The sequence below is a fragment of the Brachyistius frenatus genome, unplaced genomic scaffold (genome assembly GCF_029030835.1).
Source record: "Brachyistius frenatus isolate BFR_SWC_R1_liver_20210118 unplaced genomic scaffold, ASM2903083v1 Contig_50, whole genome shotgun sequence".
NCBI classification, from domain to species: domain Eukaryota; kingdom Metazoa; phylum Chordata; class Actinopteri; family Embiotocidae; genus Brachyistius; species Brachyistius frenatus.
In genome coordinates, this window is record NW_027210649.1 from 1,394,020 (window position 1) to 1,507,782 (window position 113,763).

Sequence of the window (113,763 nt, forward strand, 5' to 3'; positions counted from 1 at the left end):
AATTTAAATTAATTTCTCACACTTTATTTGTGGTGATTTAACCTACTTGTTACGAGAGTATGTTTACGTTTTGGTCGCTGACATAACTTTACATAAAGGCTTCAAATAAAGGCATATACCTCCTCCACAGCTGGTCCCGTTGTAATTTGCGGGGCACTACTTTCAGGGAGTAAACGTGACAGACGTGGTGTGAAGATCCGAGGTTGTACTTCGGTCGTGAAGAAGGAAAAAAAAAAAGGAAAAAAAAAAAAAAAGGAAAAAAAAAAAAAAAAAAAAAAAACTAAGATGGCGTCTCGTCAAGAAAGATAGGGATGGCCTGAGGAGAGCGATGGTGTCGATCGGGAAATGATTGATAACGACGTAATTGATCAAGTTTGAGAGTCTCGCTTTTGGCATCGAACTTACGACCGAGCCGTCCACGTTTTCGAGCCCGCGTGTTGGACAAGGACGGGGACGTTTTCATGGAGAAGTGAAGCTGAAAACGGGTCAACTTTGCTAGCGGCGGTGGCTAAGCTAAGCTAAGCTAAGCTAACTGGATCCGAGCACAGCTGGCCGACGTTTAGCTTCACCGACCCAGTCCGTCAACAACAACAAGAGGAGGGGGTGGGGAGAGGAAGGCGAGCGGCCACAAAGCCCTTATCATACCCCCCTGGACATCGAGGAGGAGGAGGGGGTTGTCTACGGGTCAGTTAACTGGCATGCGACGGGACATTTTTTTTTTTTGCAACGAACAACTGCATTTCTGTGTTAACTAGCCGCTCGTTAGCGTCGACCTGAGTAACGTTTGTGTTGGTCGGCCGGGCTGTATAGTTGATTTTAAAGTTTCCTCAGTCACCCAGTTAACGTTTTAGCAAAAAAAAACAACCAAAAAAAACTAATAGTGGTGATCTGAAACCGTGGGTGGAGACAAGAGAGACAGACAAGAGACAAGAGAGGAGGCCTCGATGCTAACGTTAGCCGCAAGCGGCGTTATCAGCCTCTCCATAACCGGGACAATAGACACAAACAGAATTCATGATTTCTAGAAGAATAAATGAATGACACGCAGCTAACCAGCAATTAATATATACAAAAAAAGGGCGAAACTTGGAGGAACTGTCTGTTTTTTATTGATTTAATATCGTTTCCGCTGTCGCCGAAAGGTATGTTTAGTTTTAACGCCAGTTTGACCCAAGTTTAGTAGCCAGTCGCTAACAGCTGCCAGCTAATTATTATTATTATTATTATTATTATTATACAGTGTTGATACCGAGATGATATTCAACATCGACTCCTAGACGCGACCGTTCAGCTCCAGCTGTCCCGAAGTGATCGCGTTTTTTTTTTTTGACGCCGTTTTGTCTCGGTAAGAAATCGCATTTTAATCAACGCGGTCCAGCCCACTTCGTGAGGAGCGATGCCTCCCTTTGGCCTCCTATACCTTAAAGGGTTCATGGCCTCCACGGCCGTTGTTTTTGTCTGAAGAACCGGACGGACACCGGACGCGCGCAGACCCGCAGAAAAGTCCAAACGACACCGAGTCGTGTTTTTATTACAGCGTGCCTTCTTTTGAAGATCGGACCCGGGTCAAAATTGGATCAGTTACATCCAAAACGTTAAACGTTTGCTCATATTCACGCAGGGAAATGTTACATCACGTATGAGCTTTACTCGTTTTGTTGTTGTTGTTGTTGTTGTTGTGTGCTACAGTTCGTACAGCGTTACTTTTAAACTTTTAACTCATTTCCGGTCTGGGCCTTGATTTACTAGAGTGTGGCATTTGTTTTGTTGTGTCTGGTGTTGGGGGATGGGTTTTTTTTTTAAGCAAGGATCCTCATCCTGGGGTTTCTGTTGTGCATTGTTATCTATTATTATTCAAACTGCTGTGAAAACAGTCAGCTATGAAACATGTACAGGAACTGGCTGTCACGTATGCATTTAAAGCTGACAGCAGAACAAGGAAGTAAGGATCCAGCATGAGCAAACAAGTGCAGTAATCCTTTGAAGTAACGGTCTGATTTGCTTTTTATATTCATATTAGGGAGTACATTTTGTTTATTGGAGAATTAAGTTGAAACTTTAAATTGCTGAATACCTTTGAAATGTCATCTCTCCACCATTTGTTTAATTTTATGTGAATGTACTTGCTAAACAATTGCGATATCGGTGTCCGTACATGACTCTGAACTCGGGTCATTAATACATAAAGAAAATGTACATTAATTTAGAAAAGAAAAAAAAAAGACGCTTTATATTGTTCCTTGAAAGTATGAAAGCTTTTGGGGCTTTTGAAATTGTTCTCTTCAAATCCAGAGTAGGATTTGTATCCAAAAGATGCTTTCGTGCTTGCTGCATTGATGCTGTATAATGGCTATCGGTGAGTATGCCAGAGTTCAATAACTGGTTTTAAATGTCCATCTTTCTGTTGTCAGGGCGATGGAAGGGGAAGAGTTTGTACCTCCTCCGGAGTGTCCAGTATTTGAGCCGTCATGGGAGGAATTTCAGGATCCTCTGGGCTACATCGCCAAGATTCGTCCAATTGCAGAGAAGTCTGGAATCTGTAAAATTCGGCCTCCACCAGTAAATATTTGCATATACTTTGATTGTGTTGTACAAATGGCATGTTCTGTATTACGCCTTATTTTGCTTTGTCAACTTTGAGAAAGGCTTCACAAAACGTAACCCTTAAAACGTAGTCTTGGTTTCAACATAAATAATGTGTCAATTTTATAAGTTTGGTTATGTGCAATATCAACAAAACGAGGGCAGCATATTTATAGAAATGACTTGATTGCCATGGATGTTTGTGTTGTGTAAATAATGATTCAGTCGGATTCAATATTTATGTGTAATGATAATTTTAATATATACACAAAAGTCTAATTAAAACAACAATTACAGCGGCATTAAGAAGTAATGAAGAAGACATTTTCTTTACATGTGGACCCCTGAAAAAGATTTGCACATGGTGATTTGCATTTAACTTTCACTTGTGCAATGTGCTTCTTCAAAATGACTTGGTCAGTAGAGCTAGTCCTGCTTAATACTAGAGACATTACTGACATTTTTTTTAATGATAAGACAGGAATAGTATGAATAGGATAATAGTAGGAATAATCTTTTCTTCAGAACTGACAGGCTGACTACTGTGTGACCGTGATTATCCTTCCTGGTCAAAGCAGAGCCAAATTCCTCAGCTTGAAAGTCACAGTTAAACTAAGGTTAAGCTTAAATTAAGATTGCTCTCTCGTGAATCCTGCGTAAACAAACCATGGCATAGCCTTGATGTAGTGGTCAGCCCTGTAAGATGTTGCCTTCGCCAATAGGCTTCCAATGTAAATTTCATGTCTGTGTTTCCAAACAGGACTGGCAGCCACCGTTTTCAGTGGAGCTGGATAGCTTCCACTTCACACCCCGCATCCAGAGGCTCAATGAGTTGGAGGCAAGTTCCTCTTTTTTTCCCCATTACATCTTTGTACATTGATGCGAGACAAGTTGAAGCTGTCGATGGAGCAGTCTATAGTAATCACGGTGGTTCCTCCTGCATCTCATTTTAGGCTGAGACCAGAGTGAAGCTCAATTATCTGGACCGCATCGCCAGATTTTGGGAGATCCAGGCATCGTCATTAAAAATCCCACATATTGAAAGGCGCATCCTTGATCTTTTCAGCCTGTCAAAGGTGAGAATGAATCAAGTTTTGTTTTTTACCCCAAATACATTTTCAAATGTGATTCTCTAAAATTTCCGATAAATGTAATTTCATTTGCAGGTCGTGACAGACGAAGGAGGTTTTGAGATGGTCTGTAAGGAGCGGCGCTGGGCTCGTGTGGCCCAGAGGCTTGGCTACCCTCCAGGCAAGAACATCGGTTCTCTGCTGCGGTCGCACTACGAGAGGATCGTCTACCCCTTTGAAATGTTCCAGTCTGGTACCAGCCTGCCGGTATTACTCTAAACACTCTTTTTGTCTCCGTTTTGTGTTGCCAGCAGTGATCAGTTAATTAAATAGCATTCAAAATATGTTTATTATTGAAGAAAAGTCATCTGTTCTATGCTTGGACATGTTTTCATGTACACTTTCTTCACTACATCGAATTGTAGCATTGCAAGCCGAAGCATTATGACGGTGAAGATGTGGATAAAGAGTACAAGCCTCACTCCATTCCCCTGCGACAGTCCGTGCAACCGTCCAAAATGAGCAGCTACGGACGCCGAGCGAACCGCTGCCAGCCTGATGTGAGTGAGCGTATCTATCCTTACTTGTCATTCAGTGAAATTTGCATACCTGTGACCAGTAACCCCGTTCTCTGGTCACTTCTTACATCACATTTCAATTTCAGAATATATCCTAGAAAATTAATAATCAGATAAAATTGAAAACCTGTTTGTTTCTTTTGGTTTTTTTATGAACTCCCATGGGTTTGATGCATCTGTCAGGAGGATTTTGTTTCAAGGTGTGAATTTCAACCTCGGTGTGATTTTAACTACCTGGCATTCAGGCTGCTCTCACTGCTTTATCAGAGATGGTTTCCCACAGGACTTAAATCACACATCCCTGCCTCTGATCATATTATCTGTATTTCTTGTTCTGGTTTCATCTTTTTTTTTTTTTTTTTTAAACATTAAAGTGTGGCTGATTTTCATGTAAACTATGTTTTTATGTTGCAATAGAAAACAAAAATCTGCATCTCCTCTTACAACACTTCAAACCTCAGTGTACAACCAATATCTACTGCTGTTTGATGATCTGGATTGAAAAGTAAATTTAAAAAGCTGTCACACTCTCACAATGTTTTTAACACTGAAGTCCTTGTACAGTTTAACAGTTTTCTATCTCCTGCTTGGTCATCAGCCGAGTAAATAATGAGCTTTCATCATTACAGGCTGACAAAAATTCAAGCCAACGATCTTCACAAGTGTTTGTTTGATGTGAGAGTATTCTTGCGTGGACCACGCTCTCATGTTTATTCACGGTTTTTGTGTCCTTATCCATCTGCCCTCGGTTACAGTGTCGTATAGAAGATGTGTCAGTGCACTTAAAGCGCATCCCAGCTTGCTTACTCTCCATTCTGTCATGCTGCTCTGCTTAACTCTGCTGTTATCGCTCGCTGCTCCATGAATTATTTTGTTCTCTGCTTTATTTCTTGCACCTTCTTCCACCACCCAACTAGACCCATACCTCTTTGTTTCATAAGTCATATTTTATAAAAAAAAAAAAACTTTGGTTTTCACATCATCAATTACACAGCTTCACTTTCTGGACCAGCCTACAGTCTGTTATCTCATTCTTGTGACATGCACACTATTGTCTGCCCGTGTTTTTTCTTTTCTTCATGTAATATGCTGGACGGCATTTTTGTTTTTCTGATTTTGGTAAATACTGAATTAATGAGGACAAAATTAAGGCTAATGCAGATTTTTTTTTTATAAACAAGTCTGTGAAGATGTCTTAAGATGACTTTGGTTAGGCGTCATTCAAAAACTTTTCATACCGATAAATTGATTTTGATACTGGTACTCGAACTATAATTTTTTTTTTTTTTTACACCAATTTTATAAAATCCATTTTGACAAAAATAAATTAGCATTTCAGTACAATTTTTAAAAATGTCATGCAGCGTAGAAGGGGAGAGTTTAACCCAAGCTATTTTCTGTAGCTACAATTTACAGATGTCCCCTAAACACCTCACATAAGCAGCTACTTGATGCTAACTGGCATCTGCCGATAAGCTGCCACATTTACAACAAATTATGCCACGGTTGGAATACTTGTTAGGAGTTGGCAGCAACTTGTTAGGTCAGTGCTGAGATAACGTACATTTGGTTGCCTCAAATGTTCAACTTGCATAAAAAATAAAAACTTTATTCACAAAGGTCTGGCAACATTCAAATTACAAACTGAAAAACACAGACCTCGAGTGATGCGACTCTTTCCAACACATTTTATCTTGAATTTTAAAAGAGAATTTCAGATATTTCTGTGGGATTGGTAAAATGCATCCGACATGAGATGTGACCCTTGTCAACTACTGGCTGTTCTTTCCAGGCTCTCTCTTCCTTCCTCTCGCATCTCCTTTTTTTCCCCTCTTGTCTTAGTTTATTGTTGCTGTTATTGTCTCCCCTTGCAGGGTCCAGAGGATCTGGCCCCCCATCCTCTCACCACTGGCTCTCAACTCATCTCTGCGGTACTGCCTCTTGAGCATATGAGCCCCCCTCCTCCCCACTCTCTTCCTGCCTCTTTTCCTCGACCACCATAACCCCCCTTTTGAAGTTGTCTAAATGTTTCATTTTTGTTTTCTTAACCACTATAACATTTCCATTAACATGCAATCATACTCCTTGCGTTTCTGAGTGTAGGGGTGCCAGCCCATAATATGGTCACAGGACCGTTGCAGACATGTTGCCATAAAAAGCCTTTATTGGCATGACAATAATGATTGAAGCAATTTTTTAAATCATTATGATTTTTTTTTTTTAGATCCGACCATAAACACAGGTAGATGTTTCTTCTGTTCTTATTTAAGCTGTTCGTTCATAAGGAAATCATTTGGTCTCATGCTGGACTAAGGTGTTTTGTGACTGTTTTTACAGATTGGGAAAAAAATAAAATATTGGGTCTGGGTCTGGGATGTATCGACTTCACTTAACTGTAGACCTTGAAACATTGACTTTAAATGCAATTGACAACCTCACTTTTCCAGTCTAGTTGTTGGGCTGCTGTGCTCTCCAGCTTTTTCTCTTTCCCTCATGCTCTCAGTAGTATTTGGCTTGCAGTACTTTTGTTGCTGAGCTGTCTGTGTGCCTTTGCACTTTTGCTACTTTGCTTTGCTCCCTACTCACTACAGCAGCTAACAGCGTGGCCGCATGCGTTTTCTTTTGAGTGCACTCGCACAGGAGAACCAGCTAGGTTTGATTTAACAGGGCTTCACTTGCAGAGCACCACAGTTTGATGACAGACGGTGACATATTGGAGTCTTAAATCACTTAAGCTTCTAAAAAAAAAAAACAACCCTCTTTCAACTGGTAACGGTTGTTAGCCTCCAGGTCTCTCAAGTTTGCTCGTTTTCCTCTGCTTTGATGTCTACTGTTTTCACTCCCCAGAGTTTGGCTCACAGGAAAGGTGCTGGTTTTGTGTACACAAGGATTTTTGAGCAATGAATGTTTGAGCAGCAAGAGTTATATGTGCCTGATAGAAGGGAGTGCAACTGTGTACAGGTGGAAAAGTAAAAAAAAAAAACTCTTCGGTAAGAAAAGTCTTGAAAGCCTCTTTTATGGGATTTGTATGTCCAGTTTTTGTGCCGTGATGGGCACTAATGATGTCATGATTTCCATATATGAATTTTCCTGTTGTGGGAATACAGGTTGTGGTTTGACTGCGACTGAGTTCTGGTTTCTTGGTGCACACCTGAGTGTGCCGAGCTCAGAAGGGGAAGGTGAGGCGAGGGGTGTCCAGTCGGGCGCAATCTGCAACCTCACCACTAGATGCCACTAAATCCTACGCACTGCTTCTTTAAATGGGTGTTCAGAGAACAAGTTCAGATTCGGAACCTGTTCTATGCAAGAACTGTGAATTTGTGTGCTTTTGTTTTTGTTTTCCTGACTACTTAAAGGGACATTTGGACCTGATATGTTTTTGTCTCCATTGCTGGTTACACATTCTTCGTGTGGGCTTTTTGCCGACTCGGACTAACGCTGAAAACTGTCGCCATTGCAAATGTGTTCACTTTCCAAAAAAATGTACATCATAAATGTCAAAAGTAAAGTAATTTAACATTATCAAATTTTGCCTTAAATTCATTCAGTGGTTTTTAGAATAACCGATTTCTCTGCCCAACCTAAATTGCAGTTTACTGTAAACATATAGCTCAGAATATGGCTCCACTAATTATTCCTCCCCCTCTGTTGCTTTACTGTTTTTCATAGTAAGCGTCAGCTATAATGTAACATACCTACCACAGTAAAGAAAGGATGCATAGAAAGGGCGGCACGGTGGTGCAGTGGTTAGCATTGTCGCCTCACAGCAAAAAGGTTCCCGGTTCAAATCCGGTCCTGGGCCTGTCTGTGCGGAGTTTGCATGTTCTCCCTGTGCTTGCATGGGTTCTCTCCGGGTTCTCCGGCTTCCTCCCATCATCCAAAAACATGCACCTCAGGTCAGGTTACCTGGCGCCGCACTAGTGGCAGCCTGTTGCAGCAGCTCCCCCCTGAGAGCCCCCCTGCTGTAGCGAAGAAATTTCCCCTCGGGGATTAATAAAGTGAAATAAATAAATAAATAATACAGAAAAGTTAAACATGTGATTAGAACAGGAAACACCTGACCAAAAAAAAAAAAATCCAATGTTATCAAAATATTCTAGGATGGCGTCAGAAGCCAAGCTGACTTATTCTGTATTACATAATTTCCTATATTTGTGCATAAAACCACATGTATTTTCCATTGTGTCTTTGCAAAGCAACAAAAAAAGTCCTCATTTTAGACATGACCTACCTCCTGAGGATATTTATACTTTCTTTCTTTCTTTTTTTTGTTTGTTTGGCTTTTTTGTTTTGTTTGTTTTTTTACCAAAACAAGGCCCAAAATTTAGACATTTCTGACATGTCTGTGCACGACAGCCTAAATCTACTGAAAACAATGTTGCTTTTCTTTTGCCTCAGTTTTGTGATCTTATTCAAGCTAGACACTAAAAACCTTAACCAGGATGTGACGCAGTAAAATCCTAACAATATCCTTCTCTAACTGTATGATTGCATCTGCTGGTAATTGTGTGTGATGTTGGTGGGTCTTCAACCTTTTAAGCGTTCCCTGTGGTGCAGGTTAACATTTCCTTACTTTCTAATCCAGCATAATCCCTTCTTGTGACGCACTGCTATGCTCTCGTGTTTTTAGCCGTTTGTTCTGCACTCGACCCTCGCTTTGTCTTGTGTGTGCTTTGGAGAGTAGCTGTTTTCTTTCTATGTCTTCGTGACCAAGATGTTCTTCTACCTGCAGCCTGAACCAACAGAGGAAGACATAGAGAAGAACCCAGAACTGAAGAAGCTTCAGATCTACGGTGCAGGACCGAAGATGATGGGACTTGGACTGGTGGCGAGGGACAAAGGCATCAGGAAGAAAGGTGAGGGCCATTTTAACTGCACTCTCGGGCACATACATTTAAGCTTAAAGGGTTTGGCAACAGTAATGTTTAAGAATTTCGGGTTCACAAGAATTATTTTGATGCAACTAAAACAATAAGCTGAGAAAGAGGCAAGTCTTCAAATTTTGGTTGAGTCAAATAAACTGTGGGCGTCGGAGATGTTGTTTTTGATTTAGATACAATCTTCCTGCCATCTTGGAAATCTGCACGGTATAAATTGTACAGTCAGTGATAACTGACCACCGCTGTTTTCTTTCTCCTCTTTTTAGATGAGCTGCCTCAAACTGTTACCGTCAAGGAAGACGTGTCTCCTGCTCCAGCTCCTGCTGATCCCCCAGTCAAGTCAGAGCCAGCGGAACCTCAAGAGAGGCAGAGCGATGGGAGCACATCCAGCCCCCAACCGCCTCGCCAGAGCATCACAGTTAAGACTGCGGTGAAGAAAGAGGAACCAGAAGGACAGAATGGGAAAGAGGTCGAGGTGGCGGAAGGTGGTACAGATGGACCTTGCACCAAAATGACCATGAGGCTTCGACGCAACCTCAACAACCCACAGTGTGTAAGTGAAGCAATTCATACACCCCGGTGGGAGTCTAATATGAGATCAACATAATAGAACAGAGTGTGAAATTATCATTAGAGTGCACTCTATTAATTGTCACTCTATTGTGAGTGCACCGAGTTTGATTTTGACAGAAGAGTGACTCCTTTGTTTCACCACTAATCTGTTATTTGGTCAGATTTTGCCCGTTGTGTGCTTCATAGCTGTGGTTTCCTGCATCGGTTCAAATTTAGCAACGTCCATGTGGCTCCAAACCCTTTAATCAACGTTTTTCTACATTTCTCTCACCCACTTTCCAAAGGTGGACTCCTTTGTGTGTCGGATGTGTGGTCGGGGAGACGACGACGAGAAGCTCCTGCTGTGCGATGGCTGTGATGACAACTATCACACTTTCTGTCTGCTGCCCCCCCTCTCTGATCCTCCCAAAGGCAACTGGCGGTGCCCTAAGTGTGTGGCAGAGGTAAGAGCAAATGTTAAAAAGCACTTGCTTGTGTCTCATCAAAGACTCCTCTTGGTTTTGAATTTCTCACTTTCTACCTTTTTTTTTTTTTTTTTCCAGGAGTGCAAGAAACCCTCAGAAGCATTTGGCTTTGAACAAGCCACACGAGAGTACACTCTGCAGAGTTTTGGGGAGATGGCAGATGCCTTCAAGGCAGATTACTTCAACATGCCGGTCCATGTGAGTGCATAAACACAAGACATCATATATTCATTATAGAGCTTCAATCTGCCTCGAGCGATGATATTGTAGAAAGACTAACCTCTAGCCTGTATGTTGTTGTCTGTACAGATGGTTCCCACCGAGCTTGTGGAGAGAGAGTTCTGGAGATTAGTGAGCAGTATTGAGGAAGACGTGACTGTTGAGTATGGAGCAGACATACACTCCAAAGAGTTCGGCAGTGGCTTTCCGATGAACACCGGCAAGAGGACGCTCACAAAGGAAGAGGACGTACGTATGGGATTGTTTTCTGCTGGAAGCTCAACAATGAATGCAGTATGGATGCAATTTAGCAAAGTATTATACCAACTAACCTCTGCATAATACAGCGATAACAGGATATTTACATTAATGGAAAGCTCACCGCATAGTTTTTATTACAGTGCTAAAAGTAGACGAGTCTGTTATTTCCGAAACCTGTTCCTAATCACGGTTCCCAGTCCAGTGCCTGTTTTCACAGCATGCCGTTTTGTTTGTTTGTTTGTCAGGAGTACGCTCGCAGTGGCTGGAACCTGAATGTGATGCCCGTGCTGGAGCAGTCACTCCTGTGCCATATTAACGGAGACATCTCTGGGATGAAGGTGCCATGGCTGTATGTGGGCATGGTGTTCTCGGCCTTCTGCTGGCACATCGAGGATCACTGGAGCTACTCCATCAACTACCTGCACTGGTACAGCGTGCTTGTTGTGTGGCGGTCTAAAATATTTTGAGAGGGTTTAGTATAGAGGCTGTGACGATGCCATGTGGAAATATATTGTTCTTCACCTCCCTTGTGTCCGTCATCTGCAGGGGTGAACCCAAGACTTGGTATGGGGTTCCCTCTGTGGCAGCTGAGCGACTCGAGGAGGTAATGAAGAAGCTGACGCCAGAGCTGTTTGAGTACCAGCCGGACCTTCTGCATCAGCTGGTCACCATCATGAACCCCAATATCCTCATGGCTCATGGCGTGCCGGTGAGTCTCACGTCAGTGCACATGTACACGATAAGAAATCCGGTTTCTTGCGTGGTTTCCTTACCGTGTTTCCGATCGGCAGGTTGTGCGCACCAACCAGTGCGCCGGTGAGTTTGTCATCACCTTCCCCAGAGCTTACCACAGCGGCTTCAATCAGGGATATAACTTTGCTGAAGCTGTCAACTTCTGCACTGCAGACTGGGTATGTCTGTTTACGCTATCTCTGGTTGTCAGTTTGCATCATTTTCCAGACTGCACGATCAATATCACTCTTCTCTCTCAGCTGCCAGCCGGTCGTTCCTGTATTGAGCACTACCGGCGTCTGAGGAGGTACTGCGTCTTCTCCCACGAGGAGCTCACCTGCAAAATGGCCGCCACCCCAGAGAAATTGGACCTTAACCTGGCCGCAGCTACACACCGGGAAATGTTCATTATTGTCCAGGAGGAGAGGAAGCTGCGGAAGGGTCTGATGGAAAGGGTGAGACACAGACGTAGATCTTAAAAGATTGTTTGTGTCTGTATTTCATTTGCGTACAAGTAAATATTAGTTGAGTTTGGTACCACGATGAATCTGTCTTGTATTGTAATGTTCAGATTGTTTTATTTAATGTCCGTGTGTTGCACCTGCAGGGAATTACAGAAGCGGAGCGGGAGGCATTTGAGCTGCTGCCTGATGATGAGAGACAGTGTGATAAATGTAAGACCACATGCTTCCTTTCTGCTCTGGCCTGCTCAAACTGTCCCGAGCAGCTGGTGTGTCTCTATCACACTCAGGATCTGTGCAACTGCCCCACCGACAAGCTCTACCTCAGGTATTCATCTATTTCATGTGTTTTGGAGGGAATTCATTCAGCCATAAATAGTACTGCAGTGTTAGTGTTCTTGTTATGAAGCCATAATATTCCTTTCTGCCATCTCTCCACCCTGCAGGTACAGATACACTCTGGATGAGTTGTTATCCATGTTGCATCGATTAAAGGTTCGGTCTGAGTCCTTTGATTCCTGGGCCAACAGAGTAAAAGAGGCCCTTGAGCAGGAAGAGGGAAACAAGATAGGTAGGAAATCGGAATAAAACACTCCCATATATCATTTACCATTTCAACAAAAATATTATGTTTTTAAAAGAACATGCCGAGATCAAACGGTTCTTGAATTGCAGAAATTACTGACCTGGAAATGCTGAAGGCTGAAGCGGCAGAAAAGAAGTTTCCTGACAATGAACTTCTGCGGAAACTGAACACTGTACTAAAAGACATTGGACGCTGCCAACAGACAAGTACTGAACTCCTCAGTGATTCGAAGACGAGGTAAGATCGAACACAAACCTAACTTTTACACCAGCTGTTCAGGTCAATGCACTAACATGTTGCTGTTTTTAGTGAAAGCAGGATGACTTTGGCTGAGCTGAAATCGTTGGTTGAGACGATGCAGAACCTGCCGTGTGTAATGAACCAGCTGGAGGATGTGCAGGTGAGAACTACATGTTGTGTCACTCTGAACAAACGAGCTATTTTGTCATATTTTCTTTGTTCCTAATTCATTTATCTTACAATTGTCTCTGCTTCAGAGTCGTATTTATTTAGTGAGGTTGACCGATGTCCTCTCTGATTTTCCAGTCGGTTTTGCGGACAGTGGAGGATTACCAGAACCGGGCTCAAGAGCTGGTCAATGACAAAGATTGGAAGAAAGACTCTCCACCACCTGAGCAGCTCGAGACTTTGTTGGAGCAGGGAGCTAAGCTGCCTGTCGTGGTGCCAGAGTGTGATACACTCCAGGGCCTGAAGGAGCAGGGCCATTGGCTGACAGACGTGAGGCACACCCTCGGGACAGAAGGAGGGGAGAGGCAGGAAGTGACATTGGATGTGCTGAGGAACCTGATGGAAGCCGGCTGCAACGTTCCCCAGAGTGTGTCAGTGGAGACGGCCATGGCAGAGCTGCAGGAGCTGCTCACTATTGCAGAGCGTTGGGAGGAGAAAGCACAGATCTGCCTGGAGCAAAGGTAAGATGAACTTCATCTGCCACAGCGGCTGTCGTCATGTGACAACCAGTTTATCCTGATTCAAAAACGCGAACGTTTTTCTCTGGTTTTCCTCTTCCAGGCAAAAGCACCCTCTCTCCACCCTGGAGGCGATAGTCAACGAGGCCCAACTTATTCCAGTCACGCTGCCCAACATTCTGGCTCTACAGGGCTGTCTAACCCGAGCTCGGGCCTGGGTGACGGATCTGGAGGAAATCCAGGTACATCAATAAAAATAACGAAATTCTTAAATTTGTTTAGATTGGATCTGCTGAAGTAGTGTGAAAATACAAACTAAAATACCTGAAATGAATAAAAAATTTAAAAAAAAACCTGCTGTTTGCTGTAGAATGGGGAGCATTACCCGTGTCTGGATGACCTGGAGGGCCTGGTAGCCATTGGAAGGGACTTGCCAGTCTTCATGGAGGAATTAAGGCAGCTGGAACTGCAGGTGGCCAGCGCTCATTCCTGGAGGGACAAGGCCTGCAAGACCTTCCTGAAGAAGAGCAGTCAGCACAGTCTGCTTGAGGTAATTGGAAGGAATCAGCAATTGTATCAAAACGCACCTTAAAAGTAAACCGGAACTCATTTTCTGTCACCGCCGAACAGGAGAAGACATCCGTGTGTTTATGTCAGTGTTTCAATGTAAAAGTCGAAACCTTTCTGCAACGAGGCCTTCGTGAAAGCATCCGTCATGTCCCTCTGCAGGTATTATGTCCATGTGCTAAAAGGAGAGAGAGGCGAGATGAGACGGAGCCGTTGGATGATCCTCTGGATGACTCTGACACCAACACTCTGGGGCTCTCTGCTCAGGACCTGAGGGACCCCGCAGCTATTGTGAGTGTGCAACGCATGTTAACCTTTCACACATGAAGTTCTGTCTTCGCGGATGCACGTGTTTTATGACTCAACACCTGCGTGTCTGTAGGTGGTCGCGTTCAAAGAAGGCGAGCACCAGGAGAAGGAGGCACTACTGAGGCTACAGAAAGCGAACATTTGTAAATCTGGATTTAACACTGCAAGTCCCACGGAGGACAAGGAGAACGGGAGGTGGGACGACGCCATGGACACGTCCGGCCACCCCGAGAACTCTGTAAAAGAGAACGGTAACGGCAACCACGCCTGCGGCACCTCCCCTCAGTCGGTGTGCGTGTGCGCCGGGCAGCCCCGCGCCCCCCAGCTCCGCTGCCATCTGTGCAAGGACTGGTTCCACGGCGGCTGCGTTCCTTTCCCCTCCCTGCTGCCCTCCTCCGGACCCCCGATCAACCCGCTTTGCTGGTGGGACTGGGACTCGCGCTTCTTGTGTCCGCGGTGCCAGCGGTCACGGCGCCCCCGCCTGGAGACTATCCTGGCGTTACTCGTAGCCCTGCAGAGGCTGCCCGTGCGTCTGCCTGAGGGGGAAGCACTGCAGTGTCTCACGGAGAGGGCCATCACCTGGCAGGGTCGAGCCAAGGAGGCGCTGGAGACGCCCGAGCTGCAGCAGGCGCTTCGGAGGCTGCAAGAACTCAAAGAGACGCTCCATCACGACGCAGAAAAGGAGAAAGACACGGGAAAGGCGACAGTGGGGAGTTCAGTTATTGTTTTATCAGACTCCGAGGGAGGCGAAGGAGAGGATGGAGTCATCGATTTAACGGAGGAGAATTCACCGAAAAAGTCCACAAAGGAAAGCAACGGCACTCAGGTTAAAAGCCCTTTTCTGACTTTCTCTTTATTGTTATACTACACCAAGGCCGTTAATCGTAAACCGCGCAACAGACCAAGATCGTTTAAGACGTGACGTTGAATCTTCTGCCGGTTGAATGACAATTGACGTAACTGTATCTTTTGTCCCTCTTTGTCAGGCTGGGTGTGAAAATGGCATCAGCAAGAAGTCAAGCGTCACAGGTAAAGACGGTCGCCGTCAACGGTCGAGTTGGTCGCCGTGTCCCCGAGGCATCAGCGCTGACTCTGTCTCTGCCGTCCTCTCAGGTGTGGGGTCTCTGCAGCCCCTGCTGCCTCTGCTGGACGGCCAGGTGGTGGAGCTGTCGGCGGCCACCGGCGTCCGGCTGGAGGAGCTGCAGCTGGAAGGAGACCTGCTGGAGGTGTCTTTGGACCAGACACACACCATCCACCGAGTCCTGCTCGCTGCCTCCGCTCCGCCCACAGACACACTGCACACGCTCATCCAGGTCGGGGAAATACACTCTCACCTTCGTATTTTTAATGTGCGTATGGATCTACAGAACACGTGGTCCCAAAATATTCAGACATAAAACAGGAATTTGAAGAAGAAAAAAACAAAACAATCTTTTATCAGGACAAAGTGACCCCAAAACATCCGCTATATTCCGGTTAATGTAATAAATGTACGAATGCAATGTTATTATTGCATGATAACTATCTTTATCAAATCTGTTGTAGGAGCTTAACTCCAAATTATGGACTTTATTTTTATGATCTGATTGAACCGTCAGCAGGTTTTTAAAGATTCTTTTATTTATTTAAAAAAAAAAATATATATATATTTTTAGTTACTGCTGCTGCATTTCTAAAGTTTGTTTCCTCTCTCTCTCTCAGATTGAGCTGGAAGAACAGCGACGAACGAACCGCGGCCGAGTCAGGGAATCCAAAAGGAAGAGGAAGAGCCACCGAGGGGGCAGCGGGGACGGGGCAGGCGAAAGGTCACTGGAGGCCTCCGAGTCAAAGAAAACCTGTCCACTCCGGCACGGCCCCTCCCCTCACCTACCCGTCAAGACCCAGCCCGAGGTAGCAGCCCCCTCGTCCCCTTTCTTATTTCAAGCTTCCTTTTTTTTTTTTTTTTTTGCGTGTAATCGCAAGTGTTTACTAATTCACTCCTTCGTTCTTTGGGCAGATTTTGTGATGCGGTCGACGGCGATTGAACAGATCTGTCGGAGGAATTCAAGAGACGGAGCTTTCTGTGCCAGAAGACGGTGTCAAGTTATAGAAAGATGCAGGACATGCTCCCCACGTCTCCCCTCCCACACACACACACACACACACACACACACACACACACACACACACACACACACACACACACACACACACTCCCCCGACTTCCCTCGTCATCCCTCGTTTCATGCATCAGACACTAACAGAGCGACGACTCTTCTGCTACACTCCACAACTGTCTCATGTCAGTCGTGTCTCACCCGTCATTTGTTTTTCAGACTCCCCGTCTCACCTAAACTTTAGTCTCCCACCTTCCCTGGATCCATCCTCTCCCCCCCCACCCCCAATGAACATGATAAGACTGTGTTGGACCGAGGTGAGATTCGCCCGTCATAGGAGCGTCTTTGGTCACGAGTTTGTCTCTGAGGTCAGTCAGTAATGCTATGTTATCCTAACTGTGTTAAATGATAGTTAAACCGAGGCCCGTCTCCGGACGGGCAGTTGCAGTTTCACTTCACTTGAGCTCCCTCGTTGAAGTTCGATAAGCTATGGGTTTATGTAGACAGTTTTTGTTTGGGTTTGGATCCCGAGGCTGAGGTACAGCCGGGGATTCCGACTGCTGATCTGAGACATGGTTACACTTGTATTATTATTATTATTATTTTTTTTTTTTTTTTTTTTTTTTAGTTGTATTGAATCTTGTGTTTGATGCTCTTTTGAGGGGACACGCGTTTTGAATAAACTGAGTACATTTTGGGAAGTGTTAAAAACAGGCATTGGTGTTTTTGGTGCTACTTTCCCAAAATGGTTATCTGTACCTCTTTGCTTTGTCCTTTTCCTCCTCTTCTTCCCCATTAAGTTTTTTTTTTTTAGCTCCCGTCCTTTTATCTCCAGTTTATTCCTTTAAATTTGACCTCTTTTCTTCCTTCATTCTCTATCTCTCTTTGCAAAATAAGGTAACTTCACTGTAACTCACTTTGTCTCTATTTTATTTACTGGGTTCAAATTATTATATTATTATTATTATTGATATGGCAGACACACAGTTGTCGTGAGTTTGTGTATAAACTTTTCATTTTACTGTTGCCTTTGTTTCTTTTCACTCTTGTTAGAAAAATAAAGGTTTAGAATTGTTTAGGACACGAGGGCTCGTTATTTCTCACCCAATAACGATTGGAGGACCAATAACGGATTTTTATCACTTTAAATTAAAGTACGGCGCAGCGACATCATTTCAATGATCACGGCATTTATTTAGAAAAGCGGTCACTGTAAAATGGCAGACACTGGACCTCACAATATTGAACAAACAAGTACACCATGTAATTTTTTTTTTTTCTATGCTAGGAGTTTGAGCAAAGTCATAGAAAGACACATCCACAAATACAGTATGTTAAAGGCCTTCAATCTTAAAAGTACATGGAAAAAAAAAAACCAAAAAACATTTCAGTCTCAATATCAAACATGCATGTTAAGCCAAATGAAAAATCAGCTTTTGTTTACAGGGTTTTATAAATTGAGTCACCTCATTCATGGCTATAATTGTCATTCTAAGGAGCACTGGATTAAAAAGAAAAAAGAGATGTAGCTGGAAACCCAATTAACAGAGAATAATCTTCAATTGCAATGAAATAGCTTTGATCACAGTCAACGTTAAACTGAATTGCATTGCTTACTAGCTAAAAACCTAATTCTGAAATGGTAAATGAAGGGAGAACGATTTGACATTTTGTCCCTTTTTAAACGGCAAATGTGCCTTCTTGAACGATATCAAATGTTCTCTGTGCTTGTAAACAAAAAGTCAGCGCTTCGGCGTTTCTTCTCCCGGCTACAATATTTCTGCCTTTTTGTGCCACTTTAAAAATTGTGCTCTACAGTCAAGTCTGCCTGAAAAGAAGGCACCGCTCAGCTTCTCGTGATATAAAATGAAATAAAAAAAAAAGGCGTTTGTGGTCGGACGATGATGTCGCGTTTTCCTACGTCGAGAACAAAAGGAGCATTTGTACATGAACACCGCAAGAATGAACAAGGAAGAATGTAAGCTACGTTAACTGGCACACAAATGCGCTTTGTGAAGATGTTTCATCCAAAGTCCCTCGTGGACACTAAATATACAGTTTTATGGCACAGAAGTGACTTTTAACGCTTCGTGTTTTCACAGCTGCTTTGTTCCTGGCCTCGCTTTAAATTCCTCTCTTAACCTGTCAATCATAAAAATCCAACAGAGGCCCGCGAGCGCTGTGGGTGGGGTTTCTCTCTGAACAACCTCCTGACTTAAACTCCCTCCTGAAAATTTTCAAAAATGCTGATCTGTGCTTTATTTCCTGTCGTGCTACAGTATATTTAAAATACACCAGAACGCACATTGTTATAAATCTTGTGTTTTCTCGCAGTTTGGGAAGATGCTTGCTGTTCTCGGTCGCGAGTTAAACTGGGACCTCGGGTATGCTGATGCACGTTGCCATCGTGGACTTTTGTGTTTCTGCCTCCCTGCAGGCTAGATGTCGTGCCGAGGTTCACTGAAGCAGCTTGTGTTCAATCCTACCGGCCCTATCGAGACACTTGTGGGGGGGGGGGGCGTCTTATCTCAGACTGTGGTGACGGACAGCAGGGGGTTGTAGACTTTCTTCCCGTCAGCAGACCTGCTCCCGTGAGCCAGCAGCTCCTGTATGGTGATCCAGTTGTCCAGGATCCTGCGACTGCGCTTCTTCATGCTCCTGCGGTGACACAGCTCCAGGATGGAGGTGGGCTCCTGCTGCTGTGTCGCTCCCTGCTGTCCTGCTCCTCCTCCTCCTCCTCCTCCACCGCCTTCTCCTCCTCCTCCTCCTCCCTGCTCCCTCTCCCGCTCTCTCAGACAGTCGAGGCGGCTCTGCATCATGAACTCCCTGCGCCGCCGCTGCTCCCGGGCCTTCAGCAGCTGCTGCTTGCGCTCCTCTTTGCTCCAGTAACGGCCCATCTTCATTTCGCTCACGGCGTCGTCGTCCGTCGTCATGCCGCTGCGCTCCTCCCTGATCTTCATGGCCCGCGCCTTCAGGAGGCGATCCCTCACGGGCCGCTTGGCCACGTAGCGCGAGCCGTCGCTGCGGATCTTCACCTTCCACTCCATGCGGGGGGAGGCGGGCAGCAGCGGAGAAGACAGGGGTAAGGGCGCGGCGCCCGGGGCCCGAGCGACGTCTTTGCACGTGCTGCCGAGGCTCATCGGGCTGGCGTCGCCCCCGGTTTCTGCCGAGCCCTCCCCGGGAAGATTTCGGAGTCCGCCCAGCCGCTCGGAGGCGGAGGGGGACCTCAGCTGCATGCAGCTCAGGTAGCGCTGAGGCGGCTTCGTCTCAGTCTGACGGCGGGACAGGTACGGGCTGTTCTCTGCGCTGCGTCCACCTGCCCTCTCGGCCGTCCCGTTGGCTTTGGGGTTGCGTCTCACCCCTCCGTCTGAGCCCCTCCTGGTTCCTCCGTCCCGGGACAGGGACCTCACCTTCGCCCCGGGGCTGGATGTCCTCGCCTCAGCTCTCCTGTGACTGTGCGGCGAGTAGGGTTGGTTTAAGTTGACCTGCGTCCCGTCGCCTCTCTCCGCCACGGCTCCCCTCTCTCTCGGCCTGCTGCAGGTGGGAAGCTGCAGCCCTGCGTGCAGAAGAGACTCCCCTCTCTCCAGACTCTGCGTGGAGTGCGACGGGTACTGTTCATTTACCAGAGGGGTGCTCCTGCAGCTTTCCCCTCCGGTGTTGTAGGCGCTCGTGCTGTCCTTATCCGAGCGCTCCCTCTCCGGAAGCTCGTTGATGTCCGACAGAGCGTGGTGGCAGGACTCCTCGCTGCCCAGCGTGCCGTTGATGTCCGAGCGTCCGGCCCCGGCCCCCGCACTCGCCCCGTTCTTTTCTTCCATCGGCCAGGCCTTCATGCAGCGCTCCCTCAGCTGCTGCATCTTCTGCGCCCTCAGGATGTTGCGACACTTGAACTCCAGGTGGCGCAGCTCCTCTTCCAGCAGCGCCATCTCGTGCTGCGTCAGGCTCTCGTTCCTGTTCACGTCCAGCGAGACGCCGTCTTCCTCCGGTGCCAGCCCCTGATCTCCCAGCAGCATCAGACCGTTGCTGTTCTTCTCGTAGTAGCACTTGATCTCCAGGAGCTCTTTGTACCGCTCGCACTCTTCCTCGGTCAGCCCGGGCATCATCATCCTCACCGGGTCCACCACGTAGGCCCTCTCCGGTCGCTCCGCCGGCTCCAGCCCTCCTCCGTTCACGCAGTCCAGTCCGAGGAGGGAGTCGGCGCTGAACTGGAGGTCCTGGGAGTGCAGCAGGGGGGGCGTGTCGCCGCGGCCGGACAAGAACTTGCGCATGCTGCCGGGTGTGTTGGTGGCGTTGGTGTTGGAGGCGCTGGTGTGGTCGTCTCCCAGGAGGTCGTGCTCCGAGGACTCCTCGTAGCGCGTGCTTTCGTCCGTGCGGCCGACCCCGCTGTCCAGCTCCTGGCTGTTGCTCAGCACCGTCTGGAGCAGATCGGGTGAATCCCTGTTCAGCGAGTGGCTGCGTAGTCCGCCTCCGCCCGCGGCGCCGCCCAGTCCGGCACCCAGGACGGACGGGCTGTTCCTCGCTCTGTGGCTGCTGGCCAGATGTGCGGCGTTGTCCAGCGGCTCCAGGTCCAGCTCGTCTGGATCCAGCTGGTTGTCATTCTAACAGGTGATGGTGTGTGTCGGGTACACAAGGGGATGAATTCACACCATGGAATTGCAGTGGAGGAGTTAAATGTTGGAGAGACAGAAAAGACAAAGGACATCTTGGCATTAGGATGTTGCTATACATCTGAAGGATTAACAGTGTAACAATATTTTTTTAAGCGTTTAGGTCGTGTATAAAAAAAAGCATTTGAACTTCCTGAACAGAGTAATATACTTTTGTTACAGCTAAAACGTGTAATTAAATGACAGTTACTCTTCAAAGTGTTGGTGTTTACAAAGAGGTTACATCTAAAAATATTATTTTTGGTAAAAAAAAAACAACTAAATATGTAGAATATAATGTTCATTCTGTTGCTTTGCATCTTTTCAGTAATGCCTCCCGTCTACGTCCAGACACGCTCCATTCATTCAGCACTACGTGCTGAAATATATGTTGTATTTAGATATAGTTCAGGACTTTTCAACATTATTGCCCAGTTACAAACATTTGTTAGAAACGTTTGTCCAAAAGCGATCAAATGTAATTGAGTTAATGAGTTACATTACTTTGACGAAGTATTTGGAATAGCAACATTACATATTACATTTTTTTTTTTTTAGAATATGGTAACTTGTAATATATAACCTATTACATGTCTAAAGTAACCTTCCTAACACTGATAGATACGGTTTTGTCTCAGAACAATGCTGATGAGAACCAATGCAGTAAACTATGACTGTTCTCTGAAAAGGTTTAAAACGCTGAGAGGAGCTCCAGAATTGGGTGATGACTCAGTGACTCATCTGACATAAAATCTAAGATTTAGATCAATAATTAGTGTTAAAATATTCATTATAGCGGTCTTAATTTAGAGTGTAGTGCTCCTTTCTGGCGCTAGGTGGAGCCAGTGGGCTGTGTTGCTATTATTATTTTTTTAAACACCCTTTTCAGTACTCTGAATTCCAGTTTCCATTGAGTAATTTGTCTTTAGAATAAAACAATCTAAAAGGACTAGATCCAAATATGAACTGCCTAATTGTAAAGAAACTCATTTTGTCATTCATCAATTATTAAAGGACGAAATGTCAATGAAGAGCGATTCAGTCTTCAGAGATTAATACTTCATATTTCCTAAGAAGTGTTGCTTTAATCAGTTTACTTTGCAGATTTGATCGGCACACCCTCAAAAGCTAATCAAACACAACAAACAGTTGGGCTTAAATTAGTAAACAATTCACTCCTCCTCTCTGCAGATTTTGCCTAATTGGTTGATTTGTCTCTGAACTGCATGCAGACGGCGTGTATTGATTATCTTCATCTTCATTCTTATTCTTTGACAAGCCCTTCGCTCTTCTCTCTTTCTCCCCCAGGACAACAGATCAGGCTTTAATCTTCGCTCGTGCATTTCCCTCTGATGATTCTGCGTCCTCACCTCTTGAATCTTAATGCGGGACAATGCCTTGGCAACATAAATCCTTTCACAGGTAGTATTCGTGCTCGTTTATTCAAACGCAAGGACACGTTCAGACCGCGGCGAGGTTATTTGTGCGTGCGCGTCTTTGACTTCGACCGTTTCTAATGAGCGCCTTTTTAAATCTGCCCCGTGGCTCAGGCAGCATACCAAATTTTGTGGTGTTCTCGCATATACGTCCGTCTCCAATCTACGGCACATCTGGCACGCAGTGAAGAATTCATTTGAGCCGGGTCGACGCGTGTCAAGTTTGCAAGTGGTTTGGCAAAAGGTGTGTTATTGAGGGGCGTCCGATGTGTATTCCAGCGCCCTCGTATCTGCAAGAGGAGTGACCTTGAAGGGGAACAAAGTGGTGCCACGTGAGCACTGTGAGTGCGAGCGCTATTCGTCTTTGTCTCTGTTTGTGCTATCTCTGTTCTCATCACGTTTTTGCTTTCCTGCTTCCTGAAACGGCACCAAACTCTTTCTCATGTCCCCCGGTTTATTTTTCTATCTCCTCTTTTATTTTTTTTTTTTTTTTTTTTGCCTTCGAATCTCACTAAATGTTAACGTAAAGTAAATCCTAGCAAGTAAACTATTTTCTTGCTACGTTAAAAAGGCAGATAAAGGAAGAAGAATGCCTTTTTGGGTCAGTATTCAGGCCGAGCCTCGCAGCGAGCTCCCCCTAAAGACTGCATATCCAATTTCCTCACCTCTATCTCGGGTCGTGCGAGAAGCAGGGAGACATTAGTGCTGTCCTCTCTGGTGAGAATAGCAACCGCCTCCTCTCTGTTCTGGATGTCCACTCCATTTATCTGCCGGAGAATAGAAAAGAATGAACTCGCGCTAATGTCAGATAATGTAAGAGCCTTTGCACAAATGCTCGATTCAATTAAATGGTACACTTCAGGAAATGGGTTTCCTTTAAACAGCCAACACTGGCTTAGCTTAATAGCATGGATAATAATATCCATGAAGAATTCATAATAACTGAGACACTGTTAGCAGTTTCCTTTAAAATGTGAATCAGGCTGGAATGAAACTTTAACTCTTCCGACTTCAGATGTATGCATTACCAGCAGAGATAGTAATACATAAATCCTACATCCAGATTGGCACTAAGAGCTGACGCGGCTTTCTCAGTCGCAGCTCCAAAACTTTGGAGCAGCTTCCCTCTTCAGGTCAGGTCATCAGCTACACTACCGGTATTCAAATCTCGATTTAAAACACATTTATTTTCTTTGGCAGTAACAGATTAGACCCAATTTAGATTTGATTTCTTGAGCATTATTGTTCTGGCTTTATAAGGCTTTAATTTCTTTTTATATTGATTTTAATGACTCCTATTGTGCAGAACTTTGTGCAACTTTTGTTGTGTTTAAATGCGCTGTGTAAATAAAATGACTTGTAATATGCAAAAGCAGTATAGGGAAGGAATATGAGCTCCAGTACAGCACTTCTACAAACGTCTACCTGTAGTATTCTGTCTCCCTTGCGAATGCGTCCGTCTACTGCAGCAATACTGTTCGGGTTCACCTAAAAAAGAAAAAAAAACATTGTTTTAAAGTCTGAGAAGATGAGAAGGGTCTGCTAAAGAATTGCTAGATATTTGTCTTTCATGACACCATCCTCACCTCTCCTACGTAGATCCCGAGGTCCTCCTCGTCGTCGGTTCTGTAACACACCGTCAGGCCCAGTTTATCCTGCTGACGGGACTTGTACAACTCCACCTCCTGGTGCAGGGGGAGAAAAGTTCAAGGCTGTCAGACAGAGGACGGACGGGCAGCTTTCAGTGGCGGAGGTCTCGGGTACCTTAACAGTCTCTCACCTCATATTCGAGCTCATCCTGCCGGTCCACTTCATGCTGGGTGATGTCGAAGTAGTCAGTGGGGTCGTAGTAAACCGGCTCCACGAAGCTGAGAAGGAGAACGTTCAGGAAATATTTAGTAATTGGGGCAGCTACTGACTTCTCGTGTGTGAACAGAACGGCACGGACGAAACGTAGCAGACGACCTCTGACAGTTGGACATGCTGCAGAGGCCTATTAGACTACTCCCACTCACAGTTCGTTGAATAGATATGGCTCCAGCAGTGGCGGCAGTGGAGGAGAAGGCGGAGGGTCGGGTGGGGGTGGAGCTCCGCAGGGATGCTGGCTGCTCTTGCCCAGAGTCAACATATGCTGGAAGCTGATGTCCGTTTGGGTGCAGCTGTCCACGCAGTCGGCCATGCCCATGGTCAGCGGCACTTGCCCTACAGGAGCTCCGGCCAGGCCCGCCCGTCTGCGCGCCCCCCGCCTTAGTATGTTGGACAGCACGGGGTCCCGTATGTCCAGGGTGGGATCCCCAGACAGGCGGGACAGCTCCTTCCCATTCACCTGAACGACAACAACAACAAAAACAAGATAGTAAAAAATAGAAAAGAGTGGAAAAGCATAATGAAACGAACAAGAGGGAAAAAAGGAAGCGGTTTCAGTAGGAAGATTTAAACTGGCTATAAATTCAGTGATGTGCGTGATTTTCAAGTGAATATGACGTGTAAATGAAAAACAAACTATGTGAAAAGATGAAGTAAAAAAAGAAGGTGAACAGAAGAAGACAGACACCTGCATTTCTATCAAACAGGCAAGGTTAGTTCACAGAAGAAAACGGACACGTGGGAAACTACAGCTACACACACCTACACAAAAGAGAAGCTGAGAACATGTTAGTCAACAGAAAGCTAGAAACATACACCCAACCCGACTTATAAAGTGTTATTTGATGTGTTGCATGGCTGGTAGGGTTGCTCCAGGCACAAAGAAAGTATAAAAAAAAAAATTTTTATATATATATATATATATATATATATATATATATATATATATATATATAAAAAAAAGGTTTTGACACCACATCACAAGAGGCAGCAGAGCAGAAAGCTGTATACTGAGACCTTTAATCGACCGTCAGCATCAAAAGAGCACAGCATGTTGCTTACGTGACCCTTCTGTGGAGAGAAAGACAGAAAAGCAGGAAAATGTCAGTGTCACAGAATAAATAACGACTGCTAACAGCTGGAAAATGGAAAGAGGTTGCCGAGAAGTCAAGTTTCATTTCCCTCCTGTTCGGAGGTGAGCTTCTACGAAAACGACCGTAAAGATATTTGTGCTCGAACGTCGGACACGTTCGATTGGAAAAATAAAAACATCTGTGAGAATTATGTTTCATAAATCCTATTTAATTTCTCTGTTCTGGCATTGGAGGTTTGTTTAAATGGTCTTGAAATGCGCAGTGTGATGGTCACGTGTGTGTCCTGACTCACTGGTACTGTTTTAAACTCTTTGTCCACCCGCTGCTGCTACAAACAGCACGAAGGAGAGAAAGGCGGCGTTAAAAATTTAAGTTTGTTGAAAATGAATCTGGAGAAGGAATCGAAACAGTGCGAGGATTTTTGACTTTAAAAGGTGACTGAACCAAAACAATCCTTCTCAAACCAAACAGGACCTCCAACAAACCTGAAGGAGGAAGATTCATTCAGAATTTATAAGTGTTTTTAATGATTCAAGCAGCTGTTGGTCAGTCCACCGCTTTAGTATAGAACTACACTTTGTACAGCCATGTATTTTTTTTTTTTAGCCAACCTGAGTGGCCCTGAGAGGTAACGCGGTTTAAGGCCCTACATCCATGTTCATATACAGTCTACACATTTAACACTGACACGCTATCCTCAAGTGGACTGGCGGGTGCATTACACGTTGTGGCGTGATACCATGTCGCAACATTATATTTGCTGACTATTTCAGTGTTGGCGTTACCATTAGGTCAAACCACTGCTGTGTTTAAGAGCGGCCTCACCGGAGGTGCCAACGTGGCCGTAGCTTCCTGTTTGAAATTGAGTGGATTAGCGCTCATTGAGAAGCGATACATTTTTCTACAGTTTCAACACATAAAGACGGGTTCAATACCTCTTCGTTTCACTCCATGTCAGACGGACACTAACGGAAGTGTGATGGCAGCAGTTACTGAGCCAGACAACCTTCGTATAGTTTCAGTCATATTGCACACAGGCACTGACCTTGGCTGTCTGGGACTCTCCATATCTTTTACCACTCTGCTTCATTCTCCCACTCCCTCTCTCATCTCTTGTCCCCTTCCAGTAATTGCATGTCAAATCAATGTTCCCACTGTGCAGCCAAGCACAAAAACTTTCTTGCCACATCGAGCTCCTCTGGTACTCTCTCATACCGCTGCAGCAACCGCCACCATCCTTTTGGCCTATCTTTACTCCTTTTCCACGCCTGCATTCATTTCCCCCTCTCCGTTCTCTTTCTGCCTCTCTAACCACATCCTCTCTCCTGTTTCTTCTCGCCCCTGTTTTCGCCTTAGCCTGGATTTCTTTTTGCCGTGCTGCCTCAGCAGTTCTGTCTGCCCTGTCCCTTCCCTGGAGATAACAACTCACCGCTCTTCCCATCTATTTCAGCCGGTCCATCTCTTGTGTGTGTGTGTGTGTGTGTGTGTGTGTGTGTGTGTGTGTGTGTGTGTGTGTGTGTGTGTCTGTGTTTGTCCTTCCTCACTACTAATGTTCCTTCATAAATCTTGCCGTCTCTGTTAATGAAACCCGTGCAGAACAAGGAAGACGTCTCCTCCCGACATGGCATGCTGGTGAATTAACATGTTCTGGCGTGAGCATTTGTTTCAGCTCTCCACTCATGATCTTTTTTTTTTTCTCCCCAAACTGCAGGAGGTCTCTATTGTTTCAGTGATGTGTGCTCTCCAGGATCAGAGAGGCTATTAGGAGACAGCTCCTTGGTCATGACTGACAGGTATGAATACGAAGAGAACGGGTAAGAGGGGGTTTCTCATTCATTATCAATGAGAGCTGCTGAGATTGCTTTGAAGATGACTTCATGCAGGGGAATGGTTGCTGTGTGTCACACAGTTTTTTTGGACCCGACTTGATGGAGAATCCATTAGTCTCTTACCATGTGCTGTTCCCTATTATCTCTGGGTTAGTAGGTCATTACATACATCTACTCCTTATGAGCTACACAAGCTACGCAAATTATAAAGACATGGTTCTCACCCATCTGCAGACTGCATCCGTACGCAATATATTTGTGTTTTAAAATGAAATTAAAATTCAGAAAAATAGTCAAGTCGAGAAAAGTCTCAGCAGGGGGGGTGGGTGGTGGTGGTATCAGCGGCGGCGGCTGCGGAGCCGAGGGTGGGGATGGGCCGAGATGAAAGAGATGCAAAGAGTTCAAAGTGTAGAGAGAGAACGCGAAAGCAGGAGAGACACCGAAGGAGTGCACGGGGGAGCGAGGAGGAACGGAGGTGAAGCGAGGGGTAATGATGCAGGAGAAACGTAGAAAGAAAAAAAAAAGAAAAAGCTTTCAAGGAACTGCCGGGTGAATGTAAATAGTGAGCGCGCTCTGGGTTAAGGGTTTACATGTAAACACACACACACACACACACACACGCACACGCACACACACACACACACACACACACACACACACACACACACAATGGGAGCTCGTGGGGAATCACTAAGTGGTTGATGCATAATTAGTTTTTATCTGAAAGCCCTTTAAAGAGCAAATTAATCTGGTGTGCTGTACAACAGCCTGAGATAAAAAATAAAAAAAAAAGAGTGGGGGGAAGGTGATGTCTCACTCGAGTCTTATCCGACACATGGTCTTCAGTGGAGGTAAAAACACATAAACAATCACAGTCTCAATCTGAAGTGTGCCGTTGTGGTAAATCTCTCCCTCTCAGCATCACAGACTTCTTCCCAAGTTCAAGATTTACCTGCGTCTTTCACAGTGTTCATGCAAAAAGCTCCGATCCCGAAGGCCGATACCCGCAACCCCAACAATATTGAATTCCACTTGTTTGGTAATTGATTTTTCTCATCTCACATGCTTGTGAAGCTGCAGCAGTCACCTCCTCAGAAGATCAAATGAATCTGGAGGCAGAGCTGACCTACTCCGGCTGTAACCCCGGTTGTTTGATATCACTGAGCTAATTTAAATAGACAAGCCGGGAGTGGTCGGCCTATTGTAAACTGATAACAGTGAGAAGATATTGATTGAAAAGGCGATCCGAGCATTCCTTGAAATGATGTTGATGCTGCTGACGAACCTCAGTGGGAGTGTGGGGGATAGAAATGTACGTAATTTGTCCAATACGTGAAATCAGTTGAAACGACAGACAGATTATAGGTACAAGGTTTTTGGAGAGAGAGAGAGAGATGAGATAAAACTGATACTTAAAGGGAAATTGCAACATGTCACCGACTGATCGGCTCTTTTTTTTTTCTTCCCTCCGTCACTCCGGAGTTATTAAACGAGCGACGAGAGCGACATCGTCCCCGTCTGCAGCCTTTTCGTCCCACCTTCTCCATGTCAGTCACATGCCTGACAAGTCTGACACACACACACACACACACACACACACACACACACACACACACACGCGCACACACACACACACACTTCATTCACCTGAGAAAACACACAGTCTCGACATTAAAAGAAGCTGACACTCCAAGAGGTAGTAATGAGCAGTCTGTCGGCTGATCTAATTAACCAGTGTTAATTGTTTGTTTTCTGCTCCACTTGATGCAATTGACATTTTGCATTTATAAGCTTTATATGGCTACAAAAATTGCATAAATGATTTCCAACACACTGTAAAGCAGTTGTAGGAACATCGTGTCTTTCTAAGTGTTTATCGATATAATTGTCAACAACTTTAACCCCTCCTGTGAAGCCTCCACGATACAACAGTCTATTATATGATATAGATCTTTATTAAATAGTAGATTCATTGAAGATAAAATCGTTGAACTGAACATCGTGACTTGTCATTATGTCCGAATATCGCTACATCACAACGTGTTATAAACCATTTATTAAACGTTTATCCATTGTTCAGAGATGTTAGATGGAGGGTTCAATTAAAGTGTTACCTTTGATATATATGTAACGGAGGACAAAAAGAGAAAATGAGCGATCAATGGGAAAAAATTATGTCATAAGTGATATACAGCAGAGTGGAAAAATAACAGGAATACCTCATATTCTTTTACAGAAGCCCTACAATACATAATGCCCTTGAGATTCTTTATGTTATGGTGCACCGTCAGGTTGTCGTCCCCCCCCACCCCACCCTCCACACCTTTAGTGTGTATGTTCACATGCTGGCACCATTCACACGCATGAGCGTGCACCGGGTTTGCACTTATCTGTCTGCGTCCACCGGTCATCGGCATGCATCGATTCCTGCGTGTGAACGTCAGCATGTTTCTTCGTGTCATTGTGAATGAAGGCACATTAGGTTTGTTTAATGATGCCGGTTGCCATGGAAACAGCCTCCCTGCTTTACTTTAGAGTGACGGAGGAGGGGGAGAGAAAAAAAAAAAAAAAAAGAGAAGGGAGCGGCTGCAGGGCTCAGGGGGCCACAGGTTTACTGCGTGTGTGCGCGTGTGTGTGTGCGTGTGTGTGTGTGCGTGTGCGCGCGTGTGTGCGTGTGTCAGGTAAAATGTATGTAAAATGCAATCTCCGGCTCACAATGGTTTATGATGAGCCAGGTCTGTGATTCATCAACTGAATGCCAATATGCAGTCTTACTTGCGGCTATAGGAGGCAGTATTGATTAGAAACATGCCATTGGGTGTGTTCCTACCACCAGTGAGCAGCGTACTGTGTAGCAGAGGTCCGATGTATAATGCATGAGCTTTATTCCTTTGGCTACAGAAGCAAGTGTTTTGATATAGTCAGTTTTAACAGGCTGTTTTTAACAGTGTGCTGTAGCTGTAAGCTGTTTAATGCTGTATTTATTGTCTGAAGACAGACTCGGTAGACTGCGTTTAATTTGAAGGTGTAATTATAGACGTTAGTTAAGGAAAACAGCTCAAAGCTGCAAAGCTCTAAAGGTAAAATGCATAGCGTGGAGAGCCATGAAATGTGAAGGGAATGTAATTATGTTTATCTTTTTTGATGATTCTTTTAATGATTACATACTACATACACCGCATTTTCTTTTTGCTCAGCATGATCTTTGGATTAATGAGCCATCTGCACAGCTAGAATTTCTGCATTTGTAATCATAACATGTAATAACAGATTTTTTTTTTTTTTTTTTTAATGGAAAAAAAAACAATCTGCATGTTGGCGCTGATTTTTTATATTTTCGTTTTTTTTTTTGCTTAGTACATTTTCACTTGTTCTGCTGTATAACACACATCAGCTCATGCTTCTTACATGAGACTTGGCAGTTTTCATTGTATTCTAATTGCACTTGAAAACGTCAGCCTGTCAACGCCAACGTGCTCTGGCTCCGCTTCCATTCCCCATCTGTGTTTGCTCTCTTGTCTCATGCTCCAGCAGTGTTGTTTCAGGTTTAACAGACCGCATTATGTGTAGTCTCACTGCCCCGCCCCCCACCCCCCCAAAAAAAACAAAAAACAAAAACAAAATAACAACAGGTATCTACACAACCACCACTCACGCAACTGCTTTGTATACAACATGACAACTCCCCTCCATGCTCCACATCATACCAGACATTTCCTGTCGCTGTTCGGTCCACTCATCGCCACACCCGTCTGGACACCACGCACAAGTGTCTGACTGCGATCAAAGTGCTCTGGGATGACAGACTTCTGGGTTGACCTCACATCGCCGGATCAGTCAAATTATTTGATTTCCACTTTCGAGGACGCTGACCTGCATGTGGTCACTGTCATTACTCCTGACCCCTGTTAGATAGGGTCACTGATTGTGGAACGAAGCGGCCCCGCTCTGGATTTTTATGATCACATACCAGACTGGGCGCACCAGCTCGCTCCCCCTACCCTCCACCCTGGGGATTAGTGAAGTCACTCAAGCCGTTATATTCACCCCTGGGCCATGAAGCGCTCAAATCAATTACTTTGGACATCTAAGGGGCAAGCAGCATGGAGAAAAGGAAAAAAAAAAAAAAAAAGGCAGAAAGAGAGAAAAACTGTCTGGCTTTCTCTCCCTTTTTCATTTGCTTATTTTGACTCCCTCTTCGGCTCATTACCGCACTACTATTTGGACTCGGCCTCTCTTCCTGTTTTCCTCTCTCTTGGCATCGCCTCTGGCACCAGATGCAGCCCAGTTAACTGGCCCAGACTCCGTCTCCAACATGCAACACAGACCCAGCTGAGGCTCCCGGTGCCACAGATACTAAAAGTGTTGCACTTGCATACCCACGAGTGGCGGGGCATTTTTCATGCTTAGTAAGCATGGGACTTATTTTGGTCAGTGCATGCATCGCCGACTTGCCAAGCATGGAGCTTCCTTAGGCACTGCACAGCCAGATGAGCTTACTCACATACAGTCTGTGGTCCCAGTTGGCAGGTGGTGCTGAGGCTGTAACCGTGGCAACCCCTCTCTCCCATAACACTTTAGCCCAGTTTAACAATCCATCCTTCTGCCTCTGTGGCTCTGCAAAACAAGTCTACTCTCTCAACGCCAGAGTATCTTTGCATCTGAGGCGGTGTGGCTGTATCATATCATCATAATCACTGTGACGTATCATTAACATAATTATCTGTATCACTGTCACCGAATGACTTTTGCAATACAGCAATTAATAGCCGTGGTCAAGAGGCACTGGGTTCATTGCACAAAAAGGGCACGTCCACGAGAAAGGTGGTTTTACACGGGTTAGATGATCCGCAACTGGTATCAAATCCATCATGTTAAATGCATTCACTGGTTTAATTCACTTAATTTGCCTCAGCAAAATGTTATCATGTCTCTCTAATGACATAATGTGGCGCTTGTGTTTTACTTTGATGTATTAATTAATTACTTCGTGATGTTATTTATCCTTGACATTTACATCAATGCATTTAACTGTTATGTTTATAATTACATAATGGGGTGCTAATGTTTTGTTCATTCCTAAATTACCCGATGATGCGGTTTGTTTCATAACTAGTTATTAGGAATTAAATATGGGAATATTTTTGGTTAAATGAGTGTGTTAACATCATGAGGTTCTGATGATTCCTGCAACAGAAATGTGTTTGTCACTCATGAAACAGCGTCGCTGTAAGAAAGGGACCAAGTTAAGTGGGAAAACAAAGAATGTGAGAGTAAACAAACAAACAAACATGAAGACTTAAAAAGGAAGAGATATGAGCAAGTGATAGAGACAGAAAGAGGAGAGGAGACCCGAGCGCTCACCTGGAACATGACCCTGTATTGTTCCTCGGGCTTTTGAACCACACACATGTTGCACCCCATCGTGACTTTTGACACGGTGCCGGACTGTGCAGGTCGAACAGCTGCCCCAGATGACCAGATCTCACACCAGGAATTCTTTGTGCAGTCTTTGTCTGTGGCAGTGGGAGAGCCCCACCCTCATTCGCGGGGTTGTGGAATAAAACAGTAGTCCCTCCTCAGAGCAACACACGGCACATCCCTGCCGGGAAAGAACACAGTTTAATTTGCTGTTCTCTCGTCTTGGGTTGTGCTCACAATTCAAGTGTTAATATCCAGGGAAAATGTAAATGCGGAGATAGTTTCAGCGTAGCAAGTCCACATGTTTGTTTCCGTCTCCATTGCAGGCAGAAATGTTGCTTGTTTAAGTTGCTGTGCTTGTAGATCCTCCAGCGTTGGGTTGATTTGATCTTTTTGCACAGTTAGAACAGGAAGGATTGTTGACTGCATCCAGGGAAAAGATGTGTTGTCCTGCCGGGTTGTGCTTCATTAAACTGATCACACAGTTGTTTCATGCAATTCAGAGTTTATGCAGTAACTTGTCAAATATGATCACGCAGAATAGCCGTGCCCTGCTACATTGGCTCTTTGTCAAAAACTGCTGCACAGAGCAGGTTTTATTCCCAGCAGAACTCTGAACTCTCCCACGCTGTTGCTGAGTGTTTTCACTCGCAGCAGCAAACCTCTAAACAACACACTTTCTGCAAAGCTCTTTGTACAAGTTAGATACAAACAATGCAACTATCACAGAATCCGCCTCGGTCTTGTTTTTCCTACTGCTTTCCTCACTCGCACACTGAGCTTCCAAACCAACTATTCTCTTTGCTTTCCAGGTTTTGCAGAGTGTGGCTGCTGAGATAACACCTGAAAGCCCCGTCAGAATCCTCTTCACCTGCTCTGTTCCTCCACTTAAGGATCAATGCATTGTTACGGGGTATTTCCTAATTTACCTCTGCTTAAACCCTCCCGAGTGGAGACGTGGGACAGGCCGGGGGGTGTAAAGTGGTGCCCATTACATTATTCGCCTGGATGTGAAAGCCCTGGCTGTGCGGCTGAGATAAACTGTAAGCCAGGGAGATGTGCCCAAAACACATGCACACCTGCAGATGTATCAAGACAGGCTACAACACCGGATTCTTTCAAGTACAAGCTTCACTACACACACGCTGCCAAATTTCCTGTAACTGTCAGAAGCCCTGCCATCAGTGGAGAAGTTCTTTTTCACAGAGCCTCTCCAAACAAGACGCTGCACGTAGATAAAACACATCAAAACTGTAATTTCACAGATCATTACAGTACATTGTGGGGTTTTATCTGATCTGTCGTCACATCATGACAAATATTAGACCATTGATTCTCAGCTACAGCACACTCGGCACTCTGGGGCGAGACAAATGACGACTTATAATCAAATAGTGACCTCATAAAACCGAGACTTTACAAGACTCCATCAACAGAACATCAACTCATGGATCAATTGGGAGTTTGTGCTTGCGGGGTTATTGGGGAGCTGAAGATTGTTTATGACAAGTACCCTCAATGTTTGTCCAATTATTTCCTTCACTAAAGCAGGTTCTAAACATATTTACTGACTCCACAATACTTTTTGTTGTTGTTGTTGTTGTTGTTTTTAATGTAGCCACATATCAAAGCTATCATAAACAGCCTCTGTCTATTCCCATTACTTTAAAAAAAAAAAAAAAAAAAAAGTGCCTCCGCCTGCACCCTTCGGCGATAACCTGAATTAGGGAACAGAATCCGAACTTTCTCTGCTGTGCTCGTGTCCCCTTCCTCGCCCTCGGAGTCTCATCGTGTCACTTAAACCTCTATCTTTAATCCGTCGGCGAGCGCTCGTGGCACGAGAGTCTTGTCTAAAAGGTCCATCGCCCCGCGCGCCGCCTGCGACAAGGTGTTAGCGCCGCTTAATCCTCATTCAAAGGCTCCGCTACACCTGTATCCTTTCCAGAGGCGGCGTAATCCCAAACTCTGGCTCCCTACACGAACACCGCGCGCGCGCACACTCGGTCACATCCTCACGCGCGCAGGAAAGCTATCCGCTACTCGATGAGAGGCACGATAACTTGGGAGGGTGGTGATGGAGCGAGTGGGGTGGAGGGGTGGAGGGGGTGGGGGGGGGGGGTGTTGCAAACAACCTGATAGTCAAAACTCTCGAGAGCAGACAGCCAGTCAAGCTCCAGTGAAGTGCCAGACATGCTCAGCAGGCAGGTGTGCTCCAACTGTCGTCCCCCTCTCTCCGTCGCCTGTTCGCCATCATCTTACCCGAGTGTCAGCCCTACATGGTCGTTGCGGTGGAGGGTCGCGGATAAGCCCCTACTTCCCATCCTTTCAGAATAAAATATCATGACATAACAAATAATGCCTTTCTATTAAACTACTGAGTATTAAAAAAAAAAAAAAAAAAAAAAAAAGATGTCCCGATGTGCCGAAAATGCACGTGTAAAAGTTAGTCCGTCTTCGGTCTGCAGGAGGGGAGAAAAAGAAGGGCACGCAGTGCAAAGTCCATTTTAATCCTCCTTTTGTCCTCTGGTCATTCTGTTCAAAAAAAATATCCACAGAAGGATGTGGAAGGAAAGAAATAGAAAACCCTGGTGAGTACTCCTGGTGGTTGCAGCGCTGAGCAGAGTGCAGCGCCTGTCTCAGGTCAGTGATAAATCACCATCAGCAGCCTCACAAGATGAGAGAAATCACTATCGGCTGATTGGAGGATACTTCTTGGCTTCCCCCCTCGGGCACGACGGCAAAAGCACTCCCCCCCACTGCAGCGAAGATGAGGAGGAGGGTTGGGGAGGAGGGTGGGGGGGCACAAAAGGCGGTTGTTCCCCAGCAGAGAAGGAGCTTTCAGATCTGCACGCCGCACTACTACTAAATCTGAATCTCCTAGATTTTTTTTTTTTTTTTTTTTTTTTTACACTGTATGATCTCTCTCTTTCTCCGGCTCTCTCCCACCCTCTTTCTGTCTCCACATCCAGGGCTGGGCTACTGCTCTCCTTCCTAGTGCCCCATCATTTTTTACCCACACCTCATTTGCTACCCTCTCCCTCCCTCCTTTACTCTCCACTCCCCTGCCTCTCTCTGCTTGTCTGCAGGCAAGAGAGCAAGCACTGGAAAAGTCTATGCATTCTGTTTGAGCAGGACAGGACGAGATAACAGGCAAAGCCACATACAACTGAATGGAATATCAAGGTTTTCAGGCACTGTGAAGACACACAGAGGCAAGCAGGGAATACGTCCATTCATCCTGTGACATTTAAGCTCTTCTGTTTCACCTTGTGTCGTTATGAGATATATTTGAAAAAGCGGGGTGATTGCACTTTTCCACGCCAGTGAAGGAGCCCAAAGCAGGTAGAGAGCTCATGACTGGCTGTGCATTTAGATGAGGCTCTGCGCTGCAACAAAGAAGGAGGGAAAAGAAACTAGAGGAGGGGGAGAGAGAAAAAAAAAAAAAAGAAGAGGAAAAACAATTGAATAACAGGTGTGACAGGATGAAATTAAAGATATGGAGGAGAGCCAGGAGAGGAAAATGCAAATGACTGTGTGGGAGAGCAGTGGTGAAGTGGAGATGGGGTGGAACGACGGTTTTTCTGCAGTGATCAAAATGACCTGCTGAGGCGGGATGAGGCGGGATGAGGCAGAGGCATATGGAGGCATTTTAGTCCAAGTGTCTGCCCAGCCTGGGAGATATTTTCCGAGTAAAATTCCATCACTCTTGTTCTCCCCCTGCAACTCTACACTCAGAACATTAGCTAATTTTCTGTTTATAACAAAAGAAGAGGAGGCTTTACTGGCATATTTACCGCAGTGCCACAGTCAAATACATCAGGGCGAGACAGTCTGTAGGGCAGAAAGGATTTAAGTTCCTGATGAACATGCTGAGATTTTGGTTTTGGTTTTTGGCTCTACTCCACCACGCTCAGAGCCTCCCTTTCTATGGGGACAATGTAATTTTCTACCCGTCTACCTTTCCATCTTTATGTGCTTGAACTCTCCCTGCTACATCAAACAGAGACATTCATCAGATGCTATGAAATGAAGAGCAGCCTTTTGTAAGCATGCAGGGCCGTGTTACTTATTGTGTTTATCTGCTGCTCACACACACACACACACACACACACACACACACACACACACACACACACACACACACACACACACACACACACACACACACACACACACACACACACACACACACAACCACACACATTCAACCTCTCCTTTTGTGATATTTGCTGTAAGCCAGTCTGAAACAGGATTTCATGGTAGCTGTGTCTGGTTCAACAGGCTTACACATATTTTAGCCCGTCTCACAATGCTGCACAGCCACTAATGCTGAAGCCAACCCCACACACGTAACCGTTTCTCACACATACACGGACATCTCCTTGTTATCTGTTGCACTCGTGCATTACTCAGCCCCAATCTGTCGGCTTTAGATCTTCATCTCAACACTAAAGGTCAGATTGTTATGTTGTTATACTCTGAAATATCAACTGCCCAATTCCGGAGATAATCCCATTTAAACAGACAGATCTGCCTTGAACGGCTCACATCATGATCCTTTTCCAGCTTAAATACCAACGCTTGTCATTTCACATTATCCACCACTGCTCCTTTACTCCCAGCTGAACAAAGGGCAGGTAGCCCAAGGTCACCGCCCTTCTACTTCTCCACCCAACTCCACCTTTGTCCTGACATTGCTGTACCTCTACACATAACTCAACTCAGAAGCATCTTAGTTTTCCTGTTATATTCCACGAGACAAAGTGCGTCGCCAAATTGCACAAGAGGGAAGAGTTGTGAGCTTCTCTTGCAGAAATGTTAATGGGAAATATTATGCCTACACGAGCGAAACAAAGGCAGCGACAGAGAATCAGCTGAGAAGTTTTTCGAGGGGAGTAGAAAGGGAAAAGAAGTAAAGGAGCATGAGAGGGATGTACAGAAGGAGATAAAAGCAGAGGAATAGAAATATGTAAAAACTAAAGAGAAATAGTTTATTTCTTTCCACCGAGACCTTCCTGCCTTTTCTTTAAAGGGAGGCAGAAGGTTGACAGCAGCAGAGCAGTGGAATACTGGCAGAATTTTAACCGAGTTCTCATTATTTATTTACTGCTGCGAGCAGAAGGCTGCGAGTACATAATATGCTGCAAGTGGAATCATATTTTGTGTTGTTGTTGGTTTTTTTTGCATATGTGTGTCTATGCATTCACACGTGTACTGTATGTACTTGTGACGTGTCTGAGATATCATAGTAAGAGTTGTGCTTGACGGATAGTAGAAAATGACCCCCCGCAGTCGCCTCATTGGCATTCTGGAGGAGTCACAGAGCTATTTCACAGAGGACACGATGGGGGTCAGGTGCCACAAAGCAGCGCTGAGGTGGCATGAGATAAGGACTGAGGCTGTGGACGGACAGATACATGAAAGAAAGAGAAGGCCAACATGTGTGAACTGAGAGGAGACTATAAAGGAGCAACTGTGTCTAATCGAACTTGAGTGGTTGAAACTTTGGTCAGTAGAAACGTGGACTGGTTAACTAACTGGCTGCGGAAAATGGACTCAAGACAGGAATCAACTGTGGTTTGCATCAACAGAATACATGAGGGATGACATTGTGCCACTAAAATAAACTTTCAAAAGTAGTTATTCCTAATATGTTTTGAATTTGGTTGTTGTTTGGGTGTTGCTCGTTTGATGAAATGCAATATTGTGCTTCACTCTGCAGATTTACCAAGTGACAGCCCAGCGTGACGTCACCCATCGGTTTGTGAACTGCCCTTTTCAAAACTCAAGGTTGGCATTTTGTTTTTTGTGGAGCTAGAAGTGACCAGGAGGATGGAGCAGGGGAGGAGCGAGGCATGGATCAGACTGAGGACACTATGCCCACCGTGGCTGCACATAACGACTTGCATAAAAAACAAGTTGTTTTTGGATTTAATGAGAAGTTGACTCTCTTTGAACAGGAGTCTATTGGAGCCAGATGTTTTCTGGAGCGTAGCCACTAGTGTTGTTCCTGACAATATTTGTCAAATTCCATTTACTGTTGCCATGACATCGAAGGTTTGCAAAATCTGGAATTTACAGGTGTTTGCTCTTTGATGTCCTACTTGGTCATATTGGTTCATTCATATTTGTGATTGTTTTCATTTGTATATCTGTTTGTAATGACTAACTTGTCTTGTGATCTTGCACACGTTATTTTGTTCTCAGGTTTCTTGCCAAAGGAGGAAAAAAATAAAAAATCAAAATAACCGAGAAACAAATGTAACAACGTGGAACCCTCTCAATGAAGATTTGGACTTAAAGCATTAAATTAAAGATTTCATTTTAGCTAAAAAGGGGAGGTTTTCAAACCAAAACAACAAGGAAATGTTTTTAAAAAAAAAAAGGGGGGGGGGCAGAAGTGAGACAGCGACAAGCAGACACACTTGAGAGTTGTGAAGCAGTACAAAGAACTGAATTAACTGTCTATCACAAGGGGCTGACAGTCACGTGGGGCATGTAAGTCCTCTCCCACAAATTAATGGCTTTTCGTAGTAGTCAGGGAGATGGGGGGCTTATTCCCTAATGTCAACCCATCACTGTTCACAAATCCTCACTCGTCACAACTCCCTCTATTCCCACCTCTCACACTTTCTGCTATCTTGTCACAACAGACAGAGTAAGGATGGGGGAGAGGGGAGGGTAAAGGGGAGGGAAGGGTGAAGGAAGCAAGGGGTTTGGCTTTGAGTAACACCATCTCACCTGTAAAGCAGGAACGACTGACACCGGAGAGATTTTTTTTGCTGCTGGTCCATCCTCCTCTTCATAAGAAGGACCCTGCAAAGAGCTGCTTGCGGCATCTTCAAAATCAAAGAGAAATGTAACAGTTTAATAAATGCACACTGAGGCAGATGTGAAGAGAATGGAAAACTTGACTGACAATGAATGTTTCAACAAACAAAGGCCATGCAGGTGAACATTAAACATGAGGAGAAGCTGGGGCCAAAGCTGACAAGATAATGACAAGGAAACAGAACTGTCAGAAAACTATAAAGGAAAAAGTTATGATCCGGCAAACTCAAAGTGGTACACTGTGACTGAATGGGTTGGCTGCAGGTGAAGCAGACTGGGGACCTGGAAGCAGGTGAGGTGGGCGTGGCAGGCAGGAGATGGAGCATACAGAGGGAGAGAGAGACTGGGGACCTCTGGTGGATGGAGGGAGGGATACACGGAATATACTGAATAACTGAAAGGCCTAAAGACCAAACTGAGACAAGAAATAGATGGGGGGGGGATTTAAAAAAAATTGTGAGAGACTTTAGAAACAGAGAGTGAAGAGAGCATGAGAGAGAGCTGGGTGGAGGAGAAGAGAGTGGCTGAAGCAGCAGGTGGAGAAACAGGGATTTGAGAGGAAAACACAAAAGAGGCACAGTGGGCGTTGATTGGAATTTTCCAAAGGGAGAAGTGATTACCACGGAACCATAGGGGAGATGGCAGGCTTATTGAGAGTGGGCTAATTAATTTGAGTGCTAATACAGAAACCACAATATGGAGTCCACATCTCCTACGCCTGGATGACTGCTCACTCTAACGCGTCTCAGTCTGTAGTCAAGTATCACACATGAATTCACATGTAACAGCACGGGCAGTCACCTGATATCACATTAGCACGACAGGAACGATGGCACTGCCACAGTAGCCGAGGAAGTGTTAACAAAGTCTCAGTATGGTATCAATTAATTTTCTAAATGCATATATTATCTCAGATATACAAATTTAAACCCGCTGGTTGTGTGGCTATTCCAGCTGGGAGATTCCAAATTATTCCCAGGGCACTTTTTCCTATCATGATACTTTATGTCCATCGACTCTCATGATCAATAAAGGCCGGGTCATTCAGAGATGTAGATAATAATCAATATCAGCATCCTTCACCTATTCGCCCACAGGGACACGAGTGCACGGACACATGCAGTCGATGATGCATTTTGAAGAGAAACATACAAAATCCCGTTAATTCCAGTGCATCCCTCCATCTCCACCCTCAGTGAGCTCCCCCTTAAGGATCTCACCTAATGCGATCCCCAGTGACCGTCCACCGTCTAAATGCTTGCTTTTATAGCCAGAAGCTTTGATATTATTCTGGCCTGGCTCAACGCTCTGCTTGACAGCTGAGCCTTCGTTTTACAGGGATAAAAACCAATTAAAAATGTTCTTAAATTTCTTGCAAATGCTGCAAAACAATGTTTAAAGTAACGCTTTTGTGTCAACACACATAAGCCTGGCTGCGATGCCAGATGATGTTTACAAATTGTGCTTCTCTTCTCCTCAGTCTGAGCAGATAATGAACGAAATATACCCCACCCAGGTGTTTTAAGACATCTGCGAGCTGCGACTCTTCTCCTCCTCCCACGTACTCCCACTTATTTGCCCCAAGTCAAATCAATATATCATTAGCCAGTCTCTCCACGCACCCCCACCGCTCTTTATCCAGAACACCTCACCTCACCTCCCTCTCACTCCACTCTTACTCCCCCCTCACATTTCACACTATTTCATGCTGTTTTTCTCCCTTTACCTCGCCTTTCATCTCCACTCCTTTGGCCTCCACCTCCCCACTCTTTCTCCAGCTCTGCCTCTGTCCTTTGTGTATGTCTCTGCATCTGCTGCTGATGTGGAAAAAAGTGTGAAAGAGGGGGTCAAAAAAAATGAGAGGGTGGGGGTTAAAGGTATATAAATTTGAGTCACATCAGGTAGAGATGGTGGGCGAGGTCAGGCATATGAAAGGGTGGTGAAGAAAGAGCAGAGCGAAGCAGGGAGGAGATGGGGAGCGTGAATGGGGGGAGGGGAGCGTGGCTGTGCTGTGCTGTGCTGTGCTGTGCTGTGCTGTGCTGTGCTGTGTGGGTGAAATGAATGTGTAATTGCGTTGTAGTGGCTCAACCCTTCAACGACTGAGTGATGGCGAGAAGACAGCCGCAGTACTCCCCGGTAGAGGTGGCGGAGACTGCGGGTTGATGTGCTGCTGGGTAAACAGAGAAGGTTGTCAGCATCAGTGTAAAGGCACCAACACCACCAGGTAGCAACATGCCCATCCCTCACCGCAAGGTGTAAAACATGGCAAGGGGGATTGATGAGCATGAATGAGTTGGGAGAGGGAGAAGCAAGCATGGATAACTGGTCATCGGATTGGCGCAAGGAAAAGTTCAATGTTTATTTTTGCCTGTTAAAAATAGGGAATCAATTATTGGTCCATTTGTGGACAAAAGCAGGAAAGGATTGGCCTGCATCTCCCTCCGTCTGCATCTACTATTTCCTCTCCTCCACCTTCCCTCAAAACAGGCCGGCCATTCACTCCCAGCCCACCCCGCCCTGCTTACCATTTTATATATTCTCTCCTCAATCTCCTTTTTATTTTCCTTCCTCTTTCCTTCCACTTATAAGACAACGTGAGGAGGGGTGAAGAAGAGGGTAATTAAGATGGGGATGCTGTGCAGTGAAATGAAGCCACGCAGTACAAAGACACACCTCAACCCTTACAGCAAATACAGCCGATGAAAATGTGAATGGAATAAAAAGAATTGATGTCAGGCAACATAAACATGAAAACAATATATTGATTCAAATTTTCATCAAATGTTTCTTAAATGAAGAGGAGATATCAACTACGATGACCCATGTCGCCCGCTCTCTGTCTCGCACACACATCAGGAACAAAGCAGCATAGCTTTGATTGATGTGCTTATACAGCTCCAGGATAGCTAATGAAACAGGTGAGACAGCGAGAGCTCACATAAACAAGAAGGGAATCAGATCCCAGTTTGTGTACCATGGTTACTGCAGGGAGAGCGACTGGCAAGACCATTGAGGGTGCAGATGGAAGAGTCACCTTGAGGGAGAAGAGGGGAAGGAGGAGGGACGGGACACGGTAGCAATGCCAATTTATTTCTTTTTCAGGGCATAAGCTTGTCGATACTGAGAAACACACTTGGGGAGCAATTAATCTGAATTCATGATTGCACAGAAAGGTTATAACGTATGACAACTACATGAGAAAATCATGGAATCCTGGAAAACCCTCAGGTTTCAGCTACTGCTGCCGTTCACGTCTGTTTGTAGTGCAAAAGACTGCAAATGTGTTCAGTGGTGACTAAACACTTGGAGTCAGAGGGGCTCTGGCCTCTCTCTTTGTGGAGGTGTGAGTGGAAATAAAATAGTATTGATTTAACTCACAGGCACAGCATACAAGAGTATGAGTGCGCTCCATGAGAAGTCCGAGCAGCCTTTATCCGCAGCGGTGCTTCCCTGATTTACTGTCTGTCGCAGCTACAGATTCCAGTTTCAGATCTGTAGTGACACATTTTAGAAGACAGGAAATGTAAGTGTTTTGTTACATATCACTGATTATAAAGTCACAGAGTACAGAGTTTATTTCAAATGGCTCTTTTATAAAATGGTGTCAGGTATTGCTGCTGTTTTACTGTTATTTAAAAACCCTGAAAACTGAGCAGGACAACGTCCCCCCCACATTAAACCACAGTGACATCTATTGGTGGACTGCTGACACTGAACAAAAGGATCGGTCTGCTGAGGCCTATTCCTTTGGGACATAGAGCTCCATTGTTGTTCTAAAACAATTAAAAATCAATTAGGTACGCCGTCTCACTGACACGTTCCTTCATTAGTATGAACATGAGCACTGAGGTTTATTTTTAGCCGATCTCACATACACACCATCCTGTTGCCATCAGTATTCACTACACGCTATCAAATCTGCAGATGAAAATAGTACCCAACAAATCCCAATTTACTGTTTTGGAGTAATGCTGAAAGCACAAGCTCAAGATGTTTTAGGAAATTACTTATTCTTTACTGAAAATGAGAGAAGCCGAATCGCCACATATCTTCATTGGTAGATTTCACAACAGACGCTCTTGACTTGTCGCAGTAGCTAAAACAAAGGTGTTACCAATAATATTAATAGCGGTTTCATTCCAAACCAATTGTCCCAGTAAGCTTAATCGACTTCATTATTCACACCACTGCTTTTCTTACTTAAATGTATCCAATGAAAAAGGCCTATTTTATTGAAATTAAATAGCAAAGCATGAGAAACTGAAAAAAGATTGAACAAAGAGGAACGAGTAAGGAACCATTCTGGAACAAACTCTAATTCACGAATAGACCGGTAGTTATTAAAGCTGATATGATTTGCCCCAAAATTTCTGTTCTGACCACACACAAACTGACAACTTGTATATAATATATATATATAGATATATACTGTACTGTATATACTGTGCATTTTATATTTTATATTTTTACTGCTATTTTATTGCTTTCTATTATTCTATTATTATCTATTGCTTCCTGTATGCTGCTGTAGCGGAAAAAAAAATTCCCCTCGGGGATTAATAAAGTAACTACCTAACCTAACCTAACCTAACTTCCTCAATGCATCATTCATGATTTCATCCGAGTCATCTGCTATGTGGCATTTAACCAAAAATTATTCCAACAATGTACATATCTATTGCTATCTGCTGTTAACAGGTGCCTCATTATTTCACTGTTACCTTTCCATAAGTTCTCACTGCAATACTTTGATCCTTGATTAATTAAGGACCTAATTATTAGCTGCTCACCAATTAATCCCCCTTTATTAAGCTGTTAACTACTCAGGATGGTGTGTGCCTCAAATGTTTGCATGAGAGGAGGAGAAAGCTCAAGTGGTGCTGAAGCCAAGATCAGCGAGCAGACGTGTACCAACAATAAGAGGAAGTTCTATTTAAAAAATTCATTTCACTTTTGTGACAATGTTTTAAACTAAAACAAACTCAAGGTCGATTCGAATGCGATGTGTTTCTGGTTGATGACTGGAATGAAGGTGCTGAATATAAAGGAAGGACAATAAATAACGTGAGTGTTCGGGGGAGTATAAACAGCATATAGGCGAAAGTCTTGGGAGGTATTTGGGCAGACATAAAGCACCACCTCGGGCCTAATGGGATACACGTGACCACAGAGGAAATATTAACATGCATAGTCTAGCAAGTCATTACAAGCTGGAGTAGAAAACCATACATGCTCTCTGAGCCTCTGTCCTAATTACTGCCACCTCTGTGATCTGTTAATGGCCACAGCTGTGGGATTGTTAGGGACGGTCCATTAGAGGTAGCACTGCAGAGGAAACCTATTGTTAGAATTTTCATGTTTTAAAGTGCCTTTGACTGTATTTGGGGAGACACGCTGGGTTTGCCAGACTGATTAATTTTTTTTGTGTTGTTGTTGAAAGAACCAAGGACGCATTACCTTCTGAGTGCTGCCAAAGATGCATGTCTTTAAAGTGATATTTTAGGCTGCAAATTGTCACATACCAAGACATCTATTTGTACTTTGTTTTCCCCCATCTATGCCCCGCTTCACTTAAAAGACATCACCATGAAGTGTAGCGTTAATGTTTACAGGTTTATAGGTTATGCAGGATCTTAATCAAATCAAACTTCATTTTCATCGCCACTAATATAATTTTGACAATGTAGGTTTGAATGTATGTTTGCATGTTAAATATTATTTCAACTTTTAACTGCTGCAGAGTTGTTGCTATTAATCTGTTAATACAATATACGGGTCTACATGTTACAGGTGCTGCATCACTTCTGTAATCTCAGATTTGTGGCCTGATTGAGGCTATTGCCATTGCAATAATTTTAACATACTGGATCACATTTCATATTTAGACAGATGTTACCAAAAGTGCAGCCACCACAGTACTAAGTCACATTATTTAAACCACAAGTACAATAAATATTACTCATCATAATTTGCATCATAATTAAAATGTTGTTTTAGGATTATAAGATATTTTTTTAATTATTTTTTTAAAGCTTTTATTCAAAAGGAGATCACAGTGATCTTTGATAAATATTGATTAAAAAAAAAAAAAAAAACATTTTATGGCACGTAACCTGAAGGATCACAGAAATCACAGCGACCAGCAGGGGTCCTCAGTGCTCCGTGTGACGGCGGCGCAGAGACTCACAAGCAGGATTAAACCCTCCTCAAACCGCGGTTTTGGTCAACACTTTACCGACGACGGCGCTACACCAGAAATACAGTTTATCTACTGACAACGTTGTCTGTGGTTATTTAGCCTTTACGTAACGTTTAAAAACAAACAAAACCGTCCTTCCTGGATGACGTCGTCAACGAGGATGCGCGCGCGTCTCGGCAACGGAAGTGGAGTTTTGTGTTGCTGCGGGTAACTTCCTCTCAACACATGCTGGAACACTGAAGCCGGAACGTTTTAAAGCAAAATGTCGGCATGTTGCGTTTTTGGTTGTAAAAATCGATATTCCTCAAACCGCAGCCTTAAATTTTTCAGAATACCGTCCGGCTCTCGGCCGCTTCAGGCGCGTGTGGCTCCAGGCGATACAACAAGTGAACGGCAGCACCGAGGAGCTGAAAGAAAATACTCGTATTTGTGGCGCTCATTTCACATCAGGTAGCCTGGGAGATAACTGCGGGGCTTTCATTTCACGGCTTTCTCTTAAACAGCTGGCTTTGCGCACTGGTTAAAGTAGATGGACATGGTATAATCTGATATAATCTGAATTTGCCAAAAACGTTTTGTTTGTTTGTTTTTGTTTTTGTTTTTGTTTTGCAGGAAAGGCATCCATGGACCAGGACGGGCCTGACTTTGTGCCTTCTGTGTTTACATGCTCCAAACAAAGCAGGAGGAGATGCCCCGAGAACAAAGTAAACAGGTCAGAAATATGGAGTTCATTAAGATAACTTCTGCATCGACATATTGTAAATTGTCATCGTATGTTTCTGTTTTCTGTGTGCCAGCAACAACAAAACACGCCTAAATCTTACATAATGCTCAGATAATTTCATATTGATTATCAAAACATGTTTATTTGGCAGAAACATACAAAGTGGAGGCTTTCCTGCAGAACTGAGCAAATTAGTTGTTTCACAGAATAATAATTTAAAAAAAAAGTAGTATGATCGCAAACTGAACGTCTTCGTATTTTTGATTGTCAGTCAAACATCTCACGTTTTGCCTCGCCGAGGCTTGAAAAACCACATGGTAAAGTTTAGGGGGGAAAACATAGTTAAGTGTTTTGGCACAGAAACTACTCGGTTAGGAAAAGATCTTTTAAAGAAATCCTTTTCTCTTGCCTACGGACTCAAACCCTGGTCTTCTGGGTTAAAGTCCCGGGTTTGAGCCATCCAATCACCCCCAACCTGCCTCGCTACTCGAATTTGAGCACTTTTGTACTTCGTCAAATGACCTCCACATAATGTACCGACGGGTGTATTACACGTTAACACTTGACACCTGGTCTTCCCCACTATATTTGTTCTGTTGTAAGAATTCGGTCACTAGACGTGAACTATTAAAGGATAACCATACAGCAAATAATACACCGCTTCGTTGTTGCAGCCTTGCAGCACTAATGTCTCGTACACACTTTTGACAGGTAGATAAATGAGACTTCTTTATCATGAATTTAAATCAAATAGTTTTCATAATGTTTCCAAAGGTTGTACAGTCTTAGAAAAAGGGCTCACCGTACAGCCAATGCAGAAACAGAAGATGGATCAAGTTTGACTGAAGTTGATTCTCCTGACGCCCCTCAGTCCTCTGGTTTGGAAACTGCAAGTGAACTTCCAGAAGAGACACTGACACCTGCAAGACCATCAGTACCAAAGGTAACAGCCACAACTTGTTATCTCTTATGGTTTAACACAACATTAAATCACTATACTTTATTTTGTTGTGTTTTTTGTTTGTGTGCTTAAAATATTAGTAATTCTGTTATTGCTCAAGACTAGTATTGGTTAGATAATTTTTCTGCTCTGTCAGGTAGAGTACATTCTAGATTTTTGATTCAAGTTTTATGTCACATCTTAAATTGCTCTCTCCCACAGTAATAGTCTCTTCTGTGTGTGTTTTCCAGGAAGGAAAAGCATTTACGGGAGAGGCTGAGACAGACACTGAAACCAAAGAAATCCAAACAACCTTCAGCCTAAGCAAGACATTACTATCTTTCAAGGCAACAGCAGGCACCCCAAGACGAGACAAAATGAGCCCCATTGTGCTCCTGAAGCCTGTAGTTTCACCAGCAGGTTGCTTCCAGTGTGAACAGTGCAATCAGACCTTCACCAATGCATCGCAGCTCGTCAAACACAAACCGCAGCATGAAGAACGGAGGCCTACTATTTGTGACATTTGCGGCAAGTTCTTCACAGATCAGGCAGATTTCAACAAGCACTATGTCGCCCACCCGGTGGAGCCTTTATTTCCCTGTAACATGTGCGATCGATATTTTACTTCAACTCACAACCTCAAGCGTCATAAACTGCTCCATGTTAAAGATGGCAGGAAGTGCCCCAAGTGTGGCACACTGTTCTGTCGACGTCACAACCACCTTTTGTTTCGGCCGCAAACGGAGTTTAAAGAGGAGCCTAAGGAGGAGCCTCAGGAAGAGTCTTCCACCGTTGAGACACAAGATTTAGACAGTGATTGGCTCCCAGAAAGTGGTATGCTAAATAAGGTGAAGCTGAGCCAGATGACTAAAAAGGTTGACAATGTGCAGAGCTCACAGACCATTATACCTCTACTGACTTTGTCTGCCCCAACTGTTGCGCCTACACCTTTCAAAATCTTTAGATGTTTCCCTATTACCTGTGAGACCTTGCCTCCAACCTCAAACACGATAACTTTACCAGAAATCCCTCAACCAGTGTTTCTGAAGCCGTCTCCTGTTCAACCATGTCCACCTTCTCCAACACCCAGCGCATCCAGGAGCCCAGATGCCTCGTTTCAGATGAATGCGCCGTCTGACAATCCTGCAACTTTACCGCCACCTCATATCCCCCAACATGAAGAATTCCCACCCTCGCTGAGGATGTTCTCACCCAGGTACCTCACCTCAGCATTACTTGAGGTTAAAAGAGATTATGAATACATTTTAAGAAAGTCAAAAGGTGTTGTGGTCGAGAAAATCGCGAAGGCGGAACCAGATGAGCCACTGATGATTTCTCCGTGTGAACGAAGCATCAAGCAAGAAGAAAACGAGAGAACGGCTTATGACCTTGAGGTTGTACTGTGATCTAAGCAGTGAGGGGGGGAAAAAAATGCCCGAGTTGAAAGGTTTCACTGGTGCTTTGTATGCGGGTGGATCAGAAAGCGTTCAGACTGCTTCTGTTGCTGGCGAACGGGGCGCTGCACCGTGATGTGCACGGAGCTGGGGGAAGCAATAAGCTCTGTCAGTAAGTATTCCAAGTCGTGTCGCCTGATCAACATCAGCACACATTCATGGGACCACTGCTGCGTGGGCATTTGCACCCTAGACCTGAATATGCAGAGAGAGCGCACATAACATTTTATAGCTTCTCCCTGTTCTGTACCGTTGTTACTGTTATGTTTTGCCGTATAGCATGAAGCAGTTATGTTCAGTTTATTATGGTTACTTTATTATTCCTCTGATGCACACTTCTTTTCAACGCCTGTTTTTTTTTTTTTTTTTTTTTTTTGGCAGTTGGGCTTAACGTGGTTCAACACACTAATATATTTTGACATAAGTGCCTGAACCTGCTGTTTTGCTATCTTTTTTATTTGGTGAGAAGTTGAGATCTTTCATATCTTACTCAGCGATGAGGTAAAATTGTTCGACACTGATTTTGTATGCATGAAGGATATAACTGACCTGGATTGTAAAACTGCAGCAGGTGGCATTTAGGCTGCAGGCTGTATTCTGTACTTAGAAATTTGTGGTGTAATAATCTCTTTAGTCTGTAAACAGGAATTATACGAATAGCTCGCATCCATCTTATCTCATAAGAGTCATCACTGAATTCAGTTTTCCCATCTACCTCAGCTGACGTGAAACACAAAGACAATGTTTGTTGTTTTGTATAACAGAAATATACTGTATCTGCACAGAATGTGTGTATTGTCTCGACATATATTCACAAAGGTAAAGATTCCAATATTTGGTACATACGATTTTAGATTTAGAAGCAGGGTGAGACACAAAACTGCCAGTCAGAGACTGGATTTTCTCACTAAAAGAAGCTACGCTGCTAAACAGATAGACACCAGTTTTGTGTCTGCTGCAGAGCTGCTGTTGTGTAGGTCACACTGAGTCTCGGTGAGAACAGACAAGTCAAACATGTTACTGTACTTTAGGTGCCAACACACTTACTGACTCTGAACAAAAGTTCAGAGAAAACAAAAAATGGTTACCAAATCAAGTCGATCAGATTTTTTTTTTTAATCTAGTTTATATCAGTTTCAGTCACTACAGTCAATAGATGACAGTTTTATTCGATTAAGTGTATCCACAATGTTGTCTCCCCCCTTAATGGAGACTTAGTGTTTGGGCCAAGACAAATTAGGTTGTCCTTTTAGAAAAGTTTAATTTTCAGATGACATGCCTGTGCCTAATCTAAAAATATGAATTCACACTGGTGTTGATTAAACCTCAATCCGACTTACTACAAAGTAATTTCCTCTGAACTACATTGTGTGCATGTTGGATTCTCACTTAGACACAGGAACCAGAGATGTCAGAAAGAAGCTATGCAATCTGTCTTAACTGAGATACACTCTGTACCTACCATATGATAAAATAAAATGACTACTTTATTTGTTTGAATTTTCTTGGCTGGAGAAATGTGCAAAGGGAATAATTTTGTGGCCAAACCGTTGAAGATTTTCAGGGTAAAAAGAGTCATCAGATGTGTCCTGATGGTGGCAATAGAGGGAGTGTTAAATTGACCCAAAAATGTCTGCCCGCTTTTCTTGGACTGTCCTCTTATCAGTGTGATACTGCAGTCATACTGCATTAAAATCGCCGGTTTGTTCGGTGAGCTGGCATACAATCCGATTGCACAGAAAAGCCCACAGTACAATAAGGTGCCTTCATGCTTTGATTCCTCGGACCTTTATGTCTCCACACAGTGTGTAACTGTGGTTTCCAAAGAGTAGTTCTTACCTCAGATTCTCCCTCGTTTGAACTAAAAGAAAACAACCCTGTTACTCAATAATATAATGTGCAGATGACCAAACTAAAGGCTTTACAGGTGAATAACCAAATAAATACATTGCGGTTTTAAACCTTATTTCTAAACAGCAATGCTCAGATTGGGGGTAAATCTTTCTGGTGGTGTATTCTGCTTCAGAATCTGGGTTGAAATCAATTCACTAATAATTTATCACCATTCGCAGCTGCAGATATGATGGATTGTTGTGTAGACTGTTGTGGCTCCAGAGGTGTAGGGAGTCGTCCACTGATCACAGGATTGGTGTTTGGATTCGCGGGTCCTCCTGCCCATGTGCTGAAGTGACTGAAAGAGACTGAACTTGGTGATGGGGTGATGAATGAGAGGAAAAAATGATTTTGTTAAGGTAAAAGGTAAAAGTGCTGTATAAATGCAAACAATTTAGCATACATGATAACACTTAATGAGTGAAGACATTTGGAACTGCAAAATTGAAGGTTTATTAGTGTATCGCTATTGAAATACATGTGATTAATGACTTTCTAAAATGTATTATTGCAGACCAGCTGGCTTATTGAAAGTAGAAAACCCATGACTCCGTCTCACTGAACTTACTCAACTCAACATTTGTAACTGCATAATTAATTGATTTTTAAAAAGTCAGACACATTGACCGTCATTAAGAAGGGGGAGACAGCAGGGAAAGGGATTTTCACAACTTCCACACATGAACTCCAAATGATGGGCGCCTCGTTAGAGAGTGGGGATTAAGAAATTGCATAGCCTGTCATGTTGTCAGGGAGCAATATTTGACCTAGTAATGTTTTTTGCAGCTTTATATCCCATGCTGAAGACAGACTGCACCATTTTCCGAATTGCTGAGACTTGACAAAAACTGACTTCTGTTCTTCAATCTGATTTTGTGGATAAACAACTTTAACAAAAGGAAACGACGATTAAGAATACGTTGATTTTATTAGTCATATCCAGAAGGCATTCCTCCACAACCTCTTGTACCACATCTCTTCGGTTCCCGTCTGAGTCCATCTGCATGCTGTACACGTCCCATTGGTCCGAGTGCACCGGCAATGGTGGGCGAAGTTTCTGATTGGACGATTTGGCTGCCACTCTGCGACAACGAGAGCAGTGATTGGCGGACGTCCCCGGACCTAAAGCATGAGATTGGTTGACATCTTTTCGCATGGCTTCATAGATGACAGGCTAGTGGTGCTGATGCTGTGACAATGGGAGTCATCCAGATATGCATCATCTGGACCGAGTCTGCTTAAAAAACACACACACACACAGCGGCAGCACACGCAGGCTTGACTGGCCGTAAAGAGACGGGGAAGCCGCTGGGAAAGAGACTCGAGGAGGAACCTGCTGGTGCTGCTGTGAAAGGGTAAGTTTCACCCCGGTGAACAAACAGACATGCCCGGGGCGTCCAGTTAGCTGTTTTCGATGGGGGGGGGGGGGGGGGAGGTCGCACGTACACCGGGAAGCAAGACTGTTAATCCCGCCGGTGAAGTGAGGCAAGGTCCTTTGGCAGATTCCCCTGCATACTTTTAAGATGCATTCGCTTTGTGGCCAGTGACACAGCGCTGAGCACGGCGTGCTGGTAATGCAGCGGTTGTAGGCAGGCAGCTGTGAGTCAACTCATCCCCTTGGTCGACTGCATTGCGCAGAGAGTATGCCTCGCAGGGTGGCATGTGTCTTATTTTCTTCATGCATATCCTTCAATACAGGGGTCACAATTCACCATGTCAGTGTGTTCTTGTCTTCATGTTTTCTCATATCCTGACCCAAAAATTCAGCATTTTATGGATCCAGTTTGATGCATTTGTTACAAGATGAAAATATGATTTGGTCTATATTTAAAATATGTATATTGTATCGTTGCTGAAACTCTGACAGCTGCACCGATTTGTAGTGAGCTGCTTTGCATGCTGAGATTTGAAGTTTGAAGTGGTCTGTTGACAGTGAATGTGTGATTCCGTGAGCAGTCTATGCTCGCCTGCAAGTGTGCATAAAGCTTGTTGTATATAAGCCTTAAAGCCACCGATATATGCTAACACTAGCAGCACAGATGCTGGTTCTGTTGCTGTAAACGTGACGTGTTTGGCTTCCCTGTGCTCTCCGAGTGTAGTGATGGGAGCCTTCAGTCGACAGAAGTTTTTCCAGGAGCTTGCTCATGGCTGCCTGCTGCCCACAGCTCAGCAGGGCCTGGAGCAGGTATGGCAGCTGTTGGTTATCTGCCTGCTGTGTCGGCTTCTCTGGATGTTGGGTGAGAGTCCAGTTCTTTTGCAATTTGTCTTCACCCTTCATGTTGCCTGCATCATCATAACCACTTGTGCTATCCTTTATTTTTATTTTCTTTTTTTTTTTCTTCCAATATCAGGCCTGCCGTCTTTTGTGAAGCACCTGGGCACAGTGGCCGGAGGTTTCTACACTCTCTACCTGTTCTTTGAGCTCCACATGATCTGGGTGGTCCTTCTCAGCCTTCTCTGCTACCTCTTCCTCTTCCTGTGCCGCCATTCCACCATCCGAGGCACCTTCCTCTCCATCACTGTGCTCATTTACCTGCTCCTGGGGTAAGACAGTCCCCATCTGATATCAAAGCACAGGTTGCTCTGGTTGAATTTTGCATTGTCAAAACTGCGACTGTTCTTATCTAATTTATCAGAGAGCTGCATATGATGGATACCACCAACTGGCACAAGATGAGAGGTAAGCCCGGCATCTTCTATTACAACATTTGACACACTTCTGATTGAATCATAAATGCAAATGCTTTATATTCCGCTTGTAACGTCTTATTGTTTTTGACCGAGAAGTTATTTTCTAGTCTTATTTTGGATTGTAGTGACTATATAAATGCTGCTGCTGTCGTCCAGGTTCACAGATGGTGGTCGCCATGAAAGCCATTTCCTTGGCCTTCGATTTGGACAGAGGTGTTGTGACCAGTGTGCCCTCACCCATTGAGTTCATGGGCTATATTTACTTTGTGGGCACAGTCATCTTTGGTCCCTGGATCAGCTTCAACAGCTACAAAGAAGCTTTAGAAGGACGTAAGCTGGTAAGTTTGATACAGTATCTCTTAAGTACGGACGAAGTTGGAGGGTGGGGATTAATTTAAGAGATTTATCCTGAGACTAAGTGTTCAATTCTTTGGCTTTTTCACATCTCCTCAGAGCTTTTCGTGGCTTTTAAAAGTGTCTGTGAGCTGGGTGAAGAGCCAGGTCTGTCTTGTTATTTCCAACTGTGTGGCACCCTACCTCTTCCCTTATTTCATACCTGTGTATGGAGACAAGCTACTACGAAGGTGAGTAGAACGCAGAGATGCACGTATATAAATCAAAATCCCCGTTTACTCTCTGGCTTTGATTTTTTTGGGGGCATAATTCTCCTGTAAGTTAATACCTCTCGTACCTGCTTTTTATTCAGCAAAAAGAGGAGGAAGATCAGGTAATTAACTGTCCACCTCAATGACTGTTAACATACCCAACGATGAAACCATGCTTTTAACATTATTTGCACTGATTCTTTTATTTTTCTTTGTGCCATTTGCGCAAAACCTTTACCTGCACGCATGTACCCACATCATTCCCCCTCTCTGTGCAGTGATGTGTCCCAGGATTCCCCCCTCTCACCCTCTCCTTTCACTACAACTGTTTCACCATCTTGAAAAACTTGCTGAGGCGTAGAACATCACGAGGCAACTCAATGAATGTAACGTATCACTAACATTGCTCTCTTTTTTTTCCCCCATTGCTTCTCAGAGGTACAACAACAAAGTATGTATTTTATGTTCCCTAATAGTTACTTGTTAAAGTTGGACTTTATCTAAAATTGAATTGTAATATCCACCTGTTGCGTCCTGTTTTGCTGCCGTTGCACTAGGTGGTTGCTGGCCTACGAGAACACGATGTCTTTCCACTTCAGTAATTATTTTGTCGGCTATTTGAGCGAGACCACGACTACTCTGGCCGGTGCAGGCTTTACCGAGGAGAAGGAAAACCTCAAATGGTCAGGACTGCGTGTGCGACATTAACATAAAGTGTGTTTCCCTTCATTTACATTGATAATGAGACACCGCCTCTTTACCTTTTTGTTTTGTAGGGATATGACTGTATCCAAGCCGCTTAGTATAGAGTGTCCGCGGTCGATGGTGGAGGTGGTGACGTCATGGAACCTACCCATGTCCCGCTTTCTGCACACCTGTGAGTTATAACGCTGACAGCGATTGCTTGACAGCAGCAGCTGTTTGTTTTTTTTCTTCATAAATGGAGTGATGATTGCTCATTTAAACAGACGTTCATATAGAAGCTGATCATTTCATCTCACAGATGTCTTTCAGAGTGCGCTCAAATTCGGGACTTTTTCTGCCATCATGGTGACGTATACAGCCAGCGCCCTCTTACATGTGAGTATCATGTGGAAGTTTTACTGTAACTTTTAACGTACTTGTTTCAGCAAGTGGTGTGTTTTGAGTCTGACTCTTGTGTCCTGCAGGGTTTGAGTTTCCACCTGGGTGCGGTGCTAATATCTCTGGGGTTCATCACGTACATTGAGCACGGTAAGAGTCTGCCTAATGTTTTTCTCCTTTCCACATTAGAAACCCCTCCATTTAGAGAAGGTGCTTAGCTTTGCAGTAATGGTTAATTGCACCCTCTATGACACACTGTTTCTGTTCACTGCAGTGCCTGTAACTTTCCTCTGATTGTTGGAAAGCAACTCTTCCTCCGGTTTTATTTTAATGCTTTGGTGGGGTTTTTTTCGGGGTTTTTTCAGTGTTGCGGAAGAGGCTTGCAGCCATTTTTAATGCCTGTATACTGTCAAAGAAATGTCAGCCAAACTGCACTCACCAGAACAAAAAGGTAATGTGCACCTTTTGTCAAGCAGAGGACTTTTGTTATCTTTCAGTTATTATTAGCAGTGGGCTCTTTAGATTTGCATGAAAGTGCGAGGAATAGTTCAACAATGAGAAAATATACTAATTTGTTTCCTTAACAAGAGTAGAGAAAAGAGAAGATTGACAGCACTCTCATATCTGTAGCTGAATATGATGAAGATGTTAGCATAAATTAGAAAAGAGATGGAAAGCAACCTGACTCTGTTTTAACAGCTTTTTAAGGAGTTTTAATTAACACATTATATCTTGTTAGTTTACAACGTTTTACATCAACAAAAATCAAAGTGGGAATCAAAAAGGGATGTTTTATTTTCTGGATTGTTTCTCAGCTTGTTGTTTCGACTTCATGGAGTGTCCCTGGTAGACAGATTGGACAGAGCCAGTCCAGCTGTTTCTCCCTGCTTTCAGTCTTCATGCTAGTTAAAAGCAAATGATGTCCATCTTCTGTTCAAAGTCTCAAAAATCAAAAATATGCACTTTTCCAAAAATCAGACATCTGACAATCTGAGCTGCAAAATTATAATTCATTTTATTTTTGTTTTACCTTTGGCTATGCTGTTTATTTCATTTCGCTGTATGTTTTGTTTTTTCCAGGTTTTTTTCAGTTTTCATTGCTTCATGGTGCAAACATGCAAATCTTAATTTCAATCAAAGGCATGTGGTTTTTATTACGTGTTTAATACAGACTCTAGTTTTCTTCCAAGTATTTTATTTGTGCAAATGCCCAATGCACTGACATCACTAGCACTTCCTCCCTGAGCAGTTGCTTAAAGCTGACCTAACTCTGGCCTAGATAGCATTCAGATGTGATCTCTACTGCCATCCTCCACATGATCAGACATATGAGAATCGAATCCCTTATCATTAATTTTATATCTGCATTTAATAAGAATGATAATAACACGCTAAATGACGATCACATTCGTAAATGTTCGTCACTGATCGTCACAACTGTGAACATCAGGTTTCAATGCCAACCACATCTGCTGCAGTTAGTATACAGCAGCTGCAGCAGTCTGCTTTACACTGTCAATTGATATATTCTGGGAGTCTGCTGGCAACATGCCCGGCAAAAATCCCTTATGTTACGTTGGTTCTGCACGTCAGCGCAGCGGGGAGGGGAAAATAATTATTTATGCCAAGAAAAATCAGCCTGCATTGACCACACTACATAGTTCTTATTGTCGTTATCACAATTTATACATAGTGGTTTTAAATCTTGCGTATTTCTCCATATTATTAAAGAAATTTCATGGAAGAAGGTATAATTTATTAAGAACACTTTAAACTTACCTGCTTCATCAAGAAAATATAACTGAGTTTTCAGATAGAAAAACCCACACAGATTACAATGTTGAATAAGAATGTTCTTACATAATGCCTTCTCCCTCTGCAGGAGCTATGGGTGTATATGATTAACATAGCATTCAGCGCTTTGGCAATACTCCACTTGACATACCTGGGCTCTGTGTTCAACTCCAGTGTGGAGTACATGGAGGAGGACGAGGTGAGATAAGAGTATACTCAGTCTAAGAGGTACAAAATAGATAAAGAACATTTTAAAATAGCAAATAAAACAAAATAAGAAATCAGGTAAACGCGATTGAGAAGTTACAGATATGCAGATGTATGTGTACAGGTAGAGAGACTAGTGGTGTCTCATTAAGTAATTCAGTTGTCTGGAAGTTGGAGGCCACGGCAGGCTTTGAGGGTATTTGTACAGCCTCTCTTAAACGTGGAAGCACACTGACATATGTGCATGTGAAATGCTGCATAGGAATGTGACCTTAGCTGTTGTATTTATAGCTGAGCGATAGAGTGATTTAAAGTTTCGTGTGACAAGTGGTTTTAGATCTAAATCTCTTCAGAAAGTGAGAACCAATGAAGGATGAATCACTATTTTTGTAATTATGTTTTAATGAAAGGTATAAATATGCACTGTCCTATCAAGCTTACATAGCATGTGCTGCCCCCTACAGGACGACATCACCCATCATACCATTCAGAAGTGGTCTGAGCTGAGCTGGACGAGCCACTGGGTAACATTTGGCTGCTGGATATTGTACCGCCTCGTTCTCTAATGATAACAGACGCGACGAAGACGTGAAGGAAGCAATAATGTGAGATGTAAAGCTCGTTCTCCACTTCTGCACTGTGACTTTATCCTGCATCAGACCGACGAGAACAGAATCAACCTGTACACAACAATATAACCGACACGCTGTGTTCAGGTTGCGCCGCATGTTGGCTGGGTAATCTATTATTGGAACCTGCTGGGGACTAGTACTGATATCCATGAAATGAGAGCCCGCTCCCTTCTTCCTTTACTCCCTATCACATCCTTTTTATCTGAGCCGCAGTTGTCAGGCTCCTCGTGTTGTGACAGCAGCATGTCTCACTGAGAGACACAATCAATACCTATCACTACGGGGGAGATCGGCTGCTCCTTTCTGCGGTCACACGATAGAGCCCATTATCTAGGTTTCAGCGTCCACCGTCCAGATGTGATTTCCCCTCCACCTCAAGTGTTTTACAATCATACTTTTTAGGTTTGAAGGATAAGGCTGGTGACAGTCCGCGTACAGCCAGCAAAGCCCACAAAATGACCAAAATCAATACTGCACTAGTGGATCTCTCGATGCTTTCTGATTTCCCCTGCTGGCCTGTCTGTCTGCTGGGGACTGTAGTTCTTAGCAAATGTTACTCAAACAGGAGTAATAATAACGTTGGTTTTTTTTTGGTCTTTGCATGAGATTTGTTGGCAATAATAAATATATAGAATATCACCAGACTTTTCCTTTAACAGAGCTTGTCTCTCAAGCATGTTTAAGACAGCAAAGAGTTTACTTTTGAATGAAAAGAGCACAGATTACAGTTATGAGGCAGCAATTTTTTTATTGTCACCAGTAATGATTTCCCCTTTAGTGAATTGTAGATGAAGAAAATGAATCAGTAATTCTATATATTCATTTTTGTGGTGGAGTTTCCTAACGGTGTTTGCATTTAGTTCCGTGTTATGCTGATACTTTCCTTTAAATCCAATTTTTTTTGCCTTTGCTTCGAGAAGATCTTACTGGTATTTGAAATACTTTTCTACTCCTCAGTATTTAAAGTAAAAGTTTAGAATCAGGGTATTATACATGTATTACTGTAGAGCAAACATGTTTAAATTTATCTTTCAATTTCATATTGCAGATTCAAAATTAATATATACTGTTCACTATATTCAATATTTCTCCTTGAGTACAGATTTTTATTACGCAGCTGCTTTTAATGATGCGTTTGTGTAATTACTGATTACCCGGGAAAAGAACACGAGTGTCTATATCGGATTGCGATCACAACCTGTCTGTATCTCTCTTTAATCCAGAGCGTCAAAGGATTTGCTTGTCAAAGGAGATGTTGTGTTAGATTAGAGCCTGAATGTCCGTTCATGCCTGACAACAAGTGCTCAGTCTCTGAGAACCGACGACCACCCCATCCGACGGGACTTTTAAATACTATTCTGATGTTTTCTTTAGGTCAGTGTTTTGTCCCTGTAAATGTGAAGGCACTGATACACCTGTGATATTTTTATAAAATTTTACATCAAACCTGGAATGCTGTCTTTGTTTTAATTCGAGATTATGATAATCCAAACAGAAATCCGATACACAAGGGCTGCTGTAAGAAATAGTTCTTTATTTGAATCATTATTTACAAAAAGAATGTATTTACTGTTAAACAGTCGTGGTTAGATGGTGAGTTAGGGGAAGGATTGCGAAAGGCTTGACTGGTTAAAGCAATGATCCGGTCCAATTTGGGAGTCTGTTTCTGAGCATCCAAAGAGCCAGAGTGGCCAGCGTGGGGAAGGGGGACAGAAAACGCTTGAGACGAAGGAACAGAGGTTGAACAACAGATGGTGACGGATGGAGATCAGGTTCACTTTATGCCTCTGTGAGAGGTGAGCAGATGCTGTATTGCAAGGCCACACAACAGAACAGTGCTCTGGGGGGAATGTGCGGTGGGGAGGGGGACGTGCGCTCAGCCCTGTCTGCCCCGAGGACCCCCATGTTTACGACGGCAGGACCCCAACAGTGTCTCTAAAGCCATCTTCACAAATGCCTGGAAGTTATTGCTTCTCTCCCTTCGGCTGTCCTGCGAGGGGATGAAACACAGACAGATACCTTCACTGGGGACACAGCAATCACAGCACTTCATTTTCACACCGTGCGCCAGACGTCTGGGATTTCAGGAATCCCAAACAACTAAAGGCCAACATTTCTGCACAGATGTGATTCACTGGGTTATTATGACATGCAGAGAATCAACACATTTCAGTATATATAAATGCTTACCTCCTTGCTTCTTGTTATCATCTCCTTTCTGATCAGCTTTCTTCGGCTGCTCTTTAGGACTCTGAGGTTGCTTTGAAATTAAAACAAGAATATACAAAGTGAAGCAACAAAAAAAAATCCATTGAGAGAATAAAATTTAAATTGTTGACTATGAATAGTTTTCTTACCTTGGTAGCTGACTTCTTGTCCGACTTATTACCTAAAAATAGTGGAAATATTCAGATTTATGTCAAACGCAAGGTTACTTTTGCTGTAGTTTTTTCAATTTTAATTAGTGATCTATTTTTTTATTTATTTAACCAGATAAATCAAACAAAATTATTTTGTAGAAATTATTTTTTGTTGCATTACCTTTTGTTCCTGGCATTTTGGCGTAGGTCCAGATGCTATGCTGTTTTTTCTGAGAATGCAGTGCTTAAAGTGGTGTTCAACTCGGTCATTTATGGCCCGTGCTTGTGAATGACTCTGTAACTGGGGCCCCTTCGAGAAAGAGCACTGTGAACAAGCAAAGAGCCCCGTCAGCTGAGCAGCATGCCCCACAGCCCTGCAGGTCTTTGCTGAGCCAGGCGAAACCTCAGAGCTGACCTTGTAATACTGCCATTGTGAACCCACTGGAACTGTGCGTTCACCTATTGTGCATGACAAGAAAGCATTTTGATCATGTTACAGGCGAGGTGATTGGATAGTTCGGCTTTTTTTAAAAAAAATATTATTATTTATTTTAAAGTTTAAACTCAGTAACGCATCACACTTTTTCACATTGATCTGGATAGAAGATAACATTTTGACCTTAAAAACCCAAATGAGAAAGATTTTGTTGGTACATATGACTACACTAAAGGGATCCTCAGCATTGTCAGCACTATAGCAGTCCAGGGTTTGGCAGGGATCATTAAGTGATGCTCAATTTTGCCATCCTTTGCATTCTGCTTTGTGTGGAGTAGTAAAATATTGCTGATATTAATCAATTGATTATTTTGCCCCTTAAGCACCCATGTGGTCCCTAAAGACACCTTAGTATGCAGGTTTAAGTAGACTCGTTGTTATAAGTTGTGTTTAGGGAAGGGCAGGTAAGCATCGTAGACGTGTAAGGCTGCAACACTAGATTGCTGGGAAAAAAAAAAATAAAAAAAAAATAAAAAAGCATTTATATCCCATAAAAATCATGATTTAATCAAGTATAAATGTTCGCGGTCTGTTGTTTATTGTGATCAACGCTGTGAATCTTCATCCGCATTCACGTCGGTAAGTGGTGCCGGTGACACGAAGTCACGTGACCCGACAGAAAAGAAGAAGAAAAAAAGAAAAAAGCAGCGATGGAGAAAAGCTAAGGAAGGTGAGCCGTTTTCAAATGAAATTCACGTTGTTTCTTCGCCGCATTATCACACCGCACGCCTTGCACGTCGTGTAAAACTGATAACTGACAGACTATCTATTTGCATTGGAGAATGAGCGGGGAAAACTGCTTTTTATGGGAGGAAAACGCGTATGGTGTTGTGACTAGCCTGCTAATTGCTAGGTAACGTTAGCTTTGCTTTTTTTTTTTTTGGGGAGGGGGGGTGGGGGTGGGTGGTGGTGGTGGTGGTGCTGGCAAAGAAATGGGCCCGACTTTTCATTCTTAAGCTGCAAGTCGACTATTTCAACCCCACCTCTGGCATTATTTTTGCGGTGTCAAACTCGCATTGCGTGACATATCTCTTCAACGAGGTCCCATTTCCTGTGTGGTGCCATTAGATTCTGCACCATCACTTGATTCTGTGGATGGGTGGAGGAGGTGGTGGTGGTGGTGGTGGTGGGGGTTTATCTCAGTTATATCCATGTTAGATAAGATGTATTGGCAGAAAGTGCATAAATATAAAGTTGTGTAAGGTGTCCAGACCTCAACACACCAAATTGTGGGGGTGGGGTGGGTGGGGGTCAATGTTAGTCTGAAATGTTGATGTCTGCTCCAACTTCAAATTAAAACACACACACACACACACACAGTAGACTATGCAGGCTTTAAGTATCTGAAAGAGTGAAACTCGTTTATTTCAGTGGAATGCAACTTCCTGAGCTCTCGCACCAAGTATAAGATGAAGGCATTAAAGGGAGCTGAAGTAAATCGTCTTAAAAGGCGCCCGCTTACGTCGCTGCAGTGTGGCAAACACAAGGTATTTTAACTCCTGTTTTACGTATCTGTTCGGCAATCATCTTTGGGTTTTTTTTTTGTGGTAAGAATGCATTCTCAGATCTGAGACATAATTGTGGTAAAAAATAAAATAAAATAAAGGCACCCCCAAAAAAAAAAATCTCAGAAGAATCGCGCTCCACCGGCTTCACGCAGTTATAAGTAGTTTACAAACTCTTTATTGTTGCTGCCTTTTTCCTTTTCGTATTCTGCTGCATTGCTTGTGACTTTGCGGTGACTCACAATTTTCCCCAGCTGGGCATCTCGTCAGCAGCGAAGATGGTGATGGTGATGGATTAACCTGCACTTGACCCGCGAATTCACAGTTTGATTGACATCATTTGACAGCACCGTCATAACAGCCTTCGCTGCTTTCTTCTTAAAAAGCATCTTTCCCGCAGTGTTGATTCTTGAAAATTAGAGCCAATAAAAATGTGGGATATCGTCTCGGTATGTGGGATGCAGGAAAAGAGGGAAAAAAAAACATTCTGTGCAGTCCTACGTAAAGTGGGACACCTGGACACTCCCAACTTATTAAAGATACGAACTGGGCGCTGTGTGTTTTTGACAGGAATCTGCTCTGGCAGTGACTTCCTCTTTACCCAGAGTGCTTTGTGGAATGGCAGCAGTTTGGCAGCAGGTTTTGGCAGTGGACGCAAGGTGAGACTCAGTCAAGCAGCCGGCTTTAATAGTCTAAAACTGATGAAGAAGCTATTCAGACGTGTAATTGTTTATGGATCATTTGTGATTTATTGTGTGTGCTGTGTCACTTCTTCTCCTCCTCCTCCCCCCACCCCCCTCACCCCCAACCAGGTACAATGCTTACCGCACGCCTACGTTCCCACAGTTCCGAACTCAGTACATCCGCCGACGCAGCCAGCTGCTCAGAGAGAACGCCAAGTGTGGCTTTGAGCCAGGGCTGCGCAGGCAGTACCTGAGGCTGCGCAGTCAGCTGCTGGCCCTGCGCTACGGGCCCCTGTCTGAGCAGAGCAGCTTCAGGGCCAGCAGTGTGCGCAGCTCCCGCACCACACTGGACCGCATGGAGGTCAGACCCAAAGAAACAGAAAGGATAGGCAAAGTAGAACTGTGTAGAAACAAATAAATAAAAGAATAGGTGTGTTGCGCTGATTTGGGAAAAGGAGATATAAAAATATCTTGGAGCTGCAAAGAAAAATATAGAATACGACATATGAAAGCCAACTGGAAGGATAAACATTGTTTGTTTTTTTTGTCCGTCGGCAGCATAGCCAAGCAACGCTTTGGTTGCCCGTTCATATTAAGCTGAGCAGCTTGGTTGAAATGGCTGACATCGCCCACGCACATATGAGTATCATTAGCTTAAAAATGCATGGTAATTTTAATAAATTCTCAATATTTATTGATGTTTATTTTATGATTGATTGTTGCTCTTAAGTTCTGTCTTCACTTTGCACTCACTCCTCTGAGGTTCTTCCCTCCTCCCCCCTCCCCGCCCCCTCTCCCTCCTTCCCCCTTCCCTCCCCCCGCTCCTCTCTGGCAGGACTTTGAGGAGGACCCCCGCGCCCAGGGGGCTCGTGGTCACCGCCGCTCTGTCAGCAGAGGCTCCTACCAGCTACAGGCCCAGATGAACAGAGCCGTCTACGATGAGAGGTACCCAGAAGACTGCCAAACAGATCCTCACTTTACAACCAGCATCTTGTCCCGTTGCGTTGAGCAATGGAATTCTTTTTGATCTATTTCTCCGACCGCTGTTAGATTTACTGGCCATAATTCTGGTATGGTTCGCACTGAGTAATGATGAGATCTCGCATATTGAGTTGTCAGCTGTAGGCAAGGGTTGTGAGGTGTGTTGTATTGATTATACGTGGTGGTTTTTATTTCTGACCGCAGGCCTCCGGGCAGTTTGGTGCCCACCTCGGTGGCAGAGGCCAGTCGAGCCATGGCGGGGGACACGACTTTGAGTGAAAACTATGCTTTTGCTGGCATGCACCACATATTTGACCAACACGTGGACTCTGCTGGTAAGTTGGCGGCTTCATATCTATGATAATCCATTTATATTCATTAAGCATCAACATTAATTACACTCCGTCTTCCTCTTCTTGTTCTTTAAGTTCCGCGGTTGCAGTTTGCCAATGATGACAAGCACCTCCTTGCTTGCTGCTCATTGGATGGCACCCTGTCCATCATGACGTTGTCCCCACCTCCTCCCAGCGTGAAGGTGACCCTGAAAGGTCACGGCGGTCCCGTCACAGACTTTGCCTGGTCCCTGAGCAATGACATCATCGTGTCAACGTCACTGGACGGGACGTTGCGTATTTGGAACACGGAGGACGGTCGGTGCATCCGAGAGGTCCGAGACCCAGAATCCAGCGAGTTGCTCTGCTGCACCTTCCAGCCCATGAATAATAACCTCACTGTGGTGAGTCCCATTTCAGACTTGCTATCATTTTTGTATGCTGTGGTACTGATTCTGTAGTAATACAAAAAGCCAGACTTATACTCAACTACAGGCAACATCGGACTACAAATATGAACTAAGTGCAACACAAACAATTAGGACAGATTCCTGTTTAATTCCCTGTTATGTATTTTTTCATAAAGTATTTTTTTTTCAGTTGTCTCTTTTTATGTGCTTAAGTATATAATTTATAAGGGAGAATTGGACTATTCTTCTCTCTATTTGTGTTTCTGGACTAAATGTTTGAGTTTAATTCCAGCAAAGATCATTAATCTTTCATTAATATTTTGATTAGTTTCACAGAAAGCGATCATTCAGATTTTTTAATGAAATGCTAAATTTAAAAAAATGAATAAGTAATATTTAATAATCTGCAACAAACTTAAAACAACCATCCACCAATGTGGTTAGCCGTATGAGTCCTCATTCACTTCACTAAACATAAAGTATGTGACACTATTTCATTTCAGAGACATTTCTCCTTGCAGGAGATCTTGAAACTGCAAATGTCATTTTTCTGTCTGTGTTTACTTTGTTTTCGGTCGGAAAACAACCATGAACACCTTGTGTGGCATCTGTTTGCTATTTTCTGCAAATATTTACTATTTTTTAACATACGGTCATGAGGAAGTGTAGGATTTGATACGGGAACCCTGCTGTGATCCTGCGTTACCCAATAACCAGAAGTAACAGATAATGACATTTGTAGCTTTCATTTCCTCTTGAAAGTTAATAAAACCTTGTAAGATTAATTTTCCCTTGTTGTGAGTGAAATGTATCGACAAAACTTTGCCTGCAGATGCAATAACTTCCAAATAGAAAGGCTTCCTTCCCATTCTGAATAACTGCATGAATGCTCACAGTGTGCAGACATTGATTAAAATTTTTGAATTAAATGTCAGCTTTTGTAACCGAAACAAAAGTGCTAAATGTCTTGGATAATTTTGATTTAACGTTGCTTTTTTAAAAAAAAATTTTTTTATTACAAATACTTTAACTGATGAGCAGAGTGTAAAATGAAAGCAGCACCAGTGTCCATTTACACCTCATTAAATCCAAAATGAGCGAGATGAATTTGGTTTAATTGCGACAGCAAAAAAACACTATAACCAGTGCAGTTCCCCCTTCAGCTTCTCAGCGCTGCCCTGTGGAAATAATAAAGGTCCTCACTCGCCGCTCTGTGTTCCAGGTGGGGAACAGCAAGCACCACTTGCAGGTGGTTAACATCTCCACTGGGAAGAAGGTGAAGGGGGGCTCGAGTAAGCTGACAGGTCGCGTGCTGTCTCTCTCCTTTGATGCTCCGGGGAGGATCCTTTGGGCGGGGGACGACAGGGGGAGCATCTTCTCCTTCCTCTTTGATATGGCAACAGGTACACTCATTTCCATTTGGAAGAGGACAGAGTGTCCACTGACCACTTTACAAATTATTATCCGTTTTTTTTTTTTTTTTTTTTCCCACTGTCTGTGGTTGAGAGGGAGAAAGTGGTTGATGTGTGTCTGTTGGTCTCTGCCGATTCTGCCCCCAACCCCCACCCCTCCTGCCCACAGGGAAGCTGACCAAAGCCAAGCGTCTGGTGGTGAGCGAAGGCAGCTCCATCTGCAGCATCTCTGCTCGGTCCTGGATCAGCCGAGAGGCCAGAGACCCCTCCTTGCTGGTCAACGCCTGTGTCAATAAGATGCTGCTGTACAGGTCAGTCAGTACGACCAAGTAACTGCTTATTGATGGACAGTTTGGTCTCCGCTCAGCCAACAGACTTTGAAGCCGTAACATCCTCAGTTTGTGATGTGTGTTCGTTATGATGTATTTACATGGTTCCACTGAATTTGATCGGTTATTCCACCTTCACATTGGCAGGGTGGTGGACAATGAAGGTACACTGCAGCTGAAGAGAAGCTTCCCCATCCAGCACGGCACGCAGCTCGTTCATAGCATCTTCTGCCCTCTCATGTCTTTCAGACAGGGGGCCTGTGTTGGTAAGAAGTCTCCTCGTGGTCCTGCTGTGATATTTGAATAGAAAATTAGACCACAGTTTACTGCTTGCTGCAGGCAATCCACTGTGAAAAAAAAAATGGGCAAAAATAGAGTATTGCTTTATTTGGATAGAAAACCCAAGTAGCAATCTATTAGCAACCAAGTAATCTAATTTACCTTCACTGTATGTTATAATATGAGAGCAGTCATTTCAACATAAAAACATCAATCATTAAATTGATTCAATGAAGCCTTATCAGTCATACGAATACCCTCAACAATGTTTGGATGATAAAAAAAAAGCATCTTCCACTATGATTTGTCATAAGTTGTCAGTCCGAACAGTGGTCTCCGATGCACCTGTGCTCTTACCAGATGTGAATTCACTGAATGAGTATATGGGTGTGGCCACGGTCCATTGAGGATTATTTCCAGTTTTTGAATCCTAATGGACGTACGCCTTGCGTTAATTTTGAATGTATTGAAGCAGCTTTCAACCAATCAGCACTGAACACCGTATGACGTATGCTGTGCGCTAAAACTCGCCAAGCTGTAAACAACAGAGACCCTAAAAGTTAGCAGAGCGCCACATCCTGCTGGTAAATTACCTTTGCTGACTTAAAAAAAAAAAAAAAAAAAAAAAATTAGGCACCGTTCTGTCTCCGGCTTCAAATACTAGATATTTGCTAGTGTTACTACAACTGTTCGTGTCGCTTCATGTAGCATGTTTGGAAATAAAAGCTCGACTTCGATGTCATCGCAGTTATCCAGCGCCTTCACAGTGGCTGAGTGAACCCTCATGCCAACAGGGTTACTTAACTACAACATTGATGACTAGCACTATCAGCTGTAGGTGGGCGCCGCCGAGCTCGCTGAAGACTAACAAATTCTGACAGTGTGAGAAATTTAAGATCAAATTCTCACTGCGAGACCGTTGCTACCAGCCAATCAGAACACGTAAAATGACCTGGACTGCATTGATCAGCCCGTCATCTTGTTTTTAATTCAGTTTCAAGTATCCATCACACTATCAGACGTGCCTCAAATCAGTATCACAGAATCGGTGCTAAAGGCACCTTGTTATTACATAAAGGACATGCACTGAGGAGACCAGGGGAGTACTGCTGTCAAAACTGGGCTCATATCTGTCACTTTCTGCTAAAGAGAAAGGATGTAAGTGTTGTCACATTAACAACTGTGTTCCCTGAGACAGTGTAGAGGCAGCGTGAACTGCCGAACGTTCAGAATGAACCGTTTTAATGAGACATCCATCATTTATTTATCAAGTTTTCCTTGTAATTCCTTGTCGCCGTTCAACTCCTTGCTCTCGTGGTTCTCCCTCTGCCACAGTGACAGGCAGCGAGGACGCCTGCGTCTACTTTTTCGACGTCGAGCGCAACACCAAGGCGATAGTGAACAAGCTGCAGGGTCACGGGGGACCGGTGCTCGACGTCAGCTTCAACTGCGATGAGAGTTTGCTGGCGTCTGCCGATTCCACCGGCATGGTCATCATCTGGAGGCGGGAGCAAAAATGACTGACACACCGATTTGAAAAATGAAAAAAAAAAAGAACGAAAGAATGAAAAAAAAAAAAAAAAAAAAGAAGAAGCTTCCATCCACTGCATATACTGTAAAAAGCCTGCTGCTCCTTAACCGTCCAATAACAAGTCTGTAGATTTTCACTGGAATGTAACAGGCTGCATCACACGTTTAATGTAATGATACTAAAGTGCAATCAGATTGAACACCGTGGTGTGTAGGTGGTAGGGATGTCTTATAAATTCAAGGGGTGGGTTGTGTGTGTGTGTGTGTGTGTGTGTGTGCGCGCGCGTATGTGTGTATGTGTCAGTCCTCCTACAGCTGCAGCTGAGAAATTGCTTTTCCGTGGAGAAAGAAAAAGCACTACTTCCATGCATGTCATGGCTTACCTCCAACTTGTGTGGATATGATTGAATTCATGAGAAGAGGATGCAACATAATCTTCCAGAAAAAGAAAAAAAAAAAACCTCTTTGTATCACACTGACAGTCCCTCTGGCATAGATCTAGTTCACTATTTATGTAACTGTTATTCAAGCAGTGTAATCAAGTGTAGTTAAAAAAAAAAAAAAGAAAAGAAGCCTTATTTGCTTTGAGTTGCCTGTTTGCATTTGAGACCGTGTGCATGAACCTGAAATCAAAACCGGTCAGTCGGCATATCAAATCGATAATCACGAAAGATAAACAAGTGTGGTTTTCATTCTTTGTTTGTACTTTTGGGTGTGTGTGTGTGTGTGTGTGTGTGTGTGTGTGTGTGTGTGTGTGTGTGTGTGTGTGTGTGTGTGTGTATTCCGTTCATGCTGATTGCAGATTCTTATAATTTATTTAACACACACACAATAAACTGCTGTACTTGTCAGTTGTCGTCGTGTCCTTCCCTCACAAAGCGTGTTTGAAACTACAGAATTTAAAAATGGAAATACGAATGTCAGTGGTAGGGTGGTCAAACCTGCAGTGTAGGAGAGCGTTAGTCACTGTGTGGGTCTTCATGATCTACACAGGATTCCCCCCCCCTACATCAGTGATTCAGTAGTGTGTCAAAAAAAAAAATACTGTTGTGTTCGGAGCCTGGCAATATTTGTATAGTATTGTGTTAGATACTGTTTTAACATCGTAGGGTTTATTTAGTTGTCTATGGTCTTAAAGGTTCAGTAATGTTTGACCTTTTCAGAGTCTTCTCCTGAGAAAAACAGTGAATTCCTGTTCTTTCTGTCTGTCCGGCCATCAGCCGCTCTAGCAGCATGGCTTTATCGATCACAATGTCAGCCCGTAAGTCGGCCTACCATTTCTGTCGAGACTAAAATGTTGTAAAAAAAAAAAAAAAAAAACACCGGATAGATTTTCATGAAATTTTTATCCCTAAAGGATGAATACTGACTGCTGATCCATGAGGCAGACATTTGTGATTTTTAAGTGAAATATCTTGACACATAAACTGTTGTGGAAGTTGCTTCAGGTATTTAAAATTGTCTACCATCGTCGGGTTCGGAATTTTCATTCGTCCATCGCTGGATTAAATCTGATGAGACTCCCATTAATCTCTGTTGCACTCGGCTAGTTCTAATCGCTAACAGTTAGCATTAAACTAAAATGGTGGACATGATGAACAGAATACCTGCTGAACATAATCATGCTAACATTATCACTGTGTGGATGTCAAGACAGTAGCTTTTCATTCAAAGCACTGCTGAGTATAGCCTCATGGAGTAATTTGTTATATTTAAGTATAAATACCAATTTTTTTATTTTTATTTATTTATTTATTTTTTCCCAGGGACCATTTAAGGGGCCCAAACCCTAGGTTGGAAATCACTGGAACAGATCCCAAACATACACCAAAGTTCCTACACATGTAGAAATGTCTATTTTCTGGGTCCTGATGAGCTAAAACGATACATTAGACTAATGTCTCATGGCAATGCAAGACATAAGTCTCACATTGCAATCTCCACCCTATTAGCACCTCCTCAGTGCAGGAGACATAAATAAATAAGCAACTAAAAAACTGGAAACAGGCACAGTGTTCGAAGGAAATCAAAGAAAGGACAATTGTACATAAGGTCAAGGAGAACTGTGAGAACTTGTGTATTCGGACAATGTCTATACAGCACTCTGCATTCTCTGAACGCACAGTGGGCGAGGGTGAGTTTTCACAAATGAGTAAGGCGGCCTTTGTTGTGGTGTATCTTGGAGAGAAGTGGGAAGAAAACTAAAAATAAGCACTCACTTAGAGGAATCTTCAACATCAGATCTGGGGAGACGGAGAGACACAGTTGGATACAACCTGTTAAACCTGGACTATTTAGAGGATGTTCACACAGTTGAGGCTGCTCACTATGGAGACATCTTTTCCATCAGCCACAGTCTGAGTGCACAGATTAAAAACAATGGAAATTATCTCTCATTCAAATTCAAAATATAGGCCAATTGTTTAGCGCGAGATTACACAATCGTGCAATGGCTGGATTTCAACCAGGCCTTAATTAAGACAGAAAAAATATTATATTCTCCCACACACTTTCCATTTTATTTTAAAATGTCAGAAACATAATTATACGGTATGGTTGGTTGCATAAGGTTTGCCGTACACGTGAAAACTGTATGATGTATTTTACCACTCGGCTCAAGAGAGATTCAGTACAATAAGTATTTGATTAAAGTATTTATGGTCCTTATTTATGATGCTGGGAATTTAACCCTTAATTACATCTAAAATGGTTTCAAAGATCCGCAGTGTTATTTAACATTTGGTTATTCTTCTTTTCAGACTGGAACCCGGATACTTGTACCTTTATTCATTCAAATATCTCACCATAAGCCAGCAGTTTTTCAGTTTTACAGAACAGAATGTGTTTCTCTGGTCTTTGGAGGACTTGAACACTGCCTTACACCCATTCCTCGGTTTGCACAAAAGATTCAACAGCTGCCACCTGAAAAGCCCGCAAAGAGGCGGCTACTTTTTTTTTACATGATTTTTACAGTCACCGTTTCTCAGTTTTATATTGCATTAAATGTGATCTTTTAGGGTATGCCGCAGCGATCTCATGTCAAAGTTCTGCTTTTGAGCATCAATATCGAATGCAAAATTCTGATGTACTAATGGATGACAATGAATTTAGAGTTGATTGTTTATGGTCTTCAGTATGTTTATGCTTGAGACTTCTCGTCTTTTTGTCCTCCTTTTCTCTTTATTATGACACATTTCCATAACCTTACAATGTATTTTGCTTAATTTTTTTTTTAAGCAATGCTAATTTGAAAGAAATCATTTTCCTCTAACACATGAAAAGTTCAATTCATAAGAAGTCAAATGCATCATTGCACAACTCAATACCATTTTTGTCTAGTATTAGCTAATAGGTTATTGAAGAACTTTAGATGGATACAGCTGTATAACAGACATCACTTTGTCAGTTTGTAGACTTTGTGATTCTTTTTTTAATTGTGTTATTGTGACACAATGTTTACCATCATACTGCAATGGTTGTTTGGGGCCGCAAGAGCAGGAAGGTTTCATTATATTCGAACCAATAGCTCAACAAACTTACATGTTACATTCACACACATTTTTTGTTTCCACATAGTCGTTCATTTCAAAACTTGTATAACATTTCTGATTCTCTTAAGGTTTATTTTGTGCATTTCGACACCTGTATCCACAGATTTGAACCGCTGGTAATGGAGTGAGAAATCACAAATCCCTTTGACTCGACGGTGGCTGCTGGTCAGTGCTCAGTGGAGAAGAAAGAGACAAGATTACTTTTTCATTCAATGCAGTGAAGTGTACAAACATGTCTCATACGTTCTTTTTTTTTTTTTTTTTGTGTGTATGTATGTTTTAAAGGGCCACAATGCACGCAGGATGTAATTTGTGCCACCAACTGAAGTGCACTCCTCTTGGATCCAGCCGTGTCGCTATCCAGGCAGGGTCATAACTCAGAATGCATCAAAAGTAGAGTCTTTATTGATGAGTGGGCAAAAGAACCACCTCAGTTCAACTGTACAGTTACAGAATATCCTCTCGCCAAGGAACGCCAGACGTAAAAATTATGGACCTCCGTTCACTTTCCATATCAACATCTGTACAAGTTGTCATTCCCGGTCTTGAATCTATGAAATGCAGTGGAATGCATGCTAGTACAGTATGCTGTGCAAGTGTCCACATTTAGAAAAATTGACTGCACAAATATATCTATGCCTAACATACTGTAGGTTAGACATTTGCATTACATGAATCTTAATTTGGAGAGACAGCTCGGTGTAGTCTCAGCCAGTTTCCGCACATCACACGTGGGCTTCGTATCCAGCCTGCACACGTTTTCATTTTAAACACAGCGTGATCCACACTCAAATAGTGACATTTATGTTGAGGGCAAATAAAACATTCAAGTTTCCTTCACATTAAGTGCCACTTCATTTCTTCATTTTTTTTTTTTTTTTTTTTTGTATTCTGATGAGAGCATATCACTTCAAAACATTCCCAAAGTCATCATTTGCAAAATAACATACATTTGCTAATGATTTTTTTTAAATGACGTAATGTACTTCATCATTAAATCCTATGGCCTGTTTGCAAAGTACTATTGTTGTTTTCTAATTATTCTGTCCCCTTTTTAATTATCCATCCGTATTTCACATTTGCTTGCACAGTAGTATAAAAAAAAAAAAAATCTGACTACATTTTAAGTTGCAGAAATTCATTTAAAGGATAAATTTCCATATGATAATTACTCAATTTCGCAAGAGTTTAAGACCACAAGAAGAGGTTGCTTTCATATTGACTCAGTATTACTGGAACCTATCCTATCATCAATATTTCTGTCTCTTTTTGCGGCCTCCCTCCCTTTTTTCTTTTTCTACCTTTTCCTCTCACACACACATACACACGAATGCTATATAAAAACACACAAGCAGGAATATACATTCCTGTACAGCCTATACAATATGAAATCAAGTCATATTTCAAAATAGTGTCATCTGCTTAACATGTATTGTTTTACAAATAAAGGAAAACAGGCAATTTTTTTTTTTTTTTTTATGATACAAAGAAACCTGACACGCCCTAAATCAAGTCCAAAAAATCAAGCATGTTAGGGGCTTCTGGGTTCACAACAGCTATTTAAATGTATCCAAGGTTATTGGGTCCACTTGATATTTTGCAGTGTCCTTTGAATTACATGAAAAGGCGTCCAGGGTGGTCTATCAATCCATTCAGACCCCTTTGAGTCTCTTGATGTGTTTCAGAGTTAGTAACGCTCTGATCAACACTTTCTATTCACAGTCCACGGCACATTTCTTCAAGGATTTCAACCCTCTCTGTGTCTGTTTTGTGCCTTATGTGACACAGAAACTCATTCTCAGCCAAAAGCTCTGGGGCGTGTCCCTCTTGAAATAAGGCAACGTTATTTTAAAATGGCATCTGTCACACTTAGTTGGAGCGGTGATTGTTGTGATCTTTCCTATTTATCAATCGTACAGTACATCATCAGAAATACAAATCATTAAAGTGGAACCAGGGCTTTTTTTTTTCTGCCCCGTCCGAAACCTTTGCAACTGACACATTTATTCAAATATCAACATTCTTCATACGACGGCACTGAGCCTGCATTTGTTAGCAAAAATTGGATTTTGTTGTGCAAAACAACAAAACAGACACTGACACGTAACCAAGGTGCATTACAACACTTTCTATTCTCCAGATTTCCTCTTTAAAACCTGAAACATTCCCCTTCAAAGCTTGTTTCTTCTCACATGATGCAGTAGGCCTCATCCTGGGGCAGGTGTTGTTTAGTCCTCCAGTAAGTGGGCAGATGGGCTCGCAGCACTTTCCGCAGGTCCTCGTTGAGCAGGAGACAGAAGATGGGGTTGACTCCGGCCTGGGCGAAGCTCATCCACACCGTGATGGAGAGGTACCTGTGAGGGATGGCGCAGGACTTGACGAACACCCTCCAGAAGCACGCCACGATGTACGGCGCCCAGAGGACCAGGAAGAGCAGGGTGATGGTGTAGAACATCCTGCCCAGCCTCCTCTCCGACCTCACCTCTTCCATCCCGAGCAGCCGCCGGTGCTGATTGTGTAAATTCTGCCTGATGCCTAACAGGGTGGGTGGCATGGGACCACGGCCGAACCCCGCAATCCAGTTAGCTGCAGCTTGACCTGTCGCCCCGGGACCGTGGAAGGTCCAGTTCTGGCTGATGGCCGGCACCAGTTGGACAGGTTTCATCTTGCGGTGCCTGTACTCAAACAGCAGCAGCTTGGCGTAGAAGCCGTGAGTGGCCAGGACCACCACGGCCAGCATGAGCATGAAACCCAGGGTGTCATTGGTCTTCAGGTAGCGGTGTTCAAAAATGCACTGATCCTCATCGCGGATGAACTTGTACGTCCCCACGTCAAAGACGGGTGGGAACGCCATGGCGACTGCCAGAGTCCACACCATGCAAATGATGGCGGCGCAGGTCCAGATGGTCATGCGTTTGGCGTAGAATCGGTGGTGGGCAATGGCAAGATAGCGAGTGACGGCCACACAAAACAACATGAAGGCAGCGTGAAAACAAAACAGCACAGCCATAAAAGCCACAACTTTACAACTCAAGGCACTGTAAGTCCAGGCCGAGCTGTTGTGAACGGACACCAGCACAAAGGGGAAGCAGGCAGCAGAGCGAACTGCATCGGCCAGGCACAGGTCCAGGAGAAAGAAATAGGGAGCCTTGTGAAGTGTTCTGTCTCGCAGGACCAGCAGGGAGACCAAGAGGTTGCCTACAAGGCTCACGCAGATGATCAACCCCAAGAAGACCAGCTTAAAGTAGGCAGACACATCTGTGGCAGAGATTCCTCCGCTGTTGCTGCTGCTATCACTGCTGCTGCTGCTGCTGCCGCCTCTTGCCAGTCCGCTCTGCGAGGCCAGCACAGCCAGCAAACTGCCAGGGCCGTCGATGGCAAAGCTCTGGTTAGTCATTCTATCACCCGTCCACGAGAGCCTGCCTGGTTTGGGCCCTTTATAAACAGTACTGATCCTCCTACAGCCGCCGTCTCGCGCGACTCTCTCGTCTCTTTACAAGGAGAGGCCGTGCGGATCTTTTCTACATGACAGAATCATCTTTCCTCTTTGTCCACAACCTCGCCACCTGTGAACAGAGACACACATTTTGAAGAATGAAAAAACAAGATGTCTGACCTGCTTCCGCTGCTGCCGACTAAATGGAAACAAAACTTACATCTGGCAGCGTGCATATAGAAGTGCTGTGTTGGGCAAGACAGTGGAAATCTCTGCCTTCCTGTTTCTCTAAGGCTGGGATCAGATCAGCAGCTCTACAGCATGCCAGCTCCTTGGCTCTCTCAGTAATTACCTTGCCCGTTGCTAAGATACAACAGCTTCACATACTTTGTGCAAGTGTGGGTGTTTGAGTGAATGCATGGGGGTGTACGGGGGGGGGGGATGGAGCAGACACAGTACGACCAACACTGGGCATGTCCAACAAACAGAGATGTTGTAAATGAGCAAACAACATTTTATGCCTTCTCTCCGCTGCTCTCTGCGTGTGTGCCATGACAGTTCAGTTAAAGAGCACGGTGTAATCGGCACACCATTCATAGCTCATAACAAATGTGAGAGTATAATGGCAGAGCAGGCAGCCATTTGTTTTTTTAGTTTTTTTTTACTGAAGGCCTGTGTGTGAAATGTGCTATTTTATTCAACAGGGGGATACAAAAAAAAAATCATTGTTGCCATCACGACAGTCAGGCCTCAGTGATGAAGCAAAGACATTCACATCAGACTGGATTAAAAACGAAATTATTATAAAGATGAAAATTTGAGTATAAACCAAATTTAAGCCCTAAAAACTCATTTACAGGCACGAGCTGGTAACAATACACAGTCGTGCTTGTCTGGGTGGGCCTTGTCTATGTAGGCCATGAAACACAAGATGATTTGCAGTACCTGCAAGCTTGTTTTTGTTTAAATTGTTAAATTTTTTTAATGTTTTTTTTTTAATTAATTTATTTTATTAACATAACAGCCTTCTGCCACCTTGACAAATATCATTTCACCTGATTAAATGGCTGCCATGTCAGCTAGGCCTGAAACACAGGGTGGAGTGAAAAACAGATGAACAGGTGTCAAAATCACCTCTGCTGTGTTTTCTATGTGTGTGTGTGTGTGTGTGTGTGTGTGTGTGTGTGTGAGAGAGAGAGAGAGAGAGAGAGAGAGAGAGAGAGAGAGAGAGAGAGAGAGAGAGAGAGAGATGATAAACCTACCTTTCATCCCCTCATTTTTGGATGTGTTCTTCCCTCACGGTAACAACAAGGTAAAAAAAAAAAAAAAAAAAAAAAAAAAAAAGGAGAAGAAGAAGAAGAAGAAGAAGAGGAGGATCCCAGTCGCTTTGTTTCACCGTGTGTTAGATCGAGAGAAAAACACATAATAAAGCCTGCTCTTGCTGTGCTCTCGGGCTCAAGCAACACCTGTTATGCATAAATCCATCGCAAGGAAAATCGAATTGAGCAACATAGAATAAACATAAAGACGGCAGAGGCTATCTAATAATCAACAGCTGATCAAACAATCGAGGATGAGGACTGTGATGTTAAGCCACATTTAATATATATATATATATATATATATATATGGGGGGGTGAAAAAATATCCACCGCCACCCTTTTACAGTGTGTTCATTTGGTCTGTGTCTGAATATCATCCGAGAAAAAAGATTTTATGTTGCATCACGTCGAAGATGGGCTTCCAGAAGGCTAGAAACGTACGCGATAAAAAAACACAAAAAAAACCCCAATAAAACATATCTTGTTCTGTTCATATGTCCAAATGATGTCAGATTTTCAATGCTTAGCAATAATAACCCACCCACAGACGTTAGAGAGGGAAAAAAAAGATCGCGCATCCCCTAAATGAACCGTCTTGGTATGTATATTGGCTAGTGGCACCAGGACAATTAGTCCGCACAGACAACAGCCTCGACACGTCTCTTTTTTCCATCTTTCAGTCACCAAAAAAAAAAAAAAAAAAAAAAAAAAAAAAAAAAAGGCGATGTATTTACCCCGGACTGTTAATATGCAGTCTTTGTTTTGCTGTCCAGCGAAGGTGGACTACATCTTAATGGTCCACAATAAAAGCCTGCACGACAGAACAAATACATTTCTGTTTGGACAAATCCAGCGATGCCACGGAGGAGCTCACATCTCAGACGCCGTCGAAATCACGATAACAAAACAAAAACAAAAAAAAGACAGAACGAAAAACAAAAACAGCACGGCTGGATTAGGCGAATTATTCCTGAATAATCCCAATTATGGCTGCTTGCAGGGAGGCAGCTCGCACATTCGCGGAAACCGTCGGTTTTATTCGGAGAGAGACAGAGAGAGAGAGAGAGAGAGAGAGAGAGAGAGAGAGAGAGAGCGACGGACCTGTGCGGTGTATTGTGGGCCATAACTTGAAAGAGATGTTTTATTCTAAGCGTCTCTCTGGCATCATGTATGACGCGCCTGTTTTCTCCGGTATGAACACAGCGAGGAGCTCCAGCCGCCAACAAACTGTGTCTATGATTGGTCTCTTGTCCTCATAGTGACAGACTGGACCGACTGGACCTAGAATGATACGCAGAGGCCTGATAGGGCCGCAGAGAGAGATCCAGAGTCCTCCGGGGGGGGGGGGGGGGAAACAACAACCAATGAGCCTCCTTTATGGAGATTGAACAAAAACAACAACAAAAAAAGACAACAATTTTGATGTCTGTAAGAATCTAAAACCATCAGAAAGAATTTGATGCAGCACTTTGTATTTTCAGAGTCACACCTATGCAATTCATCTGCCAGTCCACTAGAGGGTGCTGTGTCAATGCCACGTTTTGCCCGATTTGAGCAAGAAAAGTTGCATGCTTTTTAGGTTAGGAACAAAACCCTTATGATATGATTTGGGTTAAATGCAGCAACGTACCGCAACGTCACCCGCTGGTTTGTAAACTGCCGTTTTGAAGCCTTGAGTCTGACATTTAGGCTGTTACCATCTTGGAGGAGCAAGTGGTGGTTCTGACATGTTCTCAGTGAGAACCCAATGAAACTATGCCCATTCAACCACACGGGAAATCCAGACTGCACCTGAGGTGTGTCTAGCCAACCAGACACGCCCTCCAACATACTGTTTTTTGAGGCCTAATATCTCATAACATAACATAACATAACATAAAACATAGGGAAACATTACATGTGGAAAACATTTATTTGCTATGTTTCATAGGAGAAATTGAATGGGAGTCTAATGGAGCCAGAGACTTTTTGGGGCCAATCCCTAGTGGTCCTCAGTGGTATTGCACTTCTGCATTGACCTAGAAGCTACGACCATTTGAAGATCCATTGTTGCAATTTGGTTAGGCTTTGGCACCAACATTACTTTAGGGTACGGAAAAGATCATTGTTTGGTTTAAAGTAAATCATTTTACATAGGTACTGTGACGTGTATCACATAAATTACTTAACAAATGCAATAGCAATGTAATGTAGACATTTTGCCTTTGATATCAGAGAGAGGTGACAGGAAATGAGAAATGCAATGACGGTCTCTAGGGGAACTTGAAGCGGAGTTGTTGCAATTACTGGTCATGGTCAACATCATGCTGTCGCCCTGGGACGACAGTATGCCCTCCAAGTATTTTTACAATATTCATTGACAAGTTTCTAAAAAAAAAAAAAAAAGCCTTCTGAAGGGCAACAATCAACCACATTTACCAACTCCAACCAATGACCATAGTAGCAAATACATGTGAATATTTATGCAGTCATTTAAGCTACACACCAAAGGTGTCAGATAAGCTTCTTTTCGCTTGTCTGACACCTTTGGTTTAAAAGTAAATGTTGAAACAATGTTTTTTTTATTAATTTATTAGGAAAAATATGAATATTTCTTTTAAAAAAAAATTATCAGTGTTTTCATAAAAAAAAAAAAAAAAAAGTAATTTTACAGATTTGGGAAATGGTGTCTGACAAAAAAAAAAAAAAAAAAAAGCACTAAACAGTGAAATGTGGGTGAAATGACAGCTGTGATGGACTAGCTAAAGCTCGTAAACATCTATGGACCACAGGTTTAAATTATTTTTTAATACAATGACATCTTAAAGAAGGGGTATTACGGAAAACAAGATTTGTTTTGTTTCGGAGGATTTTACTGTCAAAGACGTTATTTGAGTAAAAGCTGGTACACTCCTGCTTTTTCAACTGTTTCTTGTGATGAAATAACTGTTCAAACAAGCCAGCTGCCACACTGGGCAAGGAAGCATAAAAAAATACCTCTTTTAACTGCTGTTTGGTAATAATGTTACAACACTCACAGAAGACCTTTTGAAATCACTGCTTAACACAACTTTCCGTGGCAGAGATTGTTGCTTAAAAAGGCACTAATTATTTCAAAGTGAGCGTCTGTTCTAAAATTCACACTGATTATCCTTCTTGGGTCAGTTTTAAGTCTGCTTAAATTTTTAATACGTTCCACACTGAAACTATGTGACCCTCACACAAATGAATAGCTCCAACCATTTTCCCTCCAGAAGTCTGTGAAATGAAATCGTGCCCTGATTAATAATTTTGTTTTAAGGCTAAATATATAATCCACGTAATCTACACGATGTCTAACATCCGAGGGCTGATGGAGACAAATATGGGTTTGAAGATTATAAAGTAAATTCCATATATAGTACTAGCATATAACTCACAGGTTTGCATGGTTAAAAATTAAAGATATTGTAAGTTTAATCAGAAACAGTCTATGACATCTCATCATGCTGCATCCGACGAGGTTTCCTGAGCATTTGCAGCTTTCAAACACCGAACTCAGTTACAATGGCCAGTGTGAACTGAAAAACACCGTGACCTCAGTGCAATGCGTGACCTTTGGCTTCTATCTGCAGCTCATGTTGCTGTCTGTGTAATTCCACTTCAAGCAAAGCTGAACACAGCCTGGTGACGGAGGCACCAAAGCCTCTGATGTTATTTTAAAGGTGTGTGTCAGTGCCTCCAAATATGTAGTGCTCTGCACTGCAGTGTCATTTCTGTGCACAAAACTGCCGTGTGCACGTTTCTTTTGCAGAGTGGATGAAAAGGAAAAAGAAGTCAACAAAGACACGGAATTGTACAAGGGATATGACCACGTTTTAATTGAAATACACTGCAAAAACTTTCACCACTTCAAACATGTCATTCAGTGCTTCACTCTGGTTGTCAAAGTAGTTATAAAATGCTTTGTTGTGCAACAACAATAATAGGAGTTTACTAACAAGACTCAATAGGACAACCTGTCAAATGAAAGGTACTGGTGCACTCTTAATAACTAATATCACTTTTAATATCACACCAGACAGTCTTTCATTTGTTTAATTCTTTAATCAGCATGCATTTAAATGTTATCTTTACTAAGTATTAAGGCAAAATACTTCACATAACAATGTTTTGTTTTTGCATTTTGTAAACAAAATTCCATTTGTACAAGAAGTCTCTTTAATTTCCCACTGCGGTCATGTTTTTGTCCTTCATCATAACACATGAAACTCCCAAAAATTCAACTCATGGCAGTGTAGTTAGACAGCAGCCTGAGCTACTGAAAAAGTGCATTGTAGTACTGATTTAATAAATGAGGATATAACCACACATACACAATCTGCACATAACAAGAGGAAGGTAAGTATAGACCACTTACAAAACATCTTTGATAATATACTGTGCTTTAATGTTAAAGTGATACACACACAATATTGGTGTAGAAATGGAGTTGCTACGATTGGGTTACATGACTCGGCATCAAAGTATGTCATACACACGCCAGCTCACGACAGTGTCAGTGTCAGTGTCACACTATGTCTCCCCTAGAAATGAGATAAAGGTGCCTTATGTTTCCCCAACAAAAACCATGTGGTTAGATTTAGGAAAAAAAACTGTCACGTGACCTCCTTCTTCGACCGTGGTCATATGTGTGTGTACTTTTCACGCCTAGGCGAGGCAAAACATGACACTGACACGGTATTCTACAAATAGATGGATGTGTGTATTACATGCTTTGGCATTATACCGGGCTGGTTTGACAGAATGCATTAAAATAATGTCTCCTTGCATTAGACTATGCACAAAAATAGCTACAACTTCAATAGGACGGTTGTGTGTTGTTTATCTCGATGGCTCATTTTGGAATCATGAAAAGGCACTTAACTTGAGAACAGACCAGAATAAACCTTTGTTTAGTGTAAAGTCACAAACGGCGCAAAACTAAAAGTAGTCCAATAAAGAAGAGGGCAGTGGGTTCCTGCAACACAATCGAGAGGGAGACAACTCCACTCAGGAAGATAATGGATGGCATCAGATTCCTGTTTACATCACGGTCAGACTGGGGCTCAGCAACCTCTGACAATGGTGCATTTTCTAATAATGCGTCAGGGGAAATATGGGGATCATCTCCCTTCTCTTCCCAGACTGAGACAGACTGAAGAGCTGAGTTTTGGCTCACCTCTGTGACACCTGTATTAACTGAGGCGCTCTCTGTGAGCTCAGGTGCCGGCGGAGCTTCGCCTTCTGCTCCCAGAGATGCCGGAGTTTCTGCCACAGGAGACAAAAGTGGAGGCGTACTGCCTTCAGGATATGCTGCACACCTGGTGGAACCTTCTGATAATCCTTCCACAAATTCACTCAATCCCACTGCAACGTCTCTCTCGAATCCCAGAGTCGCACTGGGGGAAGAGATACGCTCAGCAGGCAGTTCAAGACAAGGACGACTGCCTGGTTTTTCGGTCGATCCATCCACTCCTGTCACTGAACACAGATTTGTCTCTGTAGGAAGAAGACTCATGCAAGAAGCCTCTGGTGCAGGGATTTCCTCCGTGCCGGCCTGGGAGTTGTCGGATCTCGGTTTGGACTCTTGTTGTGGAGTAGGAGTTGCAGCAGGCAGCGGTGCAGAGGGACTACTGTCTACGGGCTGCTCTGACGTTTGGTCGCCTAATTCCCAGTGGAGTCTGGGTAAAGGCTGTGACTTATTTGGCTGGACGGATTCGCTGGCACAGAGCACAAAGGACAAATTCGTTTGAAGTGCGGTTTCGGAAGACGGACAAGGGAATTGTTCATGTGGGAATACAGCGTGAGTGGACGGCGAGCCATCAACAGATGGAAGTTCTTGGTTGGATGGGACAGAGGAACCAGATGAGTGAACTGCAGTCTGTTAAAGGAAAACAGTGAGATAACAGTGACAGCTAGGACAGTGGAAGGACAAGGTGCAAAGGTTTGTGTTTATAAATGTTGCACACTGAAGGTAGAAAAGCATTTCACTGCATACTAATGCTTTTCAGTGAGATGGAACCCATGCTGACACAGTAACTATGAGGATATGCAAACAAAACATGAACAGTATGACAGGCTTGACTGACACTTTTAGCAAATATTTTTGACAAAAACGTATGTTCTAATGCACTGATCGCCTGTCAGATGTAAAAAAAAACAAGAATTACATATTTTAAAGTTTCCTTCCTTTAACTGCAAGAGAAGAATAAGAGATGTGCAGTTTTTCATAATTATTTCATCCTCAAGTTTATCGAGTATATTTCTGCATATTTGCACAAACTAAACTGGGTGGTTGTTTATCCTTTGAACAGCAGGAACAGAACTAATGTCATCCCTAAAAATACTTATTTTTTCGTTTTCATTTGGCTTTATTCGAAAAGGGAAATTGCCAGTCATGTAGAAAAGAGCTTTTCCTGCTCTGAGGCTGCTGTGACAAACACTCAAGGTCATATCAAGATGAAACCAACACAATATAAAACCAAAAGACAGATAAGGAAAACGGCACCACGAACACAAAATGCAGGCGCAAGACATAAAATACAAATAACAGAAAGGTTACGATAGAGCAGGTCGGTGTAGATATACTGTAGATGAATATTTTAAGACTTTAACATAATATATTCTATATCATCATGTTTCCAGAGAAAAATTTAAGAATTATAAAAGTTCTGAGTTTAAAACATTTTTAACAAGTCATCACTACAGATATAATTTCTCATGCAGTAATTATTTTTACCGGAGTTCTCTGTTTCATAACTTTACAGCAATTCATAATTCCCAAGAAGCCCGTTTTCAGTTCTGTGATCAAACTTACAGTGTAATCAATCAAAAAATGACTTTGTTTCACCACAATATTTTAAAAAGCTTCAGGGAAACCAAACTTTTGTGCACAATTCAGCAAGTGAACAATTGAAACTGTGGTTACTGGTAATTACCACATTTATTCTGACCTTATTTAACTTTGAATTAGATTCTCAGATTACACTGGATGATGTATGGAACAGGGAAAACATTAATAATAGGAGGGAAGTGATTTTAATACAGAAGTTAACTGGTTCACCTTAAATTGCTCTACCAAAAGGTAAAAGCATGCATGTGAATACTGAGATGAAACAAGCATGAAGGATGAGCTGGATGAGAACATGCCCGACAGTATACATCCATATATGAGTGAGACAATAATGTTCGATCACATCATATTATTCTGATAGGAGGTGGAACATCATCATTTTTACTGAAAGGTCTGTTTGAGGTTGTTATGTTTGTGTTAGTTAGACCAAAGATAACTAAGTTTTTAATGGCTCGACACTTCCGCATGATTTTTCTGTTATCAGACTATTGAAAAGGAAGTTAATCATACATCCGTCACAAATGTATGGGATCTGTTAAAACCTACTAGTAGGTTGGTTCAGAAGTTATCAACAGCATGCAGTAGATGGCCATCGGACAATACCAGCTACTGGAGTACCGGACTGTCATTGTCACGGTAACAATGATACATTAAGTACGATTGTGCTGTGTGGGATTTAAAATGAGTCATATCAACTCTTCCATACAAAAATAAAATCTATGTAAATACCTCAGCAAAACTACAGGGGACTTCCAATACTATGTCCTTAAATAATGTAAAGACAGAGGATATAGATGTGATTAAATGTGAAAAAACATCAGTGTCCTGAATCACTTTATATTAAAAAGACATGAATTAAAACTGAAAGGGGACAAATTGAAAAGTGCACAAACATGACCAGCATGCATCCTGATACGAATAGAAAGAGAAGCTGAAAATAACATTCAGTACTCGTGCTACAGCAGTGAGAAGCGACACATTACCTAAGTTGTTGCTGAAGCTTCAATGAGCTGTGAACAATATAAACAACCAAGCCAATGATGATAAGTTTTAACAGTTGAACAAAAATGTTTGTTATGTTTTATTAGACACATGAGCTGTATAAAGAGATACAACCATTATAGCCCGCTTACCTGTTAAATGGGAATGTGTCAACAACTGCATGCAGATCAAGATCATTTAAACCTCATCGAACAAGTAGTTTGCAAAATGTGTGTCCACGGTCGGAAAACAGGCCCACATGGGACACAGAAAGTTAATAAAGAATATCTGTTGGTTTACATGTTATTCCATCAATATGTAACTTTCCCCTCACAGTGTTCCTACTTCACGCTTACCTCTACATCAATCTCCGGCTGTATGATGACTGGGAACGCCGCTGCAGGCAGGTTCAGTCCAGACTGGGAGCTCCCTGCTTCTTCTGCTGACGTGAAACAGAAAACAATTAGTTGTGAAACCCTGATTATTTTGAACAGAGGAAAAGCAATGGCATTGTTTACCAGAAAACAAACTGTCAGCAGTTTGTTCGCTACAGAATATAAAAAATATAAATAAAAAAGAGAAGAGAATAATAGTGATTATGTCATCGTGGTTATCTCGGTTTGGGCTTGAGACTTGGAGTAAGCCATTGTTACAAACTGGCAGTGTTTGAATTTACATGATAATAATGAAAGTTGCCAAAGATTTGCATTATGGGAAATGTGTTTCTTGAAGCTTGGCCTACATTACGAATAAAATCTGCTGCAGTGATTTTAACCATTTAAAAAAAAAAATCGGACTCCAGCGAGAACTTAATGATCTCTGAAATACCCCTTTAAGTAAACTCAATATACAGGAATTATCCATTCATATTAATATTACATTTTGTCTTTTTTTTTTTTTTGTCAGATGGTGAACTGACATGACAACAGTGATTTGGGACAAAAGCATTCATTGTGTACCTTCCTCCTTTTTGTGCTCGTCATCTGAATCTAATTCATCATACATACTGAAAGAAAAGAGAGATGTTTGGGTTATAACAGAATATTAAGGCCACTCAGCAGTACATACTTTAATGCAACATATAAAAAAAATGTCTCTATGATTTCACACTTCTACACACATAGAGCAATTAAATCCTCAAATATGAGACTGCAGACATAGACACAAAAATTGTTGTAATGACGCAATACCTGAGGCCTAATAACACACATTGAAAATACAGAGTGGTCTAGACGGTGTTGATCTGCTGAATCATGGGAGATGCACCGGGTAAAAGAGAGCTGTTGTTTAACCTGAGTTGAGGCAGAACAGCATGACGATAGATTTACAGCCACATCTTTACTCAGACACATTTGGATTTCAAGCTCATTTGAGTCAGCTGACAAATTTGAACCATTTTCAGCTAAAATAACTGTTCATGTGGGATGAAGGTTTAAAGTGGAAGGACAGGATGGAGATCAGCACCATCATCATCACCTGTTTTGGATGATTGGACTTATTGACTGCTGATGCAGTTCAGCTGCTAATGTGCTGAATTAGCCATTATTATTGAACATTGCCGGGTCTCTTTTTGTACTGTATTGTACTATTCACTTTCTAAACAGCTGCACCAGCTGAGCAGAGTGTTTTAAGGCCAAAACCCTCAGCGATGACTCATCACTTTGGACTGTTTGTTAAAACAAAAGGTGAGGTGGAAAACTAGAGTGAGATTTTGTTGACATATGCTGCATTCAAAAGGAACTTGTGAGCTCTATGTTACAACACGGGAAGTCGTGCGCAACGTATGCTTGGTGTTTCAGTGGTTAAGTCATAAAAACCCTGTTGCTAGGCAACGGCAACATGGACTGCGTCTAGAAGCCACACAGGTGAACAATTCAGCAAGCAAACAACAGGGGGTAATGTAATGCAGGAAAATATGAGGATGTTGGGAAGATCAACATTTTTCTCAGACGTAGGATATTATCTAAATTATGAAGACAAACTCTACATGACTAAAATTACAATATATTAGCTTCACATCCAATGAAAAACTAACTTCCATGACCTTTCATCACTTCCATCGAATATTTCGAGTTCCAACGTTGTGAACACCACGAGGGGGACGTTCATATGGACTCTTCTCGTGTACACGGTAAATATAAACCCATCTGAACGCGGCATAAGTGCAAGCACCATATAAGCCAGTAGAAGTCATATTTCAGAGCTGAAATATCAAATGTAATTGTGTTTAACATTGGAAAAGGAAATGACGACAGGTGCTCCAAATCATGATGCAGAAGGGTTCACTATAAGAAGGCACCTCTGTTACCATAAGGGGGTTTGAAACATTGCCACGAGCTCAGCAATGGATGCCAAATGAAGTAAAGGTTAAGACGTGTGATAAGCATGTGACAAGAGCCGTTAATACTACTAGTATGGCGCATCCAGTTGTATATCACAAGGGCAGGTTTTAAAACCTGACGCAGATTTGACAGACCGTCACTGGTCTGGTGATGTAAAACCATCATTTTCTGTGCTCTGCACACTCAGGTAATTTTTTTATGTTCCTTTATAGCAAGCGCAGTGTCTTCGATAATAATTACAACAGCAAGCTTTGTAAGTTTTCAGAGAAATCTACTCCTTGTTTCTGAAAGAAGCTGACATAAAGATTTTCTTTATGCATTTAAAGGTCACATTTAAGATGTCAGGTTTCTCTGGCCAAAGACACTCTGGCACATGCCTGGTCCAAACCTCGACCTCAACCTGACATTGTAGAAAAAAACGGAGTTTGATGTGAATATATAGGCAGAAGACTGTTACCTGAGGTGGATATGTTTTGGTTAAATGTAAACCAAACTTTCAAAGCTGAAACTAAACTATGTGTAATTAATATTAACGCACAATAATAAATTGAAGTGTCTAGACTTGTTTCATCCCCATAATAACCTTTCCTCCCACTGGCTGCCTTGTTAATATCTTAAAAATCCAATTATCACTTAACTTCAAAGCACCTAATCAATCTGTAATGGCTGCTATGGAGAAGGTGTGATCCATTTTATGCTCCCCAAAACTTGTGACTCATCCGTCCCTAACAGCCCATCTGGGTCCTTCCAAACAGCTGCAGCAGCAAAGACCTACATGACAACCACACCACACAGTTTACTCCTTTTATAGGTCCTCACAACTATGTCTTCTGCCTCTGTCACTGCACATTGTGAGACTCATCACGCTCTCTCATGGTAATGCTTTAATAAATCTGGGGTTTAGATGGCTTTAATAGAGTACAGAAGTAAGCAAAGTGGGCCAGTGTCTAATTACAAAAGGGAGAGAAGCCAATGTGTTCCTTTCAAATTGCTCCGCTCCCCAATGACTCTGATAGAAAAGGTCAGAGGTAAATTTCCATGCAGGGAAACGCCAGGGCTGAAAACGACACCTGACCTTTGCCTATTTTGATCGCCCGACACACCACTGGGTGAATGGCATTCAGCGGAGGGAGAGCACTCTCCAAAAAAATCTGTTCCACATCTCACTGTATATTGGAAAGTGCAAAACCGGACATAGAAAAACTCCTAACTAGGCGCCTTCCACACTGTGTTTGTGCACTCATTATGTAACCGACTGTGTAACTTTGTTTATTAACACTCTGCTCTGCTTTAGTCTGGAGGTCTCGCTGTGCTAAATGCAGTCGCTGTGCACAACCATTGACTAAGACTAAATACTTTTTTCATTCGTAAGTAAGTCTTTGCTAGGTCTATCCCTGCCTCTTAATGATTTGATGACTAACCTTGCCCAAAGTACTTTCTATATGAATCCGTTATTGGGAATGTTAGCATCCTAAATTCCTCATTTATTAGAAGGAGGGACAGCTTGCAAGGCCTTAATAATGTGACTTAAGTTTGATGAACAACAATCTGTGGATGTCTGAGGACAGAGAGATCTCAGGCAGACAATAGCCAAGTATTGCACAAACAGCTTGCAGAGTCCAAACAGCCAAAACATTAAACAGGTGAAGCTTTTAAATGTCAGACAACAGCCCAGCAAAAATCCTTTATAAGGATTATAATGTTTAGGTGTTATTCAGTCTGATTCAGAGGTGTTGGTTTACTTTAATGGTCATGTTGGAGACTGTATGTTGTGCTGCTGTTGCACTGTCCTGAGTTTCAAAGAGAAGTGTTCCTAATATTTCGTCAATCCACTTAATTTGATTGTGAGGGCACAAAATATTAGAAACACCTCTCAGTATAAACCAGTACAGTTCAACAGCAACTCAAATTGCACTCTCCAAAATCATCAATGAAATAAATCAACACCTCCCAATCAGCTTTAATAATAACTGAACATTGGAGTTTTTATGAAAGGATGATTCATTTCTGGGCTGCTTTATTATGCTTAATGCTTCACCAGTCAGTGGTTTTCATGTTTTAACTGACAGGTGTATCATTAGCCTTTGGTCTGCATCTGATAAACCTGACAGTACATGTACCTGTACGCTTTAGGAAGTCTCAGGATACTTCTTAACTGTTGTGTGTCCACGTTTGTCTGATCTGGAGCCTCTTCATAGGACAGGAGCAGAGTTATCACGTAGTTCATAGAGGAGTTATTAGCCCAGTAATCACCATCAGATGTTTCATAGCGAACCACAAACTCAATACGAGAGCCATCTGTGATATAAGGTGGTGCAAAGGACAGCTTGAAGGAGAACCGGTCAGTGTCCCCATCGTTAGATCCCTGGACATACTCTGCTGGGTGATCATAGTAAGTAGCCCAGTTGTCCATGGTCGATCTGATATAAACTGCTTTGTGGAAGGAGATGTTCAGGACTCGCACTACCCCACTGAAGGCAAGTGGCTCATTCTCCACTGGACACATCTGCTCCACCTCCACTTTGTGAGTGCGCACAGCCTGCAGCAGGGCACTGCCGTCGGGCGCGTTAAACTCTGGGTACACACGATAGGTCGGTTCTCGCTCTGGTTTTCGATACTTTGCCTCCTCTTCATCCCACTTTGCACTTTCCTCTTCTTCGTCCGAATCAAAGGCAACAAATTCCTTCACATCCACCAGATCTCCACCTGTTGTATCGGCAAATGACACTCTCTTTCCGGCAGACAGCGCCAAGTGGATCCGCATGTACTCAGCGGTCTCGTCGTAGATGGACTGGCCTCGCTTTCTGGGCACCGGGGAGCATCTCGGGATCAGGTGGACGTCCTCGGTGTCATCATCTTCATCATCCTCATCATTATTCTTTTCCTCCGCGTCCATAGGTGACCGACCCCTTGCTTCCACGGCTGAATTGCCGGTTTTAATCGTAGTAAAAAGGCCCTCTTGACTTGGTATGGTTAAAAAAGACATGTTTGCAGAAGTGTACACTGAAGAAAGCCTTGCGCTGGAACGAGTACATATGGCGTCTCCAAAAAAAAAAAAAACCACTACCAAATACTCATGGTTTGCGCAGCAGTGGCCAGTGTCGATCCAGCGCGGTCGCAGCGTTACGCACAGAGCCTCTACACACACTCAACGACTGGCGTTAAATGTCACCCATGGAAAACTTGTATTGACTGCCCGCCCTTGTGATGCGGTATCCCCTGGTTTACGTGACTTTATGCATCGCGGTTTGACTGCTGTCGCGGAAGCAGCAGCCTCTAAATTTAGCACTGACCTACCGTGCCCCAAATTTCTTTTTAAGTTGGTATAATCCTGTGACTCCCCCTTGTTCTGTTTGGTTCGCTCTGGCTAAACGCCCACTACAGGCAAAAATATCATATTGGCTGTTTGCCAACCTTAATGAGATGACACATTTTTAAATCGATTTACAGACACCACGGGTGTTTATTAAAACATCTGCAGACACCGTCAGGTGAAAGTTATTATTTCAGGACAGAGATGTGCAAATACTCCAGCTGCAAGCCTAAATTCACCACAGGCTTACAGGATAAGTCATGATTGTCTGGTGTTTGTGCAAGTTGATTCCACTGCCCCGCTGAAAGATTTGTCATCCAATACTGTTTGCACTGCTGTCATTGTAATTTAATGCCACTTCAGTCACAATAATATGTATTATTTAAGACAAAGATCGAATGATACAATGATGATTTTATGAGTATTTTTTTTCTTCCTTATGAGGTATCATCGAGATTTGCTGACTTTTGTCTGAATCTGGCCCAGTTTACACTGATTATGTGATTTATTTATTTATTTTTCCATACCTGTCCTGTAACTGGGGATAAAAGAAGCTTGGTTGAGGGGACTACGTGTCGCCTTTCTTGCCACTGTTTTTCCCCCTCATAACATGTCCGTACCACATAGGCTGTTAAACGTCTCAAGACGTTCAGGCTCATCTTCCACCTCAATTGATTTCGCAGGGAAATAAAGTGAAATCTTTATTTACAGCAGGCTTGTTGTTTGTGTAACAGCACGTTCCTTTATTTGAATATCACAGTCTGAACGTTAAACAAACAGTCTATTTTGGATGTAAACGTAAAATATATATATATATATCCTTTTTTTGGTGCCATATTAGCATTAAAAAAGTATTTAAAAAAAAAGGGGTCATATTACACTAATCTTTCTGTGAGCATGCCCCGCTGTTTCTTTGTTTACTATTTTGAAAATACAAACTATATTTTTCCCTTTTAAATAAATATTAAGGGTTAAGCTTGTTCAACTATTACATTAGCTCTTGAATTATGATATATATATATATATATATATATATATATATATATATATATATATATATTACACGCACTGACGCCGATTTCCTCACGACGCTATTGTTTTTATTTATTTTTTTCCTGCGCGCGCAGTTATCCCGCCGCTCCAGATCCATTACCGTGTAAACACACCCTTGCACGTGATTGGCGGAGACGTTTTTAGCGCGGCGTGCCGCAGCCAATCAGGGGATTGTTTTTCCTGTCACGTCGTTTGGAGCAGATAGCAAGCTAACGGATAATGCGAATATAAACTTAAGATATATATATATATAAAAAAAAAACGCGAAATCGTAGCTGATGGCGAACGAGCGCGGGAGGATTTGATTATTTTTTTCCACGGACTCTTTCCGGTTGGGATTTTATCCGTCAAAAAGCGCGGCGCCGCCGTCACCGCGAGGACACGAGAATTGTGTAACGCGAGCTAACTGATGTTAGCAGCAGAGGGCTAATTTTTTTTTTTTTTTTTAACAAGGCCGCGGAGAAACACGAGAAGTGCTTCCTGTTGTAGCTTCATTGAGAATGTAGGCTGCTTTACGGTCCCCCCCTCCCCCCCCCCCCCCAGGTATTTACAATCACAAACGTTGACCCGCGTTAGATTAGTTCAGCGTTTTTTTTTAAGTTTTTTATTTTCTTTTTATTCCCCCCCCCCCCTCCTCCTCCTCCTTCCTCCCCCTCTCCTCCTCCCAAGAGCTCGTGGGGCTACCTAGCTGGTTCAGCTAGCTAGCTAGCTAAAAGCATGAACGAAGTGATGGACCGCAAACAGTCCGCCGACTCCGCGTCGAGGAAACGGTGTCCGTCACCGGACCGGGACGACGACGGCGGCGGCGCGGCGGTTCCCAGCAAGTCCTTAAAAGTAAGCGACGAGTCGGGCGAAGCCGGAGTCACTTCGGAAAGTTTCAAGAACAGCGAAGCCGAAAGTAGAGAAGCGGCTGGGAGCGAGAGTCGGTCGAAAGACGGCGAGGACAAACCGGCTGCTGCGCCGAAGGACCGGGGTCCGGGCGGCGCGGACGGCCCCGGCTCGCAGCCCGTCAACAGCTCCGGCGCCGACCGCGACGACGCCGGCAAAGCGCAGCGGTCCTCGGATGTTCAGGGATCTGCCCATGCGAAGGAAAAAGCAGCAACGAAGCAGCTTCCCTCGACTCCTCTGGACTCGGCGGCCATCGCGGCCGCCGAGGCGCTTGCCAGTCTCACGGGAGGAGACGGAGAAGACAGCCGAGAGACTCCTTGCTCGTCTGAAAAGGCTAATAAACAGGTGAAACAGGGGAGTAAGTTCAAGCAACGCGGGGGCCACCAGTCCTCAAAAGTGGGCTCTAAAACGCAGGCGGCGGCCGCAGACAGTTCCACATCTGTGCACAGCACGGACAGAGAAGATGCGGACGACATGCCTGAAGCGGACGAAGGGGATGAATCCATATCCGGATCTTCCTCCACACCCAGCTCGTCTTTCCCGTCAGACAATGAGGACAATGATGATGGCGAGTGCGCCATCGTGTCGGTTAAGATGGCCCCAGAGATGAGGCAGTCGGTGGCTCTCCTGGCGCAAGTTCAGATGAGGCTGGAAGCTCTGGAGAAAAAAAGCGCCCGGCTTCACCAGCGGCTGGAGCTGAAGATCAGTCGTCAGCGGCGGCCACATCTTGATCAGAGAAGCTCCATCACGAAAACAATCCCCGGCTTTTGGGTCACAGCTGTATCCTTCAAAAGGAAAAGTGTCTCTGCAAACACTCTTCGTTCCTGGTTTGTGTCTGGAGTGTTTAAAATGACCGTGTGTTTTGTTTTTCTTAACCCGGATTTCGCCAGCTGTTGAACCATCCTCATCTCTCAGCCCACATCGATGAGACCGACGAAGACGCACTGAGCTACATGACCGATCTCGAGGTAGGACGTGTTGCTGTGGTGCTCTTGCAAATCCTGCAGTTGCATAGTGCGAAACTCCCACCTTATTCTCCTGTCTTTCCCAGATCGAGTCCTTCAAGAATAACAAACTGGGCCACCGGATTCGCTTCCACTTCAGACGGAACCCGTACTTCCAGAACAACATCATTATGAAGGAGCTGCACCTCGGGATGGGAGGTAAAGATAGACGTGGTAATTCAGTCAAGGCATAGCTGCCGTGCACAATAAATGTCCATGTTTGCGCGAGTCACACTTTGCATTTTGACTCTGAAATATAATGGTTGATCTGATGCGCTGCTGAAAGCGGCTTATGTTCCCGACCTACTCTGAATCTCATTGAGTTACTGTTGTTGTTTACAAACTAAAAACTGAGAAATAACTTATTTTGTTGAAATTGTATGTTTTTGAAATGAATAATGAAATATTTTTTTTTAGTGTTTTGTCGTATCATCTAGAACATCGTTATCTTGGATAGACACTGAAATATCATGATATTATTTTAGAGCCACATTGCCCACTATTTAATCCAAAACACAAAATTCAGTCATATTTTGGAGACAAATATCACAAAAACAATTTGGAACATTTTCTTGAGCAACCGAAAAATAAAAAGTTTAATAAATTTGTCAACTTCAAACCAACATTTTTCAAACAGTGCAGCTGCACAGTAAAACACAGGATATAGTAAGAATATTCTAGTTGTTGCATTTTTTTTTGCGCCTGTAAATGTGGATTGAGAGACTATTATATTACTACGATAACAACACACTGCAAATCTCCCAAACATGATGTTAAGCCTCTGTTTGTGATGTCAAGCGCTTCAGATAATGCTAACTAGGATGTACGTGGCCATTAGATTCGGTATCAACCTCTGATCCTAGCTGCTTATGTTTTTTAGGATCTCCCATGTCCTTCTCCAACCCAATCCTGTGGCATCGTGGACACAACCTGACGGCCCACAGCGAACCCAGGAAGTCGTCTCGCGGGGTTTACGAGACTTTTTTCAGTTGGTTCAGTGACCACAGCAACCCGGGACAGGATGACGTGGCGCAGGTGCAAATCACTATACCCTTATAATGATATCATTACATTTCATTTAGCTGACGCTTTTATCCGATGGTACACCATCGGGAGCAATTTAGGGTTCAGTGTCTTGCTCAAGGACACTTAGGCATGTGGACAAGAGGATCGAACCACCAACCTTCCGATTAGTGTGCAACCCACTCTACCGACTGAGCCACAGCCTCCCTATATCACTTTATGGTCATAGATTATATTGACGCTTTGATTCATTAACTGGGGTCTCTGTTGTTGTTTTTTTGTAAGCATGTTCCTTAATTCCTATCATTATGGTGCCAGCTGGTAGCTAGAATAAGATTAAAGTCTGAATACTTCAACAAAATCTTATAATCTGAGTGAAAAGCAACAGATCTCCAGTGTGTTTTTGAAAATATTACCCCAAATAATTGGCAGACGTGAACACATTTATATTTTTCTCCACCAGATATAAAGGATCATTTTTCAACCAGGAAACTTATAATGTGTATATGTGCTATATGGTACACAAAGCTTTGTCTATGATTTGCAGAAATGTGCATGATGTACTGAAACCCGAGAGAACTTCCAAACATATTGACTTGAAATGTGTTGAAATGACCTTTCGTGCCGGTGTTTAGATACTCAAGGACGACCTGTACAGAGACCCTCTGAGATACTACCTCACTCCTCTGTGGGAACCGAGGGAGAACGGCAGGTAAAACAAACACATCCTCACACTGTCTTGTGTATTCAAGCTGCTGACACACACACACACACACACACACACACACACACACACACACACACACACACACACACACACACACACACACACACACACACACTGTCATGTGCAGTCAGTGGACAACCCACTTATTAAGCTGTAAATTCTAGAAATATTCTCAGCCCCAGTGCCCTGAAATTATAGCTCATGTGTCAACGTTCACAGTTTCCTGATTTAAAAAAAAAAAAAAAAAATTAAGTTGGTAAGACGAGGTGGGATACATACCGAAACAATGAGTGTGTTTAATGTTAACGTGGACGTGTGTGTGTGTGTGTGTGTGTGTGTAAATTTCTTCTTTATTTTTGGGGGGTTTTACAGCAGTGGTGGCACCGGGGCCAGAGCAGCGGACAACGGCAACGGAGACGACTGTGTGGTGATCTCTGACTCCGATGATGAGCCCGGTGAGGAGACGCCTGCTGAGGCTGAGCAAGGCCACGGTAGGGAGGAGGAAGAAGAGGAAGAAGAAGAGGAGGAAGAAGAAGAGGAGGAAGAAGAGGAGGAGGACAGGGCACCTAGTGCAGGTCAGTAAAACCTCAAATTATACAGGTCCATATTTTAAGCCCTTTTTTTTTTTTTTAGCTTGTTTTAAAAGCGGATGTCTGCAGATGGCGTTCCAAGAGAAGTTGTTGTCAAATGTTTGTGTATCATAATCCAATATTTGCTTTTGCTGATGTTGTAAACGAGACGCTGAGGTTTTTTTTTTTTAGAAATGAGTTCACTGGGTTGTGTTGTAGCTGTAAAATGTCTTGAGTAATGCGGGCTAAACTGAATAGACAGGAAATATCTCCTCCTCAGATGAGAGCCCAGTGGAGGAGGAGGAGGATGGTGGAGAAATTGTAATTGACGGTAAGACATCACTCTTAACAGCGGTGTTACAAATTCACCATTATCACGAATTATCAGAGGGAGGTTGGGGAACTTGTGTCGTGGCAGCTCATCTTCTTTTTCACATTTTCTTCTTTTTCCGCTCATAGTATTTTTTTTTTATGGAGAGTTTTTTTGAATAATCACAACCATCCTTTGAAATTATTACCGTCCTATTTTTGTCCCGCAGGCTCTGATGACAGTGACCAGGAGGAAGAGGAGGAGGAGGAAGAGGATGACGAGGCCTAAGAAAAACGTGAAAATTAAATGAGGTATATGTTGAAGAAGGCGAATCACCGTAGGGACCAGAGACCAGGGAGATGAAGAGGATGTTCAGTCGACTAACAGAGCAAATATTGAATCCTTCTTCCTGATGTTAGTCATTTTTATGCACAGAATATCATTTTTGTTGTTGTTTTTATACCTAAAATACACAGAAGCTATTTAAATCAGGGTTAACTGTAATAATAAAGCCAAGGCAGCAGGTTTCCCCTCTATTTTATAAAGTCGGTACTGTGTATTCTGATGTACTTTGATTCACTTTTTGCAAAAAAAAATTTGTTTTCTAACTGAGCTCTTGGGCATATTATGCCCATGAGTTCATACAAGGAGTGTTTCTCTATTTAATGAGGATCATTGTACACCATATATTTGAGATTTTGATTGCAACTACTTGGTGGCATACAATTTTTTTTGCATTGCTAATTCTTTAATTACATAACACTGAAACTTTCGGAGGCATTATTAATAGTCATTTCAAGTCGAGGAAGTTTTTAGAATTGACACGTGACAAGGTAAATATGTCGCAAGCTAAATTTGACATAATGACAGTACATTTCAGATGCACTGAGTACTGAACCAAAATTTGTTCTCAGGGATGATCATGTTGGTAGTTGTGTTGCAAGAACCTTATGGATTTTCAGACATTCACACACTCTGGTTATTGTTGGTTGTGTATAAAGAAAAGTGTACTCTACTGTAGTAAATAGGAACAGTTCTTGTTTTAATAGAATACCTGTGTTTTCTCCCGACTCTAATGTTCTGTCTCGTCACACACCGACCTCCAACCCTGTTAACAACCTGTACACCATCTCTGATGTTTGAAATCATCGTGTAGTTTGACCAATGTTTCCGTGGATTCCTACATTTTTGTAACACGCTCCTACAATAAGTAAAGTTTTGTATTTTCTTTTCTTTAGATTTGAACTTAATTTGAATTTGCTTTCTAAAACATTTAAGGTTTATTTTCTTGTAATGTGTTTAAGATTTCTTATTGTTAAAACTATGATTATTTATTACATAGTTTTTCTACACATCCGCATTATGGCATGCCTTTGAGCACAAAGTGTCAGACAGGAATGGTTACTTTACTTACAAAGCTGTGTAGAGGAACTAATTTGCTGTGCAGTGTCAGTAAATGTTAAATTCACAGCAGTGTCATGAGTTGCACTGTAACAAAACTAGTCTTTGTATTTGCTTACTTTTCTTAGCAATGAACCTGTAAATAGTACTTCAGCATTGTCTTTTGGAAAAGACAATACATGTTTAGTCATGGATAAATTTATCAAAATAATCTGGATTTTTTTCATAAACATGATCAGAAAGTTATATTTTGTGTGCTGTGTTTTATAGAACACTGTAGTTACAGATACCTACTTGTTTGTTGCTTTGGTTGGTTTTGTTTGCTTAAAGATAAATGTCCACCTTTTGGCTCAGACCTAATAAAATAGACAGTTGTTTCACATCGTTGTCTGTGCTTTACATTTACAGTAGCAATCTGCAACAAAGATACAGCAACAACAACAACAAATTCCCGGCGCACAGTCGTCTCGGCTTGTATTTTTTTTAAATTTCATCCTCACACGTTGACATCATCCTTTAACCCTGAGACTATATCTGCAATGATCTTTGACCTCTCTGGGAACCAGCGACTCAGCTCTGGATTCCACTGGTCATCATCACACCTTTACCTGTATGTGTCTCAGCCTCACAGAAAATAAAAAACAATGTTTTCTGTGCAGTGAGCTCACTGAAGTGGAATCTATACACGAAACAGCCACAAGATGGCAGCAGAGTGCAGCCTATTAGCATATATCTGGTGTTAAACTAGCTGCAAGTTTTAGTTATGAGTAAATACACTGTCATATTTGTACTTTAATGACATTGTTTAAGCTTTCAGATGTGCATAAATGAGAACTGGTTCAATTTGATCTAAACACATCAGGTACTCCCTGTACAGCATTATAAGCGAGACTTATTATACAGCCATCTCTGACATGTTTGGCTGCAACACATTCCTCCCGAAGAGAGGAATCAAACAAAAGCCCCTGAAATACAGCTGTTCTTTAATGTATCCCCTCTTTGATATGACGGCAGTGTGTGATATCACTGACATTTCAAATGTAGCACTGCAAATAGCCCCGGGGAGGACATTTTTGGACAGGCCCAGACAAAGGAACGGCAGCACTGTTGCAATGGTACACTTAAACCCTTGATTCCACTTTTAATGCACAGCTATAAATATTCCACGAGCAAAAACCTGTCCTGTTGCAGGCCCAGCAGCACCCAGGGTATGCAGTCTAGGATGGGCATATACTATTAATACTGATGACGAAACACATTATGCCCCATGAAGTGCTCCCACGTGAAACAGAGTGTTTGTCTCCTCTTTGAAGTAGCTTTATTCAGCCCACCTCAGAGCACAACATGTTGTTGGAATTATGAATTAATAATAGCGCTGGTTCCTACAATATTGATTGTGACAAACTAAGTACAGATTGCTGGGACAGCAAAAGCATCCTGGGTTGGCTCTGTGGTCTGAGGGTTGTCCGTAAAGCCTTTGTTATGTGTAGGGTGGCAAAATCCTAAATGGATTCTCTCGTGTAAACTCCACTCCCCCGGGATGAGCTCGTGTTGCTACTGTACACAAATCATCCTGTCATGCTGCTTCATGCGCTCTCGTTTTCAGTGGGAATTTGGAATCTCTGACCGATTTACAGTAGACGTGGAAAAATGAAAAGACAGCACAGCAGCTAATTTTTCATCCGTGTGATTGATGTTAGGAAGAGTATTTTCTCCTGCAAAGAGAACAGCAAAGGGCTCGTGATGCTCTCCCAGGCTCATGTATAGTGGATAATCTGAGAGGGTGGGGTAGGGCCCTGAATACCAACTACCTCAAGCGTGCGTTTGTGTGTGTATCTCCACATGTGTACATGCTTGCAGTCTTGTTTGTGAAAGCTTGCGTTCTTCCGTGCACCTTTCATGCGTGCCCGCATATCGGCAGAAGCCGCGCATATTTGCAGGTTTTGTGTTGAACGCCGTGGCTCAGATATGCGTGATTCTCTGCTCGTCAGCTAATCAAGATAAAGCGCAGCATTCGACCTGTGCAGGAGGGAAAACAGTAAAGGATGAAAAAGGGAGAAAGGAAAATAGAGTGAGTATGATTGAGGGAAATGGATGAGTGCAGTGATAAGCGGAGCTGCCTGGGCCCTGACAGATACACACAGCAGATGGATGACTCTTATCTGGGAGATCACAGAGTGCATACTCACGCCTAGGCCCAGTTACAGACAGCCATGATCACACCAGACAGATGAATAGGCCTAACCCCCACCAATCACACTGCACATACTGTAGACACACGCACACAAGCGCACGCGCACACCTACACACCTACACACAGTTACACACACACACACACACACACACACACACACGCACACACACAAAACTACTTAACAGAATGAACAGATTGCAGCGGCTGTGTTACCTTCGTGTCTTTGACATTGAAATTCACCTGAAGGAGTCTGGTGTCTCAAGGATGTGTGCACAGGGAGCAGAGAGCATGGGTGTGGACAAAGATAAGAGAAATCAATTCACTTTTAATTCAGGCAGCAGAGCGAGTGCATGTGTGCCGGTGCATCCTTGTGTGCGTTCACACACTGTATACATGTACGCTGGCATACAAATTTTGTCTGCCAAAGAGAGACACACATGCACCCATTCTCACTGTTTTCAGCATGGCTGATTTTTTTTTTTTCCCACTGATTTTCTGAGCACACTTTGGATGTCAAGATGGAGCTGAAGGCAAAAATACAAATTATATTTTGGGCTGTTATTGAAACCAGGACACTATTACCAGAGAATTTTCACGAGTGCTGACAGATTTACCTTTTAAGGCGCAAGGACTGTACTTTCGCTTATCCGCCTCACATCCTCACTCTCCTCTTTTCATGTACAGTAACCCTCCCTCCCTCCCTCCCTCCCTAACACACACCCCCTTGTTATTTGGAAAGAGCTCCTCTTCAACAGCTGTTGATTCTCCCAGCTGCATTTTATAGCGAGGGAGAGTGCCAGTCTTGTCTTTGAGGCAGATGGTGGCTGGCTGGCCCGGTGGACACGTGGCACGTTGGACGAATGCAGACGCTGCTCTGTCTCGGGGAAGCTGCAGCTACAATATGCCTGCGCGGTGTTCTTTGTAAAAGCCTGCACTCACCTCACTTCCAATTCAGCACGAGGTGAGCAGGCTGTGGCTGGAATGTGCGCCACGTATGCGCCCTTCATGTCAAAGATGTTTTCCAAAGTTGCCCTCCTTTGATAATCATTGGTGTGTGAAGTTCATAGATGTCACACAGCACCTGTTCCCTTATCTTGCATTTTGATGTTTACATTTTTTTATGACCAGTAAGATAATAATTAAAGGACTTGTAAAGCTGTAGGAGAAATGTTGTGGTTAAATATAGAGCGAGTAATCCTGGTGACTATTGTACCTTTATTTCCCCTACCCTATAATTTCCGCCCAGGGTCATTGTGGCCCATCATGCATTGGTGATGCCCCGGACACGCCTCTGAGTTGCGGGCGTGTTCAAACACTCTTCAATTCATCAGTATCCTTGCAGGAAAGACCGTCAGTGGGTCAAATAATGGGTTGTTTTTCCTCAAGGGGACAGTACTCTGCCCCAAGAATTGTCATGATTGATGTGTCTGAGGCCCCAAGATTCATCCGGATCTTTCGGTTGGCCTACAGGGATAAACGTCTACCTCACATTTCACATTACCTACCCATTAGGCAGGAAGACCCTCTTGACAGAGCTTTTTGTGAACCCGAGAAACAGCCAGGGTTGTTTTCCAATCCATGCTGTCTGTCTCCACGATACGAAATCCATCCATCATGTTGGCGACAGCAGGTCTATTCTGCTTCTACTCCTTTCCTTGTACTCACGTACACAGAGCAAGAAATACCCATTCCAGAGGTGAGGGAAGAGCTGTTGCTATCTCTTTAGCAAGTTGAGGCAGCAGTGCGTGTATGCCGGCCAGATAAGGCGGCAGGATGGTGCAGTGACAGATACAGATGACGTTAATGGTTGTTTACGAAGTGGTGGGAGCTGGTCAGTGTTCTGGTGACCATGGACAAAGTTGAGAGCACACGGAAACCTGAACTCGGCACACACTCATGACTCATTTCCTCAGCTGGAAACAGAGGGATGCCTCCTGTGGGGCGGGAAACAAAGACTCCCTCCCGGACACATTTTGACACACTACGCCTGTAGATCACATCTGGCCGATACTCAGCTAGAGATAAGGTCACTGCTCACGAACTCTGTTAGTGTGACGATGAGCCTGAGAATATGCATTAAAGATAAACCTAAAAGCTTCTCCAAGGTTCGCCAGGAACTGCTCTCCTGTGTGACCTTTCACACACTGGCACGCCACATTGCCTTGTGTGTTTATTTTATTTTACTGTCTTGCAGGGCCGTTGGCTCAGAATACATTCACCGTCTGCTTTTGTGTCTTTAGTGCACCATACTGTGTCAGAGCTCTTCACAAAGCCAGTAATGATGAGAGACGCCCTAAAAGCTGTTTTAATTTCAAGCTCAAGGCTCTGTTAACAGGATGGATGTCCTTTACATCCAGTCACCCCCCACTTCTGCTTGCTTTGTCACCGTTGTCATGAGCGCTGGAGCCAGCCAGAGAGGAATCCCTGGAATCTTTTTTGGCTGACCTGGCCCTTATGCGGAGCTGAGGAGTAACGGTGACATTGTAGACCCGGCTCCTCGATATCCAATAGTAAATTTAATCCCCTGTATTATGTATAAGAATAGTCTGCGGGCCCTCCTGGGGCCTGTGAGAAACACATGGCGACGTGCCCATTACAATTTAACAGAATAAGTGTGCTTAAATAAACGTGCAATGTGTGAGACTTTTAAGTTTAAAACATAAAAAATAAAAAATAAAATGATCCACAGAATGTGAAGAAATAACAGTTTTACATTCATGTATTGTGCTGCACAGAAATACGCTAAAGTTAGCCCTGGCACGCGCCTCTCTCATGAAACCACCCTGCACCTCAAGAGGCACCACCGAGTCACTGCAGCGTCCAGTCAGCCCTCAGTCCCACATGAAAGAGTTTAATATCAGGGTCACTTTTCACAACAGGAGACAGCATTTGGCAAGTAAAGGGATGACATTTGATGCTGAACTTGCGACATTTCTTATACACTCGTGAGTAAACAGCAATTAATGTCAACGGTGGCTACGTTGCACCAGTCCATTAGTGACAGTGTCGTCCTGCCTTCGAGTTGGTGAGCTCGTAGGTACGACATTGGAAGTCGTGTGCACGTTATGTTTGGTGTTCAAGCAGCGAGTGACGTCATTCAGAAAATGCAAAGGCATAATAAAAGAGGAAAACATTTTTTTTTTTTGGGGGGAAAAAGGAAGATTTTCCTCAGACGTAGTAGCCTATTAAATCACAAAGAAAAAGTCTATTTGACTAAAATTACAATATATTAAATTATTATCAATGGAAAAAAAAAAGAAGCCATTTCGCCAGGGTCAGAGGTCATGAATACCACAAGATGTTAAATGTTTGTTGATGTGCCGTTCAGACAAGTTAGATTAGCTGGTAGCACTCTGACCTCGTTTTGGAGGACAGATCTGGAGTTAATGACAACACAAATCATATCAGAAAAAAATTCTAATGGAGCAGATATATGGTTTTGCTGCGGACATTTTCTTTGATCCGCTACTGGATCCATACTTTACAATAATCAGTTATATATATATAAAAAAAACAACAACAACAACAACAACAACACTGACCAACAGCAGGGTAAAAATACACTAAATTTGAACTAGCCAAAAACTCTTGAGACGCTCCAGTGACTCACCGTCGCCTCACAGGGCACGACGTGGTATTACAAGAGGGAATTAAAATCGCAAATATTGCCCCCCCCCCCCCCCTTTAAGCTTTGCCATAAGAGAATATTGGACTGATACAGATTAACAGTTAACAGTTGAGTGGAGCAGTGTGTCAAACTCACCGGCAGTGACAGGGTTAATCATACCCATATGGTGTACCAAGAGGTTTGGTCCAATGCTGCTGTGGGCCAACAGGAGAGGGGAGGCTGGGTGGGGGCAGAACAGAAGGGAGAGGACAGCAGGGTAGACTCTCTCCCAACACCTGCACCTGGTCACTTGATTCTCCCTCAGTCACCCTCGAACTCCCCTTTGACGGATCAATGGACCAACATCTTGATCACATCTCGGAGATGGTTGCTGCCATCCAGGCGTAAACTTTTTTTTTTTTTTTCTTTTTTTCTTTTTTGGAAAGAGTGGAACAAGCGTTCAGGGACCAGCTGTGCTGTTTTTCTTTTCAAAAATGTTGTATGGAAGAAAGCCTTCGGTTAATAGCGACTGATTAGGCGTCGGTTTTTCTTCTCAAGAGGAATTTGCAAACCTATCGGATTGTTTTATGCCTGCGCAGAGCTGCTGAGAGAGATTTTTCCAGTCCGGCTCCGAGGCGCAAAACGCGGGGAATGCAGCGTTAACATCCCGCAAGTTTTTTTTTGGGATCCGAGAGGCACAGCGACGACCGAGAGGGACGCCAGAAATCAAAGGTAGGACATTTAACTTCTCTCTGGTTTAACTTTTAACTCACGTCTGGTTACTCTGTAGCGAAATGTGAATAGTAGATGACTGAAGTGCACACATATGTACGGCTCCTATTTCTGGATGTTGAGTTCACAGGTAAGTGCGCACTCTTCCGCTGAAAAAAGAACTAGGTTATAGAAATCCTGTAATTATTATTTTTTTTTTAGAGGGGAAACTGTATATTATTACATCAGAACTTTAATCTGTCCTGGCGTTTCCACCCAGCCCAGAAAACCAAAAGAACTGCCGTATAAAATACCACGAAATTAGGCCATCACTTACTTGCAGCCCCTCAGGCACAATATAATGCTTTAGTAGCCTAATATTTGCTGATTTAAGGTTTTTAAAAAGGAATAATTACCCTTTAAATAGATTATGACATAAAATATCCTTCTAGTCTTGTATTTAATATTTATTCATATATTCAAATATGGACTTAAATTGTGTCTGTAATGTTCATGATCATACGCTCATTTCATTTATATTTGATTTATAATGATTCACTGAATGATAATGTCTTTGTTTTATTGATGAAGTCACTGTGTCACTGTGCTGATTTAATAGGTGATTCTTTTTCAGCTTCATGACAAATAAAAATTGTCTCCACCTCATCTCGATGACATGTACATCTCATGGTGCACGTGTATTATTAGCAGTAAATCTAGTGTACGGTGTTTGATAGAGGGGGATAGAAATCTGGATCCCCTGGTGAGCAGATATGGCAACAGCGTGATTATGCCAGGAAGGCTGTGAGGTGTTCCCAGTAGCTTCTGTTTTACATTTCTTCATATTCACCATGCCAGTCACTTCAGTTTCATCACAATGTTCAGGTTTATCGAGGGGAACATCTTTTTTACATTACGTGTCCCGCAGAGATTGATGGATTATTGTGAAAAACAGTCAACATTTTGTGAAATCTCACTCCTTTCTCACCATGAATAACTCTGCCTAAAAGCCCTCATTTTCCAGGCTTGTACCATGTGCACTGGGGGCCTCGGCTACATGGATGTCATGAGAAAAAGAAAAGCCCACGGGATAGCTTATAGCCCGAGCAAAGCACACCTTCAGGGAGACAATTTAATGGATGTTATGGAGCTTTTAGTATTCATAATTTATATGGGATCCTCTCCAGCAAAGTGCAGATGCATAATGAATGCTTGAGTTAAGGTCTAACAGTTAGGCTACGTTTCAACACCCCTAAACTGTCAGAAATTGTTTCAGCGAGGACTACCTGTTTCTTTGAACTGTCATGTACTTCACTCGTCAACTTCTAAAAGTACGTGGACGTGCTTTGTTGAAAGAGAAGGAGAGCCAGAGGGAATCAGTGATTGGCATCTTCACCATCTTCTTGTGTACAGTTTTCGATGAAAAATGTGGGCGAAATATATGCGCAAGAAAATGTAATATGTTAAGTTAAAGGTACGAGATGAAGACCAGAAGACATGAATCTCCCTTTTTCAGACTTTTTCCATGTGACTGTGCTTGCAAAGTACCATTATAAAGTCCTAACACATACCTCACTACATTTACGCCTAAATAAATAATAGGACTGTCATATTTTCCAGCGCAGGTGTGAAGATTTGGACGTTGTTCTCTCCTGCCAAACTATACGTCTTGCCTTAGAAGGCTGCAGGCCAAACTTCTGATCACAGAGATCAGAGAAAGAGAGAGAGTCTGTGTGTATCTTGTCTGTCCTTCCTTCTTTTTCTGTCTCATATTTCTCATGGGGCACTCTATAATAATAGTTCATTCCTCTTTCTTCTTTCGTCCAGATTTAGATCTCTGTGGGCTACCTGCATGACTGTTACCATGACAGCATCTGGAGCCCAACTCCTCCTGTTGGCCTTATGTGTTTACAGAGGCTCGGCCCTGCAGCAGTCTGCTCCGCGGGTTCGCCTCTCCTTCAAAGGTGAGTTCATACAGATCAACCAAAACTCCTCTGACAGCAAGGATTATCATAATAGTTTATCCTACTTGTTTGGTTTCTTTCCTACTAAGTCACTCGGGCACACGCGGAGTCACACACACACACACACACACACACACACACACACACACACACACACACACACACACACACACACACACACACACACACACACACACACACACACACACACACACACCGGTAGTTTTGTTTCCTTTTCATACATATGTAAAGAACGTATTTCCTGCCACATGTCAAACAGTGTAACACTGAAAACAAAAGGTGGATATTACGTGTAGTTGGTGACTGCCGGTGCCCTTCGACAGAGTTGCTCTCCACACCCAAAAACCCACACGCACTGAGGTCTGACCTGGCAGCTCTTCCTTGTTTTTGATGTCTGACATTATGACACAAGAAGGAAACACCTGAAATTTGATCACAGGAGCAAAATTATATTTTAAGTCTGGTAATTTTTGAGCCACAAAGAGGTGAATTCAAGATGGGGCGGATTGAGCTTTTAAAGCCTTTCTTTGAATGCATTTGGGATTTTCCCTGCTGTCGTCTGCTCAGGCCTCATTAACTGTAATGGCAGAGATTTGTGTTACAAATATGTGGATGACACCTTTGATCAAAACAATGCCGGATGATTACAGTTATTTCTGCCTCGCTGTCATGTGGTCACCTCCACTCGTGGACGGTCACACTCAAACTCAAACTCGCACGCACATGTCACACCTGAAGTACATGTAAGTGAGAATTAGAGGTGTGAATTAGATTCTGGAGAGCTTTCATGCGGAGCTGAGTCGAGGGCGTTCTGGCTGCGGGTCATGTCGAGGCAACGTCAACACGTTGGGCGCGCCGTCCTGTTAAAGTGTCGCCATTCAGTGAGAAATATTTACGTTATTGTTAAAAGTCAAGAAAAGTCACCTGAGGCAGATTAGAAGTGAGCTAATCACGAGCTCCGCGGTTGATAACAACTCCCAGTCGGAGTCTGTTTTGAATTCAGATGATTCTTGTACGACTGAAAACAGCTGTCTACATGCTGTCGAAGGGCTGCGGTACACGGACGCAGAGCCGTTTGAGGCTTGAGAGAGTAATTGCTGTGCATTTTTATATGACCTTTGACACTAATCCCCTTTCAGTAAACAGCTTATATGTACCAGTGTTTTTTTGGGGATTTTTTTTGGCAGCAGTGTGAACAAAGTAATAGTCTGACCCATTACACAAGTTTGGTCTTGAACTTGATCACGTTCCTGTTAGATGAAGGAATTCACATCTGCACGGAGCTCTCTGTAACAAATTCATACACAGGCGCAGCTGAGAGGTGTTGAATCTGAGATTGGTTGGAGGGGTCCTGCAGATGAAGCAGCGGCACTCACAGACCTCCGTCACCCCCCCCCCCCCCGCCCCCATACTACCGAACAAAAAGGAGAAAAGTTGGATTTACTCTCCAACTGTTTTCTGCCACTCCAAGGATTTATTGTTCATTGTTTGTGACAGCGAGTCTCTTTGTTCCCCGAGGCGCCTGTGGAGGAGGTTTCAGGGCGGCCGGAGGACATGTGACTCTTCTGAACGAATGAGCCGGGCTGAGTGACACTCCGGGCTCTAGGAGGCCCGCAGGGGATTCAGATCTTTTATTGTTTCCTCCACTGCTGAGAAGTTGTGTCAGTCGTCCAAACTTCAGAGGGACCGATGGAGACTCGTTTGATAGAATTAGTCAGCATTGCTAGAAAGCAAAATGTGCTACGTAACTGAAGCCATGTTTTAGAATCTCATGCCCTCACACTGATGTCAGCAGTTTGCTCATACTAGAGATAGGTCTGGGACTAAATGGCAGTAGTCATTAGTGCCTCAGTGACAATATGTTGTCAAGTTGTAACATGAGAGCTAATAGTGGCCCAGCTGTAGCTTCATCCTCGAATCATACGTCCTTCCCAGTGTTTCCCTATCAGTGTCAGAATGTTGTCAGTGGATAAGTGTTTGCTGAATGTTTACCGGATGATGGCAGGACATTGTTTGCTATTTTTGGAGAATGGAGACATGTATAGGGGTGTGGTGTTTCTACATTTAGCTCGTTCACTGAATCCACTATGGTCCAGTGGACCTCGGCCAGAGGCTTGTTATCCTGTGTTTACCTATCGGGAACTAGAACCAGACCTCGTCCCACCTCTAAGACTCCATCCTGTGTCGTCCAGAGATCCAATTGCACGGCTTATTTTAGTGGCACCTTGACTGCATCCTGTTAACACTGGCCTCAGGAGGAAGATGGCGGACACTTTGATGTAAATAAAGATTGTTCTTCGTCTTGAGTCCCTGTAAGCCCGCTTCTGAGGGTCTCTGCGAACATTTGTCATTATATAATCCCGCTGTCTTTAACATGCCTTCGCCATGTCCCAGTGTGTGCACATATGGTGGTCAATATTTGACCACAGGTGTGTGTGTGTGTGTGTGTGTGTGTGTGTGTGTGTGTGTGTGTGTGTGTGTGTGTGTGTGTGTGTGTGTGTGTGTGTGTGTGTGTGTGTGTGTGTGTGTGTGTGTGTGTGTGTGTGTGTGTGTGTTGCTTTTTATGTGCCCAAACTGAGGCCATGAGTTGCTGGACAGAAGAATGGAAACAAACATTAGGAGCGCCGCGCGGAGTCCATTTGTCTTGCGGGGGGATGAAAATTGTTCAATCAAAGCTTTCAGGAGGACAAAAAAGCAGAAACATTTTCCACTGCAGCATGTCTTAACAGGTTACGCTCTGCTGAACACAAACCTGATCTCAAGAATTAGCTGCGAGTTCCACTGACCGTGTTTCCTGGGGGACCTGCTTTTTCGGCTAACTCCAAAGGGCATGCAGTGCCTTAAGCTCAATCAGACAGCCAGGACACATTAATTATTGAGATCTTAAAAGCAAATATGTTTCTTAAAATGCTCCAAGTTGAGTTATATTTAATCAGTGACACACATTTTCCAGAGGAGAAGTGAGAAGTGTGGTCTTTCAGGAACCACAAGTTCATCCAAGTCAGTAATGAAACATGTTAAAGCCATAAAGGGAATAATGGGAATTCATGGTTATTTAACAAAACTCTCCACACAGAACTCATGGACACGAGAGCAGCTCGACCCTTCAGTTTCTCCTTCAACACCAGCGACTACCGTATCCTGCTGATGGATCAGGATCAGGGCCGTCTGTACCTGGGCAGCCGGGAGTACCTGGTGGCTCTGGACATGCACAACGTCAACAAGGAGCCGCTCATTGTGCGTTTCAAATTCCAGCAGCTTGCTTTTTAAATCCAGTCTGCTATGTGGTATGTGGTAATAAGTCTCTGAGTGCAATGATCCTGAATAATTCACCATTTTTGGGGTGCTTGTGCTTTCTGAAAAACAGATCCACTGGCCCGCATCTGTTAAGAGAAAGGGAGAATGTCAGATGACAGGAAAGGGACGACAGGTGGGATCATGTATTCTTTCAAAAAAATCAGAGGCATCTGCTTTCAAGATGGGACCACGATGTTTGAATTCCTTTCTCCTCTTTTTCCAGGGGGAATGTGCCAACTTTGTGCGGATGATAGAACCGTGGAACCGCACCCACCTCTACACCTGTGGTACGGGGGCGTATCAGCCCATCTGCACGTTCATCAACAGAGGCTGGAGGGCAGAGGTGAACAAGACATTTACAGTTCCCCGGGTGGGATTTAACAGCAGAGCTCCTCCCGCAGCAGGCCTGGAAAGCTTTGTCCTGCTAAATATTTCACGACTACAAACTGGGACACTGATTTGTTTATGATTTCCCCATGTTCCCTCGTGACGTCTCAGCGCTCTATTTTAATGCCTCTGCAGGACTACTTGTTTAGGCTGGTCCCCGGGTATGTGGATTCCGGGAAGGGAAAATGTTCCTATGATCCCAAACAGGAGAACGTTGCTGTTCTGATCAGTAAGAAATGATTTATTTATAGGCATAAAAAACTAAAACACAAACTCATTCTTAAGCTACGGTTACAAACTTTCGCCTGTTTTCTTTCTCTCCCACCTCTGCAGATAATAACCTCTATGCCGGGGTACACATCGACTTCATGAGTACAGATGCGGCTCTGTTTAGGACCATGGGAGGGAGAACAGCAATCAGGACGGAGCAGTATGACTCCAGGTGGCTCAACGGTGAGTAAAGTGGGTGTGAGGAGGTAAATGTCCATGATTGCAGGTTTCGGTTCCCCTCATTTTATTTGACAACCACTTGCCTCAATCCTCTCTTCTGCTGATCTGGTTTTATCCTCTAGAGCCTGTGTTTATTCAGATCCAGCAGATCCCTGACAGTGCAGAAAAGAACGACGACAAACTTTACTTCTTTTTCCGGGAAAAGAGTCTGGACTCCAGTGGCGGGGCAAGCCCCACTGTTTTAGCCCGGGTGGGAAGAGTGTGTCTGGTGAGCCAAACACCACACTATTACTGCATGTTGGGAAAATATATGCGGCCTACCTTGCGATATGAAACGCGTTGCACATATTGAATCATGACCTAATTTCTTTCCTGTCAGAATGATGAAGGAGGCCAGAAGTCCCTGGTGAACCGCTGGACGACGTTCCTGAAGGCTCGTCTTATCTGTTCGGTGATAGGAGAAGATGGGGTGGAGACACGATTTGATGAACTACGTAAAGTCACGATAAAATCAGCACTTTGTTCAAACTGGCTACATTTTAATTGCGCCTGCTTTTGAATATAGCGTTCTTGATTTGCATACCGTTCTTCTTTCAGGGGATGTGTTTATTCAGCGGACGCAGGATGAACGAAACCCAATGGTGTACGCTCTCTTCACCACAGCAGGGTGAGGCATCTTCGGAGGCTTGGCTGATAAAATCACAACTCACCCAACCTCTTTCATTCTTTTTTCTTTTCTCTTTCTTCTTAAATTTTTGTGGTCAATTCATAATTTGATGGGTTGGGCGCGGGCTGTGTCCCACCTCTGCCTCATACCTTAATTGTGTGTTTGTGCTGAAGCTCCGTGTTCAAGGGATCAGCCGTCTGTGTGTACTCAATGGCTGATATTCGCAACGTCTTCAATGGACCGTTTGCCCACAAACATGGCCATAATTACCAGTGGACAGAGTACACTGGCAAGATCCCCTACCCACGGCCCGGGACAGTAGGTTTCAGTCATGTTATCTCCAAAGTGATGCAATCGAATAAACTGCAGACATCTAAATAATTTGAGCGAATACAAACAAACAAACTTCACCTCTGTTTTTCTTCCCACCCAGTGTCCGGGAGGAACCTTCACTCCTGGTATTCGCTCCTCCAAGAACTTCTCAGATGAGGCTGTGAATTTCATCCGAGCCCATCCCCTCATGTTTCATCCAGTTTATCCTATCCACCGCCGCCCCCTGGTGGTGAGAACAGGCGTCGACTACCGCTTCACAGCCCTGGTGGTGGATCAGGTGGATGCTGTGGATGGGCGCTATGAGGTGCTCTTCCTGGGGACAGGTGAGACGGCTGCAGGGCTGGTGGCACAAGCCTGGTTGAAGGATATATTTTTGAAGAAAATGTAGGTCGTGAACATAATTCATGTCGCTTCCAGATCGAGGCACTGTGCAAAAAGTTATAGTTTTGCCTAAGGACCCAACCAGCATGGAGGAACTGACACTAGAGGAAGTGGAGGTGTTTCGGGTATGTCTAAATATGATGTCCTAAAAAGACCATTATACAATCATGTCAAAGATCTGCTCAATTATAAAAAAAAAAATTGTTATTGTTAATTTATAGACCAGAGCGCCAGTCAAAACAATGAAGATATCATCTAAAAGAGTAAGAAATCGAACTGGGTCATTTACATTTCACTGCATTATACTGAATGTTCACAACTTCACTGAGTTTGTTTTGCTTGTGTCACCGCAGCAACAGCTGTACGTGTCATCGGACGCGGGGCTGACCCAGGTGTCGCTGCACCGCTGCGGTGTGTACGGCCGGGCCTGCTCTGACTGCTGTCTGGCCCGAGACCCCTACTGTGCTTGGGATGGAGAGAGCTGCTCTGCTTTCACTCCGTCGACCAAAAGGTCAGAGACGTCTCATGTCTTCACTCTGCACTGTTTCTAGACTATAAAGTGAGGACGTGTCAATTCTACTTACATTTTTATTCTGTATTGGGTCTCAGGAGGAGCAGAAGACAGGATGTTAAACACGGTGATCCACTGAGGCAGTGCAGAGGCTTTAACGCCAAAGGTGTGGCATTTTTTTTTTGTGTGTTTTAAAGGTCACGCACACTTTGAATTTGTGTTTGTTTTGAGACGGTTTCACCATTTCTTTTCTGTCTGCATGTGCAGTGGAGAAACGTCTGAGAGAGACAGTGCAGTTTGGAGTCGAGGGCAGCAGTACCTTTCTAGAGTGTCAACCTCGCTCTCCCCAGGCCACAGTCAAGTGGCTCTTCCAGAGGGAAGGAAAGAGGAAATTGGTGAGGAAGAGCAAACAGATTTTTCAAAATGTCAAAAGAATCATGACATTTTGGAAACTGAGCATATTTTGTTTCTTGCTGGGAGTTAGATGAAAATTGATCATACTGTACCACTATCATGTCTGTCCAGTAAACATGAGGCTTTTCCTCACTGTGAGGTTACGGGCAACCACCAGAGACTCCAGAAAGTCCCTGCTTCCTGCCAAGAAATAGTCAAGCTCGTAACCCTGTAAACAGCAACTTGCTTTTATTCACAGATCCTGTGCAGTTTAAACAAACCAGATTTGCATCTTTACTGTGTAAATTTGATGTATTACTTGGTGGATTTTGTTGCCTTTTATACAGAGCCGTGTTGTTTCAACATGTAGCTTCTTCCTTCCCAGATAGACACGAGAGATTTCTCTCTTCTCATCTAACTCTCGGCGGGAAAACAAATAAGAGTATTCCCAAATGACAATGTATTGCTTTCGCTGTTATTTATAATTTGGACACATGTTTGTTCTTTTCCTGCTGACTTTGTTATTTTTGTTTTCTGCAGCTCAATCGTGTGGGAGGAGTTCTGAAGACCAACCACGGCATCCTCTTGAAGTCTCTCAACCAATCAGACGCGGGGCTCTACCACTGCCTCGCCACCGAAAACAACTTTAAGCACACAGTGGCCCGCGTGGCGTTGCGCATCCTCGATCGAGACATCGTTTTAGCTCTCACCGCTGAAGATGAGGACGAAGAGCCAAAAACTCGCCATGTGGGGCCTTACGCGCAGTCGTCCCTCGTTACACCATTCCCACCGGAGATCAGACTGATCAACCAGTACTGCCAGTCCTACCGGGAACAGCTCGATCCCAAACAGCAGCAGCAGCAGCAGCAGCAGCAACAGCGCAAGCGCACCAGCCGCAGGCACACAGAAAGCCAGGACCAAGGCCTTGGCTAGAGGACGGGACCGACGCCGTCCAGCACCGGCCTGTCTGGACTTTATGGTGGACTTTTAGTTTGACACGTGTTCGGGTGTCACTTCCATTCATTGGGCAGGTGATGATGTCACTCTGTCATTACAGTACTATATTGGTGGTTTTTGTAAGTGTCAGCCCAGTAAAACCATATTAAATATATTTTACACTACTGATGACCACGTTCTAAATTATATCGTACATTTCTAGTTTTCAAAACACAGCTGTATTACCACGCAACTATAATGTTACTGTGGAGAAAAAAAACAAAAAACAAAGACTGCACATCGGGATCGATCACATATTTCACTCAAACTTGGTGTTGTTTTGGACAAAGGCTGACTGTGATGTAAAGTATATGCAACATTAATGGGCTACAACGTGCAAAAACACAGGTATGGTCTCTTTTAAGTATCTTGAAACAGAAATGTAATATATTGATTGTGAATATAATATATATGGTCATGATATGGTCATTTGATTACTCTTGTATTGTATGAAGATAATATGACGATATAAATGCATATTTTGCATGCGTACTGTGGTTGTTCGTTGCAAGTTGTACATTTTACTGTTGTTCTGTTTTTGAACTCGGTGTGTTATGATGTTTATAAGGTGTAATGTATTCTGTTAAGCTAATTCCATTGGATGTTGTCATATAATGACTCCCTCTGTCCTGTGCTTTAGTGACCTCCAGTATGTGAGTCTTGAAGATTTGTATAGCGTACAGTGTTCTTCCAGTTATGCACTTTGTCGGTGGTGGTTGTTCGAGGGAATTGGGGATCTTTGCACAGACGTATGAAAAAAATGATACAAGAACCTAATTTTTTTTTTTTTAATGTACAGTATGTTATATAAATGGGAGTGAAACTGGCTCAGATTTAGTATTGTGTGTTGGTGTTCTGTCATATACTGTTTTACAGATTTTTAAAAAGAAGAAAAACAAGTTCTTTTCCAGCCATCATTCACCTTCATCGTGAGTAACACAGTGCTATGTGTTGTTATGCAGATGAATCCTGCACTGGAAATGTTAGAACAAAATATATAAAACTCTCGTAAATCTGTTCTTTCTAGTCTTTTATATTGAATTACTTGTTTATTTATTTACTTTATCACCGACACAGTAACCTCACATATACGAGTTGTACTCCAGTTTGCAGA

The 113,763-nt window shown here is 43.3% G+C and overlaps 10 protein-coding genes across 25 annotated transcripts in view; 6 read left to right on the top strand and 4 right to left on the bottom strand.

Moving 5' to 3' along the window:
* Positions 1-262: 262 nt before the first annotated feature.
* Positions 263-17,386, top strand: kdm5c (lysine demethylase 5C). 3 transcript variants are annotated; one of them, XM_069704297.1, is made up of 29 exons: positions 263-684; positions 2,412-2,559; positions 3,344-3,421; positions 3,537-3,659; positions 3,750-3,920; positions 4,079-4,213; positions 6,106-6,162; positions 8,964-9,087; positions 9,378-9,664; positions 9,969-10,127; positions 10,227-10,346; positions 10,458-10,616; positions 10,874-11,055; positions 11,175-11,337; positions 11,420-11,539; positions 11,621-11,815; positions 11,968-12,149; positions 12,268-12,392; positions 12,497-12,644; positions 12,717-12,807; positions 12,954-13,336; positions 13,437-13,575; positions 13,704-13,883; positions 14,063-14,191; positions 14,283-15,035; positions 15,196-15,238; positions 15,323-15,522; positions 15,911-16,099; positions 16,206-17,386. In XM_069704297.1, the coding sequence occupies exons 2-29, from the start codon at positions 2,416-2,418 to the stop codon at positions 16,212-16,214; spliced, it is 4,788 nt and encodes a 1,595-aa protein (XP_069560398.1). In that variant the 5' UTR covers positions 263-684; positions 2,412-2,415; the 3' UTR covers positions 16,215-17,386. The 3 variants fall into 3 exon arrangements, with proteins under 3 accessions (XP_069560398.1, XP_069560397.1, XP_069560399.1); XM_069704296.1 differs by lacking the exon at positions 263-684 and having other exon boundaries at positions 1,868-2,559; XM_069704298.1 differs by lacking the exons at positions 263-684; positions 6,106-6,162 and having other exon boundaries at positions 1,869-2,559.
* An 89-nt stretch (positions 17,387-17,475) lies between these two features.
* LOC138624277 (PDZ domain-containing protein 4-like) lies at positions 17,476-34,680 on the bottom strand. Of its 3 annotated transcripts, XM_069704299.1 has the most exons (8): positions 32,538-34,680; positions 25,268-25,321; positions 24,400-24,710; positions 24,165-24,252; positions 23,971-24,069; positions 23,810-23,872; positions 23,050-23,151; positions 17,476-20,900 (listed from the first exon to the last, which is right to left on the bottom strand). In XM_069704299.1, the coding sequence occupies exons 1-8, from the start codon at positions 32,595-32,597 to the stop codon at positions 18,834-18,836; spliced, it is 2,844 nt and encodes a 947-aa protein (XP_069560400.1). In that variant the 5' UTR covers positions 32,598-34,680; the 3' UTR covers positions 17,476-18,833. The 3 variants fall into 3 exon arrangements, with proteins under 3 accessions (XP_069560400.1, XP_069560401.1, XP_069560402.1); XM_069704300.1 differs by lacking the exon at positions 25,268-25,321; XM_069704301.1 differs by lacking the exon at positions 23,050-23,151.
* Positions 34,681-45,770: 11,090 nt separating this feature from the next.
* On the top strand, positions 45,771-50,226 carry LOC138624278 (uncharacterized). Its single transcript, XM_069704302.1, has 4 exons — positions 45,771-46,074; positions 46,237-46,336; positions 47,123-47,291; positions 47,540-50,226. Exons 2-4 carry the CDS (start codon positions 46,248-46,250, stop codon positions 48,692-48,694), a joined length of 1,413 nt encoding a protein of 470 aa, XP_069560403.1. The 5' UTR covers positions 45,771-46,074; positions 46,237-46,247; the 3' UTR covers positions 48,695-50,226.
* A 1,601-nt stretch (positions 50,227-51,827) lies between these two features.
* LOC138624279 (protein-serine O-palmitoleoyltransferase porcupine-like) lies at positions 51,828-59,100 on the top strand. 4 transcript variants are annotated; one of them, XM_069704305.1, is made up of 15 exons: positions 51,828-51,990; positions 52,730-52,872; positions 52,987-53,179; positions 53,272-53,315; positions 53,483-53,664; positions 53,780-53,910; positions 54,033-54,053; positions 54,368-54,382; positions 54,489-54,614; positions 54,708-54,808; positions 54,935-55,011; positions 55,101-55,164; positions 55,380-55,465; positions 56,897-57,007; positions 57,480-59,100. In XM_069704305.1, the coding sequence occupies exons 2-15, from the start codon at positions 52,737-52,739 to the stop codon at positions 57,579-57,581; spliced, it is 1,389 nt and encodes a 462-aa protein (XP_069560406.1). In that variant the 5' UTR covers positions 51,828-51,990; positions 52,730-52,736; the 3' UTR covers positions 57,582-59,100. The 4 variants fall into 4 exon arrangements, with proteins under 4 accessions (XP_069560406.1, XP_069560404.1, XP_069560407.1 ...); XM_069704303.1 differs by having other exon boundaries at positions 52,735-52,872; XM_069704306.1 differs by lacking the exon at positions 56,897-57,007 and having other exon boundaries at positions 52,735-52,872.
* A 1,992-nt stretch (positions 59,101-61,092) lies between these two features.
* wdr13 (WD repeat domain 13) lies at positions 61,093-68,815 on the top strand. Of its 3 annotated transcripts, XM_069704309.1 has the most exons (10): positions 61,093-61,173; positions 62,579-62,667; positions 62,821-63,052; positions 63,527-63,636; positions 63,877-64,007; positions 64,101-64,408; positions 65,637-65,817; positions 65,996-66,137; positions 66,303-66,421; positions 67,770-68,815. In XM_069704309.1, the coding sequence occupies exons 2-10, from the start codon at positions 62,627-62,629 to the stop codon at positions 67,952-67,954; spliced, it is 1,449 nt and encodes a 482-aa protein (XP_069560410.1). In that variant the 5' UTR covers positions 61,093-61,173; positions 62,579-62,626; the 3' UTR covers positions 67,955-68,815. The 3 variants fall into 3 exon arrangements, with proteins under 3 accessions (XP_069560410.1, XP_069560409.1, XP_069560411.1); XM_069704308.1 differs by lacking the exon at positions 61,093-61,173; XM_069704310.1 differs by lacking the exons at positions 61,093-61,173; positions 62,579-62,667; positions 62,821-63,052 and adding an exon at positions 63,071-63,358.
* A 3,083-nt stretch (positions 68,816-71,898) lies between these two features.
* Positions 71,899-77,384, bottom strand: LOC138624282 (probable G-protein coupled receptor 173). 2 transcript variants are annotated; one of them, XM_069704311.1, is made up of 3 exons: positions 77,008-77,384; positions 76,214-76,417; positions 71,899-75,081 (listed from the first exon to the last, which is right to left on the bottom strand). In XM_069704311.1, exon 3 carries the CDS (start codon positions 74,910-74,912, stop codon positions 73,704-73,706), a length of 1,209 nt encoding a protein of 402 aa, XP_069560412.1. In that variant the 5' UTR covers positions 74,913-75,081; positions 76,214-76,417; positions 77,008-77,384; the 3' UTR covers positions 71,899-73,703. The 2 variants fall into 2 exon arrangements, with proteins under 2 accessions (XP_069560412.1, XP_069560413.1); XM_069704312.1 differs by lacking the exons at positions 76,214-76,417; positions 77,008-77,384 and adding an exon at positions 75,172-75,944.
* A 2,702-nt stretch (positions 77,385-80,086) lies between these two features.
* LOC138624283 (protein phosphatase 1 regulatory subunit 3A-like) lies at positions 80,087-90,203 on the bottom strand. 3 transcript variants are annotated; one of them, XM_069704315.1, is made up of 5 exons: positions 88,570-90,203; positions 85,067-85,113; positions 84,464-84,549; positions 84,110-84,136; positions 82,067-82,154 (listed from the first exon to the last, which is right to left on the bottom strand). In XM_069704315.1, exons 1-4 carry the CDS (start codon positions 89,433-89,435, stop codon positions 84,110-84,112), a joined length of 1,026 nt encoding a protein of 341 aa, XP_069560416.1. In that variant the 5' UTR covers positions 89,436-90,203; the 3' UTR covers positions 82,067-82,154. The 3 variants fall into 3 exon arrangements, with proteins under 3 accessions (XP_069560415.1, XP_069560414.1, XP_069560416.1); XM_069704314.1 differs by lacking the exon at positions 84,110-84,136 and having other exon boundaries at positions 80,087-82,154; positions 84,464-84,546; positions 88,570-90,201; XM_069704313.1 differs by lacking the exon at positions 84,110-84,136 and having other exon boundaries at positions 80,087-82,154; positions 88,570-90,201.
* A 1,254-nt stretch (positions 90,204-91,457) lies between these two features.
* Positions 91,458-97,117, top strand: tspy (testis specific protein Y-linked). 4 transcript variants are annotated; one of them, XM_069704317.1, is made up of 8 exons: positions 91,458-92,483; positions 92,594-92,671; positions 92,755-92,881; positions 93,588-93,742; positions 94,366-94,442; positions 94,833-95,032; positions 95,307-95,357; positions 95,566-97,117. In XM_069704317.1, exons 1-8 carry the CDS (start codon positions 91,533-91,535, stop codon positions 95,622-95,624), a joined length of 1,698 nt encoding a protein of 565 aa, XP_069560418.1. In that variant the 5' UTR covers positions 91,458-91,532; the 3' UTR covers positions 95,625-97,117. The 4 variants fall into 4 exon arrangements, with proteins under 4 accessions (XP_069560418.1, XP_069560417.1, XP_069560421.1 ...); XM_069704316.1 differs by having other exon boundaries at positions 91,460-92,483; positions 94,830-95,032; XM_069704319.1 differs by having other exon boundaries at positions 91,461-92,483; positions 92,755-92,866; positions 94,830-95,032.
* Positions 97,118-102,783: 5,666 nt separating this feature from the next.
* LOC138624286 (semaphorin-3F-like) lies at positions 102,784-113,476 on the top strand. Its single transcript, XM_069704321.1, has 18 exons — positions 102,784-103,270; positions 105,077-105,213; positions 108,311-108,471; positions 108,602-108,664; positions 108,755-108,874; positions 109,054-109,147; positions 109,252-109,371; positions 109,491-109,636; positions 109,748-109,862; positions 109,966-110,035; positions 110,209-110,353; positions 110,469-110,691; positions 110,786-110,874; positions 110,971-111,012; positions 111,103-111,260; positions 111,359-111,426; positions 111,528-111,655; positions 112,194-113,476. Exons 2-18 carry the CDS (start codon positions 105,102-105,104, stop codon positions 112,584-112,586), a joined length of 2,247 nt encoding a protein of 748 aa, XP_069560422.1. The 5' UTR covers positions 102,784-103,270; positions 105,077-105,101; the 3' UTR covers positions 112,587-113,476.
* A 202-nt stretch (positions 113,477-113,678) lies between these two features.
* wasb (WASP actin nucleation promoting factor b) overlaps positions 113,679-113,763 on the bottom strand; it is a 4,146-nt gene continuing 4,061 nt past the window's right edge. The window contains 1 exon segment of the mRNA XM_069704322.1: positions 113,679-113,763. This exon segment is cut by the window's right edge and continues 125 nt beyond it. The gene's annotated coding sequence lies outside the window, so the exon portion shown is untranslated.

What these genes read in the sequence shown, in the direction of transcription:
- LOC138624279 (XM_069704305.1), top strand. Translation starts at nt 52,737, where the DNA reads ATGGGAGCCTTCAGTCGACAGAAGTTTTTCCAGGAGCTTGCTCATGGC. An exon ending in TCGGCTTCTCTGGATGTTGG is followed by an intron (nt 52,873 to 52,986) that starts GTGAGAGTCCAG and finishes TTCCAATATCAG; the next exon opens with GCCTGCCGTCTTTTGTGAAG. An exon ending in CATCACGTACATTGAGCACG is followed by an intron (nt 55,165 to 55,379) that starts GTAAGAGTCTGC and finishes GGGTTTTTTCAG; the next exon opens with TGTTGCGGAAGAGGCTTGCA.
- LOC138624277 (XM_069704299.1), bottom strand. Translation starts at nt 32,597, where the DNA reads ATGGGGTGCAACATGTGTGTGGTTCAAAAGCCCGAGGAACAATACAGG. An exon ending in AGGATGAGCTCGAATATGAG is followed by an intron (nt 24,070 to 24,164) that starts GTGAGAGACTGT and finishes CCCCTGCACCAG; the next exon opens with GAGGTGGAGTTGTACAAGTC. An exon ending in AGGGAGACAGAATACTACAG is followed by an intron (nt 23,152 to 23,809) that starts GTAGACGTTTGT and finishes ATTCTCCGGCAG; the next exon opens with ATAAATGGAGTGGACATCCA.
- wdr13 (XM_069704309.1), top strand. Translation starts at nt 62,627, where the DNA reads ATGGCAGCAGTTTGGCAGCAGGTTTTGGCAGTGGACGCAAG. An exon ending in AGAGCCGTCTACGATGAGAG is followed by an intron (nt 63,637 to 63,876) that starts GTACCCAGAAGA and finishes TTCTGACCGCAG; the next exon opens with GCCTCCGGGCAGTTTGGTGC. An exon ending in AATAAGATGCTGCTGTACAG is followed by an intron (nt 66,138 to 66,302) that starts GTCAGTCAGTAC and finishes TCACATTGGCAG; the next exon opens with GGTGGTGGACAATGAAGGTA.
- LOC138624282 (XM_069704311.1), bottom strand. Translation starts at nt 74,912, where the DNA reads ATGACTAACCAGAGCTTTGCCATCGACGGCCCTGGCAGTTTGCTGGCT.
- LOC138624278 (XM_069704302.1), top strand. Translation starts at nt 46,248, where the DNA reads ATGGACCAGGACGGGCCTGACTTTGTGCCTTCTGTGTTTACATGCTCC. An exon ending in CCCGAGAACAAAGTAAACAG is followed by an intron (nt 46,337 to 47,122) that starts GTCAGAAATATG and finishes ATGTTTCCAAAG; the next exon opens with GTTGTACAGTCTTAGAAAAA. An exon ending in CAAGACCATCAGTACCAAAG is followed by an intron (nt 47,292 to 47,539) that starts GTAACAGCCACA and finishes TGTGTTTTCCAG; the next exon opens with GAAGGAAAAGCATTTACGGG.
- LOC138624283 (XM_069704313.1), bottom strand. Translation starts at nt 89,435, where the DNA reads ATGTCTTTTTTAACCATACCAAGTCAAGAGGGCCTTTTTACTACGATT. An exon ending in AGACTTCCTAAAGCGTACAG is followed by an intron (nt 85,114 to 88,569) that starts GTACATGTACTG and finishes CTTTTCTTTCAG; the next exon opens with TATGTATGATGAATTAGATT. An exon ending in AGCCGGAGATTGATGTAGAG is followed by an intron (nt 82,155 to 84,463) that starts GTAAGCGTGAAG and finishes TTCCTTTAACAG; the next exon opens with ACTGCAGTTCACTCATCTGG.
- tspy (XM_069704316.1), top strand. Translation starts at nt 91,533, where the DNA reads ATGAACGAAGTGATGGACCGCAAACAGTCCGCCGACTCCGCGTCGAGG. An exon ending in GGGAGGTAAAGATAGACGTG is followed by an intron (nt 92,882 to 93,587) that starts GTAATTCAGTCA and finishes TATGTTTTTTAG; the next exon opens with GATCTCCCATGTCCTTCTCC. An exon ending in GAACCGAGGGAGAACGGCAG is followed by an intron (nt 94,443 to 94,829) that starts GTAAAACAAACA and finishes GGGGTTTTACAG; the next exon opens with CAGTGGTGGCACCGGGGCCA.
- LOC138624286 (XM_069704321.1), top strand. Translation starts at nt 105,102, where the DNA reads ATGACTGTTACCATGACAGCATCTGGAGCCCAACTCCTCCTGTTGGCC. An exon ending in TCAACAAGGAGCCGCTCATT is followed by an intron (nt 108,472 to 108,601) that starts GTGCGTTTCAAA and finishes TCTGAAAAACAG; the next exon opens with ATCCACTGGCCCGCATCTGT. An exon ending in TGAAGATATCATCTAAAAGA is followed by an intron (nt 111,013 to 111,102) that starts GTAAGAAATCGA and finishes GTGTCACCGCAG; the next exon opens with CAACAGCTGTACGTGTCATC.
- kdm5c (XM_069704297.1), top strand. Translation starts at nt 2,416, where the DNA reads ATGGAAGGGGAAGAGTTTGTACCTCCTCCGGAGTGTCCAGTATTTGAG. An exon ending in ACCTCAACAACCCACAGTGT is followed by an intron (nt 9,665 to 9,968) that starts GTAAGTGAAGCA and finishes CACTTTCCAAAG; the next exon opens with GTGGACTCCTTTGTGTGTCG. An exon ending in CACTGCACACGCTCATCCAG is followed by an intron (nt 15,523 to 15,910) that starts GTCGGGGAAATA and finishes TCTCTCTCTCAG; the next exon opens with ATTGAGCTGGAAGAACAGCG.